General features: G+C 37.6%; 5 protein-coding genes across 5 annotated transcripts in view; 1 reads left to right on the forward strand and 4 right to left on the reverse strand.

Moving 5' to 3' along the window:
* Nucleotides 1-256: 256 nt before the first annotated feature.
* Nucleotides 257-95,126, reverse strand: LOC135465780 (intermembrane lipid transfer protein VPS13A-like). Its single transcript, XM_064743121.1, is given in 89 exon segments — nt 257-5,275; nt 5,671-5,797; nt 6,100-6,248; nt 6,829-6,895; nt 7,301-7,424; nt 7,807-7,930; nt 8,507-8,592; nt 9,105-9,180; nt 9,618-9,813; nt 10,289-10,425; nt 10,559-10,615; nt 11,128-11,193; nt 11,660-11,762; nt 12,962-13,113; nt 13,796-13,930; nt 14,464-14,700; nt 17,201-17,248; nt 18,088-18,248; nt 19,938-20,036; nt 20,314-20,397; nt 20,400-20,455; nt 20,954-21,087; nt 21,547-21,672; nt 21,891-22,043; nt 22,761-22,871; nt 23,506-23,589; nt 23,890-24,108; nt 24,460-24,549; nt 24,959-25,093; nt 25,554-25,668; nt 26,510-26,703; nt 27,191-27,271; nt 28,348-28,371; nt 29,449-29,526; nt 29,834-29,975; nt 31,270-31,388; nt 31,677-31,718; nt 34,624-34,695; nt 35,327-35,475; nt 36,676-36,888; nt 37,568-37,781; nt 38,356-38,484; nt 39,046-39,224; nt 39,430-39,526; nt 41,266-41,427; nt 41,979-42,095; nt 42,846-43,120; nt 43,547-43,650; nt 43,991-44,160; nt 45,016-45,200; nt 45,537-45,621; nt 45,844-45,991; nt 46,308-46,528; nt 47,710-47,721; nt 48,305-48,382; nt 49,114-49,248; nt 49,683-49,721; nt 50,096-50,199; nt 50,587-50,700; nt 51,021-51,133; nt 51,673-51,815; nt 52,112-52,185; nt 52,919-53,145; nt 53,462-53,522; nt 53,749-53,902; nt 55,023-55,194; nt 55,780-55,897; nt 56,380-56,467; nt 56,793-56,871; nt 57,040-57,107; nt 57,525-57,662; nt 58,022-58,134; nt 58,681-58,772; nt 59,193-59,329; nt 60,173-60,270; nt 60,532-60,652; nt 60,896-61,040; nt 61,755-61,936; nt 62,336-62,457; nt 63,085-63,142; nt 66,311-66,403; nt 67,074-67,232; nt 67,846-67,916; nt 68,045-68,236; nt 70,328-70,370; nt 71,148-71,191; nt 73,290-73,477; nt 93,753-93,888; nt 95,084-95,126. Coding segments are annotated over 87 exon segments (10,461 nt in total). The 5' UTR covers nt 73,390-73,477; nt 93,753-93,888; nt 95,084-95,126; the 3' UTR covers nt 257-5,152.
* Nucleotides 95,127-97,506: 2,380 nt separating this feature from the next.
* Nucleotides 97,507-110,877, reverse strand: LOC135468949 (24-hydroxycholesterol 7-alpha-hydroxylase-like). The gene is made up of 13 exons (XM_064747444.1): nt 110,665-110,877; nt 110,261-110,396; nt 109,619-109,765; nt 109,108-109,199; nt 108,198-108,283; nt 107,491-107,575; nt 106,569-106,664; nt 104,099-104,195; nt 102,996-103,126; nt 102,478-102,573; nt 101,500-101,588; nt 99,841-99,928; nt 97,507-99,558 (listed from the first exon to the last, which is right to left on the reverse strand). The coding sequence occupies exons 1-13, from the start codon at nt 110,875-110,877 to the stop codon at nt 99,487-99,489; spliced, it is 1,428 nt and encodes a 475-aa protein (XP_064603514.1). The 3' UTR covers nt 97,507-99,486.
* Nucleotides 110,878-111,198: 321 nt separating this feature from the next.
* On the forward strand, nt 111,199-125,809 carry LOC135478189 (protein OSCP1-like). The gene is made up of 10 exons (XM_064758464.1): nt 111,199-111,352; nt 112,995-113,149; nt 114,680-114,847; nt 115,461-115,541; nt 115,776-115,879; nt 117,311-117,439; nt 118,794-118,866; nt 119,687-119,814; nt 120,859-120,925; nt 123,619-125,809. The coding sequence occupies exons 1-10, from the start codon at nt 111,241-111,243 to the stop codon at nt 123,721-123,723; spliced, it is 1,122 nt and encodes a 373-aa protein (XP_064614534.1). The 5' UTR covers nt 111,199-111,240; the 3' UTR covers nt 123,724-125,809.
* Nucleotides 125,810-125,905: 96 nt separating this feature from the next.
* On the reverse strand, nt 125,906-127,456 carry LOC135461351 (enoyl-[acyl-carrier-protein] reductase, mitochondrial-like). Its single transcript, XM_064738393.1, has one exon. It carries the CDS (start codon nt 127,418-127,420, stop codon nt 126,251-126,253), a length of 1,170 nt encoding a protein of 389 aa, XP_064594463.1. The 5' UTR covers nt 127,421-127,456; the 3' UTR covers nt 125,906-126,250.
* Nucleotides 127,457-132,787: 5,331 nt separating this feature from the next.
* LOC135482299 (uncharacterized) overlaps nt 132,788-144,179 on the reverse strand; it is a 12,499-nt gene continuing 1,107 nt past the window's right edge. The window contains exons 2-7 of the mRNA XM_064762216.1: nt 143,421-143,466; nt 141,385-141,681; nt 137,892-138,004; nt 136,563-136,758; nt 133,698-133,973; nt 132,788-133,294 (exon numbers count right to left, since the gene is read on the reverse strand). Coding sequence (XP_064618286.1) covers nt 133,059-133,294; nt 133,698-133,973; nt 136,563-136,758; nt 137,892-138,004; nt 141,385-141,681; nt 143,421-143,466 — 1,164 coding nt within the window. The 3' untranslated portion in view covers nt 132,788-133,058. The remainder of the gene's footprint in view (nt 133,295-133,697; nt 133,974-136,562; nt 136,759-137,891; nt 138,005-141,384; nt 141,682-143,420; nt 143,467-144,179) is intronic.

A 144,179-nucleotide genomic window follows, 5' to 3' on the forward strand; every position in this document is an offset into this window, starting at 1 on the left:
ACAGAACACTTTGACATATATCAACCTCTCTAAGAGAATGAAACACCATCCCTAAACCTCTGAACTCAAAAATTATTTCAATGAGATTACTGTGGTTAAGCTTAAACTGTGTGGTGTTAAGGGCGTTGGGAGTGCCAAAATCCAGCCAGGCTGTCCTCATCATCGTCATGGGGGGGTGGGGGGGGGGAATAACTTAACTTCTACAGACAGGCAAAACAGGCCAATAACTCCACAAATAAGCCACAAAGGTCATGTTATTTCATTTTATTGACCACTGGAATGTACACAAGAAAAGATAAATCACAGGTTACGAGGGAGCATTTGGGTATAACGACTGGCGCCACTCTCACGGAAGTCCAAGTCCATACTCTCAGCTAACATGGTTTGACTTGGTGTTTACACGTGACACTGGCTCCAGCATGTGGTTTAATATAACAAGGCATGGTATACTCCACAACACTGACATGGGGACACGCACATTAATACCATACAAGCAAAAATATGGATAATATCTCTGGAAATAAACTATTTTTTCTAATCGCAGAAACGAAACTTTTCATAACCGAGTAGAGCATGTTTTTCCTTCAAATATTCCATCATACAGTGTATATAGGTGCATAATAATACTTGCTTGCTCACATCAATTGTAAACATTTTTATTCATATATGTACAACAATTTCTGTAGGTAAACTGGACAAATGAAACTGTGTATATAGGTTAGTTACAGGAGATTGAATCCATGCATGTGCCGTATGTATGTTAAGATATGTACATTCCTATTTATTAAGGAATGAAGTTTAAACTGGCCAGAACTACGTGTAGATACATATAATGACAAGCAACAGTTCTACTGTCATCTATACTACAGTAAATTGTCCCTAATTTCGTGAAATTTTTCAGTGAGCAAATGATTGCCCTGGCGAATGAACTGTAGTAAATGGGTAATTAGATTGTAAAAATCATGTGAAGTTATGTGATTTACTGGATCACATAAAATTTCACATTACACTTTCACTAACTTACTATAGTAGGGTGAGGGTGAAAAATCTATGACATTATACGTGATTTATTGTATTCAAGTGTTTAGTCTGCTTCGAGTAGAAAGCTTCTTCAATGGTAAATGTAGTTCAGACTTTCTAATAAGTATAATAAACAAAAAAAAAAAACAGGAAGTCAGAAAAATGTGAAGACTTGTTGAGTTTGATTGGTTAATTCAGAGTTTCTAAATAGATTTAAGAGATCTTAAAATAATGTGAAAACGTTCATAAAATGCCATTATAAAGAGTGCAATTTAATAATTAAAAAAGTTTGAATCTTAATAAGGTAATAAAACTATATCATGCATGATGTAAAGTCATATCATGCAACGATAATGCCATATCACTACCCTATGCCACATGCTCACTCGTAGATTGTACATTCATGGGTTAACAAAAGGGACAAAACAAACAAAATCAACAAGAAAAAAGCTGAACAGCATTGTTGCACATTAGGAACTCTAACTGGCTGATAATTTAATGCCACAAGTACATATATATGTAAAATATAGGAGTTCCCCAGAGACACTCTACAGAACTTTGTGTGACACATATTATTGTTTGTTGATACACATGGAGGAAAAATTGGGAACTGGAATCTGCTGATATGTATAGTAGCAATGCCATGATACATGTATGCGAGTCTTTTAAACTTTATATACAATGTTTACAACCATATATATACACATAATAACAATTTTACATCAGCAAAATAAATAGAAGTTGACAAGCAGCTTCTTTGAAAATAGATAATTGATTCAAGTATTGAAGGAGCAACACCTTAAAATTAAAAATTAAAAATTATGTTGTCAGGTGAATATCATCTTAATTACTATCTGATAAAAGTCTTCACTGTTGATGGTATAAGGCTAAAGTCTGTAGGGTGTTTCTGCAAGAAAAACTGCCTGGAATCAAATATCAAATCTACCATAATGGTTTGTCGAATAATTTTAGGCATCAAATAATCATGAATAAAATAATTAAATAAATGAATAAATGAGTTAGGAATGTGCTCTTTTGTCATTGCTGGAAATTGTTGTATAGATCAAAAGGAGCTGAAATTAACTAATTAAATAACTTGTTATTAACTTTATGCCATAATTTCAGGATTTGTTAATTTCACAAAAGGAGTTCCCGCACCTTATTTAGGAGTATTGCACACAAGCATGAACATTAATTGAGAACATAGAAGTAAAAAAAAATAACTTCAGTAATGGCCAAGCAGGAAAATTATGCCATATAAATTCTATAAATTATGGTTGTAGACATTTATGGCATTCCATGTGTTATAAGTACTGTTTCATTTCTCCTCTAGTAGAAATGATTAGAAAGTATAAATTTTTCATTCATTCCCATAACATAATATTTAATATTTTCTCACCCCAAAATGATATTACAATAACAACAAGTAAGGCAAAAGCTGAGTACAATGTTCTTTTGTTGCCAAATGATATTAGAAGTTGAGTGACAATATTATAATTACCCCAAAAGGTGAACAGCATAAAGGATCACCTCACACTTACATGTACAGTTAAAGCTAAAAAGTTTTGAGAAAAAAAAAGCTTTCGCTAACAAACTACTTGCTCATAAATTGGAAACTTACAAAGTTAAGTAAAACATACATGTACACATACATACATACATACATATGTACAGAGACATTGATGACAAAACAAGTCAAATGTCCATTACAAGAAAAAATATTTTGTTCATGCAACAATAGTATGTGGTTGTACCAATGGTCTAGTGTTGTTTCAAGCCCCCTACTTCCTACTACATAACACCTTGCACATTTGCTCTTCAATGTTACCAGTAACAAGATTTAACACAGATATCTAACATTAACAACTCTCCACACATAATTCATCATGTGCTAACACAGACAGCTTGGTAGGTACTGGCCCTATATTCCATAACAGAGATTGGTATTTCAGTCAGAGATGTATCACAATATGTAGTCACATACAAAAAAAAAACGAAAAAAAAAAAACACCGTAACATTAAGTCAGTGTAATAGATGTGTAATCTAGATAGTTAAGAGTTAAAAATGGTTAGAATCACACGGGGAAATGTGATTTTGATATGCAATGTAAGCTCAAGTCATGAGCCACTCATTTCATACAGATGCACTTAGGGCATCATTTCAAAGTATTAAAGTTGACATACAGAGATAATTGAAATTATTACTACCATTTATGAGAGGCAATAGGATTTCTGTCTATCCTTCCCCATTTAATGACCCCGCAAAAGTAGAATGTAAACAGAGGTATATGTTTTCATGACATAAAATTTGGTTATAGCATAATGTAGGTAGCAAGATGTTATACACAGGCCAATGATACAACTCTAAAATACCGAATAATCAACTTGACTAGATTGTATGTGAAGAAAACTTTTAAACCTAAAGTTATCTTCACAAAAGCTTAGTTATTCAACTATATAAAAGAAAAACTCTTACATAGGTAAAAGAAGCTATCATATGTGTAATCTTACATGGTAGAAATCCTCCAACAATGACTACATTTCACACAGGGACATTAGCATCATCATTGTACAGCGAGTCGGCCAATATATTTATTTAATTGGTGTTTTACGCTGTAATCAAGAATATTTCACTTATACAACGACCGCCAGCATTATGGTGAGAGGAATTTGGGCAGAGCCCAGCAGAAACCCACAACCATCCAGAGGTTGCCGGAGGGCCTTTTCACCTACGACTGGAGAGGAAGCCAGCATGAGCTGGACTTGAGCTCACAGACCGCACTGGTGAGAGGGTAGTGGGTGCATCGGCCAATATACATCACACAGATTTACTTGCAGCAGTTGATCCAGTTACCAATTAACTTTCAGAGCTAATTATCCACTGATATATACACGTTCATGAACCTGACCCATTACAGAGTACACTAAATATACAAAGGGGATGAGACAAAGTCAACTTCTACAGCTGTATAAGATACACAGAAACTTTGGAGCTAACCAAGATGGTAACTATATGTACATGTTAACGACCTGTTTATACTCCTGACATGGACAGAACACACTTTGCAGCTGACGAAGTTTATAATCAGTACATGTAGCTTTGGAAGCATCTGAGTTACCCATCAGCCTACACACCAAACACATAAACTTTGACTATAAAGTTAGTCATTAGTTTCTGCTGTAACCAAATGACTAACCTGCTTATACTGCCAACACAAACGGAACACACAAAACTTACAGTTGATCTCACAAACACCTCAGGGTACACATGGGCTGACCAAGTCAAAAAAAGCTCATGCTATCACATCCATGGGCATTTCACACAGCTTTTTAAAGTACCCATCTTATATCTGACCAGATTACACATTAGCAACAGAAAGAACCTACTTACACATTAGTTTAACATATGATTTTGATCACACAGGGATCAACATTTTCTCATTTGATTTACATACAATTAACTTCTGTACAATGTACATGTATATGCATATAATGATGTACAAGTGAGTTTGAATTATAACTAATCACACATAAAATCTGACCTAATTGCATTTACATGTAGACTCTATAAGTGACCCACTTACACCTATATGTAAGGTCTACTAGCAACCGAGAGAAACTTGAGTTCTTCAAGTGACCTGGTTACATATGAGCTCCACTGTATGTCGAACATAAGCACTATTACTGAAACCGTTATACATCAGCTCTATGCTGGACACAAGTCCTAGTGAAACCGTTATACATCAGCTCTATGCTGGACACAAGTCTTAGTGAAACCGTTATACATCAGCTCTTTGCTGGACACAAGTCCTAATGAAACCGTTATACATCAGCTCTATGCTGGACACAAGTCCTAGTGAAACCGTTATACATCAGCTCTATGCTGTACACAAGTCTTAGTGAAACCGTTATACATCAGCTCTATGCTGGACACAAGTCCTAGTGAAACCGTTATACATCAGCTCTATGCTGGACACAAGTCCTAGTGAAACCTTTATACATCAGCTCTATGCTGTACACAAGTCCTATACATACAAGTGACCTAGTTGCACATCAGTTCTGAAAGGGACCAAGATTAAAACTCTGCAAGACATATATCTGATGAATTGCACATCATGTAGCAAATGTGACATTACTGCTGACGAAACTTGTTGAGTTTGTCTATCTTCTGCTGAAGCCACTCCAGCAGTTCATGATCCGGGCTGGAAATCTCTTGTTGGTCAGCAGAGAACAAGTTCACGTTGTGGGAGTCATCCTTTTGTAAAAATAACACAGAAATCACATGATCAGTCCACAAAACAATTTATTATGCCATTGGTAGTTTTTACTTGTATATTTGACTCAATGCTTATTACCACTGCTCATAAATCCTCCAAAGTTGGGTATATGAACACATTCTAAGGTTTCTTCCACCCATAAAACTGACAACTCTCATATTAAATGCAATATTCTTCAGTATGGTGGTAAACATGAATCAAACACGTTAACATCAATTAATTTCCTTAAATGCTGAAGCCACTCCAGCTTTTCATCCTTCAAATATGTAAATGCTTTTAAAGAGAAAAAGATATCAATCAATCCATTAACATAAATACGCTTGTATTCATTCTGTGACAGCAGCGCAAAGGGAGGTAACTTTGCAACACTAACCTTTCTGATCCTGAGCACAAGCTTGCCATCCGTCACTGCTGGCACACCCAAGAGGTTGTCTATTGCCACCTGCCACTCCACATCCCAGTCTCCCCAGAGACGACACTTCTCCAACAGGAAAATGTGGCTAAAACAAGAGACAATTACAGGCTGAATACATACATGTACAGTTCTATTCTTAACCTGTGTTCAATATATGAGCTTCCAATCAAATTCTAACCTTTTCAATTTTGTCCATGTTTTTTTTTTTTTTTTTTTTTTGAAAATTTTCTGTACAAGAAATATTTTAAAAAGCTAAATTTTCATCAAAAAAAAACAACATAATACAATATTAACCATAAATACAGACTTCATGTGTAATCATAAATGTGAGCATAATAGCCACAGGTACAGAAAAATCAAAGACAAAAACCACACTACTTAACTTACTGGTCAGTGATGAGAACAATATCTGCCCGTTCATCTTTGCTGAGTGCAGCATGAGCCCAGTAGATGTCTGTGTGAGCAAACTGACCCTTCTGTACGCTCTGTAACAGACGAAATCCAGCTGCCTGGTATGGGGAGTAGGGTTTCAATCCCTGTGGACAGGAACAATAAATGTATTTCATACTGAGTGCAATTTGTAGTAAAATCCCACAAAAATCAGCTGGCACCCATTGTTAAGAGAATGGCTCAAGTTAAAAGTTAGGATGTCAAAAATTTGATTGTCTAACAGCTGTATTACCTGTGGACAGCCTTTAATACATTAAACTGTGAAATTCTGTGGTACCCAGTAAAATATTTGCCATTTATTCACACCCGTAAGATATTTCCACTTTTATTCAAGGATAAAACAAGCTGGAGAAATATGTAGTAAAACATCACATACTTTAAACATCTTTTCTCACCAAATCTAATATAAGGTGGTTACGTATTGATTTCAATTGGTGGCCAGAATGGATAGTGGATAGTGATATTTGGTCGACATAGCAATGTTCGGTTCATACAGTGTTGTCTGGTTCATGTAACGATGTTTGGTTGATACTGTCATATTTGGTTGATATAGCAATGTTTGGTTGATACAATGTGGTTTGGTTCAAATGTGTAGCGGTGACTTCTTTGTTTAGTGGTGTTTGGTTTATTTGATGATGTTTGCTTCATGTAACAGTGAAGTCTCACCATGTAAGGATTGATGAATCTGGGCAGCCTCATCCTGACAACAATTCCCTCATCCATCTCCACAGCTCTGTTCAAGACACAAGGATAAAAAAATGCTTTAGGAACACTGGGTGACACAATACCACTCATTCACACTACATATGAATCAGGAATACAAAACTAGACGACAAGGTGTTCAATATGCATCACCTTTCAATTAGAAAACTAAACTAAGATTAAACAACGTTTACTAGTTTCTTCACACTCAGACAAGCTGTGCCAGATGTACGTTGAAGGGTTAAAATACTTCCGTTTTGTTATCTCTATTTTAAATACAAATCCCCCAAAGTGTTTCATTTCAATATCGGTAATACTAAAGGAAAATGTTGTTTGACGTCAAAAAACTAAGGATCAAATTTGAAGTGCATTTACCAAGCTACTTGTAATCAATTTTAGATTTATGTTTCTATATTAAATTTTCCTATACACGCACCTGCGAAGTCCATCAAATCCCATGCTAACCATGTCAATCACTCCCCCAGCCGGTTTGGTCAGCAGACCCAGGATACCTTTACCCACACCCTTGAAGAAGCCTTCCACACCATCCTCCTGGGCACCTGACAAAGGAACAACAACAATGCTGCAAGTAAGTATTTCTACAAGGCTGAATGTTACTCGAGGGTAAATTCAGTGTCCGGTCAAGATAAAGGAGAAGACAGACTTTCCATGATTTTAAAGCCAGAATTGTAAATGTAAAATCACATATTTTAGCTTCATCTGTCTATCAGTTGGTCTAATGATCAGGTTCTTTACATATCATATTTTAATTCAGTTTAATATTTAGGGGAGAAACAAATACAAGGTGACATAGACTTTTTACAGGATGTTGCAGCTGCTGCAAATTTGCACTTGAATTTACTTTTTATCACCAAGAATTTCTCACATGATGTGGGAATATGTAGTAATAGATCATGTAAGTATATGCAGCATTTCCCCCACCTCTCCATGGGTTCAGGACAACACCAGATAAGCCCAGCCCCACTCCCAGCACAAAGCTCTTAGTGGCCAGCATCAGGCTGGCAGGGATGTTACGAGGCTGTTGCTGCATACGCAGCTGACGTTTCTGGGGGAAAAAAATTTACATAGTAATACAAAATGCTAAATTAGGCATCTACAGTGTAGCTCATGATTAAGTTGGTTATACCTGGGACTGGTATATTAGTCCCAGGGTATACACAAGCAAACTTTGAACGCCTGGTAACCAAGCCTTTCCTGCCAGTACCAACTGCATACAGCAATCTTACAATAATACATTCTTCTAACTAATTTGCCAACATTTGGTAACAGCTTGCTTACAGCTTTGTTTTGAGCTTGTTGGTAAAACTTGGATATGACCACCTGGTTACTAATCTATTACAACCTGATATATGGATTGGTATTGCGTCGTGGGAATTCCTTGGGGTGCAAATCAGTTCAGAGTCAACTGGTAACCAACCTGTCTATTGTAGTATTGCTAATTGCCTGTGTAGTAGATCTAAATACATTTCAGCTAAGAACCTAAGTGAATTGGATATCTACTATGTATGTTACATGACAAACCATAAACACTTTACTGAATGTACTATTAAGTGACACCCTAGGTTATATCCACACCCTTAGCTGTAACATCTCCGTCTCTACAGCCTATCTACTGACTTACCTTTCTGTAGTCACTGTCAAATGACATGACAGCCAGAGCTCTCCCCAGAGAGCCAGTGATCAGAGCCACACTACCAGCAGCACCACCTGTGGCAAATGCATCATGCAGCATGTGAACACTTACATAAAACATGTCGTTGTTTTATGTACCTTACAACTTCTACTTATATCCTAGTATTATTATAAGTACACTCAATGATAGCATCTGTTTCGCAGGTAATTTGTACACATATGCAGGCATACCTTGACACTAAATTCTATAATGTATAACCTTTAAATCAGATTCAATTTCCGGAAAGAAGACCAATTAAAGCACACAGAAACTAGAAGGCACTCTAAGAGCACAAAAAGATAAACAGATAAAAGCCTCTGCAGCATTTCTGTCCTATCTGTCAGAGGTGAGGTAACAATTAAAAAATTCTTTATTATGCCCCCCCACCCCCACCACATTTAATTAATTGGTACATTTTCCCAAGGCCAATCTGTGTACAAAATTTCATCAAAATCCCTGTCTAGCTTTTTCTGTTAAGTCACTGAGGCACAGATAGACAAACAGACAAGTAGATGCCAGAAAAATGAATAGAGAGAGAAATGCTCACCTATGGTGTTACCAAGTAGGCTGTGAACCCCTCTGACTAGGCTGTCGGCAAACTCATCAGATCCCTGAACAGAGCCCTGCAGAGAAAAACAAAGGTAGGTGTAGACAAACTAAATTGGGGTCATTTTCAGGATGTAATTATTATTGGACTGGAGTCTTCGTTACACTTATTTTTGCAGGTGAAGAAAACTGACCAAAGCCTTAGGGAAACTGGTGAAACCTTGAGTGTACAAGGTTGCACCAGACACTGTCAAAAGACACATAACAGTCACCGTAAGTAACAATTTTTTGTAAGGTTGATTTATTCCTATGATCTTTAGGTACAACACAGTCCATGTTTTCTTCAGTTGTGGTTCAAAAATTACCCACTGTGAGTCTGACTTTTTAATCTTAAAATAAAGAATAAAAAAAAGCTCAATATCCACAAATGACCAAACAGCTAAAACACCCCTTCCTTCATCAAAAATCCAATACTGGAAGCATCAGATTTTATTCTAAAGGTAGGACAACCTACCAGGAAGGGTTCATAGAAGAGATCTCCCAGCCCTTGTGTGAAGTCCTTGATAAGACCATAGGGGTTACCCAGGACATCCAAGCCGAAGATGAGCACATAGACCTGCTGTATAGCCTGATGTGTGTAATGCGACTGCACCTGAGACAGTAACTGTTTTGTGGACAGCATCGCACCACGGCGCTCAAAGAACGCCATCCTAAAAACAACAGAAGAGGACGTTTAAAACTCCACCAGATCAGCACAATGAACATGCACGATGTATAATGAAAGGTATCTGGCTTTAAATATTCCTACCTTTTACCACTTATTTCAATGAAAAGTGATGTCTATGAAATGGATAGAAAAGTGTTGCAGGAAATATATTTAATACATACATGTAATTCTGCTCTTTTATACCAGTTTGAGAGTGCCTATACTAATATGAGGACCGAAAAAAAGACATTTCATCTGCCACTGACTATCCAAAAATGATATCAAGTTCTGCCCGATTTTGTCCCACCATAATGCTGGTCGCTGTCATACAAGTGAAATATTCTTGAACGTGGCATAAAACACCAGTTTAGAAAATAAATAAATAAATAAATGAAATCAGGTTCTGTGATTATGGTTTCATAATGTACTGGATTTCTCTATTCTTTAAATAAAGCCTCTGTACAAAAAAACAGACATACCTCATTTCAACAGCCTTTATTTCCGTGAACGTGACACCTATGGAATTGAGGAAGAAGTCGACAATGTCTCCAGATATGGAGGAAGGTTTCTTATTCGCAACGTGAGGTGTTCCACTCAGAGACAGGCTGATGTGTAACTAAAACCAAGAAAAAGATCAAATATTTGATTACATGTGAAATGGTTGATGCATGATGTACACTGTGAACACAATGTACACATGCAGCTGGCATCAAAATTATCTTTTACAAATTTTAAGAACATGCACTTACTTTGAATGGAGACAAATGGAGGTATTCGTAATATGTTCGATGTGGCCTTGTTGAAACCTGCAAAAGAAAATGATATTGTCACTCGTGTTCCTTCATCCTTCAAACTAACTGCAAATGCAAAACACACAGGAAATTGAGTTCATGCCAAAAATGAGTCATTGTGCTTGCAAAAGTAACAAAATACTTGCTGAAAAAGAGACACCACATCAAACATTACAGGCGTTTTTCAGGTACCTCGTTTCCTCCGCCTATAAACCTGATGACCGTCACAAAAGTGAAAATTATTTGAGCGCAGCGTTAAACACCAATCAATCAACCAATCAATCATTACAGTCAGAATAACTCAATATAAAGGCACATTGTGCTCAGTGACTAATACTACAACTAATACGCCATCAGGCACTGCCAAGCCTAATTATGCCTGCAACATCAAAAACAGACTCCATGCTTGTGATATTATGTACACACAGAACAGACAATTTAGTTACTCTGTTCATCAAAACTGACCACAGAATTTATAATGTTAAACTGTGTTTGTTGAGGGTAGCTGCAATGTATCCAGTACTTACCAAGACATCAGCCACTTCCTGCAAGGTCCTCTGGGCCACTCTCAGGTCAGACTGTAGTTGCTGACTCTATACAACACACAATGAAAATGACTTAATTTGAATTTGACAAAAACAAACACTCAGTGTGGCACAGTGCAGTACACATCAACATTAAATAATAATATGAACATAATTAAATGACATTTCAGAAAGATAAGCAAGAGAGCAACAATAGTTGGCTATTTATTTATTGTCCCTTAGCTTGATACAGTCAAATGATACATTTACACAAGTAAATAGCAGTAGCATGATAACACTGCTAGCCTATACTTATAATCATAAACACATGTGTACCAGTGGTAGAATCACTGTACAAAGGTTTCTTGCACATCAGCTAAATGTGTGCATTTAAGAATCAAATTACCATGTAAAATGTATCTCAATAGTAGTAATTCCAAAGCTAGAAGAATTCCTTCAGCATTTAGAGGAAATCATCCTTCTACACATTGATCAAGAATTCAAACTAGATTTCTGGAGGATTTTCCCCACCTACCTCTTCTTCCTCCACCTGTAGTGTTGAGATGGTGTCAAATACAGAGACTAGGAAGCCCTTGTCCAGACGAATGTTGAACTCCTGCACTAACACTTTGAAATACCTGAGGATGAACAAGTCAAGTGTGAGGTGACCTAAACAGCTACAGCTTGCAAAACTACCGAGGATGAACAAGTTAAGTGTGAGGTGATCTAAACAGCTACAGCTGTCTAAACTACTGAGGATGGACAAGTCAAGTGTGAGGTGACCTAAACGGCTACAGCTGTCTAAACTACTGAGGATGAACAAGTCAAGTGTGAGGTGACCTAAACGGCTACAGCTGTCTAAACAACTGAGGATGGATAAGTCAAGAGTGAGGTGACCTAAACAGCTACGGCTTTCAAAACTACTGAGGATGAACAAGTGAAGTGTGAGGTGACCTAAACGGCTACAGCTGTCTAAACAACTGAGGATGGATAAGTCAAGTGTGAGGTGACCTAAACAGCTACGGCTTTCAAAACTACTGAGGATGAACAAGTCAAGCGTGAGGTGACCTAAACAGCTACAGCTGTCAAAACTACTGAGGATGAACAAGTCAAGTGTGAGGTGACCTAAATGGCTACAGCTGTCTAAACTACTGAGGATGAACAAGTCAAGTGTGAGGTGACCTAAACGGCTATAGCTGTCTAAACAAATGAGGATGGACAAGTCAAGTGTGAGGTGACCTAAACGGCTACAGCTGTCAAAACTACTGAGGATGAACAAGTCAAGTGTGAGGTGACCTAAATGGCTACAGCTGTCTAAACTACTGAGGATGAACAAGTCAAGTGTGAGGTGACCTAAATGGCTATAGCTATCAAAACTACTGAGGATGAACACGTCAAGTGTGAGGTGACCTAAACGCTGTCTAAACAACTGAGGATGAACAAGTCAAGTGTGAGGTGACCTAAACGGCTATAGCTGTCAAAACGACTAAGGATGAACAAGTCAAGTGTGAGGTGACCTAAACGGCTATAGCTGTCTAAACAACTGAGGATGAACAAGTCAAGTGTGAGGTGACCTAAATGGCTATAATTGACAAAACAACTGTGAAAGAAATGCCCAAGTGGAGGCATTAAGCTAGTTAATTTCAAAAAATTTCTACCATTCATGTAAAATGTGCATAAAATCGGACGAGAAATTCAGAGGTATGCAAATATGCCCCGAAAAAGATTTTTTACTTGGAATAATTTTTTGCATATTCTATGTAATCTTTGTCTTACAGTAACTTTTCATGAATCTTTGAAACTGACACGACTAAACACAGAATCAACTGTGTCCTACCTGAATGTGTCTATGTTATTCTCTGCTACTGTCCTCCTCATGATGCCAAGCTCTATGAAGGGTTTGAACCCTGACTTCTTCACCACAAACCTAGGGGTGGGGGAAGGGTACAGGACCGTCGGGAAATAGGCATCAGACAACTGGTTGTCAACCTGCAATCACACATAATGAAGATTTAGTTATTTGACTGCTGATATTCTGATAAGTACAACAGAAAACTTCAATGAAATAAACAAATTAGATAAAAACTACTTGATTCCTGTTTAATTCTCCACTTTGGAATAATTCACGTATAATTCGGTTGCCAGATTTCTTGTCCAAGAGAAATCTTGTCAAAATCACACTATCTTGCCAACTCCTGGACATAAATACTAAAGAATTACAATAAATTTATAAATGAGAATAAAGGTGCAACTAAACTTCAGCAAAAAACCTGAATTATCCCAAATATTATAAAACAAGGCTTCAATGTTTCACAGCTTCGTGATGAGTAAACATGTGCTTTAAATTCTTCAATGTTTTCACATATTTGCAAGGTGATTATTCAAGCATATTCTGAAGGTATTATTCTGTGAAGACTGGTAAAATTAAACTGTGTGTGAAGTCCTCAAATTGGCCAACACCAACATGTAGTTTTCGCTCCAAGATCAAACTGAAAATGTGCAAAATTTGCTCTGAAAGTTGCTCATTTATATGTGAAAAGTTTGAGGAATTAGGGTAGTACAAATACACCGCCAATCAATCTTGTCCACATGTATATGCATGTACATATCCACATCACCTTATACAAAAGCGTACATAAGATCTGAAGTCATCATTGGCAAGTAGAATTACCTGGACTCTGTGAACTTTGGCATGAATGGCAGTATGATGTTCTGAAGTTCTGTACTGAAACCACAGTCCTGAATGTTTGGTTCTCTTCAGCGCTCCCATGAACGGCTTCTTCATTGTCATCTTGATCAGATCAGCCTAGGGAAAGGATAAGCCTAAGGATAACTTACATCTTTCTGATCATAACATTTAAGCAGTCGTAATTTGTATTTAACTCTGATAAAGTTGACTAAAAATTTTACTATTATTTTTCAACAATTAAATATTGGCAAATATTAATGGGTAAGCTGAACATTGTTTACCGATGGTTGCTTCCTTGTTGTTATCTTATGACATACATGATTCTGTCTCTTTGTCAAGGCACTGGAAATGTACTATAAATAGCGCTGCTTCAATGAAATATCAAGCATTTCAGGAAACCACCTGTTATATTTTTGTGCCTGATAGAGAACTCATATGGACAATAAATGTCTGCTGTTGACTGTATTTAACATTATAGCCATATCCTACCAAAACAGGGCTTCCTGGCAGAATGATCCCAAATAAATGTATTGTTTGTGATATTGTCTTTTTGATTTACTTCCATCCAATATGTACTTGTTATCAGTTTATAACGTGAAAATACCTGATGCATGCCCTGAGTCACTTACAGCCTGCTACACTTAGCTCACCTCAATCTGATCCTGTAGATTAGCCTGAAGTTTGTCGTTCTTCCACTTGTCCTCCAGCCAAGCTGCCAACTCCCCGCTGAGAAGCTTCCACCTGCCATTCACCTCCACCTCCCAGACAGACGGGGAGCTCATCATGCTGGCATAGGCCACCTCCTCGTACTGGCTGTTGATGAGGGACAAGCTCAAGCCCTCCAGAGACACAAACACAGCCAGATTAGCCTGCTCAGCCTGGCTCACCTGAAATATGAAACAAAGGTTATGATTGGTGGATTTTAATTACATGTACTGGTAAATACACCAAGGGATGAATACTGAAAACTACAACAAGGCTTTATACATCATATTCTGCATTCAGACCAATACTAACAATCAAAACAAAATTACATTACACAGCTATAAAGCACATAATGAAATTTTTAGTGTTTGATTTATTGACTGACAACAGGGAAGGGTTGAACATTGACACAAATATGCAAATAATTAACTGAAACTCTTCAAATACTTTAAAACTCAGGATATCATGCAAATGTCTACTTGACTTAATAGTTTTGTTTCAAATCACAGTACGCCACACAACACAGCAAAGAAGAAGAAATGTATGAAATGTAAAGTTGTCAAATATTCAAAAAAATTTAATTCAAAAATTAAAAAGAATTAAGGCATAATATTGCATGCTTTTAGAATGCTCCAAAGACAAGGGAAGATGGGAAAGCACGATTAGGACAATGCCGTTCAGAAACTTTCATCCTATGCAGAAATATAAGTCACATTTTCATAACTACATGCAACTTTTGACATTCCACAATGGGATGACAGCAGGAAGACATGCTTACAGATCATCAGCTAGTTATCACAAACTCCAGGCATCACAATCAGGAAGGAAAAGACTGAATAAAGACTACTCATCCTCAAACTGGGCATAAAATATCTTCCATAATTAACTTAATTGTAGCAAAACATGCGTAGTAAGCTCATGGAAGACTTTTCAAAGCATTAATAGAATTGTGTACCTTAATTGTTGGAAACAATGGTTTATACAATGATTTCAGCTGTAAAAAATGGCAGAGGACACAAATGTTCAAACACTCTTACAAATGATAAGATACAAATGTTCAAACACTCTTACAAATGATAAGAAACTAATGTTCAAACACTCTTACAAATGATAAGACACAAATGTCCAAACACTCTTACAAATGATAAGACACAAATGTCCAAACGCTCTTACAAATGATAAGACACAAATGTTCAAATGATAAGACACAAATGCTCAAACACTCTTACAAATGATAAGACACTAAGGTTCAAACACTCTTACAAATGATAAGACACAAATGTTCAAATGATAAGAAACTAACATTCAAACACTCTTACAAATGATAAGAAACAAATGCTCAAACACTCTTACAAATGATAAGACACAAATGTTCAAACACTCTTACAAATGATTAGACACAAATGTTCAAACTCTCTTACAAATGATAAGACACAAATGTTCAAACGATAAGAAACTAATGTTCAAACACTCTTACAAATGATAAGACACAAATGTTCAAACACTCTTACATATGACAACACACAAATGTTCAAATGCTCTTACAAATGATAAGACACAAATGTTCAATTGATAAGAAACTAATGTTCAAACACTCTTACAAATGATAAAGCACAAATGTTCAAACACTCTTACAAATGATAAGACACTAATGTTCAAACACTCTTACAAATGATACAAAACTAAGGTTCAAACACTCTTACAAATGATAAGAAACTAAGGTTCAAATGATAAGAAACTAAGGTTCAAACACTCTTACAAATGATAATACACAAATGTTCAAACACTCTTACATATGACAACACACAAATGTTCAAACGCTCTTACAAATGATAATACACAAATGTTCAAATGATAAGAAACTAATGTTCAAACACTCTTACAAATGATAAGACACAAATGTTCAAACACTCTTACAAATGATAAGACACAAATGTTCAAACACTCTTACAAATGATAAGATACAAATGTTCAAACACTTACAAATGATAATACACAAATGTTCAAACACTTACAAATGATACGAAACTAAGGTTCAAACACTCTTACAAATTATAAGACACAAATGTTCAAATGATAAGAAACTAACATTCAAACACTCTTACAAATGATAAGAAACAAATGTTCAAACCCTCTTACAAAAGACACTGAAGAGCACACTCATGGCAAATGAACACCACAGATGAGGAGGATAACATACATGTACACACAAGGTGGCAAAAGCATTTTTTCCAGCAGCTTAGCAGGAAGCTGCTGCAGAACTTTTCAATGAATTTGTGAAAAATTCTAATATTTTCAAAATCTACATGTTTATACATATACAAACAGTAAACTTGGAGCTGGTCCAAGTCAAGAAACAGGCATGATCACAAAAGTTATCCGATAACATTTACATGTATTTTACAAATGAATATATAATGATTTTACATGGCACTTTTCAAACAAGTTAATATTTGATTTGAACATGGTGTTTTAATTAGTACATGTATATCCATATCAATACCAATACAGAACAAAATTGTTTCATATGAAAACTCAGTTAAATACACAATAACATCTTCAAAACATTTCAAACTGCATGCTAGAATTGCAGAGCCAATCAAAGCTGTGAGGTTAGGAAAATTTGGCATATTGCATGAAGCTAGTTTGAAAGAGCCAATCAGCAACAGTGGTGTAGTTTACCTTGGCACGGCCTCTCTCATGTGGGATATCAAGTCCCTGCACATGATTCTGAGGCAAAAGGCAAATAGTGCATTCAGATTATTGGTAGTTACAGCCTACAAGCATTGTCATTTGTGAATGGGTTTGTTCAGCAGAAAGGTTTAGCATATTGCAGATCTTCTCAATATGCAAATCTCTCACTACAACTCTGCAAAAACTACAAGTACATGTACTATCCCATATGTATCTAACTACAGCTTTTACTGATTTACATGTAATTTTTAGCCTGTACTTTACAAGTTTAGAAACCTTTGACCAAAAGAACTTTATGTGTGCTATAATATCATAGATGTCAATCAATGTTTTTGCATAATACCGTTAAACCACTCAAGCCAATGTTTTGCATAATAACGTTAAATCACTCAAGCCATCTATGTAAATTATCATTCTAGGTTTTAATTATTATTATTATTCACTTTGTTATTTAAGCAGAATAATTATATGCGAAAAAATTTAGATTCATTTAAAATATTTCTACCTATAAAGTATATATACTACTACTAATGCTGACGTAGTCTCATGACTTTAACGCATGAATGATTTGATCTTACTGTATTAATTGTATTGTATTATTACTGGCAAAATCTTTAGACATCTGGAAGCACATTACAGTATGGAATGACACTGTTAATGTAGTCACCAAAACTCATACAATCCTACAAATACTTAAAACCACTAGAATCGAGTACATGAAGATCAAAACCATAGACAGCATATGGTAAAAATTAAAAAAAAAAAAAAATAATACTGAGCAATCGCTACTAACAACACCTGCTTCTACTAGCTTTAGTACAAACATGTTAAGTGAAGAAGATACATTAGTGCAGTGGACCCTGCGTAAGACTTACCAGGCGTGCATATCGGGCAATTCTCTCATCCTGTGTGAACAGCATCACTCGTTGCTGGCCATCTAGGTAGCTTATCCAATGAATGACGACTTTATCTGTCCTCATTTTCCTCAAAAAGTTGCCCCCGGAGAGGAGGGGCCCATCGGGGTCATCACTGTAGTCTGGTGAGGGCAAAGTCAATGGGGAATCAACAGTAATATTGCCTATTAAAGTATTTCAGCCAAGTACGTTCATTTCCTGATTCTATGATAATGATTTTTGTGTGAAAACTGGTAAAGTACGTATTTATTTATTTGATTGGTGTTTTACACAGTAGTCAAGAATATTTCGCTAATACAAACGGCTTCCAGTATTACGGTGGGAAAAAAACGGTCAGAGATCGGGGGAAAACCCACAACCATCCACAGGTTGCTGACAGACCTTCCCACATACAGCCGGAGAGGAAGCCAGCATGAGTATGAGCTGGCTACATTGATGGGGAGGCTCCTGGTTCATTGTGCCGTGCTTACAGGCTAACCGCCTCAGCCATGGATGCTCCTGGGTCATTGTGCCGTGCTTGCGGGCTAACCGCCTCAGCCATGGAGGCTCCTGGGTCATTGTGCCGTGCTTGCGGGCTAACCGCCTCAGCCATGGATGCTCCTGGGTCATTGTGCCATGCTTGCGGGCTAACCGCCTCAGCCATGGAGGCTCCTGGGTCATTGCGCCGTGCTTGCGTGGTAACCGCCTCAACCATGGAGGTCCCAACTGGTCATGTAGTACTCATGTATTACAACAGAATATTAAATGGTCAATCCTGCTTGGGACTGATTCATCAGTTTGCAGGTAGACATGAAGTCATCCGGTATACTGTCAAAGGTATTTTCATGTGTAGCAAACACCATGAACGCCACAATGTCCTGTAGTAGTATTACACTACAACAGCTTTATAGTATCATGCAAATTCAATTATAAATAAAAGTTCATGTGAACACAACATATGCCCCAACAAATTTATGTGTTTGAAATGTATAAAAGGATACCAGCAGCATTGTGCTGAGTATAACCCCTGAGAGGAACCTTCATGGGTACTGATGATAGGTATGTCGTTACCATGACAACCACACCAGAGGACAAATGTGTCCACCACAAATCAAAATTTTATGCGGAACACAGTTGGAGCTGTAGCTTCTATTTATATAGCATATATAAGGAAAAGAAGCTACCCGGTTATCATGACAGCCGTGAAAATGGACAAATGTAAGTCGTGACACATCGACCTCTGTCTATCTATGTATCAACCAAAATTTAAACTCTGCGCAGAGAACAGTTGGAGTTGTAGCCTGGACACAAAAAAATATCCATTTATATAGTATGTATCAAGAAAATGGCTCTCTGGTTAGCATGACAACCGCGAAAACAGACAAGTGTGAGACGCAACAGGTCGTGATCTCTGTATCTACAAAAATGTATCCACCAAAAGCCAAACATCTATTTGGAAAACTCTTGAAGTTATAGTCCGGGCAAGAAATCTTATCTATTTATATAGTATATATAGGGAAGCTGGCGATCTAATAACCATGACAACCCCGAAAATAAACAAAAGTGAGTCGTGACACATCATCATCTGTGTATGTATGTATCCACCAAAAACTAAAACTCTACACAGAAACAGTTGGAGTTATAGTGTGAACACAAAATCATATCTATATAGGTATATATAAGGAAAATGGCTTTCTGGTTATCATGACAACTGCGAAAATGGACAAATGCGAGTCACAACACATCATTTTGTTCACATTGAACATGAAACCAATTACAGTACTCAAAGTAAAATCTTTTCAAGAAAAGTTGAAGTCATGTGAACAGCATACCTTCCGGGCTGCTATCACCCAGGGCATCACCATCTGTGACATCAGTTGTCATGCCCGTGGATTTTAATGTCTGTATGAACATTACAACATCCTCCATAGCTATCCTGTAAACACACAAAAAAATCAATTTACAATTAAAACAATGATGTTCTATGTCCTGCTGATAGATTTATCTTTCATATGCATAAGAAAGTTGTAAATAAACATGCATAAGACTTTAGGGAACAACTTTTCTTTATGTACTTTTTATACAAATGTTGTACACATAATAACATAATCACAAGATTATCATTTATTTCAACACGAGATTGTAACACCTTTAAACTGACAAAAATCCACAGAAAACCACAGTATCCATATGTTGTGTATTGAACACATACCTTAGTAATGAATGCTGGTAATCAGACTGCTTTCCTGCCATAGACATTCCACATCAAAGTCCTCTCAGAGCTAGGGTTATCCAGGTATATAACACAGACTGGTTGGGCGAGAGAGAAGGGGTTACCTGACTCTGGTTCCTAACCAATCAAATCAGATATTAGTAAGTGAAGTACAGGAGTTAGAATACCATTTTCTTTTTCTCTCATTCTATTATGTTTTGCGTATGATTATACCAACGCCAGAGTTAAAGGGATACAGAATCGTATCTGATTGGCTCGTGTTAGAGATAGGCAAGTCTAGGCTATATCTCGCCTCAGCTGAATTTTAGATATGGCAAATTTATTCAAGTGTGACCAAAGGTACTCAATTTTAACCAAGGCAAACCCTATCTCCACTGCCAGCCAATCAGCGTTGATTCTGTATCCCTCTAATACATCTACTTGACATTTTACGCATTCTTCAACATATTTTGTTAGCAATACATGCATGTTTTCAAAATTTTAAATCTTGAACTAAGAAAGTGACATGAATTCTCTTTCCAGTACATACTTTGTAATTGCCTTAATCCTTTCAGCAAATAGTTGATGTATTTTATATGGATATGAAGAAGTTTGCATTAATCCTTTCAGCCTTACTTTTGGTGTATTTTGATGAAGACATCCTCACAGAGATTCTCCACTCTGACTGGAGCATCTCCATGGTAGTAATTAGTAAATGTGATGGTCACTGGTGTCTCCACTCCTCCAGCCACCTCCACACAAATGGCTGTCTGCAAACACAAAGCAAAGCTGAAATGGCATGTGAATGTGTATGTTAAATGGCCTTCTGATGAGTGGACCAGGATTTATCAGGCTTGTCAGGCTGAATATCGTATCACCGTGAACCCTGTGAATAGCATAAGGAAACATTATATGAATGTATATATGTTCAACACATGCTCATTACTGGGGGGGAGCAGATTAGAGGGATAAAGAGGCTTAAGTTGAAACCATTCCTGCAGTATCTAAAAACTGGTGGCAACTATGACGGCCACCAAGGTAATTTCTTATGACAGATCACTTACACTTTGGTTGTTTGGTATGAACTTCAATCTTAATTCGATCAGGTCAAAACAGATTTCCCAAATAGAAGGACATATCATCACAGCATGTTTTTTGTCATCAAATGGTAAATCAACAACTAAGATTTGTGAAATGGGCTTGACACTATGTGAACAGCGTTGTCTTACCCCCTGTTGCATACGCAGGACTGTGTTGTGAGGAGTTTTGATGGGGAAGTGCTGGGAACTGACCACACTGTGTTCATACTTCACATACATGTTGAATGATTCAGTCACTGGCCAGAAGGGTAAACACTGAAAACAAATCATAACAATTGTAAAAGTTAAGGAAAGTCATAGATTTGTTGTAATTTATATATTTAAGTTACCACTGAGAAGTAACTGGTAATCAAGTTTATCATTTCATGTCCATTTCAGTGAAAATTTTCTTAAAGATAACCCCAAGTGAGACACCGTTGTTCTTCAATCTACTGTTTGAATGGGGGATAAGGATTAAGGTCATGTGTACTTACTGCACCAGGGGTGAGGTCAAACCAGAGGTCAGCCAGTTCATTCTCCTCCATGAAGCGCAGTCGGTGAGATGACTGGTTGACCACGAGGAAGTACGGGGTGATGGTTACAATCTTGGTCAGTTTCAACTTAGACATCTGCATCTGTAACATGAACTGAAACAAAAACAAATACCAGACGCAAATGTACTCAAATAGTTCTTCAGAGACTGTGATAATACATTTGAAACCAGTTGAATCCGATTATTTTATGATATTCAGATCTTACAAAAATCTTCCAGATCAGATTTATTTATTTATTTTATTGGTGTTTTACACCGTACTCAAGAATATTTCACTTATACGACGGCGGCCAGCATTATGGTGGGTGGAAACCGGGCAGAGTCCGGGGCAAACCCACGACCATCCGCAGGTTGCTGGCAGACCTTCCCATGTACGGCCGGAGAGGAAGCCAACATGAGCTGGACTTGAACTCACAGCGGCCGCATTGGTGAGAGACTCCTGGGATATTGCGCTGCGCTAGCGCACTAACCAACTGAGCCATGGAGGCCCCTATTCATATTTATATTTCTTTATCAAAACCATTATTAGTTAATCACAGAAGTGACCAAGCTTCTAGTAACCATCTGGGTCTGAAGGTAAATAAGCTATCATATCCTCTCTGTGTTGAAGCAAGAACAACTATCGGCCACCACGTGGAGATCAGAAAAATTCTTGTATATAAAGTGAAACTCTGAATGGCCTAATGTATAGTTCCATGTCAAAAACAGGAAAGAAAGTACATATACTGGCAGAATCCAGGTACCATAGGCATGTAAGGACACATGTTTTCAAGTGTCTGGAGTATCTTACCCGTAGTAAGTTAGATCTCACCTGGTACTTTCTGTTTCTCTCCTTATCCTGACAGATGACCACACCAGACGTTCCCACCGTGTCCAGAGAGAAGGAGTGTGACCAGCGCGAGTCATACACGCGTAGCTTGGCCTAAAGGAGATATGATGAGGAACAGTAGTGATAGTTCAGATTTTCAATAATACTACGTTAACTACACTGATACCTTTCTCAAAATTACTGTCAAGACTGCCTTAAAGAGTTACAGAATCATTTCTGACTGGCTTGAGTGAGGGATAGGCAAGTTTAGAATTTGCCTAGCCTAAGTTGAATTTTAGGTATGGCAATTTTATGAAGTGTAAACAAGCCTGCAGGGTTTAATCCAGGAAACCCTCTCTGCTCTGTCAGCCTGTCATATTCTGTATCCCCATAAGCAAATTTTCAGGGAAGAATTTACTTATTCATTTCTTTGATTGGTGTTTTAAATCGTACTCAAGCATATTTCACTTATACGATGCATTATGGTGGGCAGAAACCTGGCAGAGCGTGGGGGGAAACCCACAACTATCCACAGGTTGCTGGCAGACCTTCTAATGTACAAGCCCTTCTTTCCTCAACAAGACCTTCCAACAAGAGGAAGCCACCATGGGCTGGATTTGAACTCCAAGCGACTGCATTGGTGAGTGGGTCATTGTAATGCACTAAGGGAAATAATTTTGTTGTAACATTACAGCTCTCAAATATTGGGACAAGAACAAACCTTTTGCAAAGTTAGACCTAGCGATACCTTTTTCCTCCTGTGTTTCTTGTATCTGAACAACAGAGGATAGGCCATAGTGCTACACTCTACAACAGCTTCTGAGCTGGAACCCTACAACAACAACACAAAAACATGTCATATAAAAGACTGGGATTTGCAAACAATTCAATAAAGATTAAATTAAAAAATTCAGACAAATCTAAAATTTGATTTCAAAATCCTGATTACCAAATTAAATTATTTTATACATGCAGTCAGACTTCTAACAAAGTGTAAGTCCAGTATTTTATTTAGTTTTTTGATGTGTTGAATATTCAAGATATTCGGTTTATGGGTAGAGAAAACTGGGAAAATGCTAGTTGAATTATGAATTCTTTTATCATTTTTGTTATAAATAAGCTGATTTCTCACTCTGAGATGGATGGGAAGTTCTGTTTTATTGATGATCCAGTAAGGAGAGTATATGTACAGGTCAAGAGACTGAGCCTGGTTGGCATGGATACTCAAACTCAGATGTTTATTGGTTGTGTCTGCATCTGCTTCTGTCTCCATGGTGATGGCCTTGAACTCGTCCATGTCCTGGGATATATCTAGACTGCCTGACCAATCACAGTTCAGGTAATCAGAGATCTGTAAAACAAACAAAAAAGATGGTTATTAAATTTGTGTAAATCAACTTATCACCCAAACGATAAATTTACTGTATTTGCATAATTTGCTGTTCAATGCTTTATTTTAATAGTTTTTTTTTATCACTTATACAATGGTGACAAGGGTGGAATTGGTTGATAAATCAAAACATGGCTAAGTTGGGAGCACAATGAAAAGGCTCAGATCAAAACTTGGAAACAGTAATTTTTCACATTTTGGGTCGGATAAAATGTATCTAAGAGAACTATGGTTCATTTAGAAATCCTGAAGGGAGAAATACAAACCCCATGATACTGCTCTAGGTATAAAGAATCAGATGAAGTTCACTACCTGTATGGCGAGCTTGTTAACCTTCTGTACATCTACAGTATAGAGCGGTGCCTGCTCCCCATGTGTTAAGCTGCTTAACCTTGAGGTGCCCTGGAAAGACAAAGAAAAACTTGGCTTACGATCAATATTTTATCTAAGCTTCTATGTTGAACTTGCTACAGAACAAATTTGAAATTTAATTTTATTTAGATACCACTGAACTTTTTGACTCTAAATATCCATGCACATTTTCGCGGTAATAGTTAAAAACTTACCTGCCACAATTCTCGATTTAATATATCTAGTACACATATCTAGTGTAAGACAATATTATTTATTTGTTTGTTTTACATTGTACTCAAGAATATTTAAATCATATGACGGAGGCCACCATTATGGTGGAAGTGAACAGGGCAAAATCCAGGCAAAATCCACGACCATCTGCAGGTTGCTGTAAGATCTTCCCACACATGTATATGTGCTATGTGGTACATGACTTAAAATTTTAGCATTTTGTTACCTCTAGTGAAAACTGTAGGTCATAAGGGAGGTAATTGTGGAGAACAACGGGAGGGTAGAGGCTGATTGTATAGTAGGGGACTGTCTTTGGAACAACCTGACCAGGATTGGTTCGAGCTCCTTCCTTACACATCACCTGAAATGAGGGAAAGAAATTATAAAAGATCATGATTGATGGAAATTATGTCAGAAAATTATACTCTGTGCCTATTTCAAGGAATACAAGCATCAACTTTCCTGTGAGAACAACCAGCCTCGATTGCACAGCTGGTCCGCTTCGGGAGCGGTAGATCCAGGGTCAATCCTGGGTCGAGTCACACCTAAGACTGTAAAGGGGAAGTTGTAACTTCCTCGCTTGGCGGTCAGTATGAAGGGGATAGTGCAACGACTGATTGACCCGTAGCAGTATAATGGCATGGGTGGGGTGGCTAACTTGCCTTTGGTAAGTCGTCTCAACGAAGCAGCACATTACATGCACTCTAAGGATTCCTTCGTTGTCATATGACTGAAAAATTGCTAAGTACGACGTTAAACCCCAAGCACTCACTCACGCACACACTCACTCCTGTGAGAACATGATGTCTTAACATACTTACTTTGATGTTAAAGAACTTCTTGTCGCCCTCATCTGCCAGACAGGTGAAGTATTTACTCTTCTCTTTGGCTTGGACTAGGTCTTTCCACCAAATGGCATTGTAAGTCACCTGGTACCTACCACAAGAGTATTCCATATAACACACAAATTAAAACAAAACATTTGCGGGTAAAAGAACGTATAAGATCAAATAAGAACAGATAAAATTTATAGATATGCAGCAATCCATGTGTCATTTAGTTATCCATGGGACTTATTTGCAATGTTTTTTTTAAATAGTGTTAAAATCAACTGACTTTTGCATATCCCCAGAGTTATGAATGTCATGTGTGATAAAGACAAATGCCTATTTCAGTAGACAGCAGTAAATGTGTACATAAACAATCCTTCCAAAACAACACCAATAATCAAAAGTACTTTGATATTTGCTTATTCAGTGTTTTGCTGTCGGTCCTTGCAATACTGCCCAAGGGCTTGAGTTCTGAATACTGGCAGTCTATACTGCTCAGCCGCCGAGAGGCCCATCTTCCACATGTACATGTAGTCGCTTTATCTGATTGAGGATTTTCCACAGACTTGATGGCGGTTAGTTTTATGGGAGGGTGGAGGAAATCCTAGAACTTTGTTAACTTTCCCAAATGTGACATACATACACTGTATATGCACACCATATTGGTGGAAGACAGGTGGTCTTCAACGAGCATTAGACAGCGCAAACCAACATACAACCCTTTTCAATTGCTCAATGTCACCAAGATGCCACACACAGTGAGAGCATGGTGGGGAAATCCATGAATTAACTATCTCAGACTGGGAGTCAAGTGTCATAGCGTGTAACAGAGAAGCATTTTGACCACTGGACCAACATCCGCTCCTTCTTTCTCCAGTCTAATGGTGGGTCAGAAGAGGGTGTAACTATTCACCCAGGATACCCGTGCGTAAGAATAGACAGTTTACCCTAGGTCTGTGGGAGCCAGATAGAGGGGGCAGTGGTAGGCAGCCATCAGGGGCAGGTGATACAGGTCATTGGGCTCCACTGTGGCCAGTTTCGTGAACTCTCCGTTATTCAGCTTCATCTTCAGGGCAGGATACTTCTTCAGGTCCTCGGTCTTACAGAACACGTCCATAGCCATCAACAGGTTATTCTCCACCTGGGAAATAAATAATAAATAGCAAGTACTTCACAATGCAGTAGAAAAGTTTCACATAGGCTGTGTAATTAAAAAAACAATAAAAGCTGCATTCTGAGTTAATATTTCAGCATAAAGTTTAAAATGCAGGAGATCCACAGGTAAGTTTCACACAATGTACATGTAGTGTAGAATGATGGCTTCATGTCAACTCAATATTTCAACATTTTACTTTGCCATGATCAAGAGTATCCCATGATGGTCAGGTGTACAGCTCACCCAGGATATCCAGATAACAACAAAATGAAATGATGAAGAAGCGAAAAATAAATGTTTCTTTGGTTATACCACTTTACTGTACTGTCAACAACTTTAACAGCCTGACCATTTCAAGGGCAAGATTGATGCAACTTAATTTAAACATAAATATCTCATGTAGGTTTCAACAGTACAGATAAAATATATTATATGATGTTCAAAATAAAGCAAAAACAGCAAAGTTCTGTACCTGGAGAGGTGAGTAGAGAGAGACAACTTTCCTTCCATGGGACATGTCTATATCTAACACAGCACTGTAGCGAGAAGAATTCTGAAACATGGAGACACCTGTATTTGCACACATACATACACAGTTAAGTAACACTAAAAACTGAAAAGTATATATTATCCTTCTACAGAGATCTCAAGACAGAATAATTAACATTTTGACAAAAACGCAGAGAGTGCTCCATAAATGCTTTATTTGCTGAAGTTAAAGCAGTAAAACAATGTTTGCGTAAATATTAAGGTACATTCAACCCTGGAGTATTTACTGGCAATAAAAAACCTTACATATACAAAGATAACATCATGCCCTATATTTCAACGTGTTGCACAGCAAACATTTTTAGTTTCTGGTGACTTTAAACATTTCTGCAAATATTTATGAAAAAACATACAATGTTCTTAATATAATACATGTACTTGTAGATACATTAGTGTGTGTTATATATATTCAGTTATGTTACTTGTTCAATGGTAGTTATTTTAATGTTTAGTTATTTCTGTTATTGTTTACAAACAATGTGAGTTATCATTAGAAGAAAAATTAAACAGGTAATCACACACAAAGTTGTTGTTAATGATGTGTGGAGTGAAGGCATGCAGCATTGTAAATAAATTATCGAAACAAAGGGATGGACAACTGAAAAAATGCAGCAATAAACTAGTAAAGCCTCATTTCCAGTTGATGCAATGCACAACTACAACTGCAAATCACATGTGATGAAACACTTCCATCTCGTGGTAACTAGATGTGATGAGATGTCACATCACATATGGTAACACTTAAAGTTGTGTACTACAGCATAAAGAATGTTCAAATGAATGATTAATATATTAGCAATTATAAATTCACAACAGACTTGCAACTTTAACTCGTGATTTTTCAGAATAGCCACCGGAATGTTTTTGATTGATTAAGACAGTATACATTACAACTGTCCATATACAGTGATAATAACAATATTCCTTGAGCATTTCTGCTATGTACACTTCTAAAGTTACAAGTCTTTTGTGGAACTTTCAACTAAAAATCTCTAATTTGGACATAAAACAGAAAAGATGCTATGGTAATGACTACATTTTAAGGGTTCGAACTAAGCCAATATGAAAACAAATATGTACCTCCAGCTCCATAATGTCTCCTGACTAGTAAATGAACAGTAGAAAAACAAAACAAAATCACCCATTGACAGTGTTTACCACTCTATTCATAACAAATAAAATGTATGTATTCAACCAACAACCAACCTCTAACACTTTTACTAATACCCTAATTCCTCAAACTTTTCACATATAAAAGAGCAACTTTCAATGCAATTTATTCATATTTTTAACGTAATTTTGGAAACAAAGCTTCTTTGATTGGATTGGCCATTGTTTCAGGGCTTCATAACAAGTATAATTTTAGCAGTCAACACAGAATAATGTCTTCAGAATTATGCTTTAATAAACACTTTGCAAACATGTGAAAAGACTGAAGAATTACAGAACTTTATCTTGTAATAAGTCCAAAATTTAGTTGCATATATACTATTTCTTCGCACTATTAAGAACAAATGTACGCTACAGTTTTGTCAGTGCAGCAGTTATGGCAGCTGATTTTCTCTTAGATATTTCTCAATAACTGTGTCAGTGCAATGGCATATTGGCAGTTGACTTTCTCTTAGCTATTTTGCAATGACTTTGTCAGTGCAACTCTTTTGGCAATTGACTTTCTCTTAATTATTTCCCACTAACTTTGTCAGTGCAGCTGTTATGGCAGTTGACTTTCTCTTAGCTATTTCTCAATAACTTTGTCAGTGCACCTCTTTTGGCAATTGACTTTCTCTTAACTATTTTCCACTAACTTTGTCAGTGCAGCTGTTATGGCAGTTGACTTTCTCTTAGCTATTTCTCAATAACTTTGTCAGTGCGCCTCTTTTGGCAATTGACTTTCTCTTAACTATTTCCCACTAACTTTGTCAGTGCAGCTGTTATGGCAGTTGACTTTCTCTTAGCTATTTCTCAATAACTTTGTCAAATGGTCATATCACAATAAAAACACTGTTAAATGAATTACTATCAATTTTATTTTGTCACACCAAACCTGAACTATTAGACTTCATTGTTGTTGTATCTCAGACTTCATTCATATTCATCCACCGAAAACACATAAAAATCAAATCCTTCCTTAAATAATTATCCTGAAATACCAGATCCAAAATAAGGAGCAATTCCACTCACCTTTGAGGGAGTTAGTGGCAGTAATCTATGACAGGCTTTTTTAAATGGAATGGTGGGTAGAGTCTGGAATCCAATAACCTATAATACACAGATGTTTGAAGGTCAATACAATAATCTACACAAATTAAGAATAATTCACAACCTTTCTGGTCTATAGCCACAGAAAATATATACATACACTTTTTTACATTATCATTAACATTCAAATATTACTTTGGTAGAAAGTGAACACTTTACAGAAACATGACAATATCTAATCTCTACTTCTGGCAAGTAGGTCAACACTTCTGTACATCTTGAGTTCAGTTAAATTTTAAAGTGCTACATGAAAATACTGCTTCAATAAAGCAATCTACAAAAATTGTTGATGCGTTAGAAAAACTACCTCCACTCTGAGCCTGTCCTTGTCCATCTTATCACCAGCGAGGTAGTCATCATCATCATCAAACACAAATGCCCCTGCACTGATTAGTGTGTGACCGATGTCAGCCAGGGCACGATCCAGGAAACGTAACCCATCAACCTCACTGCAGTAACATACAAACAGCGTCAGTCAACATAAACACCATGTCACAGTACTCAAAACACTGGCACTGAACAGTATGTGACTGATGTTAACCAGAGCATGGTCCAGGAACCATAATCCGTCCACCTCACTGCAGTAACATCCAAACACCATCAGTCAACATAAACACCATGTCACAGTACTCAAAACACTGGCACTGAACAGTATGTGACTGATGTTAACCAGAGCATGGTCCAGGAACCATAATCCGTCCACCTCACTGCAGTAACATCCAAACACCATCAGTCAACATAAACACCATGTCACAGTACTCAAAACACTGGCACTGAACAGTATGTGACTGATGTTAACCAGAGCATGGTCCAGGAACCATAATCCGTCCACCTCACTGTAGTAACATCCAAACACCATCATCATACATTCAACATAAACACCACATCATACATTCAACATAAACACCACATCATACATTCAACATAAACACCATACTATAAGTCAACATAAACACCACATCATACATTCAACATAAACACCACATCATACATTCAACATAAACACCACATCATACATTCAACATAAACACCATACTATAAGTCAACATAAACACCACATCATACAGTCAACATAAACACATCATACAGTCAACATAAACACCATGCTGTAGGTCAACATAAACAAATCATCATACAGTCAACATAAACATGACATCATGCAGTCAGCACAAACACCACATCATACATTCAATATAAACACTGCATCATACAGTGAACATAAACACTATCCTATACAGTGAACATAAACAAAACCCCACAGAGTCAACATAAACACCGTATCAAACAGTTAACAAAAACACCATCCTATACAGTCAACATAAACACCATATCATACTGTCAACATAAACACTATCCTATATAGTCAACATAAACACTATCCCATATAGTCAACATAAACCCTGTACCATACAGTCAACATAAAAACTATCCTACACAGTCAACATAAACATGGTATCATACAGTCAACATAAACATTGTCCTATACAGTCAATGTAGACACAATCATCAAATTGTCAGTATTAACAAATCATTTGCCAAAACACTTATTGACAACTCTGGAAAACTCAAAAATGTGTGAGAATATTTATAAATGTTTTGGCCCTCGAAAATCTGATGCATATTTTCATCTTACAATATTTTTGTAAAGATACATACAAATGAAAAAGCTATAACTTGGTCAGACAAACAAACAACAGGCAGTAGAGGGAACAGTTTTTGTGTGATGAAGAGGAGGTAACCCACCTTCCATCGAGATCATCCTCTTCATCCAATATAACAATGTCATCCTCATCTGGTGATGGATGACTCAGTGTACGCCCAGGACGTCTCACCGTGCACCCAGTTATATGATTGGGGTGGTACTGGAAGGTAAGGCACAACTGTAACCTAAGTCTTTCTGATAAATACATTTGACTTCATCTTTAGATATTATTTTAAGGATGCTTGACTTGTACTGCCTGACACTCTAACTACTGCCTCCGCAGAGTATAAATGTCAACACATTTGTCCAAAACTTCCATTAAAATTACACGTTTGTTATGAAAGAAACTCTTAAGTTTGACGTTTTAATCACATTTGTCCATGTACTAGAATTGCTAAAGTCCCAGGAAGTCAAAATTTCCACTACAAAATAGAAGCACGAAAAATACCTTGACTAATGGGTGCAGTGTGACATTGCAGTGGACTCCCAGCTGAAAAACAACAAAACATTCTTATTACAAACATGTTTCTGGTACTTATCTTGTGAATATTTTTTTCAAACCTATATAGAAAATAATACATTATGGTCAAGATATGCTACTGACAAGTTACATCAATATTTGGGAAAAATTTTCACGGGACCATTGGTAGTAACTAGAATCCAAGGGATGTGAAATGGGTTTATTACCCTTCTATTTTTATTTTACTTGTAACTAATGATCAATTGTCTTCCAGGACAATTCAGTGGTCTTCTCCACCCACAAAGGGCCTATCAGTTATTCTGTCTGTAATGGAGGACCCGGCCCCCACCTCATTCTGGCATGACTTTAAAGAGAATGCACTGTACCAGAACATCATATTATAGTATACTGTAAGACTGTACACTTTTTCCTGAAATTTTTTTTGCAACTAAGTCGTTACCATTTCTATTTGTTTGGTAAGTGTGAGCATGAAAATCTTAATTATTTGTACCATTGCCATATGTCGCAACAGATCAACATATCGTAATCCAATACATGTCTTGGTCATTACACTGTATAGTTGTATCTCCACAGTACAAATATGGCAAGGACACATGAAATACATGTACAATCTGTCAACCTTTTTTGGAACTTTTCCAGATTATATCCAAATGTTCATCATATATAGCAAACAATTACTAACAGCTCATTCCACAATTTAACAGACAACTTTGACCATGAAAAGCTTTATATAATATGTTTTTTGGCATTCACACCATTAGGAATGTCAACTAGTGGGCAGTAACCCAAGGGGTTAAGCAGTGCTACAGATAATTTTCAGAGGTAGTGCAGTACTCCATACTTTTCTAAGAGAGGAAGTACTGGGTAAGCCTACCTGAGTACACATTTTTTGCAAATACTCAACAGTTCAATATTTTGGGTCCCCAGCCACACCCCTGGAAAGTGTGAAGGGGTTGAGAAAATTGAATGATATACATGTGAATACATGTCTACAGACCTATCGGTAACGGTACAGAGATTTTTGTAGTTACATATATGACTACAAGTACATGTATATGTCGACTGCCCAGAATCACCACTTGTCATAACATTCTAGAATGAATTAATTATTTCAGCTCTTCCTTACAAGGAATGAATTTGAATAATGCCTACATTTATTTATTACACCTCAACCTGTAGGCCTACTGGGTTTATTTCAATAACTCTCTGACAACTTTACCTTTTGATTTTGTTTTGATAGCAGGGGTTGCAGTATTATTTCATTCTATGGTAACCTGCCTAATGTGACTGGTAATTTTTTTTACCTATCCAAACATTTCTGTATACACCAACGCCTACCGTTTTGAGATCAAAACATGATACACTTGTTATGATAAATCCAAATGTAGGCCTACATTAAAAGTCCAAAATTTATTATTTGTGCTTCATTTATTGGCAGTATATAGTATGAAACTAAAGTGTTTCGGAGCACTAGCTGTTCTTGTGATTGTTGTATTTCATTGCATTAGCTTCTCTTCTCAGAAATCACTGATACATGTACAAATTGGTATCGTGCTATTGGGGAGCTAGCGATAGGTGAAAAAAAAAAACAAGAGATGGCATGAGATGAACTTAACACTTTACTAAGCCCTAACTATACATGTCTGTTACAACAACTCCTCGTCACTGATCTCCCTTCCTCGTGTCAGGGGTTATGCAATTCACCCCAAAGTCAGCAATTGGGCAAAACCATTTTACAAGGCATTTGATGAGGACTTCATTCACAAAGATTTACAACAAAGTGTGGTCTTCCACACACCACAAGAAGAAAGTAATTCATTAAGAAAATACTCAGGAATATAACAAAGGAAATGGGACCCTTGATGACACTTTAACATTGCACAAATAACTGACCATCTGTGTAGAATTAAAACCGTACATTAGGAGCAATATTTAATTCAGTAGAGTAGCAGAAATTCCTGTATAGTAACCCAAATGGCCATTTTCTTAGCCCTTGCTACATTTTCTTCATACACTGGAGAATGTCACAGACAAATATCACAGTAGTCATTCCCTACGACTGCAGGTGGTGGTACATGAGCCTTTGCTGTAACCTTCAGTTTCTGAAAACTAACCTGTCGTGGAGAGCGTCCTGCACGTAAACTACTTTGGTGATCTATTTTCGATTTTTTTCCAGGACTGTTTGCTTTAAAACTCACATGTACGCTAGAGCTTTCAGAAATTTAGGCATACACATAAATTGTCATGCGTATTCAGTACGCTCTGTTTTAATTTTAGAAATGTATCATCTAATTTTTAAGAGCATTTACAACTGCACACTCCTAATCTGTAGCACTGGGGCCAAGGTCAAAGGGCATACCTGCCATCTGATAACTTCCAGATACTTTATTTCACAATTTTGGTGACTAACTAACTCAATTGATATAAGGTAGGCATAAATATTATTAGGAGCTGTTACATGAATACATAAACGTAGGCTACCTTACATGGTGTAAATCTTTACGCTACATACGCTATCACAGGCAATCAATGTACGGACTGGTTTGTGACACTTACTGTCACGATCCTCGAAATAGCGCAAGCCCATCTGATCACCCTGTGTTACACGAAACTGAACAAATAATAAATGAGAGCACAACTCCAAACATCATTAAAATTTCTATTCAATGCATAATCATAAAATATAAGTCCCAACAAAACAATGAAAAAAACATCACGAAAGCAGGGTAATATTTGACCACACTGTCTACTTTGTTAAGCGCACTAACACGTCATACTTGGATGAAACTACATCTGGCAATTTCTTTACAATTTTTTATGCTTCTGGAAATTCTCTCCAATAGACCCATAAAAATATACGATATATCTTTAGGTCAAAGTTTTGCACTTTGCAATTCACTGCCAAATAGTTCACCTTATTATGAATTTCCAGAGCTGGAAGATCCAAGTCCTTTATCAGTTCACAGCAGGCAGGCTGAGTAAGTGCCTGGCAATGGAAAGTAACAAAATAAAAGTACAACATTAACCAAAACACATTTTCTCCTAGACAAGCTCAATCAATGCCTTTAATACTTGACAAATAAAAAAGGTAAAATATTAATGATATTACCGACAGAAAAATTGCCTTTTACATTAATGACAGAAAATCTAATACAACTTCTGCTACAGTTATAATACAAATATCCAGACAAACTTTCAGTGTTTATTTCACAAAATTCCATCACACAGTCCTTCTTAGCTGATCAAACAGGGCTCAATTTATTCTATTGTTGAGTTTAACTCAAAGTACTTCACTTTATACACCAGTCAGTTTTAAGGATGAGGGAAACCAGAGTGGCCAAAGTACACTAGCAAGTACTTGACAATTTTCCACATGTGACAAACAATTTTCCACATGTGACACACAGATTTACACCTGCACAGAAGATTTGATACGCATGTCATATAGGCGAAAAGCAATGATATGTCTTGGCCGGTCCTGCCAATCGTTTACTTCCACCAATGCAACAGGATCAGTGGTGACACGAAAATCGTGGGCATACCTTGTCTGAAACTGGTATTTAAGCTACATGTACACCTGTGTGTCCTAGCAGTTGAAATAAGCATTAATACTGTACCTCAGAGACATCTCTGATGACTGTGATGGCCTGTGGGGTGAGGTTGAACTGCATCTGGTCACGAGACTGTACCAGGATGTAGGTGCACATGCTGGATGTGTCATCCTCACGGTCTCGGGCAGCATCCACATCGTCAAGACCACTGCCACCTAGTGATAGCGTGGGAAGGAAGGGAGATAACATGAAAATAAAGCCAATCATCAGATCTCCATAACAATGCTTTGTCAGACGCTAGGATGGTATTTTTATTTTAAGAATAATGGAGGATTCCACTAATATGCAACGTTATTGGATAACAATTAAAATAAAACCAGTTAGTTCGTGTTCTCTTTATGACCATAACATAGTCTTACTCTTACGGGTTCTAAACAGTAGTGTCAGAATGTCACAAAGATTTTAGTTTCGTGATTTTAACCTCATAACTGATTCATTATAATTTACCTCCAATCAAAAATTAGAATTTAGAACGCAAACCTGCAGCCATACTAAGTGCAGAAGAGAATGATAGCAGATTGTGGTCAATGGAAGAAATATGGCCCTACAGTTATCTCCACATGAACATACATAACTACAGTGTGTAAGACAAAGTGATGTATATGTGGAAAAGAGAAAAAATACACATTTACACAACAAACATTTAACTCATAAAAACTGAAAGTAAAATGTGTCTTCTAAAGGCTGTAAAAAAAGTTACAACAGGGAAAAGTATAACACTGGGCACGTCATAGACTACAGCTATTGAGGTACATCTTTATTTTCTGAGAGAGTATTTCAAATCTGGAAATCATACACAAATTTATTAACTAATTAGCATGGTAACTAGCACAATAAAATCAAATAATAACCATGCAGAGAGAAGAAAGCATTTATATTAAAGTCACCTGTCAGACAGAAAGAGAGAAAAACAAAGAAATCTATGCAAAAAAAAAAAAATTCAGATGGTAGATCAAAACAGATGACAGATCAAAACAGATGGCAAATGAAAACAGATGGCAAATGAAAACAAAAAGCAGATCGTTGGATTTCTGCCAGTTTTGTTACACACAACTACATGTAGAGTGCTATTTCTTTTTCACTGTTGATGAGTTCGTAACATGAAGCATGTTACATCACTGATGTTCAAAATGTGTTGCTCTTGAAGAAAAATTAACTGATAATTTACTGAACTGTGTACTCAAAGGATAATATCAAAAATGACTTCCAAAAAATCTTATGTCATGTTCAAAAATAGCTAATCAGCATGACTTCATCCACGCACTTTGGAATAAACAAAACTGGCATGACACATCCACTGTACAACACCAACGTAGGCGGGGAATATAAGGGAACATAAGCGAGGGTGTTCTAACCAGCATGTACATGAACCGGCCCCTGTGAGGTCATAAATACAGGCTTGTCCAGCCCGGGGTCAAATGTGTCATCGTTGTCATCAGTCTCACTGACATCAGCATCACTGCTGTCACTGGAGAATATACTACCTAGCTTGTTTGTCATAGTGTGAATGAAGCCTTCGGGTTCAGAGTCCGATTCGCCCTGTATACTGCTGTGGTGACTCACGGAGTCTGAAAATCATTGGCAGAGGGAGTCAGAGCAGAGTGAGGACAGTAAAACCGAGACTGGTCATCCAGGTCATGCAGTACAATGTACATCAGGCATAGCCCTGACGCAGCAGCACCCAAGGTTAGGTTTCTGTGATACAAACACATATTTAATAGCCCTCATCCCAAGATAAAACTGGAATTACAGTAAGAGAAACAGGGAAACAAAGCTGCCATTGCAATCAACAAGGGATTTTATCCTTCAAAATGTAGCCTTACATTCCTGAAATTACACATCTGGAGAGAAAATCCTTGATATTTAGTTATAGTGGAAGCAAAACAGTAAAACCAAGCTCAAAATGTGACAGATCTCTTCACATTCACAGATCACCCCAAGCCTTCATACCATTCCCAAAAGGTTTACACCTACAATAAGATCAATGTCATACTGATCTTTTAAAGTCATTTATGAGTAATACACTCACTGGACAAACATGGCTATGAAATGTTACTTTACATTTACTTGTAAGATGGCTAAATGTTATGGGTTCATCACATATTAGTTTGACTTTGTGATATACACAGTAACAGTGTGGAAGGATGAGTTGTTAAGAACCGACTGGTGCCTGTATTTGTCCGTGAATCGCTTCTCAGATGTTCACTTTAGTAATCAGATTCTTTAATAAATTGAACATTAAAATACCATAGCTCCTGTCACTGCCATGTCGCTGCTTGTAAGGAATCCTGTGACGAATGACGGTCATCTCAGAGGAGGAGTCTGTCTCTGCCTCAGAGCTACTGGAATGAGCGCGAGATTTGTGCATCAGATACTGCACCTCATTTTCCATGCCATCCTGGAGGTCAAAGGTCGTCTCCTCATAGTTACATGTGATAGGATGACTCTTGGCTTTCACAATCTATTCGGGCCAAAAGACAAAACATTGTCTGAAAACGACATTAAATCTTCAGGTACATGTATGGTTATCTGTCTTTGATTTGTGTTAAAAATTTTATTTCATAGGTTATTTTTTGGCCTCAGGTTCATTTGCAGCATTGGTCATGTTAGTAACAGTCAGCTGAGAACAGTGTTTATACAGCTTTTGTGCTGGTTTTACATGAAGTTCATTAACGGCCACTAAACACAGTTAACATACACATTCAGCCCACTGTGCGTGTGAATTAAATGTAAGCACCGAATGTGGGGAAATTTACAACTTGCTTGTCACAGGTCAGAGGTTTATTTCAGGAACTTGAGGTTACATCCACCAATATTGCTGTTGTTGTATAAGTGAAATATTCTTGATCATCACAATCACAACACCCCAACACCATCACAGCCCAAATAGAAACAACCACGAATCTTGCGTTTTTGACCTGAATAACTGCAATGAATGATTAAAATAGATCTATAATCATCTGGCCTTAATTAAGATGCAAATAACCGTTAAGGTAGCTCTATTAACATTGATAACGATCTTAAAGCCATCTAACCTTAATGAGGACCTCCCAGGGTCTGTAAATGTTCTCACTCTCCATGACCGGCTCTATCAGAGGTTCCCACACCCCTAGGTACTCGTTAAAGAAACACATCTCCAGGTGAAACTCACCCGATATCTGAACCTGTCAGAAAAGCAATGCAAAGATGTTAAAAACCATGATAACATTACCTGACTATTTGTCACCCAACAACTAATACATTCATACTTAGGGCATACAGTACCACCAAAGGGATACCTTTTAATGTGTATTTGTGACCCAGGCCCAAATTGAACACTGCTGTCTATTAATTTAAGAGAAATGCTTTACCAGTTTGCCCTCAAAATGCATTGCAATTACAGGAATGAACAATTTACTATAAAACCTAGATCAGAAAAGCTTTAGATGGTTAATTTCCCCTTTGCTTCAGATTATTAGGTCATGCAAAAGCCAGAATAGCCCAAAATGCCCATGTACAATGGACGTTCAAAATTCTGTAGTACCTTCCATCACAGATGTGTATTTCACCATTTATTGTAAAGCAGGTGATCCACCTAGATGTCTAGAATAGAATGAATGCGCTAAACAAGCCAGATGATGTTTGGCTCAGATTTCAAAATATAATAACTTGCTTCTTGTCACCAAGCATTAAGTACTTCAAGTGCTGCAATATGTACAGAGAACAATTGTTCACATCCAGCTTACCTCTTTGGACCAATCTCTTATCTCTGTATCAAGGGACGTTCTCAAGCACAAGATTGGGACATGTGCATCCAGGTTCTGAACCTCAAAGAACACATTAACCTCTGTGATGTCTAACTTGAACACCTCAATAGGAGATTTGATCGGTTCAAAGGGTGATACAGGTTGCTCGTCAACTTCATCTGGAAGAAAAATGAAGCAAAAACAACTGATCAAAACCACAAGGAAGAAAATTATGTAAATCCCATTTTAACTTCACATCTCGTGAATCTGAAATACTAAAAGTTTCTGTTTGTGTCATGTAAAAACATTTATTTCATTTTAGTTTATCTTTGGAAATTCTAAACAACTTCACAAATATGTAGCTTTAGTTAGTGTTTAACCAACCTATTCTCTCGAGCCATTTTGAAGATGTGACTGGTTTGACTCTCCAGAGATCTTCCTGAGATTGTTCCTCATCAGTGCTGCCCTCTGGAGGCGTTCTCTGAAACAGGAACAGACAACAATGTAAGTACGTACCCTGCTCCCATAGCCCCAAAACTTGAAATAACATTTTCTATTTCAAGTCATTAACTCTTACAACACTGATCTCCTAGTAACGGCATACAATGTAGTTCTGATAATGCTGTGAACATAGTGGTGCATTGTCGTAGACACCCAACCAACCTCAATATCAGACTGAGATTAGGACAAATTTTTCTTCCATCCGTCTTCAATTACCCCATATCCCATCATACAAGAACTGTAAAATCAGCTAAAGGAGAAAAAAAAACATAAAAACAATGCCAAAATCAGATGAAAGAGCATGAAAACTTATTGGAAATATGATCTTCAATATTTTCTTTGATTTTTTTTCTTTCAGGAGAAAAGGGTATTTAAAAAAAAATTTTGTTTGGGATCATGTCTTGGAAAATATCTACTTTGTACAATAATATTCTAAACAACCTAATGCATTAAATTGAATTATGTTTATGAATATATTAAATATATAAATGTCATCAAAACCCAAGCTGAACACATTTGTTGGCTGAAAACTGTATTACATTCTCATTTATAACATTATTATGCAAAAGAAAATATATACCATGAGATGGTCTCAAATATCGCCAATAAAAAAAATTTCCAGTGTCTATTTCTCTTAAAAAAAAAAAAAAAAAAAGGCCACAATTACAACTAATTTTTCACCATCTTTAATATGTTCCAGTATAATGAAAATATTCTGTTACTGAATATGTTTCTAATTCTAACACATCTGTCACATGCCTACTATGTTTAGACGTTGACTGCATATATCGAACTGTAATGTATAAGCAGTGACTTTTTTCATGCGACCCAACATTGTTGTCGAAGAGTAATGTCATAGTGTTCAGCAGGGTTGTTCCTACCGCAGGGAGGATAAGTTGGTATGGCACCCAATTTAAACATATGGAAACCAATTATATGACGTTATCAACATGAAGCCGTGTGATCTATATGTAAGTCAACATGTTTAACTTGAGGGAAGATTACCTACCTTCTCTGACAGATCTGTGTATACTTAGCAACCACGAAGTGTAAACAATGAAAAGCAACAGCTAAATTCTATGAATATATATTTATTTCAGTTTTTCATGAAATCTTGACGTTCAGTCAAAAACGCCCAGTATTTGTCATTTTATGTGTCTTTGCCAGCGCCCACATAAAAACTGTAAATCTATTTCCGATGTTTGGCATGGCACACTGGGAGCACAAATATCAATAACAGTTTACCGGGTCCAATCACTACTGTTGACTGCTGTAGCTTCTTGTGTATCACTTGTTAGCTCAATATCCCGTTCAAGATTGCCGTCTGTCGAAATTTAGAAATGTGTGAAACTCATCCAACAGCCAGCTTGGACATATCACCTGCCAAATGTAGTATTCTCTTTGGTTCTCGACATGTGGACCCTGCAGTTCTTTTAGTGGACCCTTCCATGGAGCGATCACGGCAAGAGAAGTGTAATCAGCATAAAGGGGTGAATAGGTATCAGTTTGAAAATTGAAAGGGTGTAAAAACTGAAAATAAGGGTAAAATACATGTGAATGGGTGATGTGTTAGAATGGAAATAATGGCTTCATTCACCACACATGTTGTGATAACTGCAGTAAAGCAAGGAAATGTCCACTGCTTTTGGACAAGGCAGCAGGAAAGAATGAAGACATTATTTCTTAATTAATAAACTTTTCAATAAGCACTGAATTTACCTGTTCCTTTGGCCACTGTAGTACTGTTAACACCTCCAGGAGAAGCCTTATGATTGGTGCAGATAGGTGGATGTCAAACTTGGTCAGCAGAGCGTTCATCTCCAGCCTATTTTTCTCTGGTCTAAACACTCGGCTAAATTCCACATTGCATGGTAGTATAATCTAAAACAAGCATTGGGCAATTATAAGTTAGATGTCCATGCAGGTATACGGTATCTTACTCATCCCTAATTATGTATATCCTTACATCTTAAACCTATGGCAAGTTTTCAAATAATAATCATCCATATCAATGTAAAATTTTACACCACAAGGTCCATTATTTGGCAAAAATGTCAGGATAATTTAAATCTCTGTTTAAATTGGATCATTTCATTTGTAAGGTGAGTGTTGATTTCTGCAAAGAGATGCATGGCAAGTTTGAGGCAAGTCACGACTATTATATAATAGGGTCATTCTTAAATGGGTTAGCTAGTGACCTCCCATTGGTCTACCGTAATTCCTCAACTGTTTTGCATATACAAGAGCAACTTTCAGTGCATTTATGCACTTTTATCATTTGATTTTGGCGATAAAATTGCACTGGATGAATTGCGCAGTTCCAGGGCTTCATAAAAAATATACTTTTATCAGTCACTGAATAATGCTTTCAGCATATACTCGAATAAACACCTTGCAAACATGCAAAATGGTTGAAGAATTACGGTATATACCTTGGCTGAGCTTTGGTCTCCTCTTCCATACACACAAGATATCATCTCCAGGCCCTCCAGCTTAGCAGCCAGGTGCTCCACACAACCATGATTGCCGTATTCCATGTCTATGTCAGCCTACAGTAACAAGCAATGCATGTACCAAATCAGATAATATACATTATCTTCTAGATGATACTACATGTATATGTGTACTTTAACTAACCTCAAGATTACAGATGTATACACACAAATCTCTTGAACAGCAAAATCACACAGGAGCCTAAAACTTATGATGTAACCTAGGAACTATGTACTCACACTGTCATATATGAAATCTCATAAGAAACATACCTTACATGTAGGCGACTTTTTACCAAATCATTTCAGTAAAAAACATAAACAACTGATAAATTTCATGAAACAAGGATAATAATTACACGAAGACACCAGAGTGTCAGATCTGTACAAAATATTAAAAGATAAAAGGTTTTAAGACCTTGGTAAACAAGCTACTTTTAAAGTGTTTACATTTGAGTAGAAATATATAGAACTTACAAATGTAGCAAATTGATCTATAGGGTGGGTGGAAGGGGTGGAGTGTCACAAAATGAATCTGCGCACAAAATCGAACAATACTTACCTCAGTTATTGCATAAAAATGAAAGACAAATGAGAACCAAAAATATCCAAAACTTATGCACCAATCAGGCTGGTATTTAAATTTCATTTGATGTTCAACAAATTTTTGCAGTTTATTTTGTGTGGTTTTTCTATGCAAACAAAACCTTTCCAAATGGACAGACAGACAGACAAAGGAGCAGACTGAAAGTAATACCCAGCACATTTGCTGAAGAAAGGAAAAAAACAGAAACAATGCATGTTTACCCGTAGCACCAAAACTTGACTGTATTTGACAGTTGGTTCAGCAAAGAGGACTATCTCTGGTTTCTTTATCTTCCCGTACAGCGTGAAGGAAGACTCAAAGTTCTCCTGTCTCTCCGTCTCTTCCTCGTTAGCCTCTGTGTGCGACAGGCTGCGCAGGAAAGTACGTGTCACTTCTGTTTCCGTCTTTGGTGGGATGGCTTCACTAACGAACTGTGTCAGAAGCTGTATGTATGGTATGTTCAGGTTCAACCGAAACTGTTCTACTTTAAAGTCAACTGCAAAAACACATGAACAAAACATAGCTGTAGACATACAGAACTTATGATGTACATTTTGGAAACCCACTTGACGCAAAGATTTATTTGATTAGGACTTAAGGCCGTAGATATTAAACATTTCACTACATACAGGTGGTGAGGTTTACAGTTGAGGGAAACCTGAAAACCTCCAATTTAAATCCACAGAGCACACAACCTCTTTAGTCAAGGGTCAACTCAAGAATTACCCAAATGAGTTATCAAGGGCCCCTTAAGTTATATATTACTTTGGAAAGATATATATATTTATTTTTTTATATAACAAATTAATAAACTAAATGCCATTAATATAAACAGACGGAGAGAAAGTTTTGCTGTTTATTTATGCAAATATAGTAACTACCTTGAGTTCACTGTATTTAACAGATATCCATGACGTCATACCTTTGGTGACTCCATCATTGGTGACTTTGTACATGATGTCCACTACAGGGGCAGAATCACCGGCACCTGATTGGTTGGAGCGTTTCGGAAGCTGCTGTATTATTCTAGAAGAAACAAGATATAAACTTGTCAATCAATACATGCTAGATAGTCCATGATATGGCTAAGAGAAATATGTTAACAACATGAGGTGAGGGAGATAATCAAGTCAAAAGCATTTTCTGAAGCATCTAAAAACTTGTAGGGGCAGGAGTTTGCACAAATTTATTAACTTTACTACTACATGTACTTAATTTTATGTGAAAAAAAAACACTGCATTCAGATTCCGTCACCTGACGATTCCATAAACTTAACTCAACAAATATTCAGATACTCTGATAAATAATAACAATTATTGCACGTTGAATAGGATTTCAAAATAAGGCAGAGTTAAAATGACTAACTTTTTGACAACAATTTCACTATTTGGTCGACTGTCTTCCATGGAAATGGTTTGCAGCTGAAAATTTGCCATCATAGCTCCATCTCCGTGTCGATTGGCTGAAACCTCCATTTTCCGCATCTCAAATTTAGACAAGAGCCAGGTATTGCTTGAAAATGGCTCATCATCAGGCTGAAAATGGAAATAAAGAAGTTATAACACTAGTCTATTCAATCTGGACATACCTAGGTTAACAACTTTCACGCCATCAATAATTCCACCTTTGTTACACAGAGAAAAAAAAAAAAAAATGAAATTAACTACATTTACCTAATTTTGTTGTTTAGATTTTCCTCTAATCATTCAGGCATGAAATAGCCCTTGAAAGTACAGTCAGTATCCGTTGGGGCTCACAGTCGATGATAGATGACGTAATCAATTGTGGCTAACAGTCAACGCCACATGACGTAATCAGTAGTGGCCAACAGTTGATGACAGATGACGTAATCAGTAGTGGCTCAGAGTCAATGACAGATGACGTAATCAATTGTGGCTAACAGTCGACGACAGATGACGTAATCAGTTGTGGCTAACAGTTGACGACAGATGACGTACTCATTTATGGCTAACAGTCAATAACAGATGACGTAATCAGTTGTGGCTAACAGTTGACAACGGATGACGTACTCATTTGTGGCCAACAGTTGACGACAGACGACATAATCATTTGTGGCTAACAGCCAATGCCAGATGACGTAATCAGTTGTGGCTAACAGTCGACGACATATGACGTAATCAGTTGTGGCTAACAGTCGACGACAGATGACGTAATCAGTAGTGGCTAACAGTCATTAACAGATAACATAATGTGTTTTTGAATGGCATAGCATCAGGCAAAACTGAAAAAGACGGAAAAATTGCATTTTTTTGCATTCATCCAAGACTTGCAAGTGGGCTATAATTTAGGTAAGTATTTCTAATAATTTGCCCCTTCTTTCAAAATCAACTGGCTTTGAAACAGGGTGAGAGTGTTAAAAAGATACTGACCAGATTAAGGTCTTGGTGTTCATCATAGAGAATGACAGCCATCCCTTGTAAAGTCAGCCCAACACTGACAGCTGGAGTGGCAGGTTTCTCCGTTGTCACAACAATCCGATGTTCCACCACAGGTGTGGCTGAACCCACACTGCCAGAGGGAACCACTATGTCCTTTGGGGCTTCTACAACTCCAGCTGAAAAAGAAAACAAAAGACATTTTCATTCTTGGTAAATTTGTGTCTATTTGTGTTTATAAGCTTCAAGTTTAAAGTCGTTTGCAATCTTCTTTCAATCACATCGTCGCACTATCCCATTAACTCTGAACGCCAAGTGAAGAATCTACAAGTTTCTCTTTTAAGGTCTTACGTGTGACCAGACCCAGGATTAATCCTGGATCTATCACTCCTGAGGAGATCAATCCAAGACAAACACTCAAGACTTGTTACTTTCATTTATGTGGCCTTGAGAAAATGTCGAAGAATTGCAGAGCTGGAGAAGTTGTTGTGATGCAATGTAGGTGGAGAACTTACCTGGAGAACTCTGCGGGGCCCCTTCATTGAGGTTCTCTTCCCAAATGCCCATCAACAGGCGGACATCACTGGGCATGAGGTTAATCTGATAAAACAGGTGTACAGAGGAAATCTTAGCCTGCATCAACACGAAAAACTTTGTCCTTTACTGATAATTATTTGTCTTTAGTCAAACAATGTACAGGTTATATTTTTACTCAATGTATTTGCAAAACCATGAATAGCACAGCACAATATAACTAAATACAATAAGCAAACTGAAAAACAAAGACATACTGTAAATGAAACAGTGATGTCTGAATCTCACCTTAATCATTTCTAGATGAGCAGCAATATCAATTGAGACATCAGCTACCACTGGGTGCATGGCTTTCTTGGTGTCTGCCTTAAAGCTGATTGGCTCCAGCACATTGTGACGGACTTGCAGAGAGTCATCTGTCATGGACATGTTCACACTGGTCAAAAAGACAGGAATGACAATGAAGAGGGAATAAAATGAGTATGACAAACTTTGAAACTTTGAGACTTAACTTTAATGCTCATTTATCACTGGCTTTTTGAAAGAACATGTCAACGGTGTGTATATAATGAACAGAACTTCAACTGCTCCTACAAGATTGTTTATTAAATTTTTCTCTGAAATATGGCAAAGCATCATTTAATATCAAACCCGTCATACATACATGTTGTTAGAGGCAAAAGATACAAGTAGATGTACACACATCACTTTCACAAAGCCTCTTAAAGCATTGTGAAGTGGCATTATTTTACCTTGATGCATGCAGAGAGTCCAGATTCATGTAGAAATGATTCCATTCTTGTTTGAGGTCACCACCAAGTTCCTCCCACTCAAAGTAGTTCCTGATGCTCAGATCGCCCAGTTTGACCATGAGCAGGTCAGGTGACTGAGAGCTCTGAGGCACAAGTACTGTAGGTGTGCGGATATCCACGATTAGCTGAATGCGCTTGTTCTCACTCTCAATAGACTCCACCTACAATACAACAACAACAACACCTCACACACATATCATAGGTTCTTTGTAGAACACATATTAAAACAGAACTGAACCCTGTTGCCACAAATTAAGACACGTTTTAAGAGGGAACACATGCGTATCAAAGCTTCAGCAATTATTTGCAGGCAATTATGTTATTTTGTAGCTCATCATATTAGCACATTATGGAAGCATTCATGTATCTACACATACAAGTACATACAACAAGAATAAGTTATTTTGTAACTCATCTGCGCCTACTTGTATGAAGCCCACTTAAAGTTACAAATATGTAATGGCCATGACAAAGTAATGCCTACTTTGCTGGTTCCTGTGGTAGTTATGTCCTCTTAACGTTACAAGGGCTTCATACAAGTGGGCCCTAGTTGGTAAATCATAAGCTTTCATGTATTAGACAATTCACACAAATTATCACAACAACAAATACAAAGTGCTAGATAAATTTTAATTATATCCAAGTTGTAAATGTTTCACATTAACAATCTAATACTGGACTTCAACAACATCTCCACTTGGTTCATGGTGACAAATCTCCATGTTACCACTTCTGCCCTTATGTGGTGTTTTACACCATGATGCAGTGAAGATTATATGACTTTTCTGACAATGGCCAGGTTCATCGGTGGAGAAAACCGAAAACCTCCACAGCCACAGCCAAGCTACACCAGAAGAGGAATTCAAAGGTACTGCCTCATTATTCCGAAATTAGTCTTTAGAATTAGAAATTTGTTTTGTTATATAACCAATTCCTAAGTACAGACAGCACTGCCCCACCATAAGAACATTGGGACTGCAGGGTTGAAGGAGATACAGGAGAGAAAAATGTCTATATCAAGTACATTACAGGAGGAATTAACTTGTCCTAAGCATATGAAGTGACGCAGGTGTGTGCCATGCTGTATACAGGTTGAATGGGAAAGTAAAGGCAAATGCTTTCTCTTTGGGACAAGACTTGTAAATATGTGCTACTATTTTGGAAAATTCTGAAAATTAAGGAGCAGCAGTGATATGCAGGGTATACAGGCTGAATGTAAGAATTTTTCCTAAGATTTAACTGGGGTAGGTAGATGGTGAGAACACGAAGATGTTTTCATGGGATGTGGGAGAACGGGGAGGGGAGGGGGAGTTAAAAAGTGAGCTTTTTAACATAACATTACCGGGTCTTGCATCTGTTCAGGTAAAAATTAGAAGGTAATAAAATTATGGGATGTGTATACAATGCACAATAAGTCTGTGCTACAATGTTAATGGTACAAAAGGTGTCACACTAGGTTAACATCAAATAAATGACCACGAATACATGTACGTGTACATAAAACATATACCAATAACCAACGTTACAAAATCAGGAGTACGGAATGTATGTTAGAATCACCTGTGCTTGTAATGTGGACATGTCCACCGAATTATCCTTAGCCCAAGTTGGGCAACTATGTCATTTCGCTTTCATTTTAACAACATGTACAGCGACACATCTATTTAACAAATACATAACTAGTAATTTTAACAAATACATAAGCAGTAATATTAACAAATACATAACCAGTAATATTAACAAATACAATATATTTTTTAAAATTGTACCATACGTAATTCCACAAAATATGCTCAAGTCACTGACAAATAAAAGTATATGTGTTGGAAAGGAATGCAATCTAAAATCTTTTTTCTATTTTACCGAGATTAATGTGATCAATTACTCTGATGATTTAATTTGAGATCAACCTGGTCCTTGCTTGACATATTCTTTACCTGTTTCTGAACTGTCTCCAGGGCAGCCGTTTTATAGGCCTCTGTGACCTCTGGGTTCAGGAAGGGGTCAAAGAACCTCTGAAATACACATATAATTCAGTAGCTCTGTCATTTTCAGACCATATCACCACTTGGTGAATCATCATCTATATTAGTATGGAAGATGAAGAACACTTTTGATACCAACAGAAGAATTCCAGCATCACATGCTGGCTTTAACTATAATATTCTTTTCTCTTTCTATTATACATCAGGGGGCTGTGGTGGTTAGCATGACAGCATGGACATTCTAGCTGGCCATTGTTCTTGAGTACAAGCGTAAAACACCAATCAAATAAATAAATAAATACAAATCATTATTCACATCCATGAGGTAAGAGGAAAAATTGAACTGTATGAGTTTCTCAAAAACTACCTTACAATCTTGAATATTAGTAATTAATTATCCCTTAGAACTAGAGTACTTGACACTTCTTAGAACTAGAGTACTTGACACATTCTTGAGAGCAGCAGGATATTTCAGATTTTTGAAACACTCTTACAACCATGAAATAATCCAAACCATGCTCCAACAAATTATTTACAGCAATGTAATGTTCTACATTATTTGACACACTGGTCTGAGCAGTTATTTTAGATCATTTGACAAATTACTTTACAGGAAATATTCACATCAAGGAGTACCTTCAAAGTGAAATTTCCACCCAGTGGTCTGATGTAAACACTCCAAACTAACCAGTTTGTTCTGCATGTACACAGTTAAATGTATCAAAATGACAAAAACAGAGGAGCCAAGTTTGCTGCCTTACTGTGAAATCCCAGAGAACTTTGTTGAGAAAGACGAACTGTAGTTTTCCAATCCGCAAGCGCAGGTTGTAGTCCAGTGCTGGCAGGACAGGAGTATTGGCCAGTCCATGTGACTTGGACTTCTTATACATCACAAACTAATGGAAGACACACACACACACAAAAGAATCATTAAACAAATGTAGTACTGTATTTCACCTGAAGTTTGGTACATAAAAATGCACTTTTAGAAGCACAAGAAAGCCTTATACACATGCTTCTTTGTATGTCAAGACTGACGTGTTTTTAACAGAAAACTTAATCAACTTTCCCCCCAAAAAACTTTTGGGTGGCCCACTAAGGAGGATGAATCGAGCAGAATCAAGGAAAATTGCTAAACTTGAAATAGGATAATTTGTGCCGCAGCATTGAATAGATCTCAGTTCAGGGATACTTTTGTTTTCAGTAGGTTACAACAGCTTAGTACCTTACACATAATGTAAAAGATTAGTAATGGAAGGTTTTAGTATGCTACATTCAGGACCAAAAGCAGAGTATTAATGTTTTAGATAAAACAACTTTACACATGTACCTTAAGATCAAAGACACTGTCATCCTCAATCAGGAGAATCTATAAAAGAGATGAAAACAAAACCGAATGCACGTATGGATATCAGTATATATGATGTACATTTAAGCAGGCAGAAAAAAACAGATTAAAAATCTATGGGTCCTTCCGGGCCAAATCGTCTATACTGCCTCAGTCAGGTTGGGTGTTAAACTCCATATTGAACAGATATACATGTAGGTTTGGCATCAAGTCAAGTATCTGGCATACACAGACTATCCTTGCAAACTCTAAATATTTGTTTTGTCGCCTGACTACTCAATATTTTACTTGTTTATTTAGAGAAAGTCCATCTGTAAACAACATGCTGTAACTGTCCAATTAATTAAGGACTATAATGTGCTAGTTGTGTTTTGTAGAGAAGGTCAAGGTCTTACATGGGGGAATATGGCACCCTCTCCACAGTCATCCAATGAGATCTCCTGTAGACGACACCGCAGTATGCTGGCCTTAGGCTTCACCGTGAAAAGTCCCTCGAAACCTGACCAAAGAGAACACAAAATTTGCAAAGACAATTGGTGAGACACCCATTTTCAGATTTTCACATACTGAGTGAATGGATTTGATAAGTCAATGTACTGCAGAGAGCTGTTTCATGAAGTGCTCACAGCATCACACTGTAGGTTTTGTTTACACAACATCCTAGAAAAAAGTTCAGAAGTCTAGAATGTAAATGGCGTTTCAGGGTCTCGGAAGTAAGCTCTTTCTAAACATGAATGCGTATTGTGATAAAACAGCTTAAAAAATAAGTCCAGGTACATTTATATCTACTGGTGGAATCACCGTATATGTACATGGAACATTTATTAGTATACAGGTTGAAGATTTACAATTACCATTAAAATGTTTTCAATTTATGTTATCTTACCTTTAACGTGCATCTCAGCCAGACACTTGTCTGTCTCGGTCAGTCGGAAGCTGATGTCATTCAGGTAGGTCACCACCTTGAGACTGGTTACATTGTGAGGGGTGGAGGAATCCACTGTAAGAGTCACGCATATTATGTAAAACTTCATAAGAATTAATATAATAGCATAGTTATATTAATAGCATCACTGTACTCGTATGTTGCTGAAAAAAAAATCCCAAATCAAAAGTGCATATACACACACAGATGCACACCAAATATGCTAAAATCAATACCACAGGAACAGGCACACTGGTGACTCGTTTTGTCAGGATTCTGACATAAAATATTTATTCACTCATTTATGTGGTAGAACATTGGTTTATTATTTAATGAATGATTAGTGTGAACTTGTGGTTTGTATTTGAACATAAGCCTGCTGCCCAAATGCTTACCCTCATCTGTCACAGATACAAGTCTCTCAACTAATGAGGGTTTGTCCTTCTCGGAGGCCTCAGGCACAGAGGTCACAGTGCTTGTGCTAGTCTTCATCTCCAAGTTATGGAAGCTGGTGGCAAACACAAAAGACATGAAAGTCTCAACTGAAATGATAATAACTAAATGAACACATTAGCAAGTTAGACAATTCACTATACATCAATGTAAAATTTACAAAGTGGTATACATGTGAAAGGTACATGTATGATAATTCTGAAGATATATGTTACTGCTAACAGTCACAATGTTAAGAGACTAGGACCAGTTTCACAAAGATGTCGTACATGTATGATAATCGCACATAAAGGACAAAGGTACAGTAACAGCGACGTACAAAATATCGTATGATAAATGCGCAATAAAACATTATAGTATGCCGCTTTGTGAAACTGGGCACAAGAAGAGCAAATTGTATCAACAACAACAGGTGACAGTGACTGTCATATGAAAAATCATAAAACAGGTGGCCATAAAGTTGTAAAGATTCAATCCACAAGGGCTTTTTTTTCCTCAGAATTAAGGGTGTAAGGTTTGTGACTTCCGCTAAGAGAATCATCTTTCAAATACTTATTTTACCCCATTTTCTTGTCAGGATGACCATCATCTTACCTGTTCAACATATCCTGAACAAAAGTAATAAGGTAAAGAACAGCCGCTCTGTCAAAGGTAACAGCCAGCACATGGAACCTGATGGCGATGGTCTGCTCCACACTGTTGTACACTCCCTCAAAATCAGGACATTCTTGTTTTACCTATATCAGTAAAAGACATTCCAGGTAAAAGGCATAATATATCATCAGTCCTGTGCTTATAGATATAACATGTGAACTAATCTCTACCTGCAGACATCTGGGGCCCATGCTTCACAATACCTATAAAACATGTTGATCCAATCAAAACAATGAAATAATGAATAGAGTAGAAATGATTGGAAAATAAATCACAGAAGTGGAAATGCATGGTATTGAAGAGATCTATGTCTATGTCTGAATCAGATGACATATTCATGTAGACAAGGTTTACTGTTTTAAAAATAGTGGCCTCATACCTTCCTGTAGGTGACTGATATCAGGTCACTGTCTGACTGAGAACTCAGCAGCTCCATATACTCTCCTGCAGAACCTGTAACACAGCAGTGTTAGGACAATATACCGTAGTTTAAGAAGGATACATTGAGTACTGACTAAATGGACACTGCTTTCTCAAATGAGTACACGCCACTGAGAATGGCAACTGTGCAAAACTATACGCTATATATTTTGAGGCTTATAATTCAGATGTGTTCAATGTGATTTATTCTGACAAAAATTTCTCGTCAAGAAAACTAATGTTCGTGGAAGAATTAATTTATTCAATGGTATTTAACATCATGCTCAAAATTTCCTTAGATTTAATTATTTATTTGATTGATGCTGAATGCCGTACTCAAGGATTTTTCACTTGTATGATTGTTATATGTCAGATATATGGGTTGAGGATATCAGGGTGCCCGAAGTATATGGTCAGTCCTGGACAGGTACCTGACAAGCCTACTGATCTAATGCAACAGCTGGAAAGATGAGTGCTGGATACAAACAGGCACAAAGGTCAGGCACTTGATAGTCAGTTTGGACTCAGAAACTAATACCACTAATATTTACACATGGAGGAAACCAAGAATTCATTTGTCACAGGCCCATTCGTTGCAACAACGACCCTTTAGCTGCTGTAGGATCTAACAAGGGCCGTTGGTTGCAGCATAACAAATATTAAGGGATTAAAGTAATATCAGGTGTATCAGGAAAATGTACATGGGTAGTGACAACAAAACGTCGTAGCCAGAAGACACGGTATCCAGGTAATGGTGTTTCCATACCGGTGTGTATCTTGTCCACGAGCTGGAGTCCTCCCAGACTAGCATGAGCCACCAGACCATACACTGTGACGGCAGCATCCAAACAGACCCGGTTCAGACGAAACATGAGGTAGGGGTCCACATGACGTGCCATCTGAATCACAATCTCCCCCACCTGCACCCGTATCAGGATTTTACTGGTGTTAAATGGGGATGAGTGGTCATCTACCTCCTTTATCTCCCAAACACTGTAGAATGCCAGGAAAGGGAAATAATATTCATTCTACACAAGAGTGAAAGGCAAAATCTATCATATGAAAGTACTTAACTAGCAGTGACTCAGATGTTATAAAATTGCTGTCAGAAACTGCAATGATTAAGTCAAGGCCAACAGGAAACATTAATTCCTAGATATATGTCACAAAGCTTAAGCATGTTATTGAGCTTTACATGCAGCCAAATGGTGATGTGCATGTAAGACAAAATTATGTTTAACATACATACTTCAAAGCACTTGTACAGTATTCTTTATCAGAAAAACATCCTGAAACAGTGACTCCTTACTTTGCCCAATCATCCACATTTTCATCTGATCTATCGGAGGCAGAGTAATATGCAGAGGAACCTAAAAAGTAAGAAAAAAAAGAATAATTGAGATAAATGAATTCTTCAATCTATATGTCTTTCTTCAGTTATGTCAGTGTAAGTGTGAAGGTACATGTATTATTTTGTAAATGTTGGCAGAAAAGTGCCAACAAAATGTTTCTAAAGGTACATAAAAAGGTTGATTTACAGAAAATTGAAACCCTGTTTCTTATTTAACTCTGAACATTATGCGTAATGTTACAGACCTCTGAGAGCCCTGGTAGATAGCCCTGCGTCGGCCACATCCCGGGCTCTGGGGGTGACGTCTGTGGAGGTGGAAGAGATGAGACGGCGCAGCACAGAGCGGCGGATCCGCCTCAAACATGCCACATCTGGCTCGTTTTGACAATTGTCCAGATTCTGTGTGGGAGAGGAAAACGTAGGAAACTTCTGAGAAGGCAAACTTTATACATCAAAATTAATGACTTAGTAACTTTATTAAAAGCCCACTTAAAAACATGTACATGTACATAGATAAGTATTGGTACAATAACAAAATCTTGTACCTCAAACACAGATACCATCTGTATACTCCACACAAAGCAGGACTTGATTTGCACGCAAAATTTTGTGAAATGCAAAGGATTTTGTAAGTACAGGGAACAGATTTTAGGAAGGTCTGTCACCATACGCTATATTTGCATGAAGACTGTTGCATTGTTTCATTATTATTTATTACCATAATTTTCTATCAGCGCATTACAACATAAAAATGATCAGGTACTTGGGAAGATTAGTGACCTATCTTCCAATACCACCTCATAACTGGTGAGTACACCTGTGACAAACTCAGAAAAGCAGAGTAAACAGGAAGAAATGTCTTCCCAAAACATATTAGCCCTATTTACAGAATCCTGTGGTTTTCACAACATTTCCACAGAATTCAAGTGCGACTTATTTCTCTATTCTTCAATAAACCATATATTAAACTGTGTTTTTGAGCAATACCAAAAATTTCATATATCTATAAAGTATTAACAATGGTCAAACACCTGTACATTACTGCATATGAGATTTTATCTTGTTAAGCTTTGATTTCATTGTAGAAAAATTAAACATAGCTTATTTTGTTTCTCATACATGAACATTCATACTTTGTTTTTAGTGATGTTTTACAAACACAAAGTTTAGCAGGTGCATTTAGAAATGTTAAACGAATATATAAAACATTTAGAAAGATATCTGATAGTATATACTGTTAAATTATACAGAAACACGATTTATTGTTGGGAAATTTATATACCTGTATATGTACAAAGAATTTTGATTAAGGAGGATGCATGTGTCTAAATTCCCCAGCCATAATGAGATTTTGCTTTTCTTTCTTTTCTATTTCTCCAGGTTTGCAGTGACTGTAAAGATCCACAGTACTTGAAACAAAAAGTCAATGGTTTACGAGACAGGTAAGCCGTTGTTTATTAAAAATCTTCACACTATAGCATCTAATGATTTGATATTAAGGCAAATGGCTACTCCTTACCAGGACAGGTGGGGCTACAGGTGTTGTGGGTGCATCCACCAGGTCCTCTCCTATAGTCACCATGCTCGCACTGGTTGGCACAGGGAAGTTATGGAAAAATGACAGCAGCACAAAACCTCGCTGATTAGAGATGTTCAGCTTCAAAGTTGGTAAGTTTGCCACCAACTTTTGTCTGCAAAATTATAAGTTTAAATATTAGTCATTTTCTTTGTCAAAAATACCCAATATGTATAAAGCCGATTTCACAAAGAGCTGTCAAATTTAAATAGTCAATGGAAAAGAGGACAAACAGTATTTCATACAATTTTTAGAAATCAGCAATTAACACCATGTGAACATGGCCTATGAAATTTTATTTTCATTAGCCGAGTGTGACAAGTTGATACCACAAATTGAATAATGTGAACGTGGCTTAACGATGTGCTATACTTCAGATTATACCTTTCTGTTTACATACATGTATGTGTGACACAGTTTAAGTAACTGTTGTATATCCTGTATTTCACCCACAGTTCAGCATTTATCATTTGTCACACTTCGCTTGATTCTGATTGATCCATCCACTTTGTAGTGGCACTTGGGACTTTTTGAGAAGTTTGATAAATTTCTTATCAAAAGAACTTAAGTATTGGCATCAAAAGTATCATTTTACAGTCTCTATGTGTTTCTAAAAGTCTTTTTTTACATGGCAAACTTCGGGGGAAACACAGTATAACAGCATATTGTACATTGTAGATAAGGTATAATGTTAACATACTGTGGAAGCTCCTTATAGTCCTGTTTAACAGCATTGAAGAAGGTGAGTGTCAGGCCAACACTGGGCAGAATGTGATATTCCGAGTCAGGTTGGGTCTGGGCAGTGTGCCAATCATCACCTGAGTAGATGTGACCATAAGAACAAACTTAAAATATCCTTTTTACAGTAAAACCACTCACAGGAATGTAATGGAAGTTATTTTCTAACACTCACTACAAAATTGGGAAATACATGTAATATGCGTGAGGCAAATCAGAATCAAATTCAAGCAAATATATGCATGCAGTAGGCAGGACGATGTTATCATTTTAATTTAAAATGTTTTTCTAAATTACCTTTGTTACACAGAGCTTGGTTCATGAATGTGACAGGAGTATATGAAAGTGATTGTAGTTTGCAGACATATATATATGACAAGAAGTAGAGATAAAACTGTTGTTATCATGCAAAAGGGACAGGCACAATAAAGAGTTTAGCATTAGGAATGTACGTTTCAAGACTTACATGATATGTTGCAATATGTGCATGAAATTTGACCTTTTCAGAAAGACAATAGTCAAACCAAATCCAACAAGATAACAAAATCACAAATATGATTACCTGAATCTGCCAGGAGAACTTTGACATCTGTGATGGTGACCTTGAACTGGTCATACAACCTTGACTCGATCTCTGACATTGTAGCATCCTGAAACAACAACAACAACTTACTAGTGGCCACAAGATCAAGTCCATATAAACATGGCATACATAGCATAACGTATATATTGAAAAATTTGACTATCTGAAATACAAAATCTGTTATTGACAGCAGCTATATGATTATTAATAAAATATCATGTACAAATGTCATTTCAAGAACACATCCTCACTGGACCAGACACAATCATGTATATAAATGTATATACATGTACTGCTGGTATCTCATCTCAACCCTTCTTCTCAAAGAAAGTTGAAATAATTAGTACCAAAAATAATGGAAATAACATGGCCATGGACAAAACAAATCATACCTCAAGAGAGACATCTTTAGGTTGCAGTTCACTCTCTATCCTCAGAGTTCCCAAATCACAGACCAGCACGCTGCCACCTCTGGAAATAGAGTGAAATTCTCAATTAAAGACTAGAGATAATAAAATCACATCACACTGGACAAAAATAATTTGTAGATACATGCGTACAAATGTAAAATTCCTCACCTTCATTACGCGCAAAAGAGACTGATCATACCACTTGTAAGACTAACAGTGTACTGCTTACCTGTGAAGAGTTCCGTGTTCAGGTATGACAATGTATGGGGACCTCATATGGAATGCTACATGGACTGTCTGCAGAACAGAAACAAATTAGTCACGGCATTGAGCAGCGAAGGTAGTGTGGAATGCATAGTTACATGTAATACTGCCATGGTACTCAAACCTTACTCATAGTACTGACTGAGCACACCCATAAACTCAGTCGCACAAATTCTCATATGGTTAGGTTACACATTAGTAACTATACCTGGACGTATTTCATGATTATCGAAAGAACATGTACAGGTATCACCGTTTTGTCTTACTAAGCTGTGGCTGTTCCTGTATTGGAGATCACAATTTTTTTCCCAACCAACACAACTTGTGGAAATTCTGGTACATAGATTTAACATTGCAAAAGCCAAATTAGTACCAAAGAATGGGGTTTCAAAGAAGCATATCCCTGCAAAATGATGAACATGGTCTTCAAAATAAGAAGAGTTTTCTTACTTTGTGTTGCTCTATGGCGTACTGTAGCCCAGCTCGGCTATACTCTGCTACTTCACCCAGGGTTTCTAAAGCGGCAGCCTTCACATCAAGATTGTTGTACGGGACTTGGAAAAATGCTGTCACTTCTGATAAAGAATGCTGGATAAATAGACATACAAAGTACACAACATAAAGATGAGCAACAGAAAATTATAACTCTTTCTTAAAAAATAACCACACAAAACTTCACAAGTTAACAAGAAGTTACTTTTACAGGCTTTATTTCACATTGCAAAATCACTTCATCACAAAAGTACACAGGAAATTAAATACTTCAGTTAAATAACCATATAACGGGATATAATTTACTAAACAAGAGACTGCTACAGAATAGAATTTTCAATTAAGTAATGAGAGGACTACTCCAGATTTTGATGGAATAATAAAATTTTCTATTCTGTTTTGAAAAAAACAGACAAATACAAACTTCTGGCTTTATGTATTCAAACGCACCATACCTCATCATAGACAATTTCAACAGGCTGTATATTTAAACGTAAGGAAAAGTCAGCATCCACAAAGAGGGGGTTCTTCTCAAAGTCCAGTGTGAACACTTGATTGACAGCTGGGGCTGAAATAAACACAGCCTTATCACTCAAGTGTTTTATGTCCTACCTAACAATTTTTCAGTAATCTGATGACAAGGAGTCGTAAGGTGTGTACACATACTGTGGCAAGACCATGTTGCCAAAGTACTGTTGCCACTGCAGTATCAGTACCCAGTCACATCATACTGACACAGTCCTGTTTCCTTGCTCTAACTTCTGCCAAGTGAGGCAGCACAAAGTACCATTTTTGAAGTCTTTGGTATGACGAACTGAATAGATATGTTGAACTCTACATAAACGAAACATGTAATCATATATAACAGATATGGATAAAATGTTAACAACATCTTTCTGTACATTTGTTGAGGAAATTCTTTCATGGCTTAATGCCATGTCGGCAATGTTCTAGCCATATTCTTGTGACACACAGTTACAGGAAAGTGGTAGAGACATTCAATAAAGGTGGGCTATTTTACACTACATTTGGTAAGATCATTGCATATACAATGTTCGGTAGTGATACTTTAATGGTTGCAGCTTTCACAATCACATGGTTTACACTGTCTTACCATAGACTCCCACATCAGATGTGAGTATAGGCACAAGTTCATGCTCTATGGAGGCACCCTCGACTGAAAAACTCTCAGTGTTGGTCGAGATTCTGGGAATAAGAGGAGATATTCTCTTACCTTTCTAAAATTTCACACCCATCAAAACTCTATATCTATATGACACAATTATTTCATTGAGCTATGTGTTCTTAATACAGCTCTCCAACACATTATGGTTGTCTTTAAAGATAATGAAACCACTCATTTGACTTTAATCAGTTGAATGTTGTAGGATTTCTGATTCATCATACATGGATTCTTGGCTCAGCTGTTTCAAAGTGTATTCAGATTTAAGTCTGGTATTAAACTGAGGGTAGATCAAAGTTTTATTTGTTATGTACATATACATGTATAATGAGACTTTACGCACATTTACACACATTTCTAAAAAAAACAGCCAGAAATTAAACAAGAAACAGTCGAAAACTGGTAATTTTCATGAGATTCTGTGATGTGGGTTTTGGCTTTACCTGAATCCACTAGCAGCAGGCCTATTTTCTAGTGTGGCCAGCAGATGAGTGACAGAAAGCTGGAGAATCTTCTTACTGTAGTTAACCAAAGACACACAACAACTGTTCAGGCTGAGCTGTAACTTGTGGGCCACATACTGAAAACAGATAGACACGTAACTGCTCCTTGATTATTGTTACTTCATTGTTTTAACCTCATACTAAAAAATTTTGCTTCTGCAATGGTGGTCGCCTTTGTGAATGGAGGGAACTTGAGTGCCCAGGGTACACCAGACCTTTGGTAAGCTACTTACGAAGTCTCCCACATGTGACACATGGTGCTGTCCACTGCTTATTGCTACCAAGGCATATTTTTCACATTCTATCTTTCAACATGGGATATCTGTGAGTTATAAGACCAGTTCATGCTGGCTTCCTCTCCAACCACACATGGGAAGGTCTCCAGCAACCTGTGGATGGTCGTGGGTTCCCCTCTGGCTTTGCCCGGTTTCTTCCCACCATAATGCTGGTTGTCGTATGAGTGAAATATTCTTGAGTACGGCATAAAACACCAATCAAGTAAATAAATCAATAAATCAACATGGGCCATTCACTTTAATAACAATGGCTTTTCCAAGGATGTCACAGCAGCTGTGTATTTGCACTTGTTTATATATTAAACAGTTGTAGGATTGGTGTCTTACACAAGGCCTGCAGACTACTTCACTTTAATTTCAATTAATTTTAACAAAAGTCAAGTTTAAGGAGTGGATTAAACTGGGCAGAGTCTAGGGGAAGGCGTAACACCTGACTTAAAGCCATGACTGAACCAGTGGGAGCGGGATTCAATCAAGCATCTGCACTTTTGGCAAAACTGCCATGTTCACTGAGTATAAGAATCTTTAACATCAGCTTTCACAATGAAAATCTTCCATGAGTCTAGGACTTCACGTCAAGCTTCGAACCTGATTTGGTCACAAGTAATTGTCCTGTTCACTTACCTCTGTGGGCTCTGAGGTCAGATTAATATTGTGGGCATCATAGCCTATCTGTCTGAATAACTTAGTCTTTTCTTCTTCACTCAACTGGGAAAGGAAACCTACCAAAGAAAATTTTAAGTATAGAAATCATTCTTTGATAGGGAAAAATGGAGAATTTTATGCTATCTGCACATACATACATACATACATACACGTACACACCTACATACATGCATTGGATTTTATTTAAATGAAATTTATGCATAAATTGAAAATAAACTTCACAAAAGTCTTGAAGAACAAATCCTTATTACAATGAGATATAAAACCATATAGCTGGGTTTAAAATAACCATCCGTTTCATTTTTTCCCTTGATTACCTTCATCATCAGAGGGCAACTTGACCTCCACTTCCTCGTCGTCCTTAGACCCAAAAATCCAATTGAACCAACCTCCTGACTTCTCTTTGACTCTAGCTACATCTGGCATACTGCTGGCGTACTGCAACAGCAACACAGCATTTTTGTCTTGGACACTACAACAACACACTTTAGCTGACATATTATTACCATTCTTTTACTACATGAGTATTCAATCAGTACCAACACCACAAAATTTAATGTTTTATACAATAATATGTGAGAGTTATCATGAAAAAAAATACTCCAGTTTCAACCAAAAACCAAAATAAATTTTAGTATAGCATTTAACACTAATCCAGTAAATAAAATTATGAAGTTCTACCTCCACTTTGGCATGTTCCCTGGCCAGTAGAATGTTGGTGACATCTAATTCTTCCTCCAATTTCCACAGTTTTGCCTTCAGGCGGTCTTCAGATGAATTTTTCAGCCACTGTTTGTAAGTTTTCTTGTATTCTTTGTACCTTGTTCTAAAATCAACATTTAGCATTATTTTATTACAGGGTAAACAATAAAAAACACACATAAAACAAAATCACACACCCCACTTCTGCCTCCAGAAATGCTTTACCAAAAACAAATGAGCGTTGAACCTTTCCTTGAACATTTATATATGGAATTTTAGATTAGAACTGACTATTAAAGTGATAGGTATTGAACTTACAGTCTCTAATGTAGCATGCCACCACCTCACCATTAATGCGTTTGCACCAGCCTTATGGAAACCAATACCACTTACCACGTCATTAGCTACATTACTGCTAATATTGCCTATGGAGATATTCTCTCGGTGTACTCGAAGCATTCCACCGGTAAAAACCAGGCACACAGTGACACCAATTGCAGGCTAGCTAGTGTCTTACGAATTTCTACCCTTACTTGGATTCTAACCATACATGTACATAGCTATGACGTAGGTATTTACAGTGCTTCCTCACTAAAATGCTAAAAACCACAGATATGAGGCTCCACCAAGTCACATCATATCAATATCAGTACTCCTCTAATGTTGACCATGAACAGACAGTACCAAAGTTACTGATTTCAAAGGCGATGGGGATGACTCCACCCAGGATTGAAACCAGTATTTACTGCTTATGAAACAAGGTGATCAATGAATACTGAATATCATATAATGGGGCAGTCAGTGTTACTGGAGTAAAGAATGACAAGTGCAAGCTTACCTATGTTCTTTGATCCTCTGCCAGGAGTACGGTCTGATTGTCTCCTCCACAACTGCCTCGTAGGCATACAGCCACCAGGATTTGGGGCTCACCCTCAGGGGCACATTAGGGTGGTACTTCCTGTAGCGCTGGTTCACAGACATCATCTGGAATGACTCTTGGAGGCTCAACAAGTTCAAAAACTGAAATCAAAAGGCAGTGAAAATATCAGAGAGAAAGACTAAATCTACTTTCGACACAAAATTGTTAATATCCCACTTATATAATGAGAAAAAAAACTGATGTGGCTATCAAACTCTGAGCGCATCTTTAACTTTAATACACATCTGGTAATTAAGGCAAGCCATCATCTTGTTAAGGGTTAATGAACGATTATCCAATAAAAACAGGGGTCACAAGTTGACTATTTAAATCTAGTTAATTCTTTGTTAACAATGAGGCTTGTCAGGTGCCTCATACCTGTTTCCCTGAGCTATGTACAGTTTCCCCCACTAATAAACATCAACATTATCAAACATATTTGTAAACGTAAAAAATGAGTATATCAATCAAATCAATAACTTTTCACATCTTAAACTGACCTGCTGTCTGAAGAGTAAAATTTCCACCTCATGGAGGGTGAAATCAACAAAGAGTTTTGGTAGTGTGTAGTTACTCTCCTTGTTTATAATGAGTTTAGCCTGCGCTTCGACTGGTTCTATCACTGAAACAGAGTTTTACCAAACCATTATTGGGCCAAAATGCTTTTATTTCAATACTATAAAATAATACCATCATTGTTTTTCAAAGGTTCTTTACAAAATTAAGGACTGAGGTAAGAGGTCTATGCACTGCACATGTTAACTCATATTTCTCTTTATTATAAGAAGCACAGAAGAAATAAAATTAGTAAGAGAAATTTCAGGCACAAGGCAAAGCTATCTCAAATTATTCTCAATAGACAAAAGAAAGCCGAATTGTGAACTTAATTACTACCCAATCCCACATCTATTTCGAAACTATAAAATATAAAGTTATAAAGAGATAACATGATGAAACATGGGCAATTAAAGTTGTCTTTCTTTCTTCTTCTTGTGTTTTATGCCATACTCAAGAATATTTCACTTATACGACGGTGGCCAACATTATGGTGGGAGGAAACCGGGCAGAGCCCGGGGGAAACCCACAACCATCTGCAGGTTGCTGGCAATTAAATTTGTATTAAAGAGTCAATACAAATTTATGCAAAGAGTTTTGTAAGTAAAGGTTAAAACAACTGCAAAAATGGAAACAAAAGGTTGGTTACAAGCTGTAATCTAAATGTTAATCCAAAACAATAGCACAAACTCACAGAAGTCAAAATCCTCTTCAAATATACTGTGTGAGGTGATGGAAGTCCTCAATAAGTTCTGAGAAGAAAGGCGTCATAAAATGAGTGAGTGAGTGAGTGGTTGGGGTATAACGTCGTACTTAACAATTTTTCAGCCATATGATGAAAAAGGAATGCTTAGAGTGCATATAATGTGCCTCCTTGTTGCAGGGCGGATTTCCATCGCCCTTTTATCTAGTGCTGCCTTACCAAAGGCAAGTAAGCCGCACGGCTGAACACCAAACAAGGACGTTACAATTACAACTTTTATGGTCTTAGGTGTGACTTGACCCAGGATTGACCCTGGATCTACCGCTCCTGAAGCGGATGTTCTATCAACTGTGCTATCGGGGCTGGTCGTCATAAAATGAAATGTATGTGCATGTACATAACATTACAAAAATGCCATGTACCTACATTACATAAACGTTCTCATTTCCTCAGTACTCATTTACTTACGTACTCTTAACTCAGGTAAAGTGCATAAATAATAAAATAATAATTATAATAAGTTTCAGTAACTGATAAATGGTTTATCTGTGATATACACGCATACTGTTTGTATTTATTTATTACTCAAGAAGGGTCAAGTCACTAGGTGGAGGAAACCGAAGCACCTATAATATACACCGTCACACCTATAATATACACCACCGTCGCACATACTTAACACCCCCCCTCATTTACAGCTGTAACCAAACAAGCAAGATCTGGATTTGAAAGTGTGACCTCAAAGGTCAGGAGCTTGAAGTGTGCCCTAAGGGCAATACAATGTATATGTGCACAAATAAAAATAATCACCATATTTGGCCTAAAAACTAGCCCCAAAAGGCAATTTCAGTGGCAACAATAGTTCACAGAGTATGACTAATGATGAAGTTTACATTTTCTAGTAGGATATCACTTCCAAACCAGCCTCAAGCCACCTTTCTAACATCAAATGAAATCTCAGCATAAACCAAAATGAGTAACAGTTACATGTACAGATGAAATGTTATGTCAAACAGTCAAATAAATAAAAACATAGACGAAACAAACATGTTTTTTGTGAAGAATCTCGAAGACAATGTAAATTATAATCCCGCTGATCTTATTCTTATCTTTAACATTGTATATGTATTAGCAGAATTATTAAAGTGAATGTGCTAATGTCAAATGCAGCTAATGTATTTTTGGCTGCAACAAGCAGTTCTGTAAGTCAGTTTTGTCTTTCTGTTGGTTAGTTTAATGTTTTACATCGTAACTTCTAACTTAGTCCATTCACTTAACGAGGGCTAGAGTGTCAGATGATATCAACTTTTCGCTGGATCCGGCAGCTATTGAGAATTTGCGTGATTTTCTTTTGTTCTATTTTTAGCACTTAGGAGCGAACGTTCAAGTGTTTGATTAAAATGCTACCTTTCCTAGAAAGACAAGACAAAGTCAATTCTCGGAAGCCATCTCCAAAAGTCTCTGTGGAATTTGGTGTGTTCCATAATAGTGATCACCAACAAAACTTCTAATCAGCCAAGCGATGCCACTGCAACACTTCAACATGGCCCAAGAGACATGTTTGCTTGGCAGTCTTTTGTTGCCGTTTCTCTCAAGAGGAATTCAAAAATCAATTGCTTACAGGAATGTACACTCAACGTTGAGAAAACTGACGAATATTCACAGAAGTATTGATAGTATTTTTTCTCCTCTTCCCTATATTGATGTACAGGCCATAGAGGAGCCATATTTGTCTTCACACTTGGACAAGATCAACTTGTGTAAACAGTAGAAATCAATCAGACCTGTCATATGATAACACAGATCCCAATGTGCTAATTTCAACCAATGAACCAATGCACAAGAATAAACAAACAGGACTTCTTGTGATTCCATAACAGTTCAATTGTTTCATGCTGTTGCGTGCCTATTTAGGTAACGTCTTGATTTACACATAATAAAGAATGTTTAATTATGTTCCAAGCATCGTTAATTTCTATGGTGTGATATTTCATCTTTCATTATATATAAAGCAAATGTTCAGATTAACAGACATCATAAAAGATTTAGCCAAACAGCCAAAAGATAAGCTTTGCACCTTACTTTTTGACATCATTAAAGCCTAAACCCACATGAGTCTTTTGTCCCCATGGGGTTAAAAAAAAAAAAGAACAAACACTTCTAGGCCATTGCACCTTTGCACATCACAAAGTGAACAACATTAGCAACATATACATACGTGTCCTGTCACTTTGCGAAAAAACTACAAAAATACTACAAGGCCTTTTTGTGTTGGCAAATGGGATATTGATATAAGTTCAAAAGCTCTCGAGTGTTTTAGGTTATTAACACTAATGCACTGACAGAGGTGCTGGCTTGGTAAATGTTGGGTTTTAGAACATTTACAAAAGTTACAAAGAACCAGAGGGAAATTAATATACATGTACAAACAGATTTACTAATGACATCTTCCAGTAAGCTACAAAGCCTAAATCAATCACATCTCACAACAGCTGTTTTATGTGACAGACACACTACATATACAGGGAATTCTGCACAGTCACCATTGGCTTGAATATGGTGTTCTGGTGATCCGCCGGTGCATGTTATAGTTTTTGTGACACTTGACAATCCACATGCCCACTGGAGGCCAAAGTGATATTTTCGGCATATTTAGAGTGCTTAGGGCATTAAAAGTTAATAATGGGTAACTAGAATCTTTGAGAGTATCAATAAAAGGTAAAAATGCTCTAGGTTTTTTTTTTTAATTACTGTAATTCTTCAACCTTTTTTCGTGTTTGCAAGGTGATTAGTCAAGCATATTCCGAGAACGTTATTCTGCAGACTGACAATTGGTTATCCCAACCAATGTAATTTTGTCTTAGAAAGCAAATTAAAAAAATGCAAAAATCTCACTGAAAGTTGCTCTTTCACATGCGAAACGCTTGAGGAATTAGGGTAACCTTCAGAAAGCATTTTTTTATTATAAAACCTATTACACTGCAGGCTGGAACAATAGCGTCTTAGCAGGCAAATAGACCTGACTTGTACATACAATCCACATGAAGCTTCTCCAATACAAAAATGGCCTCCTAATGTCCCACAAATGTGTTTAGAAACATCTGCTCCAAATGTAAACTGTTGCCAAAGTAGTGCAGTGTGTGCATGTACATGAAATGTCCCCTGTAATCCACATATGTCTCCACAGAGCAGTAAACAGTGTATTCTATATCCTTACTCTCCAGCCGTCAGTGTTGAGCCTGGACCGCAGTAAGTGCTGCTCAGGTATATACGGGTTCCAGTAAACAGACAGGCCATTTAAGTTCACCATCTGTAACAAACATAAAACTACTCTATAGCAACAAAAGCAACACATTTTAAAAGAATAATGCAGAAAAGGGGCTTTGTTGCGAGCCAACATAACAGAGCAGGGTATATTCTATCATGTGATCTAGTTTATTTATATAAAATACTATATTCTAAAACTAATGTTCTAAATTTTATATTTTAGAACTAATCCATCTTTTGTTTTGTTCTTCTGGATGGGTACACACTTAAGTTGTATTTAAGATAAAGGTTGTTTAATTATAAAGGCACACTGCATTGACCATCACAGACAGTTCACCACCAACAGATAGATAGTTTGGCTTCACCTTATACAACACTCCAGCTAACCTCCAATAGACAATGTTAAATGTAGTATGGTTTCACTTTACGGAACATGCCAGGTGACCTCAAATAGACCATGCTACATGTAGCCTGGCTTCACCTTAAGTAACAGGCCTGTGGACCTCAAATAGGCCATGCTACATGTAGCCTGGTTTCACCTTACGTAACATGGCAGTGGACCTCAAGTAGGCCATGCTACATGTAGCCTGGCTTCACCTTAAGTAAGAAGCCAGTGGGTCTCAAATAGGCCATGCTACATGTAGCCTGGCTTCACCTTAAGTAACATGCCAGTTGACCACCAACAAACAATGTTACAAGCAGTTTGGCTTCACCTTATGGAACATGACAGCTGAACTTTCCTCCTTGGCCTCTTCCCAGCTAGAGTTGGTTGTGAATGCAGACACCCTCTTCAGCATGATGCCACAGGCAAACGGGTGGTCAGCATTCGTCACTGTGTCCTCATATCTGATGTGGATGTTTTCTACAGACACCTGAAAGTCAGAAGTAGAATCTTAATTCAGGTAGGTGTATGAGGTACATGTAGGAATCAAACAACTCTCTTAAAAGAATTAAATGCCAACCTCGGCGAAACAAAAGGACTTAACCTTGTAAGGTACATGTAGACAACCAACAGAACCAACACTGACATCCTGACTGACATCTTTCTTCTTTTTCTCACAATACACTAATCTTTTTACTTCAAAATGGTGAGAAAATGGTGAAACTACAAAACCATGTATTCAAAATCTGGAAAAAACTCTTCTTTTGGGCACATTTTTCTAAATCATCCCTGGTCACAGGTCTGTCTGCACACACTTTGATACAGTAAGTCTGTTCTCTTGTAGACACCATATTTCACAACCTCTAGCCAAGGTAAACAATACAACCAAGTCTTACTAAGTGCAAGCTTAATTTTATCCAAATGACTCGACCCCGGAAGCTATAATCTTCAAACAAGCAGCTTTAACAAAGAGCCTTGGAAAGATTGAGCCTATAGCTAAAAGACAATAAAATTGAACTTACTCATTATTTTTGCACTGACATGAAACAGAGATCCAAAACCTAGCTTATGTCTGAGATAATCAAAACAAATTCACCACCCACCTGTAGGTTATTGATAATGCTCGCTGTAAGTTTCTCAACAAAACCCAAGTCTTCTGATTCTGACTTCTCAGCTGTGTTAAAAAAAAATTAAAAGAAAAAAATTATTTTTTTTCATTTTCAATTGCAATAATCCACACCTCAGTATTTTATACTTTTTAATTTTTCCATATTTATTCATGAACACGAACATGATACTGACCAACACTGAGGATAGCCGATTGTTCCAGAGCCTCCAGTTTTTGTCGTTTGATGGCATTGTTAAGACGCTCTTCTCTCTCTGGGTCATATGGGTGGTCAGATATGGGTCCCGCTAACACATATACATCATTCAAGGTCACCAGGATACTTTTTTGGAACAGGCTCAGCCAGGGAATGTCCAGTTTTATGTACCCTGAATGATAAAACCACGTACACCTATGTTCATATTCAACATTTTGTACACTGCCAAAACAAGACATGTACTGGATAAGTTTCAAGAAAAGTACTAAAGACAACCATGAAGACAGTGGATCTTTATATGCATCATGAAGTGAAAACTTACAAGGAAATCCTGAAAGTATTAAAATCCGTTCTTGGCTGAAAGTGTTTATAAACAGTCATTGCAAGGATAAGAAAATATACCAAACAATTAATAAAATGTTGAGTACATCTGAGCTCATGAAGCTTTTGAGTTTGACTTCTGCAGCTTCTTAGTCATGTCATATAGACTGTATGCATATAATTTGACAGAGAGAGAAATTTGATAGGTGATGAAATACACATATTGTATACATTTTCCCCCCAATGATAAGAAATTAAGTTAACAGCACAGATCTAAGGAACCTTCACATCAATATATAACTTTCTTAAGGAAGAACTACAACTAGATCTTAAAGGTTTAACCTGGATTGTCACTATAGCCCAGAAATCTTCAAAATGACAATTTTGATATTTGGACATGTCTTCACAGCCAAGAAAGTTGCATAGTTAATTAGTGATATAACTTCCATCCTGCTGCTGAAAATAACGGCGGACCAATTTAACTACTGAATGGAAAGCTATGTCCCTTATTCTATGCACCTAGAATCCTTGACTATTTTGTACCAGTTAGGATACCATAATGGCCAGCTAGTAGTACAGCACTGGACTTTATTGCTATATTTCAGGCCATTGCTCCCTCCATGCATGTGCTCACCATTGCTTACACTGAAGTTCAAACACTAACATGGCCAGAGATCATTCGTTGTGATCATAGTAGTTAGCTCAAAAGGAATGTGACAGCCACTGGATGAACTTGTTTTCTAAGAACATCTGCCTACATACTTGCACAGATGGATCATGCACAGATGTGCATTGAACTCTTTTCTTGAAGTTAAACAACTGATACAGGCTCTATCATGAATGCCACAATCTTGTACAGTGACTTTCAGAAGAGAGGTGAGAGGTTGTAGACTTTTTTCACTCACCAATGATTCGGCCGGGTGAGCATTGTTGGTAAACATTAATCCATACACAAGCTGTTAGATTGAGCTGGGCTAGATTATCACAAATGTCCCGTAGGTAGTTATATGCCTATTGTATTTGATCTGCATTTTGTGAATGATAAAGTCCATATTTATGAGTCCATGGGTTCTTATCAAAAAATATTTCAAGTTTATTTGGAAGGCAGTTTCAGCACTGAAGTAATATTTGGTGATATTTGCATCTAAAAATGCACTTTCTGGGATAAATCATTAGTGCAAATACAGTACTAATTAAGCAGCTACCCATACATCATCGGCAAATGCAGATGTTAAAGGCCACCTTGTCATGTTTATCAATTCACATCTCCTCCACCAGTTACACCTGAACACATATTACCACCTCACCATACTCAGCCAGGAAACCAGGTGACATTTTTTGTCTCCATGGTACAGCATTTGCTGATCACAGTCTAGCCAGTTTCCTACTGCTTGAGTGAGGACTTCCCATCGATCAGACATGGTTCAGTCTCCCCACTGATAAATGTCAAATGCCACCATCGTCCCGGAATAGCCATCAAAATTCTATTGGATCTTCCCTAACTGGGTTCCATGTGGCTGCTTTATGGAAACACATTACCCACAAGTTGGTCAATTTCCGGGTTAGTTCATGAAAGGCTATAGGTGCCCATTAAGGTGAGAGCTGCTCCATTCTAAAGACAAAGTTCTCTTCTTGGAAACCAATCTGCCCAGAGAGGCTAGACAATGGGCAAATTTGCTATCACTAGATGCACAGAAAAATTGCTTAAGTAGGGGCAACAACACAGAATGACAATCAGGTTTATGTGACAGCATGTAGGCTGAAAGTAAAATATGCAACAAAAACAAATCCACAAGAAAAGGAAAGTCTGAATAAGATTTTCAAGAAAACATTGCAAATTGTGAGTGAAACTACTGAGGTTCATGCATGTAGAATGGAGAAATGACTTCCTAAAAGTGATGGAGACACTTCATCATTGCTAGAAAATACATTCTACACTCACCCACATATCCAGCTTTTACTTCAATCGGCAAATCCAAAGAGGCCTGTAATACAGATGAAAAATGGATTTGCCAAATGAGAGTTTCAACTAATTCATGTCTCATCTGCCCATTCACAGAGATGACGTACATTACCAAATCAATACTTCACAATGACTGCTTCTGGATTGTCTTTCTGACAGTGGAGTGACACAAGGGCCACTTGGCTCCGTCCAGGGGAAATTTGAGGAAACCACAGCAGTTTTGTTAACTTCATGGCATGACAAAACTCAATTTTTTTGTTACCTTTATGCTTGTACAAAAAAAAATATTTTTGACAGCTATAAAATAATTCAATGGGTAAATGTTTTTCACTTCATCTGGGAAGAAAATGAATATGTAAATGGTGAGCAAAACTTTGACATATATAGAAAATTTACATGAGAGCACCTCACTCTGAGACAATACTAATTCAGATAAAGAAAAGGATATCTGATAGTGTTTTGCCAAAAACCAGATGCTATCCAAAAGGGGAAGGTACATGTGATTTTGCTTCTATCAGCCAAGTGACAGTTTTGAAAGGAACTGCAGGGAATACATCAATTTTCATGTAATTAACCACATACATGTAACTAATCCCTAAACTTTCTGACAAATTAAAAGACTTGTTTCAGTATCGGAAATTACACTGAAACTAACATATTCCACAAAGCTGACCACAATTCATTCACAAACTCGTAAACTTGATGGCTTAGAGCAGACTGTTTGAAGATAATGTAAACTACGCTTTTAAAGCTGGGAGTTGAAATGTGTGTGGGAAGCCTTTATAAACATAATACTCACCAATGCCTCTGGTTTCAACTGAAGGTCCTTCAGCTCAAGGTCACCTGGTCACGAAATGGAACACATGATCAGAATACAAAGGCACCTCTAATCAATACTTGTGTAAACATATCCTGAAAGACCATTACTCCATTATCCTTGTGTAGGGACTTTTGCTTCATTACACTGACCATAAGACAGAATTTATGTTGTGCATGAAACAGCTGTAGACATAATAATTACGGAGCGGACAGGAGGACACAGACAGTGTACACGTATATCATGCTCCTCCACAAATCATGAAGACAGGTAGATGTATAATAGATCTGCTACCTGTACTTTGTCTGAGAAGTACTAAACAATGGCCACTGACAAGTCAGCCATGTTTCCCAGTCTAGAAAACGGACAAATGTTACCGGCACACATGGTGCGTGAAAATGGCCCAAAACTGAGTTCATGGCTACATGTAAGTTGCAAATTTGCTTAATTCTGAGAGTGCTATATACTGGTTTTTCCAGGCTCAACTGCAAAAACCCCTAATTTTCCTGGCTTTTCAAGGTTTTCAAGGCCATGTACTAACATTTGGTTTAATCTATAGGCTACTTAGATTACCTTTAATTACCTCAGATAAAAATCTTGTGACTGTTTTAGAGGCTGTCAAATTTTTAATACAGAGATGAGCAATATTGATCATAATATTTTAATTTCTACCACGGTATGCATATTAAAGAAAGCCGTCAATCCAACATCTGAAACCTTTGCATTAAAGGAATGCATGTCTGCATGCAATGAGGCATAGCAGATACAGTATATGATTGTAAGATACTGCGTACACGTATACTTAAATGTCAGAAATTCTCTCATACAAATCCCTCTTTAATTAAAAAAATGTACATTTACATGCTTAGACATGCTTATGCAGACACACATGTAGATTATGTTTGTAATCAATGTAAAAGCACTTCATCCTATAACACAGATTGACATCACTAGCAGAAATGCAACAATTGGGAGGTCATATCTCATGAGAATTCAGTTGCCAAAAGGATTCTATGCAATGTACATGTTGGTGTCCACCCACACAGTAAAACACTACAAGGCCAGTCTGCTTCAAGGCCTATACACTTCAGATATAGCTGTCCAAGCAATTAACTCTATGAGCATTATCCAGAGAACAGCTTACTGGCTCCTGTATGTGAGTATGTGTATACATGTATGTAAATCTGCTGACAGCTAGATCAATACAAATGCATGGATAGTGATCTGCATGGAATAGTTCAATAGTTAACGTCAAACATTAAACCAGCAGATCAAGAAAATAAGCGATTTAGTTACATGTGGTATCGGAGAAAAAAGTTTGCTGCTTGAGCCATGCAAATTCATGACAAAGACAAATAATACCCATGACAGATATCCACGATAAAAACAAATAATATCCATGACAAAAACAAAATAATATCAATGACAAAAACTAGTAACTCTTCAACCTTTTTGAACGTTTGCAAGGTGTTTATTCAAGCATATTCTGAAGGCATTATTCTGAGGTGACTGATAACATTATACTTTTTGTGAAGCCCTGTAACTTGTCAATCCAACCAATATAGTTTTTGCCTCCAAAAAGTGTGAACATATTGCACTAAAAGTTGATCTTTCATACGTAAAAAGGTTGAGGAATTAGAGTATCCATGACATAAAGAAATAATATGCCATAAAGGTCCTGAGCATGTTGCAAATCCGTAGACTTGAGGACTGAAGCCTATATGTGGTACAGATATATCAGTAAATACCATGCACTTGTATATGTAGACAACTACCAGCACATACATACAGGCCAACAAAAATATCTCAGTGTTCTTGCACAATGGGGAACTTGTAAAACACCCTCCTGTCTGTAACAATTAAATCAGTCCAAAGCTATCAGCTTTCCTTTCTTTCCTATATTATGACGCAATTGTTGGTGTACTTGTGTGCTCATCAAACAGCCAGGTATGCACATGTGCATTGCAGTCAAAGAAGAAAATGTGTTGTTCTGCACTTGTGTAGCTCAGCCATGAGTCTCCTATTATTGTGTAATATGATGCTGAATGATTCATTTATTTCCAATGCTATACATCAGATTAACTGAATCTTTGCCCTGAATTTCCACATATTATTTATACTCACCATTAAAGATGCTGAACTCCAGGTTCTTGGCATCCAGATTACTGATATATTTGCCTAGGTACTTGTTAAGAATGTTGGATACAATATTCTTGAGAACCATGATGGAAGCTGGAGCAGTCAATCAGGGGTCGGTGAGGTCAGCTTAGGTCAAGGGATTGACAATCTTCTTTCATACTCTTCTACATTTTCTGTAAATAGAAGCAACAACCATTTCAGGAAATTCTCATCAATGTAAGTTAAATAGTTTTCATAAAGCTGTGAACTCAAAAATTATTTCAGATTTGAAACCATGAAAAACAAATGTCTACTGATTGATAAAGCAATGTGACATTTGACTTGACACTGTATACAGTATATGTATGGACCAGCCCTCAGTGCTAGGCACCAAGCTCACAACTGGTGCACTTTTGGCAGGTTTCTAGCATTCCACTAGCAATTCATCTGCTTTTGAGTTACTGCAGCCAGCACAAGCTGCAGGACAATGGCAACCTCCTAGCTGCACTCAATAGCATTTTGACTGGGACCAAATGTCTGGTACAGTACAAAACTATACAGTACCTAAAAATTTACCAATCATGTAACACAGAATCTTAAAAATTATTTCTAGGCTTAAGCAATGGTCGTAGGGTACTGCAATCAGCCAGTGGCATGTATAAGCACTTCCCTACATGTACCAATTTTAAGGCGTAATGAAGGCTTACTAAACCATGGGCAGTGGATGCTACTTTTATACCCACGGAAAATGAAAACTTGAAAATGTTAAAAAGTGTAAATCATGTCATTCCTTGGTTTACTGACATGTCTCCTTGATGAGATATCCATGCACTAAACACATTCTACAGTTATATCATGATGGTATGTGTTTGATTTTTATCACCATTTAATTCCAATGACAAATGGTTCTCATGGCTGTAGGCAAAAATTAAAAAAAAAAAATTAAATTAACTCCCATTTAGGTCATTCACAAACAACAAAAAATTCACGAATCAGATGTGCCCCATAAATAGCATGATCAACTATGAAAGGTATAAATTTCCAACGTGAACTCTATGCCACTGGAGTACAAACAATTTAAATTGTGGCAAGGCAGCTAGTGTAATGGAAAGTTTTACTCCACATAAATGCAGTACTTGACGAGTGGATGGCATTCAAATATAGCCATCGTCGACTTCAATGCCAAAATGGAGAGTGATACAAAACCTACAAAGTATGAGAGCTTATTCTTTATGCTGCTCTCAGCAAACTGGAATAGGACAACAGAAAACAGATCGATCAACGAAGCCCTTGACGGGGAATTTGTCAAGATTTAATGAGTACTGAAACAGACCTTAATTATCATGCCTGATATCAAGCTGTGTTAAACAAAACTGTCGTCACTGGGTGAAAACAAAAATAGGATTTCTGGTATTTCTAAGCTTCAATCTACATGTGATGACACCAAAAATTCTTTTATACAAACTTAACAACCTTGAAAATGTGTTCTGCCTGTTGGATGAGTAAACCAAATAGACAAAATCTAACACCCATGCTACCATACTATAAAGCAGTACTTTACCCTTGCACTCTGTCTTCTTGTGTATCAAATTAGACACTTATACACATAGCTGCTTATAATGTAAGCTGTTTTCTTGAATGTAAGTTAACAAAGAAACCTATACAATATCCTAGTAGAGACCGCATGGTTACTTACTTTTATCTTCAAGCTCTACAGTGCACAAGCACATATGTATGTAGGATTATTGAGTAAATGGTACAGACCTACACTTTACTATACATCTCTATTATTGCTGCAGAGTATAAGCTACAGCTGATATCCTGTAGGGGGCTTTGAAGTCTTTTCACTTCAAGAATTGAGCCAGCAGGATTTTTAGAGAGATATTGAAGCCGTAAGTTACGACGACACATTGTGATCCCAGTTGACAGACTAGCTGTCCTGATCATTATCAGTGTTCAAGAACTGGCTTCATTGCAGATTGACATGAAAATTACCTATCTCTCAGACATGGACATGCCTCATTGTAAGTGGCTGGACCAGAGAAACTACAGTGAAGAATAAACAGCCAGAAATTTAGAATAGGATCAAGGTACGGCAAATGACCTAATATTTCATCCCAAAAAGTCCATCTTCCAAGGCCAAAAAATTGTAATAAGATTTTAACCATTTTATCATGTTTCTTGCTCATCTGTAGACTATTAAACTTCTCTTCTAGATATTACATAACATTTGCAACGCAGTTCACGCCTTTGTTGGCCACTAGAACTCTATGCCATGTGTCTCTCTTGGATCGGTTTGGGGCTCTTATGGGATTAAAGATATTCCAATAATAAACAAAAACAATTAAGACAGATGGTGCTGATAATTACACCAACTGTACTTATTCATGAGTGACGGGTCACCCTGGTAACAGCAAAATGTGCCAAGAAGTGAGCAGCCAAAATGTCATTCGTAGAAGAAATATCAGTAATTGACTACGTACACATGTACACTATACTCTAAATACCAAACCAAACAAATCTTTTTATTTATTTATTACACAACATACAGGAAAAATGTTACTATTTAAAATGCTGTAAGACTTACATTAACATCTCACAACAAAAACATATTCCTGGGATATAATACTGTATCCCAGATTATTCTAAGAGTGAACATATAGTACTCAGACACATATAGGCACAGTCTGGACAAGTTTGCTAATAATCACCTATATCCCACAGTTCTAATGTACAGTATACACTGGTGGAGTGCATGAATTTATGTTGAACACTGTCAATATTTACACTATATCCACATGTCTTGTGATCAACTAATAAACTTCTAATGCTGCACACTACATCAGTTTTACATGAAACCTTCAGGTCAATTACACATATCCTTTTTCTTTGTGAAGTTCGTGAAAGAACTTGCCAGCTTGTTACACTGCATGTTTTAGGGGAAAGGCGTCTGATGACCTTATCAAAGCCTGAGCACCTTGAGACTCTGAACAGACCATTAAGGACCATCAGGTAATGACCTGAGGATAAGCTCTTACACCTCCCACCTGAAATATGAGCCACCTTAATAGCCATGTCTATACCCAACACTTAAGAGACACTGGCATCATCTTGTCAATGGCCAACCTACTCTACTGGCAATTCAGCTGCTGCTTTAGATGAACATCTCATGTTATGCACACTATTCAAGTCAATACTCAGAAGTACTGTATAAGGCCTAACATTTTGCACCTAAAAGTGCCTGTTTAAAGACAAATACATGTCATAAATGGTTACTTTTGGTGCTGAAAATTACTTTTTTCAAGAAGCAAATCTTCAAACGCATTCATAACTTTAACCTAAATCAGGTGTTACAATCTGTAGATTGTATACCAAACAGAACGGGGGGCAATGGTAATGGGCAGGGTATTTTCTCTTACAACATAATATTATCCCATAATGCCTGCGTTTCAACTTTATTGACATTAAAGGCAGATTTGGGGCATATACATACTCATGTAGCCAAGCAGCATCACTGAGAGCAAGGTAAAACCAGGATAGAAAGTAGCTTCATGTGCTAATGCTATGAATCAATACCTGAGTGCATGACAACATTATCCAGTCAGACGTCCAGTATCAGTGTTGTTTATATCAGGGTTATATTACAGATAAGGCTAATAATAATAATAATAATCCCTGACCAGGCACAGCCTGCAGGTGTGATTAATATAAATACATATTATATACATATACATATATGTACCTACCCAACTGATGTTTGCATTTAATACATATACTCATGCAATGATCAGTACCAAAAGGTGATCGAGTAAACACTTCTCTAAACCATAATGAATGGAACCAAGAATCATAATGTACTCTCAAAGCAATGGTCAAAATATTGATATCTGTCCTAGTACAAAAGTCACATGTTATCATGTTGGTTTTATTAATATTCAGTCATTAACCCACTTTAATACACTAAATGTAATTGGTTGAAACCTTGCTTCCACAGAAAATTTGTACATTCTTAGCTTTGAGTCGTTATGGCGTAGACAAGAGTGTAAGCCTTTTTTTCCCCCATTTCACTCAAGATGGTCAACAGATGTAGACAAAAAAACCAAAAAAAAACAAACAAAAGTAAAAAGAAAAAATTCTCACTCATCTTTCTTAACATAACACTTTTCAAATTACAACTCATGGAATCCCAAAATATGTAAACATTGACCTAAATCAAAACTGATTTTGAGGAAATGAGCAATGATTTATGGCTAAATACTTAATTTCTTGCTTCTGTATTATGGTCAATTCATTTTATCAAAGAAACATATGGGACAAGTTGGCCTCCATAACATATACTATGTCACATGATAACAAAACAAACCCTACACTGCCCACATGTAAGCCCCATGTGTAGCCGCTAAATGCCAGGTGGAGGATGACAAGTTTCTTGAATATTCATCTCTTCCACCATACATTTTCTTGGAAATAACACAAAAACAAATAAATAAAAAAGCTTAATAAATAATATATAATGAACACGTATGTGCAGGAGGTAAAATTATACTAGGTTTTTTTTTTTTTTTTTTTTAATTTCAGTTCATATACATGTAGGCCCAAGGACCTACATACAGGGCAGATAACAGTGTGGACTGAGAGAGATCTGAACAAGAAATACAGTTCCTGTACCATGAGTCTAAAGTTAGATTTTCCTTTTCAAAAAAGGCTGATTATTTGTAGAGTGAGTTGGATACAAATTATTATCCACAGACATTTGCAATAAACATCCATCAAAAAAAGAAATAAAACTGCTGCCAACAGTTAAGTGGCTGCCCACGTGTCAGGTTTTAGTACTTGTAAAAATTGGAGGAATCTGTCTTACACAGTACTGTGGTAGAAGACATTTAGTATTACTGCTTCATGTCCTGAATTAATAGCTATACTACTACTACTGTAATTCTTCAACCTTTTCGTATGATTGCAATGTGTTTATTCAAGCATATTCTGAAGGCACTATTCTCTGGAGGTTGATAAAATTACACTTTCTGTAAAGCCCTGAAAATGACCAATCCAAGCAATGTAGGTTTGTTTCAGAATCTCCTTAAGAAACCTGCATAAACTGCATTCAAAGTTGCACTTTCATATGCGAAAATGTTGAGGCATTAGAGCGCATGTAATTCAAATAATTTATACAAATGTCTGCATCGAACTTGAAGCATAACACTTGAATTGGTGCAGAGCAGTTTCTCTCTCACACATCCTCATTTCAGCAGCCCACATCTGTCTATGATAGGCCTATACATGTACATGTACCATATACTGTATCTGACCTTAAATTCCATTCATGGCTAAGTAACTCAGAATATCTCATTCCGACAGTTCTGCTGATCTAGCTTTAATAGAGAGGTGTTTTGAGTATTTTGTTTTAGAGGTAGAATGGTATATCCAACTGGAAAAATTAAGTTTCAGCACCACAAGAACTTTTTTAATTTTAATAAATAAATAAAATATGATGTTAGCATGCAAAAACTATATATATATATATATGAAGAAAAATGAACATACTAAAAGGTGATGCAGCAGTCATGATTTTTTTGTACATCACAAATGTTCTGTAGAAGCCTGAAATATCTCATAATAACAAAGAACTTATGTCCATATATTTATGTGCCTGTGAGATTAAAATGTACTAAGGTAGGAGCAATTTGTACCTTGAACATTTACTATTTATTTCATTGGTCCTTCATGCCATATTCAAGGATATTTCACATATTTGATAAGTTAGAGGCCAGCACTATGGTGTGAAAAAAAACAGTGGGGAAGCCATCACCATCTGCAGGTTGTTTTCAGACCTTCCTACATATGACTGCAGAGGAAGACAGCATGAGCCTGACTCAGGCAAAGACTGAGTGAAATGACCTCTTGAGGCTGTATGTGTCAGTAACATGTGACAAGATGGATCAGATGTCTGTTTACATTGTTCGCTTACAACATCCTAGGCTAGCGGTCACAATGAAACAATACATAAAAGAGAAATGACAAATGACACACCAACAACACAACTTGTTTTACAAGTGATGGTACCGTACCTATCTCAATAGGCCTACATACCCACCTGAAGAGGATGTCTGAACACAACAATGGTGTAGATGGCAGGCCCACAACATGGGTCAATATCTCTCACTATGTATATGGAACACTTTGTGATCCAACCTGAACGACCCAGAGCACACACATGCTTTAGCCATATATGAGCTTATATGCTGACCATAAAGATTTACATATAGAGAGAGTATTTCTCTCCAATTGTTTCCCTAGCTGGATCAGCACTACCCATAATTCGCAACAACACTGTGCAGACAACTTAAAGGTTTGGTATGGATTTCTTGTTCTTCTAACTAATCTGAATTCTCAGTAGAGCGGTATTTCTGCCATTCCCATGCACACTGGGATATAAATTAGGACTAATCAAACCAAATATTGTCATTTGTGTTTCATTTCTTATTGACGCAATAAAAATTGTACCTTAACAATTATTACATGGACAAAGCTGTTATCTTCGGTAAAAAGCCAATCCATGGGTTAGACATTAAAATAATCTCCTATACACAGAGAAAGTACTAACAAGGATATTGTCCATAAAAAAAGCCTTATTTAAATTTTATTTTAACGAGTAAACTGTATATGAAATATTGGATTCTATATTGGCCTTTTCTGACCACACTGTGACCAGAGATGTCAACTCACTTTCTTGCCACTTAGTAAGGCTACACTTCTACTGTTAAAATGCACATATAGATATTATGCTATGAACGCATTCATCGAATGGACCTTGACACAAATTATTTCAGTGAAATATTAAAGAAGTGATGTCACCATTACCTAATGGGTTCCAACAAATCATTGTAGAATCTGATGTCTTCAAAGCATTTTTTAATTATACAAGAAAAATTCTAAAAAAAAAAAACAAAAAAAAAAACAGTTATTTTCCAGGACAGTGTTTAATGGACTTTCAATTCACATACTGCATTTTAGATTTTTCTTTGCCATTAAAATTACTTGAAAAAATATGCACTTCCTGATAGCCCTGATTGCTAAATGTCACAGAAACAGTACTGTGTACAGGAGAGCTAGGCCAAAGCTTAAAATGGATTGTATGCTGGGATCTGGGATGCCCATACAATTACTGACATACACTGCACATCTGGTAATTAACCAACAGAAACCCCAAAGGCTCCACAGCTTCCACATGTAGGTCGCAAACTTTTAACATTTACACAAATGTACACGTATATATTCTGATATTATTCTGTTTATGTAACATATGTGTTTGTAATTAGTGACTCATTTAGGACAAGCATACACTGGATATCAACACAGAGGTCATTTTATTCTAGACTGTGTACATATCTTTATACATGCCTCATACACCTGTCCACCAAATGGAGGCTCGTTATTTAGACATCAACAGGATTTTAATGCTAGCAGTTAACTTAACACAAGCGTAAACTGAAGACATCGCCTATACCTATCAACTATAAAGTGAACAAATACACAAGCCTTCCGGGGTAATTAACATTGTCTAACATGTCTGAAAGCTACAAGTACTGTATATGTGTGGAAATCAATATTTCTCCCCCAATTTTAGTAATGAAAGAATATGCATGTAAATCAAGTTATGACTTATAAAGTGTAGTTACAGTGGATCCATTCATGTTAAAATAGTTCTAGACTTGTCAGACTGTTCCTAATATATTAATTCATTCATTCTGACAGTCCTGTGAATTAGGCTATGTTGAGACAAATACATGTACATGATCAATATAAATATAATCCTGATAGATCAGTTCTAATTTTAAAAAATGCATTTCTTCATCTGGCTGAACTGCTTGGGTTTTAATGTTGTAGTTAATAAAATATCACTTATAAGATGGATAGTCTGATGAATGGGGAAACTATAGCTTACAAAATTATAGTTTCTCAAATTAATCAAAAGCAATCAGCTTGTATTCAAGCTAAAATAATACCACTACTTTTTCCCATTTGAGTTAGAACATTCAAAGCCGCCCATGTACATTGTCTGTAATTGCATACAAATTGTCGAGACTCAGGCAAAAAACATAATCTTAAATTGTTTATATGAAAAAACAACATAAATGGCTTATTTAGATGAAATCTTTTGATATGGAACCAAACGATGTGGCCTTCTTTACTGCTGATTCTCATACTGAACTGAATGAATGACTCTTTAACCTTCAGTCCCTTTTTTCTTTTCCACTTGCACTATTCAACCCCACCTACACAGTCAACTATATTTAACAATAAGATGTTTAAGAAAAGAAACTTGCAAATAACATGTTTCTTTAACCTTTAAGACTTTCATGAAGTTAGTCACATTTGTCAAATATATAAGGAGAAACACTAAGAGAGAAGGACTTGCATAAAAATAACATACAGGCTGCTCTGAAGTTGATAAACACTTACCCCTAGATCATTTTATGGGGGACTGGTCATGCAGGAGCCATGAAACTGGCAGAATTCTACACAGGAAAGAAATTCCAAAAACTAACCAATAACTAAGTTACAAAAATAGATGTACATTGCGGCGCCACAAAAACCACACGCACAAGTTGGTGATATCTATAATATTGATTCTGATGTCAACATATATATATATACTTCACATAGAGGTCATTTATCTCTGTGCACACAAAAATATAACGGCAGACCTATGCATGACTATACATAAATATCCTATGCATGTAGATGACAACACATTTAGCTGGTATGCTCTGGTAGCCTAAGATACAACCTTATTTCATAGTAATCTGAATCTTGTTGGCAAATATGACATAATCCCCTGATCAATGTAGGCCTGCATATAAATGCTACATACAATAACACGCACATACATCACGCACTGACATCATGTAGGAAGGAAAAAAAAAAGAGAATATATCAAGAGAAATGTGCTCTTAATTTATCTGGCATTTCACTACTACATTACCTCCCTTTATATTAATCCCATCAGTCAACAATACTAACAGTAAACCTCTAAAATCATATAAAGTCTGAATAAAACAACCTCTGCGTCAGCATTTTTCTCGTCGACAGAGTGACAAGGTCATTAATCTGTTAAGCCTTTCAACATAAATCCAGTATGTGCCGCCACAACGAAATAATAATACTCAAAAGAATACATTTTTCATACACTGACTGTTTTTTGGCAATGTCTTGCAGTCAACTCAAGATTATAGATTCATAAAAGCCATATTGTTCTGGTCCTGTGTGAGCTTCTACATGTACATGTATGTCCAAACATGCAATCAAGATCAAAAGTATTAATGAAATACTGTTACATCATCAGTCTGAAGAACATGAGCTGGAATGACATCATTTCTGTCCCATGCTTAGTCAGGTTGAAATGTGCAGTTAAACACACACACACACACACACACACACACCTGCACAGGCATTTCTCACGTGTTGTATCTGGACATTGTCTAAGTTCTGCACATTTATAATCCCAGCTTGCTTTTCAAATGTCCAACCTCCACTACACTACCATGCACAAACAGCCAAGTTAAACTTACTTGACACCAGATCTCCACGGATTGCTCAAATCTGGGACTAAATTAATTGTAAATAATCATCCAGGTTTCACACTAGCCTCCTCCGGTTCAATTCTCTGTACAAAGAACACAGTGCACACAGACTTAAGTGCAGGTCTTTCTTTCTTATCATCACTTGTAATTTACTTTAAATCTCCAGCCCTTTCAACCTCTAAAGCACTTTTTCCCGAGGAATTTATGCATATAATTTGTTTGTGTCAATAAATATGCAAACATCATAAAACTGGGCTAATTATTTCTCAACACCCTATAAGCTCTTTCATAACGTTTCAAAATATTGGTCGCAAAGGCGCCTGAAAGGGTTGAAGAATCAAGGAATATGAGACATCTAGCCTTATCATTTTCAAGTTATAAACAGGATATAAGTTGTAATTTTAAGCAGATACACTTTCACATGTATGCCCTATAATTCTTTTCTCTTTTTTACCCAAAACTCCGTCGCTGTAGCAACAATCTGGTTTATCATCTGGGTGGATACGCTTAAGCAATTTAGGGAAACAGGGAAATCTAACACACTTTTCCTGGTTCTGATAACTGCCAATTCTCTAAAGTCCAGGACAGCAGGAGCTGGGTGTGAAATTGCATGAGGGCTGGATCTCCATATGCTCCATATATGAACCTACTTTCATCTAAAAAAACAACCAGTAATAAAGTACTGCTAAATCCAACACGAGTTCATGAATTTTCTCACAAGCTATTCACCCTGCTTCAAGGCCTGTAGAACAGAGAGGTAACAATGACTACTTTGTGAAAAATCAAGTGAAATCTTTTTACTATCATCGTTACTTATAAAGCCAGATGTAGGCAGTTAATGTAGCTGAATAGCTGTCTGATTGCTATGCTTGTGGTCAGAAAAGACCAAGTAAATCAATAGCACAATCAAACCTATGCTATACACAAGGCATGGCAGGCAACCTGTCTGAGTAACATATCATTAATTAAACCATACATTTTCAAAATTAGCTGTACTTTTCAGCCCACATTTTAAGTGGCTTTCAGATAAAAAACAACTTATAAATACACATATGAATATAAATTAAGGTATAAAATCCTGTATTTTGCCACAGAAATGGTGAACTTTAAGGTAGATTAATTTGAGATGCTGTGATCATGTAAGATACCATTTTAGTACACAGAGTAAATACACATGTAGAGGCTTACATTAATACTACCTGTCCTAAATAAGTCGATAATCTTCGAATATGAAGGACACATTCCAAGATGGTTACATGTGACATGCTGAGCCAATGTATATGGCATGATAAGTGTCGGAAGGCTGGATGATGGAGCCATTTTTGGTGGGTTGTAATATTATAAATACATGAATATTGATCCCCTAACCTTGATACAGCAATCATCTGTGCGACATGCGATCAGGATTGCCCTATGATCGACTAACAACATGATCATTAGCATCCGATCATCAAGCACAAGATGGATGTAACATTAAAAATGGTATGCACTACATGTGCATGAATGTGAGTATATCAACCAATACAAACAGACGATCAACAGTGTGAATGAGAATCGCTATATACATGTAGTGTTAACATTGCTCATCTTGCAACGATCAACAGTGTGAATGAGAATCACTATATACATGTAGTGTTAACACTGCTGATCTTGCAACGATCAACAGTGTGAATGAGAATCGCTATATACATGTAGTGTTAAACATTGCTGATCTTGCAAAAACAAAGGTAACAAATTCTGACATAATGAAAACACTATAAACCAGACCTGCTGTATTACCTACAGTAGTACATATATACATTATGAAGACAATGTACCACTGTGAGATCATTTTGTACAAATATGCAAATAATAACAACACAGTTAACAATAATTGCATTAGGGCTGTGAAGGACGGCGCTATTTTGTATACCAAGGAATGATTACCTTACAATTGCACGTAGCCTTTCAGATGAGCAATAAAGGCAATCACTTGGCGATTAATTACAGATTACCTAAATCAATCAGGTCACAATACTCCTTAAATGGTCATATATGTTTAACTGTTATATGGTGCCTCTGCATATAATACACCGGAATGAAATAATAATTGCCATAAACAAAAGTGCTGTACCAACCTAAAGACAATATGGGCAACTGTTTCTCTGCTAGAAACTCACTACTGGCGGCCGACCATGATCGGGTGCACAGCTCCGGGTCACACAGGATTAAACTGTCCTGTCTGGCTGACACGGAGCGTCCGTCCGTGTGGGGCAAGGATTCAGCTGGTGTAATGGTCACGACATGGAACCGTCCACACTGTTCACACGCCGGCAGTGGCTACACAGCACTCCAAGGATTTGCAATGGCACGGTACAGCTGCCCAGAAGCACAGGGCTGGCTAATGTATGATCACTAATCTTCTATCACCGGCCTAGCCAGGCTACATAATGCATTAGAATGCTCATGGTGCCTGGTCACATGATCACTTTAGCATTATGTTAAGACAGCCTAGGAAATCAATAAGCTGGAAGCCTGGGGAAGAAAGTGGGGGAGTTATTGCCCATGACAGCTAACTCTTCATACTGACCCTATGAAGGCAGAAAGACAACCAAGTGACTGGCAGATGTACTGATACTAGCACGGCTTCTGATACTATGACAACCATTTCTCTTACAGTAACAAGTTCGTTATTATTTATATCAGACAATTGCATTCCGAAACCAGGCTGGTAGAGTCTAAAGATAAATGCAAATGGTAGCATATATACATACAGCACTGTGTGGCTTTACACATGCAATAACTGAAGAGCCATTCACCAATTTTATATACAGGTACCAGCCATTTTATAATTTTTATGCATGTCGTGTAAACAGCAGATGTGGAGCAGTTATGAAACTGTTAGTAATTAAGATGTCCGGAAATCACTGACCAATGCTTCATTCATCAAAATCATTAGTACCTAGTTACTTCACTTTTACTCTTCACAGCCACAAAATCAATACAGCAATGTCACCCTGACTGTGGCTCTAATGGGTGAACTACAAATGTCAACATTCACTAGCTAGTTTAATGCTTTTATTCAGTTTCTTGATGACGTCATGTCCAAAGAATTCCTACCACAGACGGAAAATAAGCTTGAAATATAGGGGTTATTGACATAACTGACATAAAATGTGACTCAAAAATGATAAAACAAATTTCAGTTTTTGCACAAGACTAACTTCATTTCCCTTTACACTATAATCTTGTTCTGTTGTAGGGCATAAAGTTACTTGAGCTGTATAAAAATATTAATCTTTTTTTGACATATCTGTTTAGTTCATATTCACATGCACTGTTTTTTCATTTAGCAATGTTTTAAAAACCAGTTACCATGATAACCTTTATGAATAATTATCATCAAAGTAAAGCTAACACTGATGTAATCTAAGAAAAGAATCAACAGGTTTGTACAAACTTCTGTTTGTTGATAGGTCACGAATTTGAATCACCTTAGCAATATTTCAGCTAGAATATTCGAATTAAAATATAACAAGAAAGTATTTTCTGACACAGATTTATCAAAACGAATAGGCTGCTCATATGGAATTCTAATCTTATAGATTAGATTTAAGCTTCATTCCACTGATTATAGCACTATTTCAACCACTTGACACCACCACTGTTGACAGTTCACACTCACAATGATCAAGTGCAAGTGTTCACTTGCTACAGTGTATAGAGATTCTACAACCAGCATCTAAATTTGAGCATGTTTAAATTGTAAAAGAAATTTACACATTTTTTAATAATATTCACACATGAAAAATATTAGGACAGCTTTGCAATTGTGACATCAAGTACAGGGAAGAACCAAAGAACATTATGGATCAGAATGTGTTGTGTTAAACCCATTCAGGATCAGGGCTAATTTGACAAAAATTTACTTATTTGAATGGAGTTTTAAGCCATACTCAACAATATTTCACTAAGCGACCAGCATTACGGTGGGAGGAAAATGGGCAGGAACCAGGGGAACCCACAACCATCCACAGGTTGCTGGCAGACCTTCTGAAGTATGGTTGTGTCCAGCGTATGAGCTATCTGTGTTAGATGTCTCAGAATATCACATCTGGTGTGTATTTTCATCTTACATGAAGTACCAGACTAAAGCTGACCAGGCTTCCCATTTTGGTGTTCTGATGCAGGACAGTCTAATGGGTTCTAATTTGTGCAATCTTACATTACCAATTAGGCATTAACTATATGCTTGTTAAGCTGTGTAATATACAGCCATGCCTGATTATCTGATAGCATCATAGCAGTGCACACCACACATTTATACTGAAAATATCTAAAAGACTATCAGGAGAAGGTCATGGCCTCATGGGTCATCATGCGGTGCATGACTTTCAATTGGTATCTCTCCTCAGATCTGGAAACTCAGTCCCTATCTCCCATGGGAAATTTTCATGATTCCCCTGCTACTTCAGTCCTTGGTGACAAGAAGCAGCCATTGGCAATCTGGTGTGGTGTACATTAACCTTATATAAAGTTCACTGTAGACTGCTTGCACTTGTGGACAGGCTCACCAGTAACTTTCTAGTGTAATGTTTCTGTTTGCTCTAGTTACCCGCAGCAATAAAACACACCACAGGACATCATGTTATAAGTGAGAAACTGTCAAAGAATGGTGTGAAAAACAACAATCAACCTGTGTATTCTTTTTCAAGATTGTCCAGTTTTGATACACTCTGTGAAGAGTGGAATTTATATTCCCACCTTCAAAAGACTGACGCCTTTCCTTGTATGATCACCGTGGAACAACACGGCATATGTTTTGTCAACTTTTGGGTCCTAATGGAGCCACTGACCATCCAGACCACACACATGCACTATACAAACACACACGCACATCATCATGTCCGAAAGCACCCATTTTTTTCTCTCGATGTTCGTTGTGAAAAGCTAGTTCTTCATTGATTAGACGTCACTCTGCCCAGTGACAGCAACCTCAACTTTTAAATATCCAATTATTTTTCTTTTCATGATCTTTCCTTAATTTATGGACCTGCTGTTGGAACATCCTGAAAAGACTAATAATGCATGAATGGTAGATTTTTAAATGAAATAGTCCTGTAATAAGTAATTATTACATGTATTATTATTATTATTATAGGGGCTTCCGTGGCTCAGTTGGTTAGTGCGCTAGCGCAGCATAATGATCCCTTACCAATGCAGTCGCTGTGAGTTAAAGTCCAGCTCATGCTGGCTTCCTCCCTGGCCGTATGTGGGAAGGTCTGCCACCACCCTGCGGATGGTTGTGTGTTTCCCCTGGGCTTTGCCCGGTTTCCACCCACCATAATGCTGGTCACCATCGTCTAAGTGAAATATTCTTGAGTATGGTGTAAAACACCAATCAAATAAATAAATAAATAAATTATTATTATTATATGTATTATTACTGTTTAATTCTTTTCTTTTTATGGATGCAGACTTGGATCGCAATTTTGTCTAAAAGGGAAAACAAAACAAAGGGAAATCCTTGCCAAAGTCACTATTGCCAGCAACAACATCAGCACCAGCCCTAACATCTCAACTTGTAGCTGCTGAGGAGAAGAAGGAAAATCTTGAAAAAGTGCGCCAGGAAAAGATCAGATGCAGGGAAACAATATAAGGTCAAAAAAAAGAAGGCAATACAGGTCTTAGACAATCTTTTGGAGAGAACTGAACGCAGAGGGTCAGACCAGCAAGTTCAACTATGGAGACACAGTGAAGATGAGTCGGAAATTCCTCCAGTCAATGAGAAGGGCTACCCAACTGTTGCCCAAAAACAGCCTCCCAAGCAGCTCGTCACATGTGGGAATTATTTGAGGCTAGAGAAAAAGCTCAAGACCCTTGAACTTGAACAGACCAAGGCTGCAATTGCCATCCAAAAAACCAAAACCAATGGTTTGTGCAGCACATAGTTTTCAAGGAGATACTGCATGCATTCAGCAATCACAACACCTACTAAATGACAAAGTTACATCAATACATGAAGAGGTCTTATTCTATTCATGAGTAAATAATTCTGTAGAAAATGCAGGTCTGTGACGCGTTATATCGTGAAGTTTGTTGGGTGCCTGGAAAGGTTCTGTGGTTAATTCCTCCTAGCAGTGACCATTTTCCTCAACGATAAACCATAACACAGCACTGTACATAAACTGTACTATTGTGTCATAATGTAGGATAAATAGGAAGAAAATACTGTACTTACCAAACTTTCTGCATGAAAGCTTTGTTGTATTTACATGAACTATATTTCTAACAAAACAAATACTTAGTTGATTGTTAAAACAAGAAAAGCTGAAATGTTCTTATTTAAATCAATGTATTTACGTTACATCGTAACATCGCACTTCATTGCTGATAACAGCTCAGCTGTCTGATGAGTGTAGATGTGCCAGTAAGATGGTCATGGCAGTGTGTAGGCCGAAGCTGGGGCGTGTGGATAAAGACGATGTTGTCAAGTATCAAGTAAGGATTTATTACTTGCAATTAGGATACTGATCATCAAAATAAAATTAATACTGAAAGTTTTTCATGAACACAACAAACTTATTCTGATCTTCAGTGGTCAGTTTCAATGAAAACTATTGTAAAATTCACTCTCCATCAAACTGTATTCAAGGTACAATAACAGTTGTGGGGCAGGTTTCGTCTGCTACTCATATTAATAGATCTGAAATATAATTAAAACATGACTGTCCTTGTGTGTTCAGATGAAAGAACTTGCACCAGGAGCAGGTATTTTCCAGTATGAGGAAATGCTTATTACAGCTCTCAAGAAGTGTTAGGCGGGCAACAAAATCATGGAAAGTTCAGCAAAGAAAACTTCAAAAAGGGACGGGGGCCAGAAGCCAGGTATTTACTGAGACTGCTGTTTACAAAACAGTAGCTGGAGAATGGGACCTTGTCAAAGACGTCTAAATATTTCCAACAACTGGACAACACAATTATATGTGTAATCCAAGGTGAAAACATATAAAGTGATGAGTTTGCAGTTAAAACTGGTTCTATGTCTTGTGCATGGTAATAACATACATGTTCAGTGATTCAGCTAATAATACATAATTGAAAGAGTTTTTATTTTGTGTAATATTTACCATCTTGTAACTACAATATCCATTCGCATGTATTTCTTGTAAGCACTTGTGATTTTTTCGTAAATGACTGCTGATTGGAATAAACTATAGCAACAAGCCATAAATGCCACTGGCCCAGCTTAGTATCTAAGGCTGGCTGCTCTGATAGATCATGAAGTCCTCCCTTTACTGATATTTGTACTCACTAAGACAGAAAAGCTTATGTGCACTAATTAATACACGTAACTATGTTACAAAAACTACTATGTACAAAAATACTTTGTTTCTTGAATCCTGTTAAGACTTGATTTGTACAGTGTGTTTATGGGACATAATATACTTATTTCCTTTTATTGGTTCTATTGGCTTGCAAATTGCAACTCCTGTGATGTATATGTTGTTTTGTAGCTTTTTGTTGCAAGAACTCAGACTCCTGTTTTCCAGCATCAACCAACCTATGCACAGCAAGCTATCATCAGTGCTCTGGAAGAATAAGAACCAAAAAGTTCCAACAGTTGACTAAAGGTATGCAGTCAAGAAGATATTTAACAGCAAGTACTGACATCTGTCAGTAAGTGTTTGTTTAATATGTGTGTACCAACTTGAAGAATGTTATGTTTTAAAATTTTGATTATCACTTTTGAAAGTCAACATAATAATACAGCCTGCTGAAATTTAGTTTATATAAACTGATGGACAAGAGAAACTTTACAAAAAGTTCAAATCAATTTATTTTGCCAAAGCAAAAAACAGGATGACTGAAGTTTAATATATTGAAAAGACCAATGACTTTAGATATTGAAAGTCTTGAGTAAGAACAGACAAAGCAGCCCTCAAATCATTTTACAAGTGAACAAACAGAACAGGGGTAGAAAAATAGCCATTCCATCGTCGTTAATAATGGGCAGGGTATACAAAAGTTGATTATTTTTAAAATAAGTCAATATCAAAACCAATCGCTTGTGGCCACCCTTTGATTCAATGCGTGCAAAAACTCTCCGACTCTCGTCTGATGAGATGACAAGTGGGATCTGGTGCCATTCATCTTGGAGAGCAAACGCTAGTTCTTGTCGGTTGGCTACAAAGTGTGGCCATTACTCGACGACCCATGATATCCCAAAGGTGTTCTATTGACATATCTGGGGAACGTGCAGGCCACGGCACGATGTCGACGTTTTTGGCGTCCAGGAAGTTCTGCACAACTCAAACTGTACGAGGTCTGGCGTTGTCAAGCTGGTACACGACACGATGTGGCTGCTGTTGAAAGAATGGCAAGACAACAGGATGCAGAATTTCATCCATGTAGCGTTGAGTTGTTAGGTTCCCGTAGATGATGACCAGTGGTGTCCATTCCTCTCCACAAATCCCACCCGACGCCATCACGCTGCTGCCGCCAACAAACGGCACCATCTCCTGGACGCATGATGACGCCGTTTGTTCCCTCTTTGATGGTAAACTCAGTGTCTGCCATCGGCTCGGAACAGGCAGAAGCGACTTTCATCCATGAAAACAATCACGTTGCTGCCAACAATGTACAATTCAAGCCCATCGCAATGTTCAGCTGTCAACAACTCCCCTCTGAATGGGAAATTCCGCCCTAATTCCGTCTGAGTCTCCTGGACACGATTTACTGATTGACCCGGTGACCTAAAGCACTGATTGACGATGACGTCATTGTCAGGAAGCAGTTCCTCAGGTGTGAGGTGCGCAGGTATCCGTCTTCTCTGGGTGTAGTTACCCTAGGCCTGCCTGTTCTTGGCCTGTCCGATGTCTGCCCTGTCTGTCTGTAATATTGCATCAAGTTTGACAGTTATATGAGAGCAGCCGAAGGTCCATGCAAGGTGGGCATGGTCGCTCCCATGGATACCATACCCAGGGCCCTCTGGCCTTGTTCTGGGGTCAATCGAGGCATTACTTTGATGGTTTTTAGTCAGTATGCGAGTCCAGCACACTGTGTAATGTTATTATACACTTATTACATGTGCAGTTGCGGTCATCCATGGGTCACATGATAATTTTCTTCGTTGTCTCAAAACAAATTCGTGTGGGCATATATGATGCTTGTCGCACATGGGAACGTGCTTCGTACAATGTTTTCCTACAATAATTTGGTATTAATCTGCTGAAAAGGCTGGTTAAATTTAACTCACAGAGTTGTTAAGTTTCTTTGGGCCGTCAGTTTAGTATGCAATGTCAAATTAGTGTTAACTTTTAGGTGAATATAGCCCATTTAAAATTTTAACATCTATATAGTTTCTAATGGAAAGACCCCCTCCCTATAATAATTCAAAACTGTCGGGGAAATTTTCTTCTTCTGTTCCGTTTGACATGGACAGATTGACAGGATAAAATGTATTGTGATCATTTGAAACAATGTTCAATAAATGCGAATTAACCTTTTGTTCTTATTTATGTGCCAGATAATGAAATCCACTCAACATATCTGACTTGCCAGAAGTATAAAGCTCCATTACTTATTTTCACCCACCAGTTCATATATTTTTATTGGACATTTATGCATTTTTGTGATATTGTTATTAACTTATCACTTATATGCTCATGTCTTATAAACTTTGTTTTTATTTAAATTTATGGCAAGGAAAAGTATAATTTTTGCTTATGAATATGGAACGTGACAAATAAACTTTAATAGTGTATTTTAACATCAATACCTAGTCATAACTTGGTCAACATATCACGTCTTGAATATAGAGGCTATGTTCCTGCCCTATACGAATGCAATTAAATGCATGAATACAGTTCGCTGTTTGTTGAGCTACGTATCCATTTTTGTATGCAAACATTATCCATATAGTGCCCACATGCTTTAACAGTTAGCATTTAACTGTTGCAGTCATTATAGTGTAGCTTATAAATTTATTCAAATAAGGTGTTACATTGTGATTTATCGAGTTAGTGCTTCAGTAACACTTAAATTCTGTGTACACAACACCATAAAACCGTTATGCTTAAGTGAAACATTCTTAAGTATGGCATAAGACACCAACCAAATACATGTAAATAAAAACTGTTACAATTTTGTAATGTATGTTACATGCATGTAACACACATTACTCTGCTAACTAACATCCCATGTTACATGCATGTAACATGTTTATATACCAAACAGAAAATGGTGATACTGATGTACATATTCTATATGGTCCATAACTGTAAGTATCTTTTGTTTCGCCATTTATATACCACAAAGACCTCTAAAGTTAATGTCACTATTGATTGTTAATTTATATTTAAATTTCAATAAATATCTGTACTGAAATCCTGTAGTTTGTTCTATGTACAACATTCTTTTGAACTCATTTTAACACTCTTTGGAAGCTTTTACTACACTCCCTCAAAACTCTTTTGAAACTCTTCTGGGACCTGTACAATGCTTTTTTGAAACTCCTTCTATCGCAGACTGCTCTTTCAAAGCTGTCACAAAGCAAGAAAAGAACAGTTCAAGAGTATTAAAAGAGCCTTCATTTGCATATTTGGAACAAGCCCTTTCAGTGCTTTTTCAACACTCTTTCTATGCTCCCTGCATACTGTTGACCTATATTTATGAGAAATACGGAAACAGCTTTCCAAACTTTTTTGACATCTTTCTAGAACATTTTTTCAAAGCTATTCTTAAGACTATTTCCTACTCCTGTAGGGCGAGGGCCTTTGCAGAGAAAAGCAACATGCTTTTTGTTTTGTATAATACTGCTAAATCTTAAATTTGGCTAAAGTACTGGCACACTATATCAAAATGATCAATGCAGTAATTTTGGCATGTAAACTAAAACATTTACCTTCAAATGGAACCCATGCATAAATGGACTAAGCTGGATCGTGTCTCTATAATTTCAATATGCTCCTCTTTGATACTGTACATTTTGAACAAACCTCAATGTGTTTCATTCAAGCCATTATCTTGTGCCATCAGTCCTGTGAAATACAGAAGAAAGCTCCATTAATTAACACATAATCTCATTTAATTAACCATTACAAGCACTAAATTTTGGACAAAGGCTATAGCCTTGCTAATCTGGGTTAGCACATAAACTGGTAATGATCAGTATTGAATTTAGCAATACACATTTCTGTACATATACAGAGGAAAGCCCTATACCCTTCAATATAAGCCTGCCAGTGCCAAGGGTAACGCACAGCACCTGTCACATAGACTACCTCATGGGCAATTTCACTAAAAATAACACTTCGAACCCTACTTTACATTTGGTATACACTGATTTACTGAGTCAACGAATGTGTAGTTATTTCACAGTCAGCATCGCTCAACCATCTTTTTACGGTAATCCAGCCAATTAAACTAAGCCAGTCAAACCAACATCTGCCACATTTTGAATTCGAACATGGCCAATGAAATTGTCTGCCTGGCAGTCTATGTGGCCAATGCTGGACGCTACATTATCGTACCTAGTGTCCACGCCCGCTGAACCAACAGCTGACTTGTCACACATATCCGGTGACCACAAACTATTTCACCTAAATGACCTCGAATTTTGCCCACAAAAGTTCATTTTTAAAGGCAAATAAATGTCAAAAAATACATGTATTATTTTGGGTGCTACAACTAACAATTTTCCAGTAGAATATCATCCCATGTTCCATGCAAACCTCAAAACACCTTTTTAAACTCAATAAAACTCTTAGAATCAAGAAAAATGGGCAAATTTAGTCATGGGCAAAGTTTATGGTCATTTAGGGTAGTTCAACACCCTCTGCTGATAATGACCTCATGGTCTCAAAACCTGCTAAGGTGAGTGTGATGATGTAGTGGTTTGGCACTGAGGATCTCCATCATGTTTTGTAGAGTATCTATACATACAACACATGGACACAAACACCCACCCCAACACAAGTACAAATCAAGACACCACCCACTGCATTTGCAAGGGGGCATATCAAATACTTTAAGTTTACAATGCACTTTGCCGAATATCATAATTTACAATTTATGTATTTTAGATACATGTACGTTTCCGGGATACTTGGGATACAATGTGAGATAGCCAAGGACAATCAAAAAGGTTTAGCCCAATTGACATGAGCACAGACTTGTAATTTTCTTCACACCAGTTCACCAGCACCACTGCAGTTTACAGTGTAAAGAACTTACATTGACAGTTCGCCTGCAAATCTTGTTTCAGTTTTTGTTATTCTTGGTACTTAATCATACCTCCGCCCCTAGAGAACTCCAATTTTAGGCTTGACGGATGGAAAGGTGTTTCTCAAAGTTTCTGTGCCTGGTTAATTGCGCTTTTTAAGAGTTTGCCGATAAAGCAAGAATGCACGGACAGAAAAAGTAACACTGATTTTAAAAAAAAATGATATACTAACTGTATGGTATTCAGAAAAAGACTATATCTCTACATTCTATCTTCCACCTTAACCCGTGTTATACAACATGCACTGCCACATAGGCCCTACCCGTACTTGTTCCACACTAATACTGCTAAGTCTGGAAATCTACTGAAAGTATATAGTTTTAGGGCTATCAAAGTAGCTTTAAAATTTAATTCAGATACAGTTACTTACCAAAAGGGAATACATGAAGGTCTACTGTTTCTTTCATTTTTTATTTCATACTAAAGTTTGCAGGTACATGTAGGCATATTCATATTTAAGTTTTTTAGCTCTTTTTAAAAAGTAATACTAAAGTGGCATAAGGTAAAGTATATGTTAGATTAAAGGTTTGATAGCTTATAATTTTTAAATTGAAAACTGAAAACATCAGCTTCGCAAAACGTGATATTTCTGACATCTTAACCTGTAAAAACATATGTGTAATGACAAACTTACAAAAACAAGCAAAGAATTTATTTATTTGATTGGTGTTATGTCACATACTCAAGAAAATTTCCCTTATACAACAGTATTATGGTGGGTTTTGGCAGGAGGCTGGCAGACTTTCCCACATACGGCCAGAGAGAAAGACAGAGTGAGCTGGACTTGAGGGAGACTCCTGGGTAATTATTCTGCACTAGTGCGCTAACCAACTGATCCACGGAGGCCCCCACAAACAAAGAAGTAAAAAATAAAATGTCAGTATGAAAAATAGTTATTATGATCAAATCACATGTGCCATATCTCTAAAATGAAAAAATTACTAAATAACAAAGCTTCATGAGCGAGCAAATGTCAGTTAATCCACACCGGGTATTGTACACTTTCATGTTGATCCTGCAATAGCTGAGGGATATCACTTGATTCTGTTACTAGTTCATGGAAAGGCCAAACACTTGAAGAGGTTTTTATTTCATTAAATTGGTGAATACCATCCTCAAGAATTTTTCACCTGTACAATGGTGATCAGTTTTATGGGTGGAGGAAACCTGAGTGATAAACCACCGACCTTTGGCATGTTACTGACCAGCTTTCCCATGTGAGATGCACAGATATGCACATCATACTGGTGGAATGAAAGTGGTCTTCAACAAAATGTTAAACCAGGCAAAAGGTCTTACAAGGATCATCAGCTGCTTCCTGTCTCACCAATTCTAAATGATCAGTGAGGGAGGGAATTCCCCAGCAAAGACTTTAATAGGTTACTGTGCATTTTTGGATACGGGTAGTGAAAATGAAATATCGTTTAATTCTGCATGTACATTGGATGTATGTGGGCTATAAATAGGTCAGTCTGTCGTATCTTTTTGTCACTGTATGTAACTTCGATGTACAGAGTACAGAACATGTCATATCAGCCTTTCTGCTGCCATGGGCTATGGTACAAGTCAACAGGTGAATGGTAACACATCTACAAAGGTGTATTTACATCTACCTGTAACAGTCGTAATTAAATTATATACACAAATGTCGGACATCTTGCGAAAAGCAGATGGACATTCATCAGAGCTTTCCTTGGCAGTGCCGATTTACCCTCAGGTACAAAGTAGAAAATTGGAAGAAATGTACATGTTTATATCAAGGTGTTTATCATAGGTAATTTCAAGGTGATAATTTGTAATATTTCTTAGATGGATCTACCGAAGAATTATCAAAGATTGAATATGCATACTTTGAATATGACGAATAATGCATTGTGCAATAACTGTCAGACGATATTTTCCAAAGCAAGTGTTTTTGCCACAGAAATTACTTAACACCACAATACTTCCTTCACATTCCCGCCAACCTCCAATCTGACCTCGGATTTTCATCACTTTGTTGGTTCAGAAATCTACACCCTTTCACCCCCAACTACTTTCAATGCTACCGAACTCCCTGAACAATTCATCAATCATGATAATATATTTTATTGATTTATTTGATTGTTAGTGTTTTAACGCCATATTAAAGAACTTTTCATAAAGTGGTGGTCAGTTTTCTGAGCAAAGGAAACTGCAGTGCCCACAGGAAACCACCATCAAGGTCTCACACAAGCAGTGAGAGCTGAGGAATCAAATTTCCATGGCCAGGTTTGAACTCACAACTGACAGAAAAACAAATCCAACAACTAGACCAGGCCAACTCCTTTATGCTAATATAATTATATGATTAATGTCAATATATCAAAAACAGAACATCAGATAAAAAATCAGCACTGCTTTATTTCAATTTGGTAACATTTAACAAAACAAAATAATTTGATCTACATGCATAGTGCAAAATCCATCATCAGACTGTCATGGATTGAGCTTTCAATGGATTAATCTTTGATAAATTCAGTCTTTTGTAATGAACAAAAGTATGCAAAATGCATAAAATGGATTTCAATGGAAAAAAATAACTTCAACATGTACTTATGAAAGTCCTTAACATCTTAAACTCATTGTTTACAGAAAATCGTTACAAACAAAAATGGATTTCTGATTCTCAAAGTAAATTACAGTTATCACAAGAATACACATTTGCTTCTTACAAATCTCATTTTCAATATAATGTAATATAATATCATAGAAAACAATTTTTGCATTCTGTATTCAAGGACATTTCTCACAAGTTATTTTGCCCTCGGGATAGGCTAAATCATACAATCATGTTACAGAACTGCAGCCAGACACTCAGACCACTATTGTAGTTACTCAGTAACTTTATTTGGTGTTTACAATGCATTCATTGTATGTCAGTTTTCCACATACAGACCACCACTTTCTGAGCGAAATTGAGTTTTACTTTCAAATGAAATTGAGTTTTTTATCAATTCCAGTAAAGTTAACAGAAAGCTAACACACCTAGAGCACCAGTCTAGATTGACTGAACTCACAACATGAGCAACTGGTCTTGACATCACTTTGAAAAAAATATTCCACAGTCATGAATCATGATAGAATGGTCATGCATTAATGGTTTATTGAGTGTGTGGTTGTCACTCTCAGTTTGTAAAAGGAAATGTAAAAAATGATCAAAAGAAAAAATAACCTTCAAGAAAATCAAAACTCATGCAACACCTTACATGTACTCCAGAAACTAATTTGAATAGTGCATCCAGATGACTGCTCTGTGCATTATCTATACATTCCCTTGAAATATTATCCTTGTCCAAAAAAAACAACAAAAAAAACTGAAGATTTCAATCAACTAAAGCAGTTCAAAACGAAGTCTGATTTGACTTATTGACATGAAATTTACCGTTAATGAGAAAATTAAGAGACCCACTATAACAGGGATTTACCCCATGGACTATTAACTACAATGATCTTTAAATATAGATGCTACATATTTAGAGAACTGAATCATCCCTTTTTCCACGATGAGTACAGCTGGATCTCAACGGTCTAGGGCATGTTTTATAAAGCAGTCGCACCGTTACACCAAAGATATTTACCACTGTTACAAATCTCTTCACAATATCTTGCCATGGAAAATATGCCACATGCAATTTGTGAATGCTTCGTAAGACAAGCCCCTGAACTCCTGTCTGGCACACATCTCTATGTTCAGTTTTTGAACAAAAAACACGCTTTTATAGCGAATTGCTCGTAAATGTTCATATCTCGCAAAGAAGGTTTTAATTTCACTGCTATAAGCCATTTATCAAACTTCAGAATCCTGAAAACAAAACCTGGAGGCAACCTGGGTGCTTGCCTTGAAAGGAGCTGAAGATAATATCGCCACCTGGCTTCAAGGGGAGGATACCAGGCCGTTTATGCACACATGTAGTCACCTGTGCTACGCTAACGTAAAAAACAGAACGATTGGAAGCCGAATTTGGTCAAGTTATTCATAAGGGCCGATTTGGCAGAGGCCAACGAAGCTTATTATGTGTCATGTTTGATTTCATACTCCCCTCCGCTTCCAAAAATTGCCCTCTTCAATCTAATCCATGCAGAGGGTCATGAAGATTTCCATAAAAGGGAGATAACTCGTAACTCGAACAGTTGAAATTTTGCATATGTTCAAACTAAGTTTATGTAAAATTTTGAATATTTCTTTCACGAAACAACCTAAAAATTGAATAAATAAAACCTGTTATTAAGTTTTTTATTCAATCGACAAACCGAATACTGGCTCGTTCAGACGACCTCTATGAACCCCTCAATGTTTTTGAAACATGCATAATAACCCAAGCACGATGTGATGTCACACTGCCAGGGTAAACTCTGCTTTACATTCAGATACAGGATGCTGGGTCCCTACCACATGGAGAGGACTCTGAAAAAAAAAATGGGAAGTTTTCAAAATGTGCATTATGTGTATTATATATGAATGCATGCGAACAGAATTCTAGTCCCCCAAAAAATTAAGCAAGTGATCAATGATATTATTTAAAACTCTTAATAAGGATAAAACCATGAAAGCAAGCAATAGTTTCCTGGTCAACGATGAGTAATAATTGTATTATTAGAAACAGTTTAGTGTTAACCTGATAACAGAAAATGTTACATGTTTAAAGGAGTCTTAACAAAAAATGCGAACACATCATAAAACACATACCTCTTGTGGAACACCGTTTAAAAGTCTGACATCATATTTCCATAGAAACAAGGACACAAACATCTGCATCTCTAGCAATGCAAACCATCTAAAACAGGAAATGAAGTTGTGTTTGTAGAGTTACTAATTTTATTCCTGTATGTTATACCCAGATATAGGAGAGTGGTAAGACATGGTTAAGTTCGACTTCATTTTAAACTTTCCAAAACAAAACACAAAAGAACAAACATGCAGCTATGTTTATCATGCTCATTTACACCCACATGTTAAGTTATCTGCATAAGTGGGAAAGTCTGGCAACAACCTGCGGATGCTCGTGGGTTTCCCCCAGGCTCTGCCCGGTTTCCTAGCTCCCACCATAATGCTTGTTGCTGTTGTATGAGTCAAATTTTCTTGAGTATGGCGTAAAACACCAATCAAATAAATAAATCAGTTATCCGTGTCTTGAGAAGGTTATATGGGAATGTAAACCCTGGGTGTGAAATTTTAACCCTGAGCTAAGATCCTCATATACATTTCTCTACACGTCCCTACAATATTTATAAAATAAATTTTTTTAAAATAAAAACCGAGTTTTACATATACACGCCATGTTGACAGGAGACATTGCCGTTATACAGCATGATGTCATGGTGACGCATGATAGAATGCAGCGTCACAAAGAAAAATGATATAGTCTGCAGCTCGAACAAATGTATGTCAACATTTTAAGCCATATCATCAGCCAATGGCAATGGAGAATAAAGAATGATGTGGGGACAACTGATTTTCAACACATTTGATCACAAATTCATTTTTTGTCAAAACTGAACCAATATGAAACAAACCAGAACATTCCCAATAACCCCCTATCTCCTTCCATCCCATAACAACGTCTTTCCCATGTTCATTGCAACAATATTCCATAAAATGGTATATTCTACAACAGAAACCAATGTGATCATTGGTGGGATGCTCTTCCCAGGTTATTACAGTGAGTCATGTGTGTATTAATCCTGAAAGGTTTGAAATATTTCAATTTCTTCACAAGCAAGTCCTTAGCTCCATTGATGAGAGTTATTCTGAAAAATTAAAAAAACATAATTTTCATTTTCTTGGCACATTTCACATCTCTAAATAAGCCAGATAGCTGTTTTGAGTGGTGTCTCTGTACAGATGTGCGTAACATGTCATTGGTGGGATAAACAAAAGCACATGTTCATTACAGTCTTGGGCAATAGCTCTCAATTCAACTTTACACGGATTTTGCTGAACTGTGTGTAACTGCAGAGGGTCATGATGCTTTCACATGGTCACATGGATTTGTTTGTCCCGCAGCAATGAAATCCCGATCATGTGCACTGGGAACAGCTGTCCAGTTCATTACCACTACATTTTATGGGTATTTTTGCAGGCTCTTCCCTCTGTAAAGCTGTTTTGACAACTATGACAATTGATCTCACCTGTGTAAAAAAAACCCCAAAACTATAGCTTTAAGCCATTTTGAAGAAGCTGAGAAGCTTTTTTCGTACATTTATATGGTGCGATGCATCTTAAGCTGCATATTTAAGAAATAAAAACAAAACATTTTATGTATCCTTTAATGTAGATACATGTAACAATTACCTCTCATTTATCATGATAAATAATAATCTACATCTAACCTATAGCATCACTGACCTGCCAGGACACTGATATCTTCCACTGCCAAATGCAATGAACCCTTCCAAAAACTTCTTCTTCTCCAAATCCACATCCTTCCAGCGATCCTTTCAACGAAAAAAATAATCAACAGTTGTATTTCAAACACTGAACATTTTTAATGGTTTACTGGGTTTTTGTCCTGACACATTCAATTCTCTGAAAACCAATATTAGCTGTCTACACATACATATATAAATGTCAGCTTAACGGCAGTACATGATCAAATCTGTAGACAGCATAACCTACATAATATTTCCAGATGAAGTGAAAGGATTCAAATAAGAACTGGAGACAATTTTTAGTCAACACAACAGAAAATAATCTAAAGTGACATAAATATTGACAAGTGACATAACACATTATCTTTACACATTTTACATCATGTTTTGAAATGTTACGAGTAGTTTGGAATACCACCTTTTTGGAAAAGAAACTTATTTATATATTCATTTAACTGGTGCTTTAGACTGTACTCTTGTTATTGCTTGGAGAAGCTAGAGTGTGTGTGGTAAACCTCTTGACTTTAAGCTTCACCAAAAGTAGCTAAAGCTGAATCAAAGTTTGCCACATATTTGGTTGTGATCCTCTTAGCTGTAGGAAGATCAACACCTTAACCAAATAAGCCCGCAAGGGCTTTTTTAAACTTATTTATTTATTTGATTGGTGGTTTACCCCATACTCAACAATATTTCCCTTATACTATGGCAGCCAGTAGAAACCCACAACCATCTGCAGGTTGCTGGCAGAGACCTCCCCCATCCGGCCAGATAGGAAGCCAGCTTGAGCTGGACTTGAACTCACAGTGACCGCATTGGTGAGAGGCTCCCGAGTCAATGCGCCTTACTGGCGTGCTAACCGCATTGGGCAGCTTCTTTTTACTGACCATTGCATATATATATATAACAAATAACATTAGTGTCATATTGTATAGTTATTAGCTGTGTGAAAACTTACTGGGTTAAACTTGGATGGCTGTGGAAAGTAGTTAGGGTTTCTGTGAGCCCAATATGGGGAGACTATCAACATATCTCCAGCTGGAATAGTGTAACCCTGGAAAATATACAATCACTTTCACATTTGATCATAATACTAAGAGATTTAAGAATATTCCATCAAAAGCAAAACTTCTTCAAAGGAATTTAAACTGCTTTTAACAAAATATTATAACTCTTCAATCTATTCAACCACTAAAGTACTTTTTTCAGTTGAATTTATGCAAACAATTAGGTTGAAAATGACTCAAAAAATGATTTTTTTATGTCAGTAAAGATGCAAGCTGCACACAACTCTCAGAATGTTTTTGGTTTCAACGGTGGTTGAAAAGGTTGAAGAATTAGGGTAAGTACAGTATGAAAGTTCACTACTTGATCCTGCTTGCTTAATGGCATTATAATAGCTAAACCATGTATCTAACCTTAACCAGAAGTTTACATATAAGATTCAGCAGATACTGAAGAACATCTTATGGTTACCTTGATTTTGAATGATTGTAGAACTTTCCTGGCAATGACACCAGCTGAATGAAGACGGACTGTCTCCAGGACACACGACTTCGCAAATGGCATCCGCCTGATGTCTTCATCTGATATCTGACCAGACTTCCCTGCGAACCAAGCCGGCCCAAACACAACATACAAACAGGAAGAAAAGTATAGGGATGACATGAGAATAACTGATTTTTGATTGATTTGATATAATTTATTGGAGTATATTTGTATATACTCAGAAATAAGTACCACTTTTAAAGTTGTTGGTACGACTTGACTCTCGTTTATAAGTCACTGGAGTAGACTGAATGATGGAGAAAGCCAGTGTCACAAGTGGAGGAAGCCAGTGTCACGAGTGGAGGAAGCCAGTGTCATGAGTGGAGGAAGCCAGTGTCATGAGTGGAGGCAGCCAGTGTCATGAGTGGAGAGGCTAGTTTCTGAAGTAAACCATCAGACTTTGGCAAGTAAAATGATACAGCACATGCAGATGCTGCAACACAGCTCATTTTTTATGACATACTGTTGGATGGCAATATCATTAATAAACTTTATGTAAGATCACATGAACAGCTCTAATGGTAGTATCAACTGTTGTAACCCTGAGACAGCAGAGCAGAGGCGAATTTCAAAGATTCTCTTTTTGAAGTAGGGATTACGCTAACATCATGTGTAGCCTAGCAACATAAAGACAAGCACTGTAATTGACTGTTTAAAAGATTACATTGTATCACTCAAATAGACACAACCTTAACTCTTGTAAGCTGATGGCTTTTATGCTTAAAAGTGCAAATCTAGAATATCCACCCTAAATATATAAACATCAAATTAAAGACAACTAAAAACTAAAACCAAAATTACCATTTATATATATATATTTGTTTTTTTTGACTGAGGAACATACGGTTAATTAAGTGGATGTGTATCATATTGGGTTTCTATAAACTTTCCACTGATGTTCCTTATAATGTTGGGGGTAATCTTCTTCCTTAAGATTAATCTGACCTACCCCATGGGTGTAATGTAATAAGAATAAAATAAAAGAATTAACAGCATATCTTTTCCAACAACATCCTATGCACAGTATACACCTTTTTTAAAGTTTCCGAGAACTGCTCTGATTTCTTCCTTCACCTGCCTGAGCACATCAGGATTCGCAGCTATATGAACCAACGCCCAAAACGCAATCTGAAAAATCCACAAAGACTTCAAAACACTCTTGAGCTGTATGTGCTACAATGATATGTGCTAAGAAATAGCGAGGGCAAGCGAACAAATTTCTTTCTGTTTCTGACATGTAAAAAAATTATCATATACAACAGTCTTGTGTGCATCTAGGGCACTACATTTTACATTTCTGGAAAATATCACTAAGCTTGGAACATTTTACCGACATCAAAAGTAATTAATTGGAGATTAATTTTCTCAGAAAAGTCCAAAATGTTCTTTCAGGGATACAAAAGCCTTGTATTATGTCTTAATCTGTGTCCATAGGTGGAGAATTTCATAAAGTTCTTTATTTTATACCCTATGCCATTGTTTTACAAGAAAATAAGATAGAATTTCTAAGGATATGATAATTTTGTAGTCTTAATTCTGTATGCTGTGTATACCACATGTGCTTTGAGGGTCATTTTAATGGATTGTTTGTTGTCCTGTATAAAATCAGCAGAAAGATAGAGTAAACTCCAGATATCTTAATCATGATCTCACTTGTCCTGATCTAAACCGATAGTTCGAAAACCATGTTTTTCTCCTAGACCTCTAGTCAACATGAATAGTGCCAATTTATTTAGATTGCATGTAGGTTTGGAATTTGGTGTCGCCTTACATGCATCATTACTGTACACATCTGACGAAAGCAAACTGCCTAGAAATAGAGATTATTTCTGATGCCAATGCATGTCCTAAGAACTGTCCCTCAAAACTGATCAATACCCTAAAAAAAGAACCCAGAGTCGATCAATAACGTCATTATGTAAGAAGGTTATCGCCATTCGTCTTTCATTTTGGTTTATACGCCCTAAAGCCATCGATCTATTATGTAACTGATTATTAGGTGTATAACCACGATAAAACACCTCAAGCTCAGGTGATAACCCTTACTTATACCCCAGTCTTACTTCTTATTAAATTTTATGAGGTTAATTCTTTTGTTGAGTAAAAAGGACAACACTCACAAATACAATACAGTGTCTTCACGAGTCTACCATCTTCAGTTACTTGTGTTTTTTTTTTGCTGAGTAGCTAAACTAAGTAGCTCTATCCCTGGCCAAAACTTACCTAGCCTCATTATTCTCAATATATCATAATGTACATTATTCGAATTAAAAAAAAATAATTCAGAGCTTTCCAGGGCTTTTCATGACAAAAACTGTCAACAATTCATGATTTCTACCACATGAAATGACTGACAAGAATTGCACCATTAAACTTTGTTAGAAGTCAGATATTTCTCCACTAGCCTAGAATAATAAAGAAATTAAAATCCAAGGATGACTGCTCTTGTTATGAATCAAAATATGTAAAAATATTATTTATTTATTTATTTGATCAGTGTTACACACTGTACTCATGAATATTTTAATTATACAGTGGTAAAGCCCTAGGGAACCCCACGACCTTCTGCAGGTTGCTGGCACCCCTTTCCACATATGACCGGAGAGGATGCAGCATGCATTAGATTTGTGTCACAATATCAACATTACACAAGTACACAAAGTAAAAACTTTCAAAATTCATGATTTTTTTATGACACTTCATGCTTGGGACATTTTTGCATGACTATTCAGGTTTTTTCATAACAATGGCAGCCCTTTACCTTATAAACCTTTCCTGAAACCAACTCATCTCCCCATATGAAAAATATTCCTGCTTCTTCGGAGTACTGCTTCCAAATTACATTGTCTTCCAAGGAAAAAGAAATTAATGAATGTAAAACCTTCATGTTGGATTTTGACGTTGCTCCTTAGTCATACAGAACAAATTTGTGAATGGACCTCAGTGGCTGAAGTATTTTTGTGAACAAACAAGGGGAGATCAGGTGAGATAGCTCTGATTCTATGAAGATGGTGAGAAAATTAATGACTTCTATGCAGATTATTTTCAAGCTTTCTTTTCCACTTTGCTTGCCCAGAGGAAACTGCCACACAAACTGCTACATTCAGATCCTACCCTTAAATCCTCCTTCCACTGTGGCCGAAATGGATGACAGGACAGCAGTGAACAATTCTGCTGTCACCATCGGCACATAATCCTGCATAAAACTTCCCTGTAAAACTGTGATGACTTTGAAAATGCTCTACCAAATGCATCAAAATGGCACTAGTTTAGTCTCAAACCCTTCTATGGACAATATTCAGTTTGAGTAAATCAATGTCTAAATCTGTCCCAATGCCATGGTCATGTAATTTCTCTCATGACAGAGCTGTAGTATATGTGAGGTACCTCTGAATGCTGCATTTGAAGCTGCAAACTTTTGTTTCACGAACTAGAGATCAAGAGCTCTATTTCTAAGGGGAGACAATTCAATATCTGCTAGAAGAGTATATAATAACTCACAGGTACAGCGTTAGATAAAGCAGCCCACATAAAGAGCAATCCAAAACTGTGTGAATGGGACATGCCCACCGTCTCTACTATGGAATGGAACAAAGTCTGAAACACAACCAATAGTTATAATCAATATGATAAACACTGACATTCAATATGTTTTATTTTTTGTATACTATGCTTGAGTGTTTTGACGTCGCATTTTACAGTCATTTGATGAGGAGGGGTCTTTAAGGCTGTATATACATATATCCTGTCTACCTGTGGCAGGGCGAGCCCATGCCACAAAAGTGCTGCAGCCACTGAAATATCATCCTGAAGACACCAGACCAGACATGATATCTACACCAGTCACATTATGCTGACACTGGGCCAACCAGTCCTGTTTCCTTGCTCTAACCTCTCACTGCGGAGTGCCAAGCGAGGTAGCCACAAGTACCACTTTTTAAGTATTTTTTATGAGCCGACCTGGGTTTGCTCTCAGGTCTTCCAACTTTGAGGTGGATGCTCTAACCATTGGGACAACAAAGCAGTCCTTTATTTTTTGTAACAGATGAGAACTGAAAACCAGGATAATGTCTTGGTCGTCAAGTAGCGGTAAAAGTGAAGGACACCGACCTCAAGTTACTGGCTTAAAATCCAAATACTGTTATGTCACCTTGAGAAGTTTTAACAACTCTTCTAAAAATATGATATGAGTTTTACCTACTTCAAAAAGAGTTTTATTGTCATATGTATGTAAATTTTCACACATTCAGGTAAATGTGAAGGTAGTACAGGTATGGCAATTTATAGTGCAGTCAAAAAATTTCCCCTTGCTCTAGGTGGAGACACACATTGAACATGGGTATGGAATTTAATCTTTTGTTAGTTGTTAGCCAACACAAGACTATTTTTGTCAGACATGAAAACTTAGAGAAATATCACTTACCTGATCATTCTTACTGCCTTTCTCAATGGACTGCCTCGCACTCTTGAATTTGGATAGTAACCAGTGTTTTGAATTGGCCCAGTCTCTGCAAAAGAAGTTAAAAGTTAATAATGTATGTATAAAGGTCAAAGCCAGGCTGTTAACTTTCATAAACTGTATTCTCTGTTTGTCTATGTATTTGTTTGGTAGCAACACATCCCAAATAATTATTCAACCTATTTCTCTGCAAGTTGGTTGAAATCTGTCAGGCCCTGGAGCAGGCCGTGATACACCACTCGACCAAGGGATATTTACATTAAGCATGGTCAAGGGAAGTGATCAATGGACCAAGCAGCCAAGCATGTCCTCTCGGAGCAACACACTTCTAGTTCATTGCTTAAATGTACATTTTATATACTTTATATAAAGCTGAAAAAAAAACCAAAAAAAAAAACCACTGATAAATCGTATATGGTGCAGAAGTAGTTCGCTACGAGATCAAATTCCATTCATCAATCGAAGAGTTTATTCTTAAAAGTTATGGTCGCTGTGAGTTCAAGTCCAGCTCATAAGTGGGAAGGTTTGGCAGCAACCTGCGGATGGTCATGGGTTTCCCCCGGGCTCTGCCTGGTTTCTACCCACCATAATGCTGGCTGACGTCGTATAAGTGAAATATTCCTGAGTAAGGCATAAAACACCAGTCAAATAAACAAATAAATAAAATTTACCTTAAAAACAACTCTGGTAATTGAGAACCATATTCAAAACCTTGATCAAACTTCACAAAATGTCCAATCACCTTCTCAAACTCTTCCTGTGGAAACAAGACATACCAGACTTGTCAATAGCAAACACTTGTCACTAGATATCATGAATTTGCTAATTTATCTTTTATAATTATAAAATGACATCTACCATTCATGCCTTTACAAAAATATGAGTAAGATATAAAAACACCCCATGTGCAGCAAATCTTAAGGCAAAAAACACCACAAACAAAACTCAGGACTTTAATAGATGTGAAATAAACAAGTTTTATAAGTGGTACATTCCTCACACACACATCATTTCACAATTTGAAACCTTTCAGCAGATAGACGGTACAAACAGGCCACAGAAAAGACATAACTGGCAAGAGTTTTCAAAAGTCTTGATGATTTGAGCACTGTCCGTGAATTTTAATATATTGATGTACACCATCATAATGCTAACATTACAGCTGATTAGAGTTAAACTACGATAACATTCGTTGATACATTGTTGGGAAAGGCATAATGCTAAAGGAGTGGCAGTAATACTGGGTGTGGTGCGGTTAAGAGTTAACATCATCATTAAAGAGAATCGAAGTAATGTAGATTCTGTGGACATTGTTAAATGATGAATGAAATTTTGAAAAATAATATTCAGGCCATAGCTAGTTTTATCGTGTACATGAGCTTTTCTTTCAGATTCTACTCAGTCACATGATAGAAACACTCTTGAGCATAGATGAAGTTAAAGGAAATACCAGTGCATAAATTTACCATATGGTTTAAATGAAATTTTAGCAGATAACTGATATCCATGTACCTTAATAATAAATATTCCATACAGGTGCATACAGACAAAACTCACTGCATATTCTTCTGTTCTACTTACCTTGTTCTGCCCTAAAGAATTCCTCCCAAACAAAATGTTTATGGCACTTTTATACATCAGCTTTCTGATCAGCTCAAATGAATCTCCAACAACTGAAAAATTGATCACGCTATGCAAAGTGAATCAAACAGAATCGTGCTAAATGTATCTCTTGAAAAATGCTAAACTTTATGTGAAATACAGCATTCAGTGTCAGCCAGTTTTATGTGTTCAGAGTTTGTGTCGAACATACCTGAACACCCAGGTTTCCCCGACACATAAAACTTGCTGACAAACCTTTGGCTCATTACTAGCATTCTTTCATATAAATGACTTATGCTGTTTTCAGTGAGATTAATGCAAGACCACATAAAAATAAACTGTCAACCCCACTGGACACCTGACAGCAACGGAAGTAGGAGAGTCTTGAAAATTTCCTGTCCCAGTATAGGGTTGAACCGAAATGAAAGTACCATACTCAAGTCACCAGAACCCACTGCCTATGTGTGACATGTCATTATCAGTAACTTACAAGTGTCAGGAAGGTCAGCAATAACCTCATTCAGTTCGACACAAAGTTTGTTCCCAATCTGCTCAAGGCTTTGAGCGGACAGCCTCCCTTTGACAGTGTCATGAAGCTTGGTGTGGCTCTCATAGAAAGCTGGCTTGGGAATGGCAGCTGTTAGAATATATATAAATTATAAATTATTATTTTGAAGCAGTTAATACAAAATATATCATTTTAGATATTTGAAATAATTTTCAAGAGGCATCACAGATGTCCATCAGAAGAAGTGCCTATTGATAATCCTTCATACTTATTTTTTATTTTTTTTGATTGTTGCTTGACACCATACTCAAGAGTAAATAAGTTGAGGGTGATAGGTAGTGAGCTTTGAGTGATAAAGATCTCCCGATATCAGCAAATCCATATCTGACCGTATCTTTGTTTATAGACCTACTGAAAATAGCATCACAATGAATGGTTTTAAACAACCCTTGTCAAGTGTGAATTAAATATACCATACAAATAATTTATGCATGTATTTATTTGTTTGATTAATGTGAAATGTTGAACAGATAATCAATCATTACCTGATCAATATAGCCCTAATCAATCAGTATGAGCTTGATAGATTTCTGTTAGACATTAAATTATTAAACTCTTTTGCACCTGTGTGGTTGACAGCATCTACAACAGCTTCTTGGAAGTCAACATTGGGGGATTTAAAAAAATGATGGAAATCCTCCACGCTTGTGAGAAAAGTCAGTCGCTTTCCAGCAATATACAAAGTGAATATTGGACCCAGCTGAAAACAAGCAGAAGACAATGAAGTGTTACCAATTACTAGCCAAAGTTATTTGACTGTTACTGTCAGTTAATATGAGAGACAATATTTTCTGGGTGCGGCAAAAATAAATTTATAACAGTAAAACATGTTCTATTAGGTCTTCAAGTTCGAAAGGCTTAAATATGTTTTGACCAAAGGGTAACAGTTTATTTGGCTTGAGGAGTACAGATGAGTTAAAATATCATAATAATTATGGCATGCCATGTGTTAGACCATGCTTGAGCACCTGTTTACGTTTGGCTTGGATTTGAAAAAGTGGTGCCTTTCCGAATTCGATTGCGCAGCCCAACCAAGGGACCCATCCACTGTCAATGGGTGGATAGTTTGCCCCTTGATCATTGGCTGTGTTTCTCCTGTACACAAGCCACAGAATAGCAGTTAAAACAACTACAGCTGTGCTGATAAAAACAGTCGTTTGAGAAAGACTTGACAGATCCATATTTTATCCAAGGAGTAGTGGCGCGCGCAGACTGTCAGGGCAACCACTTTGTACAAAACTAGGATCGCAGCCTGCATCGGAAAATCCCTTTATTATAAACCCAAAATTCACACGTTATCTGAATGTGTTTCGCTAGAGGTGACATTGAAAGCATTTTCAGGTGGCAAACTACAATTCTAATGAAAGTAACAACACTGTTGATCTGCCGATGTCTACCTTTTCGCAATTGTGTCGTTTTAACGTTGAGACAGTTCTCCGCCATTCAGTACTAGTGTTTATGTACAGTCCAATCACGGAGAGTGGTTACTTTCTTGGTGACAGTGTACACAGGTGCGGTTGAAATAAGTCCTTTTTATTAACAAGATGTCTCTTCAAACCCTGCCTATTTTATTCATTAATCTGGGAGGGGAGATGATGTACATCCTGGATCAACGTCTACGTGCACAAAATATACCGAAAGAGAAAGCAACGAAAGGTAAACGTAGTGATCAATTTTCGTTGACATCTTATTCTCAGTTGACACTTGGTGACAGCTACAACAACAACGTCGCCTGTAAGCTAGTAGTGATACATGTAGACCTATGTCGGATCTTTGCTCAACTTTTAATGGAAAATGTGAAACATAGGCAGATATATCGTTGACGGGCTATATCGTTGGCCTAACCGCAAAATTATAGATGTTTTTTTTTTCTCGATTCGTCTCCCACCCTGAAAAAAATAAATAACAGCATGATCAACAGGGAAAAAGATCTCACATGAGGTATGCTGTTTTTTGTCAAGTGTGATAAAGTAACCAGGGTATGACTAACTTTATGAGGCCTTGTTTATGCAGAAACATCCCTATATAAATATGGCCCCATGCATAGAGCTAGGGTATGACACATGTAGATGATTGGCCTTACGATGTGTCCTGATTAACGGCATGCTCACATCCGAGGGCATGTAAAAAATCGTAGCATGATGCAGTCATACAAGCCACCTTCACATTTCAGACAGACAGACATCATTTTATTAGTTGAAATGTCACTAGAGCTCACAGTAGGCCTACAGGTGAGTTGGGTGCTAATTTACACTCAGCGGCTTGTGCTTTAACCTAGTTGCGGAATACTTGCTACATTAAATATGCATTTCATTGAACTTCTGCATTGGAAAGGGTATTCCCATTGTCACGATAAACTAATAGTAAAAACACTGAAGAAACTGAAAATGTCAAGTAGAAAATGTTATTTTGAAATGTTGCCATTTTAATGGCTGTGGAAAGGAGCTTTGGCCTCAAATTTCCAAGGTCACTGTCCATGACTTGAGTAGCACGCATCCTTGAAAGCCAATGTGGCTTATGTGATGAGAGAGCTGTACCTATAAAAGCATTCCATTCTTCAGTCTCTGTTGCCAAAAATTTTTGATTCAATAGTCTCTGATGAACTACAATATTGTTGCCAGATCTATTTTTACACTCCTTTCCATTGATCTAGTTCTGTTTTGAATTCTGCATTCAGTTTTGATGTTATATCTTTCTAAAAAATAACTATAGTCATTGATATACAGGTCAGTGGAGACAGGTAAATCATATTCTGAATGAGAAATTTTGCCCCGGAATTTTTGTTTAGACATTTTTATACGTGTTAATTACCCCTCTATCTTTTACACATTTTCTGTCAACGGTCGGATTTTTTTTGAGCCCGGTGAACTGTGTTGCTACTGTGTGTGAAGGTGGCATGTACACAGACACTGCACAGCTTGTTCAGGCCAGCATAGTGCCTTCCATGCCCCTATACCCGCTCTCATTCAGTCTATTCCCCACACCCCCGTCCGCTTTTGGCTAGGCCCATTAGGTTTGTCCCCCACAGAACTTTTTTAAACAGGAATCATCCTTGATGTCATGGCTACCAGCTACTTAATTTCTGGAATGACCACTGTGCCTTAAGAAAACTGTACTGTGAAGCCATTTTTACCTCCTAAAGTGAAAGTTGAAAAATTTCTCTTTGCTGTTATATGTTATTACACATGGTAATCTGCAAATTAAGAAATAAAACCAAAGCGTTTCATGTATCTTTTAAATTCAATACTTAATGCAATAATAATTCCTATGTTATATGGTATACCATTTCATTATCCAGTTCTCCATGATATTGTTGGTACGATGTTTAACAAGAGATTCATGGAGGAGCTGTTCAAGCCACAAGAGCTTTATTCCAAGAAAGCCATGAGGACAGTGTTTGACAGACTGGCCCATGCTTCCATCATGAGGCTTAATGCACCCAGTATGGATAAGGTATCAACTATTTCAAAACAATCAGATTTCTAGCAGCCCTACTAAAGATTTAAATACTAAAATGTTATTACCTTTAAGATGTCAAAGAAACTCAAGAATTACATAGTTACTCGTGTGTGGGTTATCTGGTATGCCTTGAGTTTGTTGAATATTCCATCATTGAATTGACTTACATGTATAGCCTGATTTACAAGCTGGGTAGTTTAAGCTATGATAGTGTATTAGTTGGTTACCAGCATGTCATGTTGTAAAGCAAAATTAGTCATAAAGTAACTTCAGCGAAATACCTGTTGATGACCTGTTGTCCAGAGTTGTGATCTTCATAAGTTCATGTGGCTTTTTCTTGAAGCCTCCTGTTACAATACTAGTATGTCTGTATGTAGTATGAGATGTCAGTGTGTCTTACTCAGAACATTTGATTTCTGCCTATGATGACTTTATAATTAAAGTTATTGAAGTATTGATATTACCTAAATGGATGTCTTCAGATTTACTTAATTGTGGCTACTCTGTAATCTATGCTTACAAGATTATGTCATATTAGAAATCCTCCAAGAACCATCAAATTTGTCAAGTGCCATCTTACAGCGGTCTGTATATCCACATTACACTGTGCATGCAAATATATTGTTTTTCTTTTGAAGAGAAGAAAACTTAAAATTATGACACTATAGGCTGAAAAGCGCACATTTTTTTCTATGTGGTGGTGCCTGCTGCAGAAATCGCTGTCCGTGGCGTCCTCCATCTTTAACACCCTGTAATTTATGCTGGCGGCTTGTTCATGTAAACTCGGAACCTACGTCCAACATTCCGGTTTCCCGATTGTCAAGCAGAAAACGAACTGTACTGTTCGCTTCCTTCTGGGAAGAAGAGTTCTACCTGAAATGTACGAACTGCACTTCGGCAGTTTCTGTTGGCAATTCTTGCGCTGACTTTATTTATAATTTATCAACTTGAGGGGCAAATTAGAATTTTTTTTGTGGCATGCACAAAAAAAAAAAACATGAAAAAATGCATACTATTTTCAATGGTATTTGTTTACTATTTAAATTTTCTTCTCCTTTAAAGCACTTTTGAGCAGTACGCCATGAAATGTGCAAATGCAAACAAGAATTCTCTTTAAACATAGCAAGTATCATGCAGAAGAAAAGTGTTAATATTATTTAGGTGGATAAGTTTAAACCATTTATATTTATTATATGTTATGAGTTTTTATTCCCCCCCCCCCCTCCCGCCTCTTAGTCGAACAGTGTGTGTGGTATTCAGCCACCAGTGTGCAATATTCTGTTTATCATTTCCATTATGATTATATGATTTTTTGTAACCTTTAAGTAATGTTTTTTTTTTTGTCTGGTTGATTAAAATGTAAAAATATACTAGGTAATCTTGATATTTCACACTTATATACTTATATCTATATGTAAGTGTGACTTATCAGGATCACCTAGTACATTGATCGGTTAATGATAGAGACCTGTTAAATAACCCCTCTACATGTATATTTATTCCCTGCTTTGATATTGCTCTCAGCTGTACGACCTCATGACAATGGCCTTCAAGTACCAAGTATCTCTGTGTTTACGACCCAGTGATGTGCTCCTGGTTACGCTGAATCACATGGATGCCATCCGTCACTTTGTCGAGGATTCTCAGCCTATCAGGCAGCAGGTTGATCATGTCTACAGACTTCTCATCCAGGTACATGAACATGCATGCTGTAAATACTAGGATTACATTTATTTTATGAGGAACTCATTTGGACTAAAGCATTGAGTTTCTTCTTCTCAGTTTCCTCGACCTGGTTTCCTCTTTCCTTGAACCTGACAGCCATTTTATAAGTGAAATATTCTTTGACTTATATGATGGTGTCCATTGTTAGGAGAATGCCATAGGGTCTCAAAGTAAACACTCAACCTGTGGCCTTTTACTAGCAAACTTTCCCATGTGTGTCATATGTCATGTTGGTGGTAGACAAGTGGTCTCTAGCAAACTGCATGTAAGGCCACACAAAAGAGCAGTCAACTGTGTCATGGTAAGAAAGCCCTGAATAGGACGAAAGCAGGAGAATCTTGAAACTTCCAGGTTAAATGAATGAATGAATTAATGAATGAATGCTTGGTTACTTTTAACATCGTACTTAACAATATTTCTGTCATATGATAGCAAGGAGTCATTAGGTGTGTGTACATGTAGTTTGTCTTGTGGTAGCAACAAGTCTTTGCTCTTATACATTATAACCACAAGATATTTAAAAATAAAGGACAAGATTTTATTTGATTTCATGTGTATGTGTTTTAATTCTGTATTTCAGACGTATGCCTCGAAATCTGCTGGGCAGTTTCAGCTGATCAGACAGACACTGTTAAATTTTTTCCAGGATATGCACATACGAGTGAGTGAAATATGATTAAAATCACAGAATGGGTTTCACAACTTACATGACCAAGGTCTTAATATTTAAAAAAAAAAACTTGTCGCAGTGCTGAATTTAAAAAAAAAATGTCATACAATAGTCATCCATATCCGATAGTGATTGTGAAAGCAATTGTGTATGATTTTGATATTTTTAAGGGCTATGAATGGATGTTCATTTGTTCTGAGGATACCAAATGCTTGTATGTTGTAGGTGTCTATTTTTCTCAAAGACAAGGTACAGAACAGCAATGGCAGGTTTGCTCTTCCTGTCAATGGACCCGTGCCTTGGGCAACTGAAATTCCAGGGACCATACGGTGGGTGTGGAAGCTCAAGAAGGCTAGCTTGTTTAATATGTGCATTAAGATTAATAGGTGGATGAGATTGGCATTAAAATTTTAATTCTGGCTGGACTCCATATTTTTAGCCACGGCCTTGTCTCAGTGTCTTTGAGGCGCCCTATTCTGATGAAATTACCATGGGAGAAATAGAAAAAAATAGGACAAAATTAAAAATGAGACGACCTAATTTTCAATTTTGGCTAAATCTATGCTGGGCTGTACTGAGCAACTGAGCCAGAGGTCATTATCTGGACCATTTTAAGCCAGTTTCACACAGTATGCTTTAGTATCGGATGCTGCAAACCCTATGAAGTACTGCATGTCCTTTTTCAGTTTGAGTCGCCAGTCATCATATTGTGCAATCTGATCAGGCTATACGATGATTGCATTGTGTGAACGCGTCTTAACCAAATACACCAAGCGTAAAAAACATTCACACTTGACTAGGTTTATGAAAGTGGTGGAATAACATGCTTTTAGATGGTTTTTGTCTCCCATTACTACAAACCTAATCCTGAATATGGTATAATAAACCAGTCAAATATGTAGATGTACATGCATTAAACAGCATTCCCACTCATCCTTCAAATCCACGAAATTGTGTTGAAAGGTGGACCTAAAAAAACAGTTATTTTGAGATATGTATTTGATTTTTCAGTTTTCAGTATCATATTGCATTTTGTTGAAATGGACCAATAAATGAAGTAATAAATTAGCATCCATTAGTCTCCATATGAGGTTTTGCACAGTGTACTTTGACTTTGACCAATGCCATGGCTATGAGTTGAGCTCCAGCTGACATGCTGACATCCTCTTTTTATGTGGGAAAGTCTTCCAACTTCCTGCAGTTGGTCTTTGTTTTCCCCTGGGATCTGCCCAGTTAACTACTCACTTAATGCTGGCCTCTGTCGTATAATTGAAATATTCTTGAGTAGGATGTAAAACACCAATGAAATAAAAATAAATAAATGAAATTAATGAAAGTACCGGAAAACATTGATTGTTAGGCCCATGAAATACATATGTTCTTTTTCTGGTGGGAACCCTAATTACAGATAGGTGTAACAGTCATATGTTCTTTTTCTGGTGGGAACCCTAATTACAGATAGGTGTAACAGTCATATGTTCTTTTTCTGGTGGGAACCCTAATTACAGATACGTGTAACAGTCATATGAATTCTGTTTTCATAATATTGCTGAGGTTGTGGTTGATATATGTGGTGTGGACGGTTGTCCTTATGCATGCTTGGTGTTGGTTTATTGGCTCTTAGAGCTTCTAAATATCGCTGCCATAATATCAGCAAAATAATATCCAGAACATCAGAAAACCCATCAAAAGCAAATCATTTTGTCAGGTAGCCATTTTTCGGTAAACAAATAAATAATATATATACATTTTACTGACAGGATATTCAATGTGAGAGGTGAGCAGATTAAGACTGTCCAGTTCCCAGCAGGAGGGAGGTACACTACTCTACACAGGGAAGGCTCATATGACCCTAAAGGGGATCGCGTGACATCCCTGGGAACCAACATGTGAGTATGATGTACCTGTACATGCATGTTGGGATGGGGGTGGGGGTGTGTGTGGGTGGGGATGATCAAAGAACAGGAGGGATACCCCCTACCCATTACTGAGAATGGCATAGTCATATTTAGAGGCTAGCAGGTTGTACACCGATGTACATCATTGATTGGTTTTGTTTTCAATTTTTGTCATTATCAGGCATATTTAGAGCTTTTTTATAATGTTTAATTACCCGAAATGACAGTCACCTTCAGCATATGGCCACGACCAACCACTGTTACCCAGGAGATAGTACAGTAGACTATTTATTGTGTTGAAATTATTCTATCTGGGTTTAAGCAGATAATTTTTTATGAAAGATGATATGTTTTGTACTCTATTTAATTTTGTCACAGCTATGAGTATAAGTAAACTTTTCAGTGTTCATCTTGAAAGCGGCAAAAGTGAATTTAAATGTAAAGCTTTATCCACTCTCAGCTAAGTCTGTCTTAGCAGTAAATGAACTTGTCCAGTGATGTATACAGTGAACAAACAAAATACAAGTATTAAATAGGGGAAGACCATTAGAGGGTGGGAACCATAGCAGCTTGTACAGCACTGTACGTTGGTTTTGTTTTCAATTTTTGTGATTAACTGCCATAGAGCTTTTTTATAATGTTTAATTACCCTAAATGACCTAAGAATTGAACCTCAAATTATCATCCAACATGTACCTTCCAAACACCTCTCAAAGCACCTTCGGAAATTAATGAAATTCCCAGAATCTGGAAAAATGAGCAGCTTAGTTAGGTATGAAATTTTAGGTCATTCAAAGTACGTTATGTTGAGATGTGTCTTTGTCTTACAACTTTTTACAAAGACGAAATCACTTTCCCTGGTTAGTATACATACTACCTTTGTCTAATAAACAGAGTTTTCATATCCTGCTGTTTGTATCTGAGGAACACAGATATTGACCATTCAGTTGACATTGATGGTTTTAACTAGATACAACCTATGAAACTGGATTTGTGAATTTGTGGACTGGACTCCAGTTCTGCAAAATTTTGTACACCTGAACCTATGTACATTGGTGTATAATATTACAGGTGTTACATGGTAGGTTAGCCTACTTCATACTTTTTTTGTTGTGCAGACACTGTAGTTTATAAGAACACTGTAATTTTACTGTTTTATTGTGCTGACTAGAGCATCAAACCAGAGACATTTACTTTTTGAAATTTAGATGTTAGGACCAAAAATAAAAAAAAAGCTGACCTTACATGAAATTTATTGACCAATCAGGAAGTTTATCTTAAGATCAGTGGACATTACTCTCGTTGTAATCTGTCAGTTTTAACCTAATGTCTTTTTTTATGACAGGTATAATGTAAGCAGACCCGTGGACACGAGTGCAATGGGAGCCCAGAAAAACAGCACACCCTCAGCAGCACTGGTGAGTACATGCAGGATACCGGTGTATCAAGCATTTGGATCATGTCACAACAGAGTCTCCTTATAGCAAACTGGACCCAGTGCTGACATTTTAGAGACACCAGGCTTGACCACTACCTAGCCTGTTCCTCTTGTGCTGAAGCGGCCTTCTTGGGCTAAAGGCTATGACTAGGTAGCCTCTTACCAATGCTTTAACTGTGAGTTCAAGTCAAGCTCATGCTGACTTCCTCTCCAGCTGTACGTGGAAAGGTCTGTCAGCAACCTGCGCAGTCTCTGCCCAGTTTCCTGTCACCATAATGCAGGCTGCTGTTGGATATGTGAGATATTTTTAAGTATGGTCTAAAGCACCAATCAAATAAATAAATCTTATGCTGAATGCCATTAGTACAAAGGTTACCAATTTTAAAGTCTTATAAACCATATTTCTTCTGGTTTTTGGAAAACCTGGTCTGGTCATTTTAACCAACATATATGTAATTCTAGCAGGTATATTGAGTTTCTTTTTTCTCACATGGTTAGACCATCTAATGAACAATATACACATATCTTTACTTTTCCAAAAGGCTGGTGAAGAAATGTAATATTCTTATTTCAACACTACTAATATCTGTCCAAAATTTTCAAAGAATTAGGGTATGACTCTGCTTAGGATTGAACATCTGGATTTATCGCTTAAGAAGCAAAACATTTTAACTTACAGCCGAAACGTCCATAACTGAATGCAAACAGTGATCATGGGTCTTTTATCTGCTGTGAGTGCGCCACATTAGATAACTATGCTAGAGAGGAGTTTGATGGCATTTCTAATATCTCTTTGACAGGAAAGTGTTCCACCAGATCCTCTAGCTAAAGCTCAGCTGGATTTGTTATCAGCCCTGATTGGAGGAACCAAGACAGCTGAGAAACAAAAGTTCCGCCTTAATCTATTTAACACAGATGAAGAAGAAGGGTAAGTACAGAAATGTCCATTAGACCCCATATATGGGGCGCCTGGAGTGAAGAAAACTGGTGTGCCTGAGGTAAACCACCAACCAACTTCTCCAGGTGTGACAAACTTGCACACCATGTTGGGGGAAGATAAGTGGTCTTCAGTGAACATAACACTGTGTAAAACCTCTCATTTTCACCATGGCCCCTAAGAACAGTTGAGTGGGAGAATGTACGTAATCCCTGTCCAAGGCTGGGATTGAACTCTCACCTGGAGTGCCTTTTGCTTTTTTGTCTTATTCTTCTAGCCACGTTGTGCTCCCTCTGATAGGATTTAGCCACCATTAGTTTACACAGACTATTCCAGAGAATGATCGTACATTTTTGGTTTAAGCCATTCAAACTGAATTTTCTATATATTCCCTATAATAGTTGATTTAAGCACTTTTAGACAGTATCTAGTGCTCCTGGCATCATGCAATTCACTTTTTTTAATTCAATAATTAATTTTTTTAGTAGTTGGCAGTTTGGCCCGAATTACAAAAGTTGATGTATGCATGAAAATGTATGAACAATACATGTTGTATGTTGGCGTATCTTGTAGCTGACGTCATATGTGCCTGCTTGTGAAATCGGTAGTTACATTAGTGAAGCGATCCACTTATACATCCATCTTTTGCACTGAATTTATATGTTTTTGGCGGGATAAATTTGTCACATGGTTACTCTGTGATAAGATGCCTCACTCAAAATGAGGGCGTTTTCTGTCACTGAGTAACCATGTAAGTAATAGCACGAAATTAATTTTATCTGTAGGTGTTGGTGATATCAGAAGTTTGTCAGGCTGTTACATTGACTACTTGAAAATATTTCAGTTCTGCAAAAGTAGTCGTATTATTGGTTAGAGGTATCCCGTATGAGGTTTTCAACAGTGTTTCATTTACAAAAGCATTGCAATGAAAAGTTGTCGAATATAGGTAAAGAACATCCAGTTCAATATGTACACATGTAAAGCCGTGAGATTGATATAAAGTTTGAAGGTTTTTACTTTTTCCTTTCTTTGTAGACAAGCATCTGTTTACAAACCCGTTTCAACTACTCCAGCCAACGTCATTGAAATAGATGCATCTAAGGTAATTTTGTAAACAATGATGACTTCAGTACAAATTCTGTTTTAACCCCAGTTTGAAATCTACACTCTTGGTATTTACCATGCAATGTATGGTAACAAAGACGGAAGAATGGAAGCCTTATAGATAAAGCCCTCTCATTGATATGGCTGCATAACACTATTCATGACATGCTCAGCGATGTGACCTATTAATCAGGTCCCACCATATATCCTGTCTTCTATATCTGGTCGCTGTGAGTCGTAAGTCGGCAGGTCTGCCAGAAACCTGTGGGTGGTCGGGAGATTCCCCCCAGCTCTCCCTGGCTTCCTCTCTCCATGATGTAGCATACTCATCGTGATGATGCTTAATGCTGGTGCTGTAATGTACTCATTATGGTGACGGTTAGTGCTGGTAAGGTAATATGCTCATCGTGGTCACGGTTAGTGCTGGTAAGGTAATATGCTCATCGTGGTGATGTTTAGTGCTGGTACCATAATATACTCATCGTGATGACGGTTAGTGCTGGTACAGTAATATACTCATCGTGATCACGCTTAGTGCTGGTACTGTAATATACTCATCATGATGACGGTTAGTGCTGGTACCATAATATACTCATCATGATGACGGTTAGTGCTGGTACTGTAATATACTCATCACGATGACGGTTAGTGCTGGTACAGTAATATACTCATTGTGATGACGGTTAGTGCTGGTACTGTAATATACTCATCGTGATGACGGTTAGTGCTGGTACAGTAATATACTCATCGTGATCACGCTTAGTGCTGGTACTGTAATATACTCATCATGATGACGGTTAGTGCTGGTACTGTAATATACTCATCGTGATGATGGTTAGTGCTGGTACTGTAATGTACTCATCGTGACGATGGTTAGTGCTGGTACTGTAATATACTCATCATGATGACGGTTAGTGCTGGTACCATAATATACTCATCATGATGACGGTTAGTGCTGGTACTGTAATATACTCATCACGATGACGGTTAGTGCTGGTACTGTAATATACTCATTGTGATCACGCTTAGTGCTGGTACTGTAATATACTCATCATGATGACGGTTAGTGCTGGTACCATAATATACTCATCACGATGACGGTTAGTGCTGGTACTGTAATATACTCATCATGACGACGGTTAGTGCTGGTACTGTAATATACTCATCATGATGACAGTTAGTGCTGGTACTGTAATATACTCATCGTGATGACGGTTAGTGCTGGTACTGTAATATACTCATCGTGACGACGGTTAGTGCTGGTACTGCAATATACTCATCATGATGACAGTTAGTGCTGGTACTGTAATATACTCATCGTGATGACGGTTAGTTCTGGTACTGTAATATACTCATCGTGATGATGGTTAGTGCTGGTACTGTAATATACTCATCGTGATGACGGTTAGTGCTGGTACTGTGATATACTCATCACGATGACGGTTACTGTAATATACTCATCACGATGACGGTTAGTGCTGGTACAGTAATATACTCATCATGATGAAGGTTAGTGCTGTACTGTAATATACTCATGGTGATCACGCTTAGTGCTGGCACTGTAATATACTCATCATGATGACGGTTAGTGCTGGTACTGTAATATACTCATCGTGATGACGGTTAGTGCTGGTACTGTAATATACTCATTGTGATGACGGTTAGTGCGGGTACTGTAATATACTCATCACGATGACGGTTAGTGCTGGTACTGTAATATGGTCATCATGATGACGGTTAGTGCTGGTACTGTAATATACTCATCATGATGACAGTTAGTGCTGGTACTGTAATATACTCATGATGACGGTTAGTGCTGGTACTGTAATATACTCATCATGATGACGGCTAGTGCTGTACTGTAATATACTCATCATGATGACGGTTAGTGCTGGTACTGTAATATACTCATCATGATGACGGTTAGTGCTGGTACTGTAATATACTCATTGTGATGACGGTTAGTGCTGGTACTGTAATATACTCATCGTGATGACGGTTAGTGCTGGTACTGTAATATACTCATCATGATGACGGTTAGTGCTGGTACTGTAATATACTCATTGTGATGACGGTTAGTGCTGGTACTGTAATATACTCATTGTGATGACGGTTAGTGCTGGTACTGTAATATACTCATCGTGATGACGTTTAATGCTGGTACTGTATTATACTCATGATGACGGTTAGTGCTGGTACTGTAATATACTCATCGTGATGACAGTTAGTGCTGGTACTGTAATATACTCATCGTGATGATGGTTAGTGCTGGTACTGTATTATACTCATCATGATGACGGTTAGTGCTGGTACTGTAATATACTCATCATGATGACAGTTAATACTGGTAATGTAGTAGACTCATTCATTGCCAGAAAACAATGCTCTAGTCAACTTGGAACTTGGAATTGCCATTGCATGAGAAGTGGTACACCATTATTGGAGATGGAATTTTACGTCAGGCTACAGAGAAGTTTATGACGTTTTACTCCCTGAATGTGTCTCCATGCATATGAACTATTTTTCCTTCACTTTTTAGCACATTGTCAAACTTGTACACTATTTAACATGTTTATTTTTTGAATATTTGCAGATACCAAGTATTTTTTTATAAAGTGTACACTTGCTAAGAATTTATGGTACAGTGATCATTTACAAAGGAAATGCACCTCAAAGTGTTCTAATTTTCAGAGAGGGAAGAATGCGGAGCTGAGTCGTATAATGGGAGAACTTTCGGTAGAAGGAGATGGTAGTCATGACGACACAGACTTGTTAGACCTCATGGACAGTGCATAGCAGAGGGAGGATTTCCAGTCATGTGACTTTCTTCATGGTGACATTCAAGTACTGATGTACTAGCTATGCTGGGAAGCAGAGCTGCAAATGTTGCCTAACAGAAGATTTATGGATAAATTATTGATCCATGTGAAGATCTACACTCAAGTTAAATTTTCGAGTCACATTTTTGTAGGATACTTTACATAGTACCAACCAGAGCAATCTCACTGAAGACAGATCTAGTACATACTCCACATACTGACTAGAACAAGGCCTAACTCCGACACAATTAATGCTCTCACAATTAATGGGGCCTTGGTGATAATAGATGAGTGATGGCACTTTCTGGCCATTGGCACAGTTTAATGCGCATTGACGACCAATTATTTTCCATGAATATGGTGTCTGTATCTGTATGCCTACATAGTTTTCAAGAGGTGAAAAATTTTTAAGTATGGCGTTGAACAACATTGAAATAAATACATACATGTACTCTCAGCATGTCAGCACATCCAATACATGTACTGGCTTCTGTATGTTGGGCAGTAAACTCAGTCGGGGCCTCTGTGGCCTCATGGTTATCATGCTTATCGTGACAGTGACCCAGAGTTCAAATCCAGCTCTTGCTGGTTTCCTCTCCAGTTGTATGTGGAGAGGTCTGGCATCAACCTGCAGATGGTTACAGATTTTCCTTGGGCTCTGCCTGGTTTCTTCCAAACCAAAATTGTAGCAGCCATCGTATAAATGAAATATTCTTGAGTATGGTGTAAATCTCCAATCAAATAAAGTAAATAAATAGTGAAGTCTGCCATTTGTATATTGAAATAATTCTTTTCATGGCTTTGACTTCTTCAAGTAGAAGGCTCATCAGATGAGAGCAGGTGATATGTCCGGTTCTCATCTAGTTAGGGTAAGAACAGTATAGGGAGTGTCTGTTATAAATAGATCTGGTTCTAGTGAGATTGTTTGGCCGAGTCACATGTAACTGTGTGTGAATGTTTGTAAAACTTATGGTACATGTTCACGTGACATCTTTGTTATTATTATTATTATCATTTGCCGAGATAGGGCTGGCCAGTCATCCATAAGGAAAAGAAATCCTCTAATTGAGGGGCCATGCAGGTCCCTCTACCTGCATGTACATGAAGAAGAATACATGGTTATTTCAGTGATGGTTTACTAAGTGATCATGAATAATTATAGCTAGTATTTACAATGCAAGTATGTCATGTAGGTAGAGGGAACTTTTGTTCCATCAGTGACCAGATTGCCTTCCCTTTGCAGAGGGCTGGTGAGCCCTACTGTTGTCTGAAGTGTGATATGAGAAATCCAATCAGCTCCTAGTCCTTCTTTTTGTAAATTATACCTATACATGTAGTATCACTTCAAAGGTATCAATGATTGTTTAAATCCATTTTTTTTTCATTGTTGAGGCATAATTCTTTCACTGGTACTTAATAAAGGATTGTGTCACTAATTGGCTGGTGTTTGAGATGATACACTGTAAGTATGTCCTCGGGCATGGCTTATTTATCCGAGCTTGGCCAAAGCTAGAAACCTTCACCTGACAACCCTGTGTCACAACACTGTGTCTGTGGTCGAATTTGTAGAGGATTTTATAATAGGGTAATTTAAATGAGAATGTACAGACAACATGTTGTTGTTATATTCTTAGAAACTACAAATACTCATGGTGCCTAATTTAGGAAATTCTGCTTGACCATAACCAATACTGTAGACACATGGGTGGCCCTTGTAGTTATACACTTTAGAAATTGGGTTTCAGGACAGTTAGAATACCTGTATACATGTGGGTAACAAGATATACATGTATGTGACATATTCAATGTGGTCATGTTTTTCTGTTTATAGCTCCCTGAAAAAGGTTACCTTGAGTAATGAATAGAATGATTTTCTCATTCCATCCACGGCTTCATTGCATGGATGTGTTCATTACAAAGTTACTTACAAAGAAGAGTATCTATGTTAGATGTTGTACTGTGATAGTGCTGAAAAGAAGTGCCTTGTCTGTTGTAGCTGTTTGAACATCTTGATAACTGCTCACAGTGAGTGACATTTTAAGTAAAGATCCTAAAAAAACAAATTCATGACTACCTGTTTGTTTTTTTAACAATGAAATATATTTTTCTTGTTTTGGAGGCTTTCAGCTTTTAACATTTAGTAACACATACTAACTTGAAGAGGTTTTGTAACAGGTTTCCTCTAACTTTTGAACATCACACTGAAAATTGTGGTTTCATATAATTTTGGTTGAAGTTTGGTCAGGATGCAGTTGTAAATCATACTGGAATGACTGAAATAGAATTCTATTTCAGAATTCAATAGAATTCTATTTCAGTGTTTCATACAACATCAAAGGTTAAGCTACAACTCCTAATCAGGCTCAGTATTAATATCGATTTGGAAAAGTACTATGCATTACTCCATTTAGGAGATTCCCCAAATTCTAATGTATAATTTTCCGCATATCTGTCTTTGCAAATGCACACATACAACTGTACTACAACACGGAAGAGACTATGAATCAGTCTGCTGAAATACAATTCATTTGCAGAAGCTGTTTTCTTCCTGAAAATTTCTCGGCACTTTGAGCTATAGCAGACTGAAAATTCCTCAAGGGTGTCAGCTGACATGGGGGTGGAACCATTCGACAGTCTCGAATAAGATCACAGAGGTCATCAAACATTTTATCTCTCAATGGACTGCCTTTATTGCGATTGGTCCATTCTGTCATCCAATAACCAACCAGTTTAATCTCCTTGAAAATCATGACACCAGTAGGCACAGTGATTGGTTGCTTAGACATGCCTCCGTATGTAACCATGACGCCCTGATTGGCCAGAAGTCTCATTAACTCTGTCGAACTCTTTCCACCTACACAGTTCAAGGCCAACCGAGGTGTAGGGATGGATTTTAAAAGTTCCTTCATTGCTGGGGTACGACAAAATTCCTCTGTGACAACGTGGGTAGCTCCTAAATCCTTCAGCTGTGTCTTAAGGTTTTCTATTTCGGGTCTGTTTCTCACGATGTTTATTGTATTAATCTTTCTTGCAGCTGCGATCTGTATGACAGCCTGACCCGCTGCGCTATTTGCGCCATTCTGGACAACTGTGTCGCCCTGCTGCAAATCTACGAAGTCTGTTAGCATCCTGTAAGCTGTGCATGGGTTGACAGAAAGCATTGCTGCACTAGCCACAGGTATATCATTGGGAATTTTACGGAACTCCTTGGCTGGGCTGATGGCGTACTCCCGCCATGTCCCCCAGCCCGGTGTGTCTGGTAACACCCAGTCACCCTGCCTTAACGTCGTCACACTGGCGCCGACCTCTAAGACTTCTCCAACTCCTTCGTTACCGACGATAGTGGGTAGTACAGGTTTTACAGGGTACGTGCCCTCTATCATGTTGATATCGGCCGGATTGACAGGGGCGGATAAGAGCCTTATGAAAACTTCCTCCGGCCCAACTGTGTCCGGCAGCGGTAAGATTTTCCCCTCCAACACTTTCCCAGGTTCACCGTGCTCCGTGTACATCACAGCAAAGGTCTCTTTCGCTGCCGAATAATTACGCTGGCCCGGTCCACGTCGTAAAAGAGGTGTCCGAAAAACTTGCTCATTAAACAACGACTTAATCAAATGCTGACAAGCTCTGAATGTTTTCATTTTTGACATTGTCGACATGTGAATACAGTACATTTGTTTCTGTTATTCGTTCAACTCGTTCACGGCTATTTGGCTCGCATGTAGTGGCGCAACATGGCAAGTGACCCTCAACATTAGGACTAGACACAGGTTTGAAACAACGGACTTCCTGGACCAGGGGAGGTAATTTCGTACAATAAAAAGCGTGTGACCATTTTACATGTTGGACAACAGTTAGTACATTGCTTGAGGCAACCAGCTGTCAGCGAAGTGTACGTTGCCGGTCAATAATCGCAAGGCCAATTCCCAAAACAAGGTTCTACACAACGTCCACAGTTTCAACAATGACAGAAAGATGCAAGGACCATTGGTAATACATATTGTTGATATATGATTTCGACCAATTTCGCACCGATGTTATTAATAAGAAATTCAAGCAAATCGACGAACAACGAGATATCCCATAAATAGTAAGTTAACCCTTCTACGTAGCTGAACTACAGACTTTGTTTTCCTTGGCGTTAATGTAGCGGTGACCAGTTTTATTGAACATCAAAACAATTGGTGATTGAATTCTGTCAATTAAGTCTTTGTGAGGAATGGAGGTATAGAGTAAAGGAATCCCAAGTGGAAATGTCGTAGTTCAATGAGACGTTCTGAGTTTTTTTTACTTATCCAGATACTAACAGTTGACGCCTGAATTTTTTGAAATGGTAGTATTTTGAGCTTGTAATGCCTTTGTTAAGGGAGTAGATACAGGTTCTGTGGCGCATGTTCTTGACGATAAAGCTAGCTTTTTATGGGGGATTTATGCATTTTTGAAATCCAGTAAATTTACGCCGTACTTAAGAATGTTTCTCTTATACGAAGGCAGCCAGCACTATGTTGGAAGTAAACCGGGTAAGCCCGGAGGAACCCCACGATCAGGTGACTGCCCCCCCCCACCCCCACCTCCCTCATACACACACACTGGTGAGCTCAGTTGAGGCAGTCCTTCCCCCCAAGGTCATTATAGAATACGTTGATGTTGTTTCAGTTGTTGAAGGAACAGTTAACTTCTCTACAAGAATTTGATAGTTATATAATTCTTGCAGACAAATATAATTTTTTTTTACCTTTGTTCGCAGGAACAATCTCATATTTTCTTTGAAGGTCATCATGAAAGTACCTTTGGCACGGTAGTTCCATCGGAACTTGTTTGACTGTTGCATGGTCATTGGTATTGATATGGTAGATTGCATACATCCCTTTTCTTTATTAGCCCAGGCCAAGTGTGAATTAAGGACTGAACATTCCACCTTGTCTCGTTTGAACATGCTGTAGAACGAGGAAATCTACGATAGTGGACAAATAGATATGGTAGGAAGACTCTCCGAGAACTCGTCCAGTGACCGGGACTCCTTTTACGTCCTCTGTAACAACATTATACTGAGTCGAACGTCTATAGACTATGAACGAGCTCGCTTGTAGCCATGCAGGGATAGAAGAGACATACAGCCGAGAAATCTTCGCTGTGACGATTTTGATAAATGGATGATAGTGGTCAGTAAACAAACAGCAATCCATAGTCAGGTTGTTTGGGCTAGAGACGCATGAAGGCATTGTACTGTTATATGTTGTTACACATATAACTGCTCGCTGAGAAAGCATTTCATGTATCCTTTAAGCTTTACAGATATGCAAGTATAACATTGACCTTAACTAGTATTCTAATACCCATTTTGTCATGAATTTTGGAATTTACGGTAAATAATATACCCATAAATTGCATCAGCGATGGCGCATCAAGCCCGTGCATGTTCTGTCTTACATGTTTTTGAAACCTGAGCTCAACGCATGCAGTAATTTTTAATGTACAATCCTTAACATTAAACTTTACGTTGATTCTATAATACACAACACTGGAACATCGTGTTATTGCGCTTTGATTTATTTACTTGATCGGTGTTTTACGCCGACAAGAATTTCACGGCGGCAGCCAGCATTTTCGCGAGTGGAGATCGGGCTCGGGGAAACCCACGACCAACTGCAGGTTTGGATTCTAATACACTAAATCACGAGTTTTGTTATTGACGATAATTATACAGGCACACATGCTGGGCATCAACCCCACATCGTGTTATTGTGCTTTACTTTATAATGTCCATCACATTATAAAATAATCACATTACAGTCAAATAAGCTGGCCTTTTTGGTTGTAAAACATCAGTTGTTTATTGTGCGTACACAATGCCTGTGTGCACACACTGCTCTGAGACCACAGAGTGTGACGTAATGACCTGATTTTACAGTTATATGCGCTACATTACCTGTATCCTTTTCTTTAGATTAAAACTCCCTTGTATAAACATGAATGGGTGTGTGTCCTTAATGCCCGGGAGTGTGTGTAAACAACCATCTATGAACATAACATCACCTGAACAAATTGAAAGTATCTTCAATAAAGTTAATAAATCTCATAGTATCTTCAGTAAATCTCAATAAAGTGTTCGTTTGGAACCAAATCCAGAACTGAAATATTCACAGTGCTCATGCCAAACTGCCTTAACGTATTTAGAATAGATTCGAATAATCAAGAAATCTGATAGAAGTCAATATTATGCTTGACTGAGGAAATCCAAAGAAATAGAAATCTTTGTGGTGTAATGTAATGCAAAATAACATTGGTGAGGATAGGTTCAACATTTTGTTAACTTGAATAAATTGTCATTTTAAATAGCAAGAGCTTTAACTTTAACAGTGTCTTTAAGACAGATGTAGTTTTCTGATGACAGTGCGGACACGAGGCCCTGGAAACGGGCTGGAAGTCCGGGTTTCAGGCGCGATGGAAATTTGTTACTAACAGCTGGACTTCTGTTGGATTCTCTGCTATGTGTATCAGAATAATGTTCTTGGTTTGACGGAGGAATGTCAAGGTCAGCTTCCTCTTCCTCTTCAAGAGTTGGACTCTTCAGCAGTGACGGGTTTGAAGAGTGAAGTGTTGCAGGTTACTGATGTTGTTGTTAGCACACTGCCTTATCGCCCTACGGCGGTGTAGGGATTAGGGTCAAACGATGGAGACAGTTTGTTTCTACGGTGTTGTTTCGCGAGCAAGGTATCACCAATGCACATTTTGCTGTAACAGGTGTGACGGTATTGGTTTAGCGTACGATTTGATTTTGGTTTTCTTCACGGTATCATGTTTGGCAATACAGCTATTAATGTCGAATTTGTCAGACTTACGCGACTCCATCTGAGGCAGAACCGTTCTCATCTGACGACCAGTAAGGGATTCGAAAAGAGAAACTTTCGCTGAAGAGTGTGACGTGGCACGATAGTATCTCAGACATTTGTGCAACACCTGCTTCCAGTTGCGACAAGTTCAGAGATCCAGGGATATCCTGTGGCAATTCCGAGATTGCATTTTGAAACATCTCTGAGGCTGCATGAACACCGAGTAGCAAACACTTGTAGCGTCTCAGCCCAACATGGGTGGTAAATACAGTAATATTGCGGCTTGAAACATCAAGCTTTAATTGGTGACAGGCGGCGATCATATCAATCTTGCTAAACACGACAAAGGAGTTTAAGTCAGCAATTAAATCGTCAATTGTCGGCATCGGACGTTCCTCGCGCGTTATGGCCGTATTTGCCCCTTGCATATCAATGCAGATTCGGACACCACCGGAGTTGTTCAGCACCACTACGACGGTGCTTACGGCACCGGTGCACTAACTTTCTCTATATTGTCCATAGACTCGAGACCATGAAGTTCAGCTTCAACATCTCTATGCACTGGAACGGTATACGTCGCTGGGCCTGTTGCTTGTGTTGAATGCTGTGGTCGAAATGTAAATGAGCTTGTTTGCCCTTAAACTTGCCAATACCGCCAAGCAGCGTGGGGAGTTCCTGCTTTATTTTGAACATAGACAAAAGCTTGTTTTTTCATTGCTTAACTGTATTGACACCTGGACTGTACAGTAACTTTAGTTTCTCTGCTGTTTGACAACTAAGAAGATTTCCAGTGTTATCTCTTACAACAAAAAATTTTTCTGACATCGTAGTTTGGTATCTCAGTGTAGTTACATCCACTGTTCCGATCACCGGCAGCGGGTTATTTGAAACATGTGGAAACAATCGCGCTTTGGAGACTGAAGGTTGAGATTATGATTGTTCCATTGTAGTTTATGGAATGTTGTATTATCAAGTATATTGACCAATGAGCCTGAATGGATCATCATGGGGACTGATATATCATTGGTAAGTATTTCACGCATCGGTAAACTACCACGACCCCTGACGTGACCAGTCACGATTTGGATGGATTTAACGCCATATCGTTGTTATCAGGAGTTGACCAGAACTCAACCTTTATGTTTCTCACCTGTTGTTTCTAAAAATGATTAGATTTTCCGCTGTAGTTACAAGTCTTTCCTTTTGCTGGACAGGACTTGGCATGAGGAAGTTTGTAACCGCAGTAACGACAAAGCGATTCACCTTCAACTTTACTAGTTGACAATCCACGAGTGAGAGATTTTGAACGATTACGATTTGTACACTTGCTACGGGCGACGATTTGAATTATCATCATTCGACGGATTGTGGACAGCATTCACAGGGTTTGCAGGGGCATTAGTGGCTCCTTCCAACTGCACGCCCTGTAGCTCACTGAGGTCGACCAGCATCCAGTAGGTCTTTCAGGGCCAGCAGGTTTTCACGTAGGGCGCGACGTCTTAGTCGTTGTGGCGTACATGGAAGGACAATTTGTGACGTTATCTCCTTGTCGAGGTCTGTGAAATCACAGCCTTTTTGACAGTTGTCTCAAACGAGTGTGGTGTCAATGGATTCTGTGTCACCCTGTTTCGATTGGTGAAAATTATGAATTTCATACCCAGTGTTCATATGAGGGGTGAAATACTTACTTAATTTCTCAGCCACAGTGTTATAATCAGTGCGTCACCTGTGTCTGTCAGTGTGTGCAATATTTCATCTACATCCAGGCCAGCGTAATGTAGAAGTAATACACGTTTATGTGACGGATTATCAATGTGGAGGGCTACCGTCAACCGTTCAAAACGTGAGAGCCATTTCGTCCAACGAGGACCAATATTCCCGTCTGCATGGACGTCCAAACGTGAGAAAATCGGGAGACTCGTAGCCATAGTCATTAAAGTTGATCGGTGGCCACTGTTACATACATTTAACATCCATGTAGACTGTGACAGGGTTGGCAAAGCTCAGCAGACGACAAAATATTGCAGGTTACAGCATCATGCGGTGCTCGGTTGTCGTTATTGATGACAGACAATTCTACCTCTACCTCTCGATGATCGAACGGCAGTAGCTGGAAAAACACTCACAAAATATACGTCTTGTGGCATGTGTTTATCCTCGTCGCCAGAATATAATTCTACTCTGTCAAACAAGCTGGTTGTTCTGGTTGTGAACCATAGGCTGGTTTATTATATGTATATTTATAACAGTCGTGTTTCTTTTTATTTGAACAACATTGATAGACAGGGCTTAATTGTTGAGGAAGGTTTATTTTACTATGTTGTAATGAATCGTGACCGTGACAAAGCCAAAAATTTAGGCCAGTACACGCCTACTACCCATGACTGGTCAACTTTCAGGAAGGCTGGTCCTGGAGATTAGGCTGCCACAGTGTGGTTGATACCAGAAATATTGTGGCCTACGTATAACAATGGTTATATCATATAGGATGCAGATAACTTGTCCTTATGGTCTCATACTCAGGCTGCGGTTGGAGATTGTCGCTTTTCCTTATTGTGGTTCGTAGCTGTCGGAGTTTCCTGATGGTCAATCCCAGAATAACTGCCAGAATGAGAACAATTACGACTAGAACTCCTGAAATAACCCAAGGAGCGATGATGTTGCCATTACTGCTGGGGGTTAAGTCCAAACCTCCATCATTTGGGAAAACGCCATCTGCAATGAAATAGAATTAGGCTGGGTGTAGTTTGAGGTTTAATAGAAAAAATGAAGGAAAGTTACCTTATAGCTAATTTAGAGATAAAATGAATATAAAGGTGAATTAATTACATTGCCCGATGAAAATTAATATTCCCCAACACTGTTGAGAAGGCTGAGTTTCAAAAGCCGTTTCAAACAAATTATTCTGATTGAAATTGTTTAGTTGTTTGAAAGAAAACTTGGCGAGACGAATTATGGAAAAAAATGCCAAAGCATATTGCCACACGCTGATTACAAACGGTACTTCACCAGGAGTAAGTTATGCACTGCAAAGCGTTTCTCAATGGAAACTAAAGGCAAGTAATTTTGTCAGCCATTTTGATTTACTCGTAACTTAGTTCAAACACTGTTTGTTTACCTTCGTTGATGTATGTGAACGATTGAGACTTTTGTCCCTGTGTCCTGTTCGACTCCGCTGTCACTGTAATAAAATAGTCGTTCTCGTCTTTCAACCCATCGATATCAGCTGAGTATCTTCCCGCAGAGGTTACGTGGTTATCTCCCCTGATCACGTGCTTCTTCCCGTTGACTGTCACGAGGAAAATGTCGGCTATGCCTGTTGACAGCATCCATGTTACACGAAGACTGCCGTTAGACAAACGATGAGCTTGTTCTATGACCGGAGCAGATGGAGCTGAAAGAATCAAGTGTGTAGTTGTATTGTATTATTATTTTTTTTCAAATTTGAAATATTAGATATTTTTAATTTATTAACCTGTGCCGTGACTGTTGATTTGTTTTATGTCACCAGATATTCTTACATATCGGCGTTCTGATGCACTAAATTTTGTACGTGGGTGGTACAAAAATGAGCTGGAAAATCAGCTTACAAATGTCAGAGAAAGACGGACAATGTCAAATCAACTGTGGTTTGTTATTTAGCACAGCAACAGCCTCACGAACTAAAAGGCACTCTCACTATTTTGGGACCTTGGTGGTAATACGCGGCTTACAATGCTCGTTTGGTTTTTTGCGTTGTTCTTTGAAGTCCATTTGATTTCCACGAACACAGTGATAGATACATTAGGATTTATGGGGCCTTTCCTACGGTACATGGATGTTGGTGGATGGAGAGACACGGAGTGAACGCTTACGAGTGAGTGAGTGCTTGGGGTTTAACGTCATACTTAACAATTTTTCAGTCATATGACGACGAAGGAATCCTGAGGGTGTATGTAATGTGCCTCCTTGTTGCAGGACGGATTTCCACCGCTCTTTTATCCAGTGCTGCTTCACTGAAGGTAAGTAGTCCTCCCCGCCAGAACCACTGATAGGGCCTACGGATGAACCAGTCGTTGAACTATCTCCTTCATGCTGAACGCCAAGTGAGGAAGTTACAACTTCCTGTTTTAAAGTCTTAAGTGTGACTCGACCCAGGGTTGATTCTGGATCTACCGCTCCCGAAGCGGACAATCTACTGATTGTGCTATCCGGACCGGTGAATGCTTACGAATTGGGCGGGTAACTAAGCAGGCTAAACATTACAGAGAAAAAGTAAGAGCATTCAGTCCCAGGATGGCGCATGCCCGTTAATTCTGAAATGAAGGGCCCTATGGACAATTTCTTTGGAATAAATTGCCATGTCGTGAACTTGGGTCTGGTGAGCCATTACTGAGTGTAATATAGGCCTAGGTGGGGAGTTGCGTGTGCAGGTGAGCTGAGAAGGAAGTAAGGCGAAGGCAGCCATATTTGACGCCCGTTGTGGACTGCAGGCATCATTTTGAAAGAGCTTGTCGGACAATGCGCGAAGAAATGTAGGGTTCACCACTGGTTGCCACTGTGACTACGATGCTCCGCCATCACGTCGTAAAGAGAAGTTGAAATGGCTTCCTGGGGCTAAAGTACCATACATGTTTGCACAGGAGCTTGTCTCTGTGTCTGAGATATCTCGTATAGGCCTATATATGCATAGGGGATACAACATGTTTGGGTAAATTTATGCTTCATTTGTACGATAGAATTTCTAAGAAACACTTAGCGACTTAGCGTACATTGCTCAACAAACAGTGATTATGGATATAACGACATTGGCCAAACCATGCTTGTACTTTTACTCTTCCCAGCTGGAATGTCCGTATTGGTTGACGGCTGGTGTTCGAATGACTGTTTTGACGCATAGATTCAGAGATATACATTCAGATCTGTACTTTTCAACCCATTAAACCAGGAACTCCGTTTTTTTTTTCGACGACGTACGCTAAAAAAACATTGCTTCTCTAATCCTGACTTCATATAATCTAGTTATTTGTGAAGCATAAATACCATAATAAGGAATTATCACAAATGTAGGCCATACCTGGCACATCGGCAGCAAGCCAAATTTCGCTAAAAGCCGTTTTCAATTAATTGGATTTGGACGCGCTCGGCATCGTCCGGGAACAGATAAACTCGTGAAATGATTAAACTGAAACCAGTGAGAAGCAAACCAGGTCGACGGACTAATTGTTTGGGAGTCATCACTAATTTGTTTGTTATTTAAAAATATATATATATATAGTCAACTATTGTGAAACAATGAAATGATCCTAATTTTAGGAAGAGGAAATGAGTGAATAGTAGGAATGGAGTCACCTGATTAGGAAATGGGCTAATTGCGATGTTATGGTCTTTATTATTAAAATGATTACATTTCGGACGTTTTAGGGAATCGGTGGATAGGGTTCGAGCCGGTTTTTTTTAGTGAAATTGTCCACGTGGAAGTCTATATGACCGAAGCTGGGCATTACGGTAGGAACGTCCACCTTAGCTTTGGGCTAATACTAGGCTGACATTTATTTCATTGGCAAAAGAGTGAGTGAATGCTTGAGGTTTAACGTCGTACTTAACAATTTTTCAGACATATGATGACGAAGGAATCATTAGAATGCATGTAATGTGCCTCCTTGTTGCAGGACGGATTTTCACCGCTCTTTTATCTAGTGCTGCTTCATTGAGACGCCCCGCCCGAGCCATTATACTGATATGGGTCAACCAGTCGTTGCACTAACCCTTTCATGCTGATCGCCAAGCGAGGAAGGTACAACTTCCTCTTTTAAGGTCTTAAGGGTGACTCGACCCAGGATTGACCCTGGATCTAAAGCTCCCGAAGCGGACGCTCTACCAACTGTGCTTCTTGGGCAAGAGATAGCTGTGTCTTGACTACAGTATATAAACCACCAGTCATACAAAAATAAAGATACATGTACATGTAGGTGAGTTTAACCTCAAAGCACGTGGCACTTACCGATTGTTCTGTAGTTACTTGTGGTGAGGGTTGACGAGCGTCGCTCCCAAGAATAAAAGGCGAGAACCAACCTGTACGTCTCACCAGGGACTAGGCCGAACGGCAAACTGGTGTCTACCCACACCTCAGACTCAGTCAAAATCGGACGATCCAGAGGATATGGTCCGAAAGTCCCAACTAATTTTTTATCTGGCCTCTGAAAAAACAAACAAGGAAGATCATGCTTTGCAATCATTTTACGTATAGGGCAAGAAATAAAGATATCCATCCTCAAAGATATGATTAAGTGCTGCACATTTTGGCAAACATTTGGTTACCGCGCCCCGACATGATGTACTTACTTTCCACACAACGGAAATACAGTCGGAAAATGCACTGTGTCAGTTGTAAAATATGTTCTCCAACAGTTATACACGTACAAAGACAAGCGGTCCAAGGCAAGTAGTCGTATATAGGTGGGGGTAGGCCCCTGAAGCTCTGAGATTCCCGACGTACGGAGACGGGTTCTAAATGCCCTTTTGAACAATAAAAGCATATATAAACAAATGAACAGAGATTTTAATTATAAATTGTGATCATCTGAGAAGTACGTATAAACCCCAGGTAAACTTGATATTCTAACGCTCTTTGTACGAGAAAACATGCAGGCATGGCTTCAAAAACAATTGCTTACTTGTTTTATTGCCTTGATGATTATATGTCATGAAATAGGGCAAATACTGCATTAAATTTTGCTGGAGAATAATTTTGACATGTAAGCGACGGAGATCGTTTGACTAGGTACTTCGAGGCCTTTATTAGGTATAGACGTGCATGTTTTTCACTTCGTGTGTATGGTGAACTACATAGCACGAATCTGTTAATCACGAATCACAATTTGCCATATTTCACATATCAATTTTCAATAACGACATGAGCGCTTTTCCCAGGTTTTTAAGTTGAAAGTGGCATCAGGCACCGATTGCCCTCCCCCTTTCCTCCTCTACTGCGTGAGGTTGAAAACATGACAGTACTTTCCAAAAACATTAGTAATATAAGGAAGAAAACATTTAACCTTGTATTATCTTGTTTGAAACTATTAATGAAAATGGAATAGACATAAACCTGAAATCTAAAGTGAGATGAGAATAATACGTATATATATATATGAGATCACTTGCCTTCCACTAACATGAAGTATGTCTCAGGTATTAGGGTTCGTTTTGGTTTACTCCAGTCATGACGGTTTCAACACCTTCAGTGAATACAGATTCTTGAGTTATAAAACAAACAAATTAATGTATATGACAGGGATTTTTTTCTTAGAACCAACATATAATAAGTGATTACCTCAAACTGCCCAAAATATGCGTCAATTCTGGTGTTGTCAAATGTTGCCGCCACTGCCTTGGTTCCCGTCGCCTCAAGGTTATTAAGGTTAACAGTCTTCGGCCCAAATGGTACTGAAATTCACAACCATGAACATTCAAAGCCGTGCTGTGCGTAGATGAGGAAGAACTAGACGAAACTGACAGAGAATTGCTTATTAACAGAGTCACAGTTTTGATTCTTTCAGCCGAAAATAATGTTTGACCTACCATTATGGCCAAACTCTACCCACAGTGCACAATAAAGTTGGATGTGAGATGGGAGGCTGGTTGAGAACACGTGGCAATGTGACCCGCGGCCATCGTTTTGGGTTGAATATTTTGGAAGCCATCACTGTCACATCCAAGTATTAATTTACCAATTTTAACAGGAATTCTGTTGTTTGAGTGATGGTAGAATGTATTTTGTAATTATTATAACACAACAGTCTGTCATATTCAACATAATACCCTGTTAGTCTAATAAAATCTGTATGTTGAATTAATAGAACGGGCTAATGTGTGTTATATTTAACAGAACAATCTGATGCAATAACATTATACATTCAAGAATCAATCAGACAACAGGCTTTCTGTTAAAATTATTAAAACAGATTAATTATTTTGTGCGCACAATGCTCAGCAAACAGTTCATTGCCTCCCAACAATTAAAAATGTACGTAGGCCTGCAGAAATAAGAATCAACATTTGCATCGTGTGAAATCTGAATTTCTGGAGTGAGGAAAATCGTGTAGAACACCAACGAGATTGCAACCGGAGTATACACGGTGCCCTGAGCAGTTTGTAAGGGATTCCCCTTTGTTCTGCAACAGCTCTTTTTTGTAGTTAAACGAATGGTGCATAGGCCTATCTATAAGCTTCATAACAGCTTTGGTGTGATCTTTTCATACAGCTAAATATTGCTAATAAAACCTGGTTCCTCAAACAGTAACTGTGATCTGTTTTGTGTCCTTATTGGAGTAAACAGCCGAAGAAAACGTGGATAGTTGTGGGAACTCCCGTATCTTGCCACTTTTGAGGACAGTGAAGCTGATCATGCCGAGATGTCCATCATGGTTTAACTAGTTGTTTTCACCCCTCACTCCGCAGTCATTGTGCTGCCACAAAATTGCATTTAGGGCAGGCGTTGGAGTGATCAGTCCTGGGACATTGTCAGGGTAGGTGGTCATTGGGTTTTACATCTTTGTAATTTTAGCGAAGTGGGACGGGTTGTTTTGTGTTGCCAGTTAAGATCTGCACAGTGTGTGTAATGGTGCGTGACAGGGAAGTTTCCGTATCCAGAGCCTTCAAATTTATTTTAATCGTTTGTACTCTAACTATTAAATGATTAAGGATTTATTTCGTACGGTCTGATTAGGTGCTAGAAGTGGACGTACTTTATTACAGTAAATCAGGAATAAAAATGACACAGTCAATGACGCAGAGAAGTTTCAAGCTGAACCCCCTGTATTGAAGCTTCCAGTTCCCTACATCATTTGAGCCCTACCCGAGTGAGGAGCGTGGAGGGGAGGTCTCTGTAACTGACTTCATGTTACATAAATTATTTGACAGTTACTATGTAGGTCTTCTGTTTGTAATTTCCGCATTGACAAATTGTATGGCTCAAATAATCCATTGCATGCTTCACCATAAAAGTTGTGTTAGAATAGTATGAGATTTTATTAGTACCTGTTGTGACTAGTTATTTGTGGCTACAATACATGTTTGTGCTGAGTGAAATCTCCATGGACGTAGGAACGGTGTGAACGGTTCGTACGTAGTGTGATTAGTGGTCTCTACACAACAACCTCAGTATTAGTTATACAGTATTTGTTTACCGTGTACATGCATTTAGGATGATCTGCTATCTAATGAGAACAGTATGCTTCGTAAGACTTGTGATGTGTACGGAAACTGTGACACAAAGTAATGTTTTTGGGAAATGCTGTAGCCCCAGTGTATACAGGTTTGTATAAATGTCTTTAATCTGAACTACCTGTAAGATGTATATGTCGAAATACACAGGTATATGACTGGATAAGCAGTTGGTAATGTCAGTACATATCAGTAACATTAAATGAGTAGAGACTTTTACTAAGAAGTTACAAGTTCAATTTGTAACTTGTAACTTCAAACTAGAGTAGGTAAACTAATTCTGGATTGAAATTACACGTTACAAGTTACAGGCCTCAATTGCGCTACCGCTTCGGGAGCGGTTGATCCACGATCAGTCCTAGGTGGTTGACCCGTTACAGTATAATAGCTCTGCAGGGGCGGCTTACTTGCCTTCGGTAAGTCGTCTTAGTGAAACAGCACTAGATAAAAGATCAGTGGAAATCCGCCCTGCAACAAGGAGGCACATTACATACACCCTAAATATTCCTTCGTCGTCATATGACTGAAAAATTGTTGAGTAAGACGTTAAACCCCAAGCACAAACTCGCTCATTCATTTGTGCTATTACCTACGGGATGGCAATGTCTAATCTTCTGTTTTATTTTTCTTTCTTTTATAAATTTTTTCTTTGTTCTATTCAATCTTCGTCAAATTTTTATTAACAGGTAACTTTCAAACTGGACCTGTGACAAATGAATAAATATTCAGAAGTCAAGAGGGGATACATGGAGTTACTTTGTCACAAATTTGACGCGCAGGGTTGCCGGGATGGCGTAAAGCAGGTCTTGATATTTGAATGGATCCTCTGTGTGTTGGTGTTTCCTGGGTAGTTACGAAGAAAACTGGGGGCGAATGTGACAAGGTGATATCTATGGGCTGTCTACCTCCCTACTAGAGGGAGTTTTTCTTTAGTATACTGGTAGAGGCGTGGCCTCCAAAGCCTCGTTGGTTCAAATCCTCAGCTAGTAACCCCCGTCACACTGACCCACAGATTTTATACACAGCCCTGAATGAAAAAAGATATTGTCAAGTGCTTGTCAGGTTAAACTTTTGTACTATGCACAACACATCCAATTTTTTTTATCCATTTTTACCCCCATTTCAAACCACATAGTAACTTTTCCTTTCGTTTCCACCTCGGTGAAATAATTCTCTCTGGGGTGAAAATGGTTATCACATGGGTGGGAATAATTATCACCTGGGTGAAAATAGTTATCACGTGGGTGAAAATAGTTGTCACGTGGGTGAAAATATTTATCACCTGGGTGGAGACAACGGAAACAATGGAAATGGGACGTGATACAAGAAGCTCTCTTCTCGTTTCCGAACCTATGGACTGAAAATGGCAAAGATATTGCTACCAAACGTATACGTATTAACTAGGGGCAAAATACAAACGGCTGGATCGCATGGGTATGAAATATCTGTTGTGACAAGACTTATACAATCAGGTGAAAACTGTTGCCACTTGAGTGAAAACGTTTACACTTCTTTTGGAAACCAAAGAAAAAGTTATAACACTTTAAAGAAACTAAAAGTCGTAAATAGGCCACCGTAGAAAACAGTGTGTCTGGGCTCACCTGTCGTGACGTCAACTGTTGACACCATATTCTTTATTCCAGACATCAAAGTTACATTAGCACGGTAAGCCTCTCCATGCACAACATTTAGGTCCCTCCCAAACCTTGTGGCGTTCGTAGGACTAGAACTGACTGAATGGTTAAAGGAAAGTTGTGATAAGGGATGCCAAACTACATCCCTCGTGTCGGACAACCGTTTGACAAACAAGTCAACGGAGACCAATTTCGTCTCTGTAACCCCATCTACTGTCCATGACAGCATTGCCAGAGTGAATGATACATCGCGGAAACTAACGTCTGAAACAAAAGAAAAGTCAAAGAATAAGGCATCGACATTTAGTACACAGGCTGGGCATGAATAGTCGGTGAATTTATGCCTGTATGGTTTTAAACATAGTGCTCGTTCCTCCTTACTTAACAAATAAGACGATGATCGTCATGCTCAAATCACCTATACATAACGCACAGCAGAACTATATCATACCTATATATAAAAGTGAAACCCACGTCCTATATACATGTAGATAAACAAGTATTTGATATCTGTTCAGGTTAGATTCTCGTGCTTGCGGATTATTTTAAATTATTTTTATATGGGGTCCCCTGTTGGGGAAACCCTTAACTACTACAGGACTGAATGACAAGTAATATGACCTATACTCTATAATATGACACTAAGCGTTGAATCTAATGGCTAACCTTTTATAGGATGGCCGTGTTTGCCAAAAGGCCGTATTTGACAAACGCCGTATTTGCCAAGCGGCTGTGTTTAACAAGAAGCCGCATTTGACAGGAGGCCATATTTCATCTGTTACCGTTGAGCATTTACCAACTGTCATCACACTGTCGTCACTGCTCTGGTTTTACTATCTATTCTGTAAGACTTTTATTATGTTCTGTATAAGTCACCACTGTAAAACGTACAGATTCAACACGCACTGTCCTGTTCTATTCGAAATCTCAAATGCCCAGAGTTGTCTGCACTTTGCATGCATTCCTTACCCATACACCTGACCGTTTTAAGGGAGTCATACGGCATAAAAATTATACCACAGAGTTTCGTGATTGATAACTGTCAATAGTGTTGAATTATTTATATTTTGCATGTGAATACGTCCTTAACCACATGCAAGTAAGAAAAGGGGTTAAACCAAGTGGGAAATACACACTATTAGTATTATTACTTCAGTATACTTTAGACTACATATTGCTCTGAACATATACATGCTTTCAATTCACATATTTATATGGTACATGTTATATATATGCTTTATATCTACCGAAGTAATGGCCCAATTCACGGTACGGTATGTCGGCCATTTAACAACCGTGCCACCTTGTCACGGTTTTTAAACTGCATAATATCGAGCTCGGTTGAAACAACAGACCGACCTTACACAATTCGAAGCTAATGCATCATCCAGGAAATTAAACTGCATGGCTTGGTAATCCCTATTTATATATATTTTATGCAGGAAATATTCACAGAGCTGTCAGTTTTAGAAAAAAAGCGCGTATCTCGACGTCACAACCCGGATCTTCTGTTATAGCGAAATAATACCGTTCGCGTTTTACTGACGCGGTGGCTAAATCTCCCAGGCCCCAAGATGGACTGTTTTCATGAAACAATATAAGTCGCTATCGCAGCGTAATGGCCTAGAAGCCTCTCACCAATGCGGTCGCTGTGAGTTCAAGTCCAACTCATGCTGGCCTCCTCTCCGTCCGTACGTGAGAAGGTCTGTCAGCAACCTGCAGATGGTCGTAGGTTTCCCCAGGCTGTGCCTGGTTTCCTCCCACCATAAAGCTGGCCACTGTCGTATAAGTGAAATATTCTTGAGTACGGCGTAAAACACCAATTAAATAAATAAATGAAGAAATCTAATGAAATAATAAGTGTTTAAGATTTTTAGGAAAAATACACAAATTCCCGCTAAGAAAATCCATGTGACTACTTCCATATACAAGTTGGACTGTTTAGGTAAGCTTCAAGGACATGTCTTAAAAGTCTCCACGGGGGATTTCCATTGGTTACATACCTCTTAGAGTAGGCTCTGTGTATAGCCCGTGACTTGGGACTTTCTCCTGTAAAATAAACATATTAATTGAATGTTTATTTATTTATTTTCTTTCTTTCTTTATTTATTTATTTGATTCAAATTTACAGTTCTGCTACAGTCTTCTATATTAAGTGTGGTCAGGTTGAGAGTGGAGGAAACCGGACTGAATGTCTGAATGACACCACCGCCCTTCACTAGGTGCCTGGAAACCCCCCCCCCCCCCCCCCCGACACAAAGCACAGCAGAACCTGAAGAGCTGGATTCGAACATGCGATCATATATTATTGTCCTTCAGCTGCGTCGAAAACCACTCTTGTTCACAGAATGATTATTGACAGTCCATATATATATGATTTATATATATGATATCATATATATATGATTTATTTATTGATTTGATTGGTGTTTTACGCGGTAGTCAAGAATAGACATACTTATGAGGTTATAGAGCTCTTTACGCAGAAGGTCATATAGCAACTGTGGTTCGTAATGAAATAATCTAGAATATCGCGTCAAATATCGTATGGGCCAGTTGAATTAATACAGCAAGATTATGATTTGAGATTATAATTTGAGGTTAAGGTATCGTCTAATTGGCGTGATGTTCTCGATTTCATTTTCATTTGATAGCAGATTTCTTACAAATATTAAGTGTTTATTTTCCGCTTGCATCTGTATTTGTGATAACAAATTTTGCAGTGTATTTGTTACAATATTTTCATCAAATGACGGCTACAT

Source organism: Liolophura sinensis, chromosome 1 (assembly GCF_032854445.1).
Source record: "Liolophura sinensis isolate JHLJ2023 chromosome 1, CUHK_Ljap_v2, whole genome shotgun sequence".
In the NCBI taxonomy this organism is placed as follows: Eukaryota; Metazoa; Mollusca; class Polyplacophora; order Chitonida; family Chitonidae; genus Liolophura; species Liolophura sinensis.

Coding starts and splice junctions, on each gene's coding strand:
- LOC135478189 (XM_064758464.1), top strand. CDS start 111,241: ATGTCTCTTCAAACCCTGCCTATTTTATTCATTAATCTGGGAGGGGAG. Junction 114,848..115,460: donor TCTACAGACTTCTCATCCAG/GTACATGAACAT, acceptor TCTGTATTTCAG/ACGTATGCCTCGAAATCTGC. Junction 120,926..123,618: donor TTGAAATAGATGCATCTAAG/GTAATTTTGTAA, acceptor TCTAATTTTCAG/AGAGGGAAGAATGCGGAGCT.
- LOC135461351 (XM_064738393.1), bottom strand. CDS start 127,420: ATGTACTGTATTCACATGTCGACAATGTCAAAAATGAAAACATTCAGA.
- LOC135468949 (XM_064747444.1), bottom strand. CDS start 110,877: ATGGATCTGTCAAGTCTTTCTCAAACGACTGTTTTTATCAGCACAGCT. Junction 99,929..101,499: donor AGATATCAGTGTCCTGGCAG/GTCAGTGATGCT, acceptor TTCCTGTTTTAG/ATGGTTTGCATTGCTAGAGA. Junction 99,559..99,840: donor TAAACGGTGTTCCACAAGAG/GTATGTGTTTTA, acceptor TTTTTTTTTCAG/AGTCCTCTCCATGTGGTAGG.